The sequence below is a fragment of the Medicago truncatula genome, chromosome 6 (genome assembly GCF_003473485.1).
Source record: "Medicago truncatula cultivar Jemalong A17 chromosome 6, MtrunA17r5.0-ANR, whole genome shotgun sequence".
NCBI classification, from domain to species: Eukaryota; Viridiplantae; Streptophyta; class Magnoliopsida; order Fabales; family Fabaceae; genus Medicago; species Medicago truncatula.
The window spans coordinates 12,196,206-12,315,317 of NC_053047.1; the positions used below are offsets into that span (position 1 = coordinate 12,196,206).

Consider the following 119,112-nt stretch of genomic DNA (forward strand, 5'->3'; position numbering starts at 1 on the left):
AGTTTTAGTCATTTCTGTTAACGTTTTTTTTTAGAGATCTAACAGAAAAGACTAAAACTAGTAACAAAGAAAACATAGGGACCAAATTGATACAAATTATAGTTAGGGGGACCAAATTGAGACAATCAATTAAGTTAAGGGACCGGGTGATTGAATAAGCCTAAACTTTAAACTTCAACTTTATCGTAAATGTACTATGAAATGATAATATGATAATTCGTAACATCTTTTTGTCTTTAATTTTCTGTATTTTTACATTTATACTTTATGTTTTTTGTCGTTTTTAATTATGTACTATAAATAATATATGCGACTTTTTCTTAAAAAATATGGCCAAAACATAGTTTCAAATTAAATAATCCGAAAAACATAGCAATTTGTTTCGAATTTTATAATCTGAACAAAAGATATTTAAAAAAAAAATATATGATGCATGAAAAACGGATAGGGTAGAAAAAGTAACAATCTTATTTAAAGGCAGGACTGTAGGCAGGTTTGAGTGTCATGATTTGGTTATGGGCCTCCACCCTTTTTTCAATTTTTTTTATTTTCAAATTTTTGAATTCTGCTTTTCTCCCAGCAAATTTCGTTCCCACCCAGCCGAACTGACCAAAGTACTCATGCGTTAGTTAAGTTAACTCACGCAGGTATCGAACACCATCAATAATATGCATATCACGTTTAATGCCTCCTTAGAAGATGCTTTCATTTGCAAAAACAATAAAAATTGGCTCCTATTCCACCAAGACTTGATATTCTTGGCTCCAATCTCGTATGGAACCCAGTTAACAATTCTAATCCCTCTTTCTCTTGGTCTTGGATTTGAAAATTACTGCTGCCGAAAAAGATCAAGTTTCTCATTTGGTTAGCTTGTCACAACTCTGTACCCACCCTCTCCTTGCTCAATCAGAAACATTGCTAAAAATAGCGTTTGTGCTAGGAGTGGCCTAAATGATGAGACTTTCCTTCATTGTGTGCGAGATTGCAACTCCTCCATATCGATTTGGCAGCATTTCGGTAACAAAGAGAGGACCATCAAATAGACTATTATTTTATCCAAACACATTGCTATTTCAAAAATCACTACATTTAAATTTGAGTTTAGACCTAGGAGGTTCCAGTTGCTGGAAATTAACATGGGGGGAGGGGAGGGGTGGCATGGGTACAAGCAATTCATGAAAAAGAAGAAATTAACATGGGAATGATAATATCTAAGGACTTAATGAGACTAGCCAACCAATGAAAATCAAGCCAGATTTTAGTTACGCCATTGTAGTGTCATCGATGCCCTTTGCAAAGTTGCACGTGTTTGGCTAAACTCACTGATTTAACAAAAAGAAAAGCCAACATCAATGACAAAGGATAGTTTAAGAAATTGTAAAGGTTTGTAACAATCATTTTGGTTCTTCACAGGTCACACGAGTCGTTTCCCTCAACGCACGAATCGTGCTTGTTGATGTCCTTTGAAATTATGCTTAGTATGAATGTGTATGGACCGAGTGCCAGAGCGCACAGGTCATGTGTTACTTTCTAGTTATGCCTAACTAAAATCTTCATCCACGCACAGGATGTGCTTCACCATGCACGAATCGTGCGTTATACTTTCTACAAAAAATTTACTAATACGTATAGATCGGGTTCTAGTGCGCACGGGTTGTGTGCCAACCATTGGACTATTTCCTTGCTTTGGCACGTCTATTCTAGCACTTTAGATCGCTGCTTTTGATTCAACTAAATTCTTCCTTTTCTTCATTATTTGATTATGAAAATAAAAACTAACACTTTGTAGTAAAATTACTCCAAAATAAAACTAAAATTCCACCAATTTTATTTAATTCAAATGGTAAAAACATACTAAATTTAGACTTATCGTGGGGTACTAGTAGAACTTGGCTATGAAAAGCAAAAAAAGATTTTTTTTTTATTAGATAAAACATCAAAAAGATGGTCTACAGGAAAAACAAAATTATAAAACACAAGAGCCAAAAACAAAAAATTTGGTCTCTTAAAAAAAAGAAAAAAACGAAAAAGTAGTTTTATTAGTATCCATTTTTCTTGTTTGGCACAAAAGCTGGCACCTCATCATATATGTTGTGACATTGTGAATTAAAGATAAAGGTTTGAAGGATGTATTTCAATTAGGGACTCCTTAGGAGCTATCTCCAAATCGTTTTTTAGCCTACTTTCTCAAATATATCCCACACTAACCTATCTCACATTATAACCTTGAAAAGACCTCTATATATGTGTGGTCGTATGGACCTTGGAAATACCTCTTTCCGTTAGTTGATTCTCATAATACTACATATATGCCATTTGATATCTATACTATACATAAAGAAAATAATATGTTTTGCCTCATTTGGGTTGACTTTTTCTCTTTTCAAAATTACCCTTAAATTTCAATACAAATAACACATATAACAAATAGTGTGAGTAAAATAATAAAATAAAAGTGTAACAAACAAAGATATGAGTATATATATGTCTAGTTTTTTCTTTTATCCTTTAAAAAGTGTAACAAACTCGATGATTATATCTATATTTATTTTTTTGATTATCCCAATTATATCCTTAAACAACTTTTTCTATAAAAAAGATTGTTGCTGGTGACATAAAAAAAGTAAGAATTTATATTATATTTTTTTGTGATATTGATTTTTTGAAGAAACATTTTTTGTTATATTGTTGCCGTCATTGGAATAGATAATAATGGTTAATTTAGTTTGTTATAATTTGAAAGCAACAAACATTTATATTTTTAATTTTTTAATTAAAATCATAATTTTATAAAAAGACACCGTTAACAATTTTCAAACTAAAAAAAGCGAAAAAACGGGCACCTAAATGCATGTCTTTTCGCTAGTTTTACATATATGAACATCTCATGCATTGAGTTCGTTAAGTCACAAATATCATGTGCTTTTCTTAGATGATTATTTGAATTACTTGTGGACTTTTCCAATATTAAATAAGTCTCAAGTTTATTCACAATTTCATCAATTGAAAGCATATATAAATACTAAATTTCAACGAGAAGTTAAAAACTTTCAATGTGACCATGGCAAAGAATACGTCAATGGTCAATTTTAAAATTTATGTGCAACGAACTAAATTTCTTTTTGTTCCATTAACAGCATCATTCAAATTGTATTAGTCCATGCATCACTACCAACATCCTTTTGGCATTGTCCTTTGAAAATGACAACATATCTCCTAAACATTTTATCCAACGAGAATCTCAATTTTCAATCACCTCTTCAAACATGGATTTTGCTAACTTGCGACCCAAGGACACAAGTTAAGAAGCGTATAATGGAATTAAAAAAAAATTATATTCAAAAGATAATTTTTGAAACTTCAAAGACATTGAATGTACAATTTCCATAAAAGAACGTCTACGTTTAATTTCTCACCTTCGCGTCTTTGGTTGTTTATGTTATCCTCAACCATTATACATAAACTACAACCTCGCTCCACACCTTGTGTATTCTTAAGCTATCCATCCCATTTTTGTGGTTACAAATGCTCGACCATTATACATAAACTATTTTTGCGGTTACAAAGCCACTCCAAAACCATCACTTGTACAAACAAATAGTTTGTCATATTTACGGTATCCCTTTGTCATCTCAAATAACTAACAAATGCATATTTTATTTATATTTTAATTACACTACATTAATTTACGGTTGTACAACAAATTTGCATAATCCAAAGGATGATCACATGCATGCTCTAAGGAGCATCTTGCGCTACATCAAAGGTACTAGTCAGTTAGGTCTGCACCTTTATCCATCATAAAATGTATATTTGATCTCGTACACCGATACAGAAGGGGAGGCTTCCTAGATACTATGAGATCCACCTCAGGCTATTGCGTATTTCTTGGTAAAAATTTACTATCGTGGTCTTCCAAACGTCAACCTACAATATCCCTCTACAATGTTGAAGCCAAATATCATGGTGTTGCCAACGTGGTGTCTAAATCTTTTTGGTTACAAAATCTTCTCCTAGAGTTACATTTTATGGTTCCCAAAGCTACCGTGGTGTATTGTGATAACGTCATTGCTATATACCTCTCCAGTAATCCAGTTCAACTTCAAAGAACCAAATACATAGATATACATAAGTAAATCTCATTCATATATTAGTTCAAGAGTAACAAATTCGATCGATACATCAACTTAACTAAAACGATAGATAAAATACGAAGTTTAAACATTCAAAAACCAAAACACTAGTAGCTGAATATTCAAAATAATTGTATCATAATTAGAAATCTATAGAATATCTAAATATTCTTGCTTCAATGAACCTCAAGGCAGTAGCTAAACTCATGAATGTCTACCATCTATTGCTGGATCTAATTTGAAGCAAGGGTCGCAAGTGAAGTGTCGCAAATTGCTAAATTTCTTGTAGTGTATATGGATATAACCATATCATAATATTTTTTTATCATATAGCGTATTTCTATCTAACTCATTAATCTTTAAATCTTTCGTAGATGTTTGTGCTATATTTTTTTATATCATCCTCTGCCTTTAGTGATTTGACTCCTCTATCTGTTATAATCTCCTTACTAAATAATTTACATGTCCAAACCACTTAAGCTGAGTTACCGTTATATTTTCTAGAGTAGAAGCTACCCCAACTATCTCTACAATGTTGTCATTAATTCAATCATGTATACTCTTACCACACATACAACACAACATCCTCGCTAATATGATTATATATTACATTAAAAAAAATGTATAATGCGAGAAAAGTATTTTTACTAAAATACTTTTATCAATAATTGGTATATTCACTATTATTATAAATTTAAAGTAGAAAGATATTAAGCCTAATTATAGTTTTTGTTCCCCTATTTTTACCTAGTCTCGAAATTGGTACCCTTTTTTAAAATCCAGCAGTTCTGGTCTCATACCCATTTTTCATGACTAAAAAAATGGTGATTTTATAAGTTTTAAATTACATCACATACAATTTGATGATTTAGAATTGTCATATTGATAAATTATTTACATGTCATTAATTAAATAACAAACAAAAATAATTTTTAAAGTTGAATTTGAAGTCTGTAGGGCTTTCTTATATATTATGGGGTGTTGATTATTCCACGTCATTAAGTTGCTGTCACATCATTCCACATCAATTTTTAGTCTATATATATTTGTTAAAGGGGTTAAAACTGTAATTAAGCGAAGCTATTAAAAGTGATACAAAGGCCTAGATTCAGTAATGAAAATGAAATCGAGAACAATAAAGTATCCCTGTTAAAAGGTAGACTGCAGCTCACTCTTAACCCAAATTTGGGATGCATAATCTGAAAATAAGGGGATGATAATATACAAGAAGTAACATGAGAAATAGAAAGGAATAATGCTAATCAATTGGATGAACTATTTATGAATGATAAATGCTAAAAAACATCTGGTACTTCAACAAATGGCAGAAGTGCCAATTTATAGATATGCTTCATTGGATAAAAACTTTGAAATTATTTTTAGTATGTAATTGAAATTGTATTTTATAGTTCATTTCCATTATATATTGCAATTTAAAATGTTTGTCTGAGAACATATTTGAAATCTTGTATCTAAATAAGAGGAATGCTAGTCGATATGTGCACTGTTTGGGCAATGGAAACAATCCATCTGAAGTCGGTGTTCTGAGGCTTTACGAATGGTCAAGGGATTTTAATATGCATCAACAGAAGAACACACACGCTCAAGTTTGGATTCTTTTAATGGAACTGCGGCAGGAATATTGGATGGAGATAACTCTTTGAGAAATTGCGAGTGCGGTTGGCACGCCGTTGGTGATTGATAATGAGACGTCCAAAATAATTTTCGGCCATTATGCTAGAATATTAGTTGACATGAACTTTTCAAAGAAGTTGTTTTACGAGATTTTAGTTGAACAGGAGGGTTTTTCTTTTCCTGTAGAGGTTGTATATGAATGGATTCCTGAATTTTGCTCTCATTGTCAGAACCTTGGGCATAATTTCACTAGTTGTCGGTCGTTGTACCCAAGGAAGGAAAACAAGGTTCCTTACGAGAATGTTGACAAGGGAAAGTCGAAAGTTCAATCTAAGAAGCAAGATTGGGTGCCTTTAAAAGTGAACACTTCTGGCATTGGCTCTTCCAATTGTTTTGCAGCCCCATGTTGTTTCCCCCCGCTAAAGACATTGCAGCCAATTCTTTTAGTTTTGTGTTGCAAAATGTGATAGACGAAGTTCCTCAGGTGTCTTGCCCATAACAGACATGCCTGTGCTGGAATAGGTGACCAATGAAGCGCACGATGACATGCATTTATGTGAAGTGGAGAGAACCCTCCCATATTCTAGTGTTCCACTGTTTCCGATTTCTTCTGCTCTATCTTCGCATTCGGTTGAGCACGTTGACATGCAGGAAGTGTTGAATGGAGATCCCTCGGACTTGATTACAGCAAGAAGCACATCGCCTACTACTGAGCATACTTCACCTCTTGGAGACTCGAACGTAGCTACCTTGGACCTATCTCAAAATTTTATTGCACCATTTGGTGAAGATGCCTCGGCCATGGTGCAGCATGCTGTGACCGGTTCAGCCCCAGGTCCGGCCAAGGATGGAGTTGACAGCTAGCTCCGTGAATGCGCATGCGGCTGGCATGCAACATAGTAACCCACATATTCAACAAAATTTAGATTTCTGGAAGTAGATCAAAGAGTATGGTCAGCGATCAGCAGAGGCTCCATTTGTTACTGTCATGTCCAAAAAGCAAAAACAGATGTTGAAAAAGCACCAGTTTGATGGGAAGCCTCCTTACCGGACCCGCTCCACGGGTGAAGCTTCACCACCTTCCCAATGAACCTCCCTATTGTATATACCTTTTCTTTCTTTTTTAATAATATTTTGAGTTTGGCGGCATAAGATGGAGGTTCCCTAGGGTGCCAACCTAGTTGGGATGTAGGTGTTTTCAAGTCAATCTAAATGATTGGTTAAAATTCACATGGATCCCACCAAATTATGTGGGTCCCATATAAATTTGGTGGGTCCCATGTAAATTTTAAGCCAATCAAAGAGATTATGTTGAAAAATGCGTGTTAAAATGTATGTTGTTAGCATTTCTCATCTGGTAGACACCCATACAAGGTAGAGGATGTTTCCACCAGTCATGATAACAGTAATTAAAGGACGCCTGTTTTGCTTTCAACCACAAAAATGAATATAACTTGACTTTCTCAATAAGAGCCAACATACTAGTTGCTGTATTTTTTAAGATACGATTATTTCGTTCCTTCCAAATGACCCATACTTTAGCAAACCAAACAACCTTAAAAAATGAATGGGCACCACACGACATCCTCGCCATAAAAGAAAACTAAGTGAAATGATCACAGATCTGACCTGGAGGAACCACCGATAAACCTACCCATTTCCAGACATGAAGCCACAAGCCATATGACATTTCACAATCTAGAAAGAGGTGAGTAGCTGTTTCGGTAACTTCACAATCAGTTGCATATGCCAAGTCGTTAACATGGAGGATGTTCCGCTGCATCAGATTATCTTTCGTAGGAAGTCTATTACGTAAATGACACCACACAAGCAACGACACTTTAATAGGAACATGTCTATGCCAGTCATCATCAACAAGACTCCTATCCACCCGTTCACCAGAATGAGTGATAAAGCGGTAAGATTCTGTTGGAGTAAGCCCTAATAGCCAATCTATATTGATTGAGTTTGGCTTTGTATCAAGATATTGATATAAATATATATTGTGAATATATAAATAATAAGGCATTTCTTTATTGATTTTGATTTGTTTCAAAATAATAAAGTCCCTAAAATAGTTAGTCCGTTTAATGGAACATTAAGTATAACTTAATTGTGAGACCCCGTTAAATATAAGGAAACTATTCTTAAAGTATCCGTAGTCAAGCTTTATTGAGAAGTGAGATATCATTAAAGCATAGAGACTATTATGTGGGTAGACTGATGATCACATCTCACAGATCATGGATAAAGAGTTATCAAGTCTTCACATAGATATAAATATTAGGAGTAATATTTATATTGGATTGATCCGCCATGAGAATACTACATAGTAAAAGTTATGAAAAGTGTCATAAGATATTCTCATAATGATAGTGGTGTATTCCACCCTTCGACCTGAAACCACTATGTACCCTAGATGTTGGAGTCGAGTGCTTTGTCACCATTCAAACGTTGTCCGTAACAGGATGACTATAAAGTTGGTTGATGGGTACTCCATGAATCATGCTGAGGGACATGAGTGACCTAGATGGAATTTGCCCCTCCTACATAACAGGAGAAATGTCTACGGGCCCAATATTGAACTAGACAAGGATGACACGGTCTATGCCTTGTGTTCAATATAGACATGAGGGCAAAAGGGTAATTATACACATAATCATTATTACAGAAAGGTTTCGTCAGATCACATGACATTCTCGTCACTTGGGTAGCAGTGATGTGTTGCTAGATACCGCTCACTGTTTATAATATTAAATATGTGATTTAATATTATTGCCAACATTACGGGAACCTATAGGGTCACACACAAAGGACAAATAGATGAGAGACATAAATAAGTGAGACTTATTAGTAATTAAATAATTAAATATGACTTTATTATTTAATTTACGAAAAATAGAGAAACGCGGTCCACCGTAAGGTACGGTGTATTTAAGTGTTGTCTTGCTGACCACACAAGTGATTCTATAAATAGAACCCTTGTGTTGAAGCATTACTAATTTTTTGTGAATGCTGAACCTAATTCACAAAAGTTGTGAAACCCTAGATGCCGCTCTCTAAACCTTCTTCTTTCTGAATCTCCGTTGGAATTGGCTAGCACCGGTCATCAGAGAAGTACAGTTTGTGTGGACTGAGTAGAGGCATCGCTGCTTTGCTTTACTCGTGATCAGAAATATTTCTTCTACAAAGGTTCTGCTCTTCAAGAGGTAAACACATGAATCTTAAAGTGTTTAAGTTTCTGTTTGATTTGTGATTAATGATTTAATCAAGATTCGTTTCAATGGGATTTCTTCCGCAAAGAGGATTAAAATTTTGAAAAAACCCTCTTAAAATCCCTTCAGATTCCCCACCGAATATCCATGCATGGGATCTAAAAGCCATCTCCAAGTATCAGTAACGTCAACCTGCAAGACAACGTTATATAGAACAGCAGAGCACTCCCTCACACTCTCCTCCTCCCAGGCTAACAAGCAGCGTCTCCACACCCACGCCATTCCCCTCGCCTCCTAACCTAGTCTCTCCATCTCCTCCACCGTGCAATCCTTATTTAAGTGAAAATCAAAGAGTCTAGGGAATTGAAATCGCAAAGGCGTTTCCCCGACCCAATTATCGAGACGGACATTGTCATCGAACCAACTATCCACTCCCTCACCAACCCCCCCCCCACGGACACTACATATCATCCTCCACCACAGAGAATCATGCGTACCTCCTTCCTTCAACCGCCCCTAACGAGCCTTTAAAACACGGTACCACAACCGCTCCTTATCAGTCACCATCCTCCAACACCATTTATCCACGAGGACAGGCGAGCCACAATACGGTCAACAATCGTTCTCCAAAAACTCAGTTTCCTGAAATCCCCCCTAATAGGAAGTCCCAAGTAATAAAAAGGACTGAGATATGTTAACACCTGTGAGCATGCTCTTATGGAAGTTCACCTTCAATACCGAAATCTCCTTAAACAAAAGCAAAACCCCACGGATGGAGCGCACATTCAGCCAACACTTCTCGCCTATTATTAATGTATCGTCAACAAGCTGAGGTGAGTAAGCTGAACCTCACCCATGCGGCCCACACCATAAGCGTTGAACATATGCGCCTCCATCATATCCTTCATCAAAATGTTAAACCCTTTGACAGCCACCAAAAATAAAAACGGCGAGAGAGGGTCCCCTTGACGAAGGCCCCACTCAATAGGAAACTCCTCCGTCGGGCATCACAGAGTCAAGATAATTTAAGTCGACTGAGTCATAATCCTTTTCGATGTCGACCTTAAACATTAGAAGTTCCTTCTTCATGTGCCTAGCTTCATCAACTGCTTTATTAGCAATTAGAATTCTGTCTAAAATTTGTTTCCCTTGTACAAAAGCTGATTGGGAGTCAGAAACCACACTACCAATGACTACACGAAGCCCGTTAGCTAACACCTTCACTAGCACCTTATACATACACCCCAGTAGAGAAATAGGTCGAAAATCATTTAACCATTGAGGGCTAGCTAGTGACCTTCGGGATTAAAGCAATAAAAGTAGAATTAACCCCCCTTCGACAGCTTGCCATTACAATGAAATTCCACTATAAATCTCATAAAATCTTCCTTCATCAACTCCCAAAATTATTTAATAAATCCAAAATTGATACCGTCCGGTCCTGGACTCTTATAACTATCACTATCCCAGACCACCTGCTTCACTTCTTCCAACGAAAAGGTTTGGTTAAATTACCTGCTTCGCCAAAAGACAACTTTCAAAATGGGAGACTCTCCACACCTGACCGAACTGCTCCATGGGATTTAAAGTGACGGGAAAAATGGTTATAGATCGTTGTTCTAATATTTTGCACCCCTTCAATAGTAACACGATCAACATTCACCAAATTAACATAATTACGGCTCTGACGAGTAGATATAACACCATGATTTTTTTTTGAATTCGCATCCCCCTCTTGTAACCAATTTATTCGAGCCTTCTGCCAATTAATACTAGTTTGAACCTGACCCATTGAATGCAAATTAACTGATAAATCATGGAGTTCCTTCACTTCCTCCTTAATAAACGTAGACACCTCGCCTTTTGAGTCAAGGTATGCAATACGATTTTTAACCTCTATAATCTTACCCTCCATATTCTGAAAATGCCTCTAATGCCACTCTTTTAATCTTCAACTTTTGGAAAATCTAAATAAAGTCTAAGCAAAAGTTATAAACACTCATGTTTCAAAATTTATAAATATGTGACATTTTTTTATTGTTACCGATGATCATAGAAAAATGTAAACAAGTAACATTTTTTAATTGTTACTAATATACTAAAAACTACTAGATGAAACCCTTTAGTAACATATGTTTTACCTAATAATTGTTTAAATGTTACTCGATATAATTAGTAACATTTTCATTATAAAATAACATTTTCTAAATGTTACTAGATGCATATGTTGTAGTGATGCATGAGTGAAGTATGTTGAAAAGATGGTTACCCAAAAAAATAAAATCAAAAGGGATAGTTATCAAAAAAAATAATGTCGAAAATGATTGCTTGCCCTACAAATTTTGAGCATGGAAAATATGTTTTCTTATGGGATTTATAGTGTTGATACATATCTTATTCTGAATATTTATAGACCCTCAAATATCTATCACTTATTTATTTTTATTTTTGAAAAATTTGGTATCCTAAAATAATTGGTAGTGAATCTTTTTTGTGTTAAGTTTTCGGTATTTAGGAGAAATGAACGTTAGTAATTCAAAGTTTGACTTGAAGGTTGTTTAAAAAAAAAATTAAACTCAGTTTCTTTTAAATAATTTGTCTTAGATTGATCTCATTAACCACTTAAATTCATTCCTAGGTTAAATGGTATTAAATATAACATTTATGTTACATTAATTCCGTATCCTAAAAATTATGACTCTTATAAAGAATTAGCACCATCCATCCACTTTCACCACCGGACCAATGTTGATATAATTTCTTTGTAAGGATCTGTTCTAAGTGGATAAACATAGTGGTTGAAAATGTCAATGCTATTCAATTTTTTCATCTAAGGTTGATTACGAAAATATGAAGGTGTTACAATTTTTAACCATCAATTTAACACAATTAATTACTCCGTCCCTATATATAAGACCCCTTTGCTAAAATCACGGGAATTAAGAAAGTGAATATTTGTATTAAAGTTGTTTGTAATTACTACTCCCTCCGTCTCTAAATAAGAGTCGTTTAAGGTTTATGCACGGTTATTAAGAAAATGATTAATTGTGTTGATTTTGATGGTAAAATTAGTGTCATTTACTAAAACACCCTTATTAATTGTAGTTAGTGGAGTAGTAAAGTTGGATGAAATTCAATAAATAAGGGTATAATAATGGGAAAAAAATAATAAATGCTGCATTGATATTCTAAAGTGACAATTATTTTGAGAAAAATAAAAATGGGTAAAGAAACAATTATTGTGAGACGGAGGGAGTATTGTTTTTACAATTTTATCCTTATGAGAGAGAGAGTTGGTTTATGTTTTCCATATGCTATTTATTGTTTATTGAAGAAAAAGATGTATAATAAATAAAAGCATGTATGTAAAGAAATAATTAATGTAGTTGAAAATAGCAAAGGGGTCTTATAAAAAGGGACAAAAAAAATTCTCCAAAGGTTCTTATAATTAGGGACATAGGTAGTACAATTTTGAACGTTATTAATTAAAAAAAAGTAATTTAAATATAAATTGTGATTAATGAATATCATGTAGTATTTGGAAGAATAGTTAAAAAAGAAAGTTAAATTTTTTTTCTTTCAATAACAGAAGAAATTAGGCTTAGATGCACTTTTTACCTATCTTTTGCTAATTATGCGATTTTGCACCCTCTCTTTTTTTGACCGATTTTGCACCCCATCTTTGTGTTCAATTGCACTTTTGCCCCCTATCGTTTTGATAATTGTGCGATTTTGCACCCCCTATTCTTTTTTTTGAGTGATTTTGCACCCTATCTTTAGCCCCTTTACCTCTCTTTTATTGATGATTTTGAACAAAACACAATTGGCAAAAGATGGGGTGCAAAATCGCTCAAAAATAAAGAGGGGGTGCAAAATCGCACAATTAGCAAAAGATAGGAGAGAAAAGTGCAATTAAGCCAAGAAATTATTGGAATGACTTATAAACTATCTCGCTCTCTTTAAGACGTTTTCTGACACTGTAAAAAATTATGCATGTAGACTATCAAACATGATGTCCTTATGATAAAGCAATCTAGGTACAACTGTATCAGAGTCTTACTGCATTGTAGGATCCGTTCTAAAAATACACCATTAAATATGGTACTGAGATCACTCAAGTATGACACAACGATCACTCTCTAATTTCCAAAATGACAACTCTAGGGGATTATGGTTTGGATGACAACTCTATAACTTTCGAAGGGTTAACTCTTAGGGATTGTGCTCGATGGTCACTCTTAAAAGAACTAGAGGGACTAATTATCTCGAAATGGACTATGGTCGTAAGACCAATCATTAAACCCTAAGGGACAAAAATTGACAGGCTAAAATTAGTAGACACGCATAGGTGTGTGCCAAACACGTGAACAAACAAAAAAAAAAAAATTTATTAAATTTAAGATTTCGAGACATTATCTATGGGACTGCGACGATCATGTTGAGTGCGTCATCACCTGTTTACAAAACTCAATATCTTGAATGACACACCCTTGGAAGTCCTACCTCCACCATATAAATACTAGTGTTGTGTTTAAACTATCTAATGTGTGACATATGAATTTTGCAATTCACACACAACACACATAGTGTTCCAACATGTATGATAATGTAGATTTTATTCTCGATTGTAAAAAGGTTGGTGATTGTGTCAATTCTAGTCTAGAAGATAGTATCAAGTTTGGATGTATTATCACTGCTTGAAACAGCTGCTAGTTGATAGATTTCAGAACTCTCATGTTGAGTTCAGCCGGAGGCAAGCAAATAGGGTAGCTCACGAGTTAGCTTAGGTAGCCCTATCTAATCCTAGCCCTCATGTGATTGATGATGTACCTACATATATTTGGCATATTTTAGCTAATGAAATGCAATGATTTTCTTCCCTAAAAAAATGTATATTAAAACATTTGAATATCGTGTATATATAAATCACAAGCTGAATGGTTAACTAATGTGTGTGTTACTTCAGAAAAAAAAAAAAACTAATATGTGTATATGAATATTTAAACACTTAAAAATTGTTAGTTAATGCCTTTTAAAAATTGGTTTATACAAGTCTTAGCTCAATTGTCAAAAGTACAAGAATCGTCACATTGGACACTATAACTGAGATTAGAATTCCAACTCCTTTATTTATTAGTGTTTTCAATGATTATTGTTATTTCATATATTATAAAAAATATATTGTGCTTACTTGTGTTCAATATATTACAGCTTATTATATATTCATTAACTATTTAATTTGGTGTCAAATTTTTGTAACAAAATATAATTTCTTTTGAATATTTTAAGAGTGTGCATGAAAAAAATATCGTTGAAAAAGATGTTTAGATTCCCTACACCATTAAACCATGCACCAACTCTGCAAGACAATTTGTTTCATATCTGTCTTATTACAACTACCATAGCTGGACAACGTTAAATCTAAAGGATTGTCTACCACCAAACAAAATAAAAGAGGACAAAATGAATTAAATCTTGTTAAAAAAAACAAAATGAATTAAATGAGTGAATAGAATCCTTGACCCTCAAAGTCGTTAGCATAAGTACAAATAATATCTAATTTTGGGGATAGACAGAATACATCTTTCACACTGTAAGTGTCTGTTAAAATATTCATTTTGGGGATGTACTTTAATGTCTGAAATTATAACATGAATGTCACGACAACACTAACTTGCCAATAAAATTAGGTCTTTCACGACTAAAAACCTTCCAATAATGGCCGAATGCAACGGGGTTTTATTAGTAATTTACTAGTATTTTTTTGTTTAAGCCTAATTTTTTAAAACTTTCTAATTTGTTTCTAGTTTGTTATTTTTGGCCCATTAGAATTTTGTTATTTTCCTATTTAAGCTTAACAGTTATAGCCTAAGAGAATGTTTCCGGTTTGTTATTTTGGCCTATTAGGATTTTCTTATTTCCCTATTTAAGTTTAACAGTTATAACCTAAGAGAAAACTTTTATTCAATCAATAATATTTTAGAGAGTTTTTCTCAATTTTTGGTGGATTCCAAAACTCTATTTTCACAAGTTTATCGCTTGCAAATTTGTTCTTTTCAATCTAGGTTTAGTGCTTGCTAACCTACGCGACCATTACACAATTACACATTTGTGAATAAAATTACATAAAATTCACAGACTAGATATTCTCTATTTACTTGACATTGATGTTTGATTAACATGTAATGTGGTATGTCTCATCTAATTAACGTTTCATGATATTGGTGCGTTTGATTCGTAAAATAGTAAGTATTAGAACATGATATAGAATTGTATTCGAGAGCGATATATGGAGATATGATATTTTTTTATGTTAGAACATAAAAAGGATAGACAAATGCTAACTTATGCCCTCAAGGGAACATGTTAAGGAATATATTATAGAAATATATGTATAAAAAATCATGCATTGAACTTATTAAAAGTTGATATAATGTGTTTTCCAATATAAAGTTGTTCTTTTTGAGATGCTTAACATGTGCCTAAAAGTAAAGGATATTATAGTATTTTTGATGGATGTACTCTTGATAAAAAGCTGTCCCATGACCAATTTTTAAATCAAACAGGGTATGGTACACAAAAAGTTGGTCCATTTTGTATTTGTTGACAAGAAGTTCTAGGACCATTTTGTAATAAAGACCATTTAATTTCTAACAAAATCAATATCTATCATTTCACTATAGCATACTCAAACTAAGTTCATACACCATCACTTTTCCTATATAGACGGAGTTGTATTTAGCACACAACATAAAAAACAGACAAACATAGTTTCATGCATTTGTTGGTTTTCTCTATTTGATGTTTGCAACAATCCTTGTAGAAGTACACACTAAACTGTTCATATTCTAAGGTATAGGGCCTTTTCATCTTTGTTTTTTCTTATGGTTTATTTTTAATGTTTTCGAATATTTTTCTTATGGCTTCTTTTTCTTACTACTTCCATTTTTTTATTTTCTTTCATATCTATCAACAAAAAATATAAATAAAAACACTACTTCCACTTCATTAATTTTTTTTAATATAATTTTGAGTAACCCAATAAATGAGTGCAACTTCCAATTTTAAACATAAATTAATCTTTTTAATTATACACTCTAATTAATAATATTTCCGTCTTGACAAAAAAATAATATAATATGTACATCTAACTTTTTTTAGTCACTTCAATGTTAATGTTGGGATGTGACTCAAAATTGAGTTTTGAACTCATCAGAAAAATTGTCACTCGATTTGAAAAAATCGTGGCACGATTTTTCCTACTAGATGCAATTTTATTGTGTAGATTGGAATCTTGGCACGATCTAGGAAAACCGTGGCGAGATTTTCTCGGGATTTAGATATCATATAAGCATTTAATCCATTTGTTGCAAAATCTCATGAAACGAAATTAGGAAACTTTTAAGAAACTTAGAGGCTAAATGTTGATGGACGTTAGATGAAACAGAAAAGGGGGCTCTTGGGAATGAGTTGGTGTCATTTGCGGAGAGATTCATGACTTAGAAAAGTTGGGGAACACATAATAGGTTGAATCTTTGTGAGCAATTTGGATGAATCTTGGGAGACCAAAAGAGGATAACCATAGGAATTCAAAGGCTAAGGGTTGGTTCATTTTGGGGTTAGATTCTAGAGTTCGGAAACAATTTGTAAACACCTTATGTAATAAAATTATTGAGTCTCTTGGTCACATGAAAAATTGGGGAAAATGGTAGAAATTAGGATTTCTCTTGAAAGGCTTTTTCAAAGCAAATTTCTTGTAACTCTTTGTATCTCTTTATAAGAAACTCAATGATAGTGAAGGGGAGATATCTCTCTCCTTCAAATGTAGGTCATTGCTGGGTCGAACTGTGTGAACAATTCCTTGTTGTGTTGTTCTCTATTCTCTACCATCTTTTTCTTGTTTTTGATTCAAATGTGGTTTTGCTTTACACTTGGTTGCTAGATTAGATCTAGATCTGTTGTTGTTGCTTGCGAATGTTTTGATTATTGATATTCATTGATACTTTTCCCAACATATCCAAGTTTATTGGCAAGAATACAAATACTTGATAAGGTTAAATACATTTTTAACCCCTTAACTCTTTAAAAGTTGCAAAACTGCTTAGAAGACACCACATGTCCCAAAATAAGGGGCCAAAATCGCAACTTTTTGTAAAGATAAGGGGGAAAAAGAGCATATTTCCTTAAAGATAGAGGGGTACAAGAACATATTTCCCTATTGATATAGGGTCAAAAGAACATATTTCCTTAAAGATAGAGGGCAAAATTGTTAGTGTTTTTTTAGGGGGTCAAAATAACAACTTTTGAAAAGTTAACGGGTTAAAAATGCATTTACGCCTACTTGATAAAGTTAATTTGATAAATATTGTTATTCTACTTCTTTTATATATAGCTTATATTCACTTGTAAACAATAATCCAATGTGGTGACTATGATAGTTCATTAGCCTCTTCTATATATATTTACCATGTAACTAATGCTTTGAGAGGAAGAATTGATCCCTTATCATATAGTATATAGTATCAAGTTTTAGGAAAAAGTTTGCTCAAAATAGACATGATTATGTTTTTCCCTTTTTATTATAGGCATTGAACAACAGAAAGAACATAAAAAGAAGATGGATAAATTTTGGAGCATGATTTGTGGGGACTGTCCTACTGAGAATGGAGGAAAGCCTTTTTGTTATGATGTAAAACTTTTAAAAGATCCATCCTCATGCATCAACCATTTGTTGGTAATTTTCTTTGATGTGTTCTTGTTGATCATATTATCATTCAACATGATCCTGAAGTCTTCTTCGAGGCCATTTCGGAGTCTAGTACAATATTCAAACTTGCAGCTAGTTTCTACCATTATCAATGGCTCTCTTGGGTTTTTGCATTTATGTTTAGGAATTTGGGTATTAGAAGAGAATATAAGGAAAAACCACGACGCATTTCCTCTTAATTGGTGGTTGCTCGAACTCTTTCATGGATCAACATGGTTGTTTGTAAGTTTAACTATAAGTCTTCAGATAAAACAACTGCCAAGAGCATGGTTTTGGATGTTTTCTATTCTCATATTTTTTGTTTCTTCTATATTATGTCCTTTATCCATATTTTATGCAATTGGCAGCAGAAAATTGTCCTTCAAGGCAACTTTAGATTTTTTATCTGCTATAGGAGCAACTTTACTGTTGTTATGCACATACAAAGCATGTCAATGTGAAGATGTTGATAGAGAAACTGTTGAAAGCCTTTATGCCCCCATAAATATGCAATTAAATGATGTTACTGATAGCCATTTAACCCCATTTGCCAAAGTTGGGTTCATTAGTAAAACATCGTTTTCGTGGTTGAATCCATTGATGAAAAGGGGTCAAGAAAAAGAACTTCAAGATGAGGATATCCCGAAGCTAAGAGAGTCCGAGAGAGCAAAAAGTTGTTATTCTTCATTCGAAGAACAGTTATACAAGCATAGGCAAAATGAACCATCATCAGATTCATCGGTTTTATGGACAATAGTTCGGTGCCACCGAAGAGAGATTTTAATAACAGGATTCTTTGCTTTGCTCAAGGTACTTGCTATATCTTGTGGCCCTTTACTTCTTAATGCTTTTATATTGGTTTCTGAGGGAAATGAAAGTTTCAAATATGAAGGTTATATATTGGCCATATCACTTTTCTTCATAAAGATCATAGAATCCATATCACAGAGACAATGGTATTTTCGCGGAAGACTTGTTGGCATGAAAGTTAGATCACTACTTACCGCAGTCGTTTATAAAAAAACATTAAGACTATCCAATTCTGCTAGATTGATTCACTCGAGTGGCGAGATAATGAATTATATGACTGTGGACACTTATAGAATTGGAGAATTTCCATTCTGGTTTCACCAGACTTGGACCACAATCCTCCAAATGTGTATTGCATTAGTAATTCTTTTTGGTGCAATTGGACCAGCAACAATAGCTTCAATGGCAGTGATAGTTCTCACGATGCTTTGCAACACTCCACTAGCAAAGTTGCAACACAAGTTTCAGAGTGAACTTATGGTGGCACAAGACGAGAGATTGAAGGCTAGTTCTGAGGCTCTTGTGAGTATGAAAGTGCTAAAGCTATATGCATGGGAAACACATTTTAAAAGTTCTATAGAAAAATTAAGAAATGTGGAACTCAAATTGCTATATGCAGTGCTACTAAGAAAGGCATACATTGTCTTTCTATTTTGGACCTCGCCGGTGTTGGTATCTGCTGCTTCTTTTATAGCATGTTACTTCCTGAAAGTTCCTTTGCGTGCAAGCAATGTTTTCACTTTCGTAGCAACTTTACGCCTTGTTCAAGAGCCAATTCTAGCAATCCCAGATGTTGTTGCTGTGATTATTCAAGCCAAAGTCGCATTTTCTCGGATTCAAAATTTTCTTGAGGCTCCAGAACTGCAGAGTGAAAATTTGAAGAACATGTGCAATAATGATAACCTCAAAGGCTCAGTTTTAATAAAATCAGCCGACTTTTCATGGGAAGGTAAGGCATCAAATCCAACACTAAGAAACATAAATTTGGACGTTAGACGTGGGCAAAAGGTGGCTATCTGTGGAGAAGTTGGCTCAGGAAAATCAACCCTCTTAGCAACAATTCTCGGAGAAGTTCCAAATACAAAGGGAACTGTAAGCTTCCATTTCCTTTCATACTCAAATTGGTTATAGTTTCGATGACATTCATATTTTTTATCCTAAAATTCAACTTAATACAATAATACAAGATTCTCTTTCTTGATTTACAGATTGATGTTTATGGAAAGTTTGCATATGTTTCTCAAACAGCGTGGATACAAACAGGTACAATACGGGAAAATATTTTGTTTGGATCCGAGTTAGATGATCAAAGATATCAAGAAACACTTCAAAGGTCTGCACTGATAAAGGACCTTGAGTTGTTTCCCTATGGTGACCTCACCGAAATAGGCGAGAGAGGAGTTAACTTAAGTGGAGGTCAGAAGCAGCGAATTCAACTAGCTCGTGCTCTTTATCAGAATGCTGATATATATCTCTTGGATGATCCATTTAGTGCTGTTGATGCACATACTGCAAAAAGTTTGTTTAATGTAATGATTTTTTTCCTTCACATTCATCATATTGTCCAATGGAATTTTTTACTAAAAGATGGCTTTGAATCTTTACAGGAATACATCATGGACGGACTCAAAGGGAAGACTCTCGTACTCGTGACTCACCAAGTTGACTTTCTCCCAGAATTTGATTCTGTCTTGGTAATTTCATTCATCTTGACGTTACTAATTTTAATTTTGTAATATTTTCCTCGATTTCGACTTGTTTATCCTGCTACTACAAATTAAGAGTGGCTTCTGTTGGATGTTTTTGCATTGTTGCTCACATAATGTATCTAACAGTTTTAATTTCTACCAAAGAAAATAATCGTATCTATTCATTTACTTCCTTTTTTATGCATTGTTCAACTATTTTATTTTCTTTGCAGTTGATGTCAGATGGGGTAATCTTACAAGCCGGTCCTTATCATCAACTATTGACCACAAACAAGGAATTCGAAAACCTTGTCAATGCTCACAAGGAGACCGTTGATTCTAACCAGTTTCCGAACTTTTCTTTTTCTCAAGGATATTCAACTTCTAGAAAGATGGCTCAAGATATCATGGAAAATCCATTTAAAGAAACAAATGGAAATCAATTAATTAAGCAAGAAGAAAGAGAGAGAGGAGACAAAGGGTTGAAGCCTTACTTACAATATTTGAATAATATGAAAGGCTATATTTTCTTCTTTGTTTCTACATTTAGTCACCTTATTTTTGTGGTTTGTCAAATACTACAAAACTTGTGGATGGCTGCTAACGTTGACAATCCTCGTGTCAGCATGTTGCAGTTGATTTTAGTATATTCCCTGATTGGATTTTCTTCAGCATTTTTCATGTTGATACGAAGTCTATTTGTAGTTTCTTTAGGTCTTCAATCTTCAAAATATTTATTTTTACGATTGATGAAGTCCCTCTTTCGTGCACCAATGTCTTTTTATGACGCTACACCATTGGGAAGGATACTAAGTAGGGTAAGCCTATTAAACAAATATTTCTCTTGTTATGAAGTAAAATAGAAAAAAATTGATATTTTAATTACTATTATTTCCTTGTTTAGGTTTCATCTGATCTTAGCATTTTGGATCTGGACATGCCATTTAGCTTATGTTTTTCGGTGGGAAGCACTATAATTTTCTATTCTACTCTTACAATTTTAGCTGTTGTCACTTGGCAAGTAATAATTGTGGTTATACCGATGGTTTATGTTACACTTCGCTTGCAGGTAACGGACATGTCCTTTGATTTATATTGCAATAATGAAATGGTGTCTTGTATTTGAAATAACATTGAGAAAACAATCAAATTAGTAACTTTTATCGCCATTCTTCTTTAAGGTTATGCACATGTTTTAACAAGTTTGCAGCTTTTATGATATTAGTAACTTTTTTTAATATTTTTTTATACAATTTAAACCATTCTTGGTTCGAAATGATTAGTTTCTTATCTAGATTATCTCTAAGATTAGATTCCATAAAACATTATTGTGTTTTAAGCAGAGATACTACTTCACCGCTGCAAAAGAAGTGATGCGTATAAGTGGCACAACGAAATCCTATGTAGCTAATCATGTAGCTGAAACTGTTGCCGGAGCAGTGACAATAAGAGCTTTTGAGGAGGAAGATCGCTTTTTTGAGAAGAATCTTGATCTAATAGACATTAATGCTAGTGCATTTTTTCATAATTTTGCCTCAAATGAGTGGTTGATCCTACGGTTAGAAACAATAGGTGCAAGTCTTCTTGCCACTACAGCGCTTTGCATGGTTATGCTTCCATCGGGGACTTTCAGTTCCGGTGAGAATTTGCTTATTTGAATATCCGAAATGTCATTGTTTCTGTATTATAATTATATTCTAATTATTTTTTTCTATCCTCAAAAAATATCTTCAACTCTCGTTATGCAAATAACTAAATTTCAATTTCCTTCATTCCAGGATATATCGGCATGGCTTTGTCTTATGGTCTTACACTAAATGCTTCCTTGGTATATACAACTCAAATTCAATGCACTCTTGCAAATCATATAATATCAGTAGAGAGGCTAAATCAATATATGCATATACAAAGTGAGGCTAAAGAAATTGTAGAAGGAAATCATCCTCCTTTGAATTGGCCAGTTGCAGGCAAAGTCGAAATATGTGACCTGAAGGTAATTAGGACTTTATTTTAAAAATGTGAAACATAATGTTCAGAAAAAATGGGAGTTGAAATAGCGTACATAATTTGTTTGATCGTACCATGCTAGATACGATACAGGCCTGATGGACCACTTGTACTTCACGGGATCACATGCACATTTGAAGCAGGTCACAAGATTGGTATTGTTGGAAGAACAGGCAGTGGGAAATCCACTCTTATCAGTGCTTTATTTCGTCTTGTGGAACCAACCGAAGGAAAAGTCGTAGTTGATGGCATAGACATCTCATCTATTGGCCTTCATGATTTGAGGTCACGTTTTGGAATTATACCTCAAGATCCTACACTTTTTAACGGGACAGTAAGATTTAACTTGGACCCTTTATCTCAACACACCGATCAAGAGATATGGGAGGTAAGATATACTACATTATAGTTAACTTTTCTTAGGATAGAAAATGTGCAATAATTCTTTCACAATATTAAGGTTCTTGGAAAGTGTCAATTGCGAGAAGTTGTCCAAGAGAAAGGCGAGGGCTTAAACTCCACAGGTACACTTTCATGGTTAATATTTATCCCATCTATTGGCCTTCATGAAGGTTTTTTCATACTACAATATATTGTTTAATTAAGTGTATTGATTATTGAAGTTCCATCAATAGCTCTATTTTGAATTTGAGTTTTTATTTGAAAAATGTTAGGATATTTACGAAAAAGTATTTATCTTTTGAATGTATTTCCTTGGTCTTGGTGATTTTGTCTTCAGTTAATTTATAAATAGTGAAAAATTGTTGTGCAGTTGTTGATGATGGATCAAACTGGAGCATGGGACAAAGGCAGTTATTCTGTTTGGGGCGTGCACTTTTAAGGAGAAGTCGAATATTGATACTTGATGAAGCAACTGCATCGATTGATAACTCAACTGATCTGATTCTGCAGAAAACTATTAGAACTGAGTTTGCAGATTGTACGGTGATCACAGTAGCTCACAGGATACCAACTGTGATGGACTGCAATATGGTTCTTTCAATCAGTGATGGTAAGTTGCTTTTTGAGTTTTTGTCCCTCTATCTAAGGCTAATCCAAAACTACATGAACAATTTCTTATGTCTTCCAAAATAATTAAGTTTATCTGATATATACTTCAGACACACGCGAAAATCAATGTTTGTTATGACATGGTTTGATGAAAAAGAATATGTTTGATCAGATTTTTTTTTACTTCAAAGAAAAGAAAGACAATGACTATGTTTACAGGAAAATTGGCGGAGTATGACGAGCCAATGAACTTGATGAAGAGAGAAGAATCGATGTTTAGGAAGCTTGTAAAAGAATATTGGTCTCATTCTCAGTCTGGAAATTTGCATTGATGCTACCAATATTTTCTTATGCCATAACTATTTCTTGTTCTCTCTCTTTTCTTTTGTGTTAGCAATAAATCAAGAAAGTAAGCAGGATTTACAATGTGTTCTGTTAGAATAATTTGTGAGACATGGGAGATGGTAGTGAAGTGAAATTAGGCCCATCAATACAAACAGTAAAATTAGGGTTTGTGAATTTATGAATAAGGCAAATGATAAATAACATAAAATTTCATGTGACAAAGTGTATAGTTTTTCAATTGAATATACAATATTTGTGATGTCTTGGATTCAAACCCATGATCTTCCATTTATGCGTGTGTTTCGTGTAGTATTTATCACTCCTTCTACCGACCAAAAGAAGAAGGAAGCTAGAGAGATACATGCAAAAACCTGCACTAGCATGACATACCCTCACTCACCCACAATGTCGCGGGTCGAACTCCCTTTGTCATCATGAGAACCTCTTTGATGCGCGATTTGTAAATATATCTCTACACTTCGCTTTTAAACTTTGAGACATGTGTGTCCTGATTCTAGTGAACTCTGCTGCGCAACTAACTAACCTAAACATTTGTATTAAAAAAAGAGATCATGATATTACACATCGAATAAGAAAATAAACAAAATCAGTTTTCCCCTTTTCAATATGTAACACTTTATTAAGATGTTAATGCAGATGATGATGAGTTAAAGCCATCGGAATCAAGTATGTATAAATATGCAGCCTTTGATTTAGAGGAAAGGTAAACGATTTTGGAGAAACAGTTGGGAACGAAAGCACATAAATAATGATTGTGTGTTACAGAAATTGAAAGGTATATGTAACAACTCTACATAATTGATACTGTGGGAGGATTAGAAGCATTTTATTCTAGAAGATTTAATGTTAAACCAAAGGTTAACTTACATGTAATCCTGAAGATTGTAATTCATTGGTTAATGAGCTACAGAAAAGGACAAATTGTTCATGAGAAATTGAGTTCGATTACTGGATGCAACAATTTTTTATCAGACTTTACTTACCTCCGGACGAACTCCGGATTACCAGGACCCGCCTCCCTTGGGAATCGGAGGGTTAACAGAAAAAAATATAATTCATAGTGGAAGATTCTTGAAGATTTATAATAATGGAAGAGAGTGAAAATTTGAAGTGTTTGAGAAAGTATTGAAAAGGTCTGTTTTGGTTCAGCACAGGAGAGCGATTTGTGTTTTTTTTGGATTACTTATACGTTTCTTCCACTAGAAGTAATCCTATTCGAAGTGTGTTGGACACTAAATGTGGATACCTCTTCCAACCAGAATTTGAACTTTGGTTCGCAACGTTGTGCGAGTTTAGCCCATTATGCTAGAGACATTCTTCGTTGGTCGAAGAGAGATTTTAATGCAGGGTATATATTTTAAAATACAAATGAGAGGTTTCAATATTCTACATAAGAAAAGATTTATCATTCATAGATAGTAGAGCGTAGAAGATGAACCCAAAAGCGCTACACAGAGTTTAGCAGAATCAATGAACAAAGAGATTAATTAAAATACAGAGCTTTTATAGAAGAATCAATGATGTGAAGGTTAGAAAATCAGCATTGTGAAGGTTTATGAACCAGTTAGAAAATCAGCTGGACCAAAGAAAAGGGAAAACAGAATCAACAGAATCTTCACACCAAGTTGAGAAGATTCTCAACAATGATGACTTTTATACAGATCATTGGCGAAACAATTTTCCATATGGTCAACGAAAGTATTTATGAACAGATGGTTGTTATATTTTATTTTTTTAGTATGTAGGCTAAGCGAGAACACCACCTGAAACTCAAACACACAACTGTGAGGTCTTGGTTTTAATTAAGATGAAGACGTTCAGCCTAACAGTATAAGCATTGTCAGTTGTGCCCTTACAGTCACAAACGGAAAAATTTAGGTTTAGCTGGTCAAGCGGTGCTACCTCTGATGGTGATTTCAAAAACGGTTATATGATGGTAATGGGACTTGCATTGGTTCATCAAGAGCTTTTACTATATATTCTCTTTGTAACCCTCATAACCAAAAAAAAATCTTTCAATGAAGCTCATATATCATTCTAGAGATGGTACATTTGATCACCTTTTTTTATTTTTTTTTCAGTCCGCTCGTTTCTTTCTCATCTCTCAGGTATCACAACATAACACATTTTACATCCTACTAAGTTTCTGGACTTATTGCTTGTACAAGAGAGGAAAAAAGACAAAATATTGCTGGAATAAATGAAATCATTGCTCGCATTAATTCGATTCTGCAGACTGAGAATTTGACCAGTATTCCTTGACAAGCTTCCTGAACAATGATTCTTCTCTCTTCATCAAGTTCGTTGGCTCGTCATACTCCGCTAGTTTTCCTGAAAGTACAGTCAGAGACTTTCATTCCTTTGAAGAAATCAAGTAAGTGAAAACATATTCCTAACCTTTTCTTTTTCATGATTTCAAATGTGAAAGTCAAGTACCATACATTTTACATGTTATCATTTATGTGATATACAAGATATTTTATGCACTTTACACTCTTACATTTTCCACACATATCAACAGAAAAATATTTGTTTATGGATTAGTCTGAAAGTGTTTGTTATATGAGATAAATAGACAAAAAAACTGAAGAAAAGAACTCACCATCACTTATAGCAAGAACCATAGTGCAATCCATTACAGTTGGTATCCTGTGTGCTACTGTGATCACCGTACAATCTGCAAACTCAGCCCTAATGGTTTTCTGCAGAATAAGATCAGTAGAATTATCAATTGAAGCAGTTGCTTCGTCCAACACCAATATCCTACTTCGCCTCAAAAGTACACGCCCCAAACAAAATAACTGCCTTTGTCCCATGCTCCAATTTGATCCATCTTCAACAACTGGGAAACAAATTTCACGGCTCATTACTAACTCGGAGAAAATGATTTTCCATCATAGCTATAACATTGAAACTTGAAAGTGTACCTGATGAGTTTAAACCCTCTTCTTTTCCTTGGACAACTTCTCGCAACTGACACTTCCCAAGAACCTTCGTATTGAGCAATAATTAGTTTACATTTTCTAGTAAAAGGCAATATTAATGAATTTCATCATATTTTACCTCCCATATCTCTTGATCAGTGTGTTGAGATAAAGGGTCCAAATTATATCTTACTGTCCCATTAAAAAGGGTAGGCTCCTGAGGTATAATACCAAAACGTGACCTCAAATCATGAAGACCAATAGATGATATGTCTATTCCATCGACTATAATTTTTCCTCCTGCTGGTTCCACAAGACGAAATAAAGCACTGATAAGAGTGGATTTCCCGCTGCCTGTTCTTCCGACGATACCAATCTTGTGCCCTGCTTTGAATGTGCATGTGATCCCGTGAAGTACTAGTGGTCCGTCAGGTCTGTAACGAATCTGACATGGTATGAACAAACTCATTATGTGGTTCATTTAAGCTGCATTTTCTCTGAATATCATGTGTCACATTTTGAAAATAAGTAAAAACTACCTTCAAGTCATTTATTTCTACTTTGCCAGCAACTGGCCAATTCGAAGGAGAACGATTTTCTTCTACTATTTCTTCCGCTTCACTTTCTATATGCATATATTGATTTAGCCTCTCTACTGATATTATGTTATTTGCAAGAGTGCATTGATTTTGAATTGAAAATATTAAGGCACCGTTTAGTGAAAGGCCATAAGTTAGAGCCATGCCAATAATTCCTGGAATGAAGGGTGATGGAGTTTAGAAACTTGAATCAAAATAGACGATGTTATTGTTTTACGGTAAACAACAATAATAATTTGAGAGTAATTAGAGTACTCAAAGAGTTTCATTTCAGAGATGACAATTGCCATATTCTTACCTGAGGTGAAAGTTCCAGAGGGTAGCATAACTATGCAAAGTGCTGCAGCAGTGAGAACGACTGCACTGATTGTTTCTAACCGTTGGATCAACCACTCATTTGAAGCAAAACTATGGAAAAAAGCACTAGCATTTAAATCAATTAGACAAAGGTTCTTCTCAAAAGAATGAGCCTCCTCCTTAAAAGCCCTTATTGTCATAGCTCCAGCAACAGTTTCAGCTACATGATTAGCTATAGAGGATTTTGTTGTGCCATTTATCCTCATTACTTCTTTTGCTACCGCAAAGTAGTATCGCTGCTTAAACACAAAAAATACCTTACTATATTTCCTTTCCAACTATAAAATGTTTAGTAAAGAAGATACCTAAAAAAGCTGAAAAATAGTAAAGAATTTTAATCATACTTACAAAGGATTTTATGGGTTTCTAAATATTATTTCACAATTACAATGTTACTCAAAGAAGAATCTGTTCATTACCTGCAAGTAAATTGCAACATAAACCATTGGAATAGCAAGAACCAAGACTTGCCAAGTGACAACTGCCAAAACTGTTAGACTGGAATAAAATACTAGAGTTCCTGCCACAGCAAAAGTGAGGCTGAATGGGATGTCAGTATCCATAATGCTCAGATCAGATGAGACCTAAACAATGAAACCGGTTAAAAGACTATTTATTTCGATACATTTCGTAGGAAGGAAAGTAATTGTTTATTAAACTCACCCTACTAAGTATCCTTCCTGATGGTGTAGAATCATAAAAGGACATGGGTGCACGAAAGAGGGAGTTCATCAACAGTGAAAATAAATTCTTCGATGATTGAAGACCCAAAGCAACCAAAAGTAGACTTCTGATCAGTAAGAAAAATGTTGAAGAAACACCGATAAGGAAATAAACTAAAATCAATTGCAACGTGCTGACACGGGGATTGTCAACATTAGCCGCCAACCATGAGTTTTGAAATATTTGACAGACAACAAAAATAAGGTGACAAAGGGACGCCACAACAAAGTATATATAGCCTTTCATCTGATTCATATATTGTAAATACGGCCTCAATCCTAAGTCTCCTCTTTCTCTTTCTTCTTGCTTGATTAATTGTTTTCCATTTGGTGCTGCAAATCGCTTCTCCACTAAAGCTTGTGTAATCTTTATAGAAGTTGAATGTCTCTGTGAAAAATTAGCATTCAGAAGCTGGTCAGAACCAGCGGTGTTTTTGTGAGCACCGACAAGGCCTTGGAATTCTGTACTTGAGGTCAGTAGATCGTGATATGAACCAGCTTGTAGGATTACGCCATCTGACATCAACTATAAATAAATATTATTAATAATTGATCTAAATGTTATAGGAGTGTGTTTCAGTCTCAATTTAATAATTATAGATGTAAAAACTGGAGTACTCCTTACCAAAATGTAATCAAATGCTGGGAGGAAGTCGACTTGATGAGTCACAAGTAAGATAGTTTTCCCTTTGAGTCCTTCCATGATGTATTCCTGCCAATATCAAAGTGTCTTGCGTTCAATAAAAAATATTATACTAGAAATGTAAAAGTATTATGTCAAAAGATGTCATTACATTGAACAATTTTTTTGCAGTATGCGCATCAACAGCACTAAATGGATCATCCAATAGATATAAATCAGCATTTTGATAGAGAGCACGAGCAAGTTGAATTCGTTGTTTTTGACCTCCACTTAAATTAACTCCTCTCTCACCTATTTCAGTGAGGTCACCATAGGGAAACAACTCGAGGTCCTTTACCAATGAAGACCTTCGAAGTGTTTCTTGATATCTTTGATCATCCAATTCGGATCCAAATAAAATATTTTCCCGTATTGTACCTGTTTGTATCCATGATGTTTGAGAAACATATGCAAACTTCCCGTGAACTTCAATCTGTAATTCAGAATGGAGAATCAAAGTCCCATTAATATGATACTTGAAATAAAGGACTCGTAAAATTCACTACGGTAAAGCTGAATTTATATGATAGGACATCATGGTGTATTTGTGGGAAAAGACATCTATTGTGTTGAATTTGGGACATCAAAACAGGAATATTATTTAAATTATAACCAATAAGAGATTACACGATTTAGTAGTTTATTGTATGATCGGTATGGGAATAAAAACTTACATCTCCTTTTGTGTTAGAAATTTCTCCAAGAATTGTTGCTAAGATGGTTGATTTTCCTGAGCCAACTTCGCCACAAATAGCCACCCTTTGTCCATGTTTAACGTCCAAATTTATGCTTCTTAGTGTTGGCTTTATTGCATTACTTTCCCATGAAAAGTCAGCCGATTCGATAAAGACTGAGCCTTTAAGGTTATCATTTAAGCATCGGTTCTTAAAATTTTCACTTTGCAGTTCTTGTGCTTGGAGAAAATTAACAATCCTAGCAAATGCAACTTTTGCTTGAATAATCACCGCAATAACATCTGGAATACCTGTAATAGGATCTTGAACAAGGCGTAATGTTGCCACAAAAGTGAAAACATTACTTGCATGCAAAGGAACTTTCAAGAAGTAACAGACCAGAAAAGAAGCCGAAGACACCAACATCGGTGAGCTCCAAAAAAGAAAGACAAGGTATGTTCTTCTTAATTGCACTGCAGATAACAACTTGAGTTCCACATTTCTTAGGTAATATATGGAATTTTTAAAATGGGTTTCCCATGCATATAGCTTCAACACTTTCATATTCACAAGAGCCTCAGAACTCGCTTTTAATCTCTCATCTTGCGCCACCATTAGTTTGCTCTGAAACTTGTGTTGTAGCTTTGCTAGCGGAGTGTTGCAAAGCACGGTGAGAATTATCACTACCAGTGAAGCTACGGTTGCAAGTCCGATTGCACGAAAAAGAATCACTAATGCAATACACAGTTGAAGAATTGTTGTCCAAGTCTTGTGAAACCAAAATGGAAATTCTCCAATTCTATAAGCATCCACAGTCATATAATTCATTATCTCGCCACTAGAGTGAACTAATCTAGCAGAGTTGGATAGCCTTAATATTTTTTTATGAATGGCTGCAGTAAGTAGTGATCTGACCTTCATCCCTATAAGCCTACTACGGAAATACCATTGTCGTTGCGATAAGGATTCTAGGATCTTTATAAAGAAAAGTGATATTGCCAATACATAACCTTCATATTCAAAACTTTTATTGCCTTCAGCAACCAATATAAACTCATTCAGAAGTAAAGGACCAGAAGATAGAGTGAGTACCTTGAGCAAAGCAAAGAATCCGGTTATCAAAATCTCTCTTTGGTGGCACGCAATTATTGTCCATAAAACGGACGAATGTGATGATGGTTCATGTTGATTTTGTTTGTTTAACTGTTCTACAAATGAAAAATAACAAGTTTCTGCTCGCTCGGACTCTCTTAAACCTGGGATTTCCTCATCGAGAAGCGTCTTTTCTTGACCCCTTTTCATTAATGGATTCAACCACCAAAACCAAATCTTACTAATGAATCCAGATTTAGAAAATGGAGTTACATTGCTAACAGAATCAACTTCATTGAACTGACCATTTAAAGGAGCACAAAGGCTCTCACCAATTTCTTTGTCATTCTCATAAGAACCATAGTTCCCACAAATCATGCTCCAAAAATTGGCCATCTTCTTTTTAAGGTTATCTTTATCGTATAATCTGTGTAATAAAATGAAGAAAGAAAAAAAATGTAATCATGTATTTGCTTTTGAGAAAACTATCTTCTAAAACCAATGCATTATGAATCTCACATTTGATTATTTTATAAAAATGGATAGAATTATTATTCTGTTCATCAGTATCATAAATACTTTAAAAATGATAAACCACTAGGGTTGGCCTGATGGTTGACGTGGAATCTTGAAGTGTGCTCCTCTCAAGTATCAGCTTTTTATTCAAATATCATTTAGAAACTGAATGATACTTTAAGGGTGCGTTTGATTTGCTAAAAAAATAAAGACAAGACAAAACAATTCCAGTTGTTCAGTGTTTGATTTGTAAAACTGTTTCAGGTACAGGACAAACTGGAGGCAAAGGACAGGACAAAAACTGATATTTTTGTCTCTCACCAAACCATAACACAACTTTTTATCCCACGTACAAGCTTTGTAAAATACCTAAATGGCATCTCGTCCCCCAAAAATCGTATAAAACAAAAAAATTATTCAATGCTATAGAAATTTGTCATGTGCTATTTTACCTTTTGTTGTGTTGTTCTGTCTTGTATTGTTATGTCCAATACTTACTGTTTTGCAACAAGGGTCGAGGCACTCTTTAAGCATTCTAAAAGAAGAAATTATTATTCATTAAAAAAGTCAAAAATTTCAATTTCCAACGCATTAATTACATTAATTTTCAATAAAAGTTACGTCTTAAAGGTTTTAAAAGAGTACCCCGAAGACAATCGTTAACATTTCCCTAATATCATTTGGTTGATTTAGAAAGAGAGATGCTGATAGAAAATTACAAGACAGAATAATAAGGTAGACAGAATTAAATTATATTAAGGGTCTTTCTAAAACTTGAAGGATATGACAGTACAAGACTTATCTATCTTATTATTCTGTCCTTGAAGGATATGCCTCACGTTATAGAAAACTTGAAGGATATAATAAGACCCTTAATATAATTTAATTCTCATCGGGCATAGGAAACTATAACGTGACTGAATAGAAAAATAAGTACAAATCTGTGAGTGGAATTTCATTTTAATAAACTACAAGAATGCAAGGAACGTGTCAGATATTAAACCAATAAAATTAGCAAGTTTCACGTAAATCTTTTTCTAGAAAGAAACAAAAACTGCATGTGCTTGTTTCTTTGTATGTTGTTTGTTTTCTATGTACATAAACTCATTCCAACGAAGCGTTGCTCTTCGTCAAGAACTGAATCATCTTTTTCAATGAAATTGTTGTGTGGTTGCGGAAGACTTGCTGTTAAATCTCTATTGTGGATAGTTACTGTCGGTTAGGTCTCTGACATTAAATACTTACTGTTAGGGTGATAGTAGATTGCTGGAAAAAAAAAATTAGGATGAAAAAAAGAAATCAAAGTAGAAGCTGCATCTACATTTGGTCTCTAAAGATAAAGGTAGATTAAAATAGATTAAATGCTGTATCACTGAACGCAAAAGACCATTCACACCCAACATTCCCAAGAGAAGCCATAAATGTGGAAAATGGGTGGGACATTGCAAACCAATATAGGCTTTAAGAAATTAATGGCATAAGCGTAGTACTACCTCCATTCATTTTTAATTGTTACTTTTTGATATTTTACACAAACCAAGACAATCAATAAATATTACTACTTTTGATACAATTGTTTTTACTTTTACTATAATGACCTTATTAATTTAATATTTCATTTCATATGTTTCTCTCTGCAATAAATATCTAAGAGTAATATTGGTAAAATAACATTTAATGTTGCATTGAACTTTGAAGTGACAGTTAAATAGGAACAAAAAATTTCTTTAAAAGTTACAATAAAAAGGAACGGAGGGAGTACAAAATTAGGCAGTCAGAGAAAATTAGTGAGTTTGAACGGCATAAGAGCACAGTACGTAAGTAAGGTTTTGGAATTAGAATATTTTGACTCATAAGAGCACAGTCCAATTAACTATCAATAATAATTTGAAAATGTCTCACATCGGATAATATGAAGAAATGTCTTGTTAACTTGTGCCTTAAGGATACAAGTTAAAGATCTATTAAAGGAAAAATAATTCCACTTTTAGTTTCTAGGGCACAAGTTAACATTTCCTTATGAAGAAATATGCAAAGGATTGATCATATAAATAAAACTCTTGTGTGTTAGTATTTCTAACACCAATAGTTAGCGGGTTTTCCTATAGCTAGCATTACCTCTACTATTCGTATTTGTAATCTTGTATTTATTAATGACATTATTCAATTCCTTTCTTTCAGTTCTCTATATGGTATCAGACTGAAACGGTCTAGCCCCCTCACCTTGGCAATGTAACCAAACTTCTTCCCACGAATTACCTTAATTGGCAACTTCAGGTTGAAGCATACCAAATTACTTCCCACTAATTACCTTAATTGGCAACTCTAGGTTGAAGCTTTCCTTGATGGTTATGATCTCCTTAAATATCTAGATGGATCGTTACCGGCGTCGTCCAAAACGATCACCACCACTACCGAGACTCTAGTGACAACAAAAATCCTGCCTATCAAACATGGCGACGACAGGATCGCCTCATCTATGGAGCCCTCCTCACCACCCTCTCAAATGAGGTTGCCTCCCTGATGTCCCAAACAAAGACCTCATAGGGTCTTTGGACCCTCCTCAAGAACACCTATGCCAAGGCTTCTAGTAGCCATCTCAAGCAACTAAAGGAGCGCCTCCAGGCAACATTTAATTACGGTACTCAATCCATCACCTATATGCACTGCTTGTAGCAAACAGGCGATCTCCTTGCCTCGCTTGGATCACCTGTCTCCATTGAAGACATGATTGATTATATACTATGCGGCCTCGATGACGCTATCGTGCTGTCATTGACGGAGTGAATGCAAGGGATAATTCAATTACCTTTGATGACCATCTTGATAAGCTTCTCATCTAGGAACTATCGATCGCCACTGTTCAACAATAGACCCTGCAGAGGTATCCACACTCATCGCCACACTCGCTGCTCTCTTTTCTTTGAAAGACCTTTGATGTCTTAATTATTTCTCGGGGGTTGAAGTGATTCCCTCTACTTCGGGTATATTCCTTTCCCAAAGGAAATATATCACTGGTCTACTACATAAATCAGGCATAGCAGATACGAAATCAGCATCCACTCCATTGTCTGCCACGAATAAGTTACTTAAGGATTCCAGAGATCTCCTACCATCCCCAACCGAGTATCGAGCGTTCGTTGGAAGCCTCCAATACTTGAGCCTTACTCCCCTAGAAAAAGGCTTCTTCATCTCAACGACAGCCCCACTAAATATCCACGCCTACTCAGATGCAGACTGGGCATGCGGTAAGGATGATTATATCTCCACCACTAGTTATCTGTTATATCTTGGCAGCACACCCATCTCTTGGAGCTCTCGAAAACAACGTTTTGTTGCTCGATCTTCCACAGAAGCAGAGTATAAAGCCTTAGCTGACATGACGAGTGAGCTGATATGGGTCCTTTCCTTATTCACTGAACTTGGCCACACTCCAACAGCCATTCCAAACATCTATTGTGGCAACCTCGATGCTACCTACCTTAGTGTTAATCCTGTATTTTACTCTCGGATGAAATATATAGCCTTAGCCTATCATTTTGTCCGAAAAAATGTTCAACATGGCAAGTTTCGACTATCCTTTCTTTCTGCCGATGATCAACTTGCTGATATTCTAACCAAATCCCTGTTTTGTCCTAGGTTCTATTACTTATTGTCCAAGTTGCATCTCTCTTTCAAACCATACAACTTGCGGGAGGATATCAATAATAATGAGAAAATGTCCCACATCGGATAATATGAAGAAATATGCAAAGGCTTGGTCATGTAAATAAAACTCTTGTGTGTTAGTATTTCTAACACCAATAGTGGATTTTGCTATAGTTAGCATTACCTCTACTATTCAGTATTTGTAATATGTATTTATCAATTACATTATTCAATTCCTTTCTTTCTGTTCTCTATATTAACAACCGTAAAAATTACAAAAATAAAAAAGTGTATAAAAGTAAAGGGAGGTGGTTTAGGCGAACTAATTGGAGCTTTGTGAGAAAAATCATGGTTGCAAATTATTGTCTCTTAATATATTAAGGATATATCTCATCATTTATCTTTATATATTAGTAAAAAAAATATGATCAAAGTTTGTAATGTGATGAATGGTGCGCATAATCAAGTAGATTACTCATTTTTAAACCGTGGAAGTACCATTGGAGGCAATGGTTGAGTTTTTAAAGAGTATGTATTCCATTCATGGAGGCAAATACAATTGAATACCAGAGCTTTACTAATCTCCATATTTCATCTGAATGGGAACACATCACACACAACCTTATTTTCACAAAACACCTCAATAAAAAGGAGATTGAGTAGTTCAACTTATTTGAATTAAGGGTTAAGAACCTGAAGATCTTGAATTTAAACCTAGACAAAAAGTACTTTGAATGTATTGTTAGTTAAATTCTTGCATTGGTGTATAAATTAGTCATGGGGTTAGAAGAGGCCGATGAATTATAACATTAGTACATTATTAGTGTCATAATTATAATAATTTTATCAATTTAATCTTATCTAATAATGTGTTTAAAATTATCCCAAGAACAAATTAGTGAAAAATATTAACTTAAAATTGAAGCACAGAGTATTAATTAGAACGTAGAATTGAAAATAAGTGAGTAATGTTATATTTAAAATAGAAAGTGATACTCATTTTGGGATTATTTATTTTTACATATATGAAATTCATAATAAGATAGAAGAAGGAGTAGTTTCTAATAGTATAGCCCACACCATTAAGTTGATTTTAAGAAAAATAAAAAGATTTAAGACCATAACAAAAAAAAATTTAAAAAAATAAAATAGAAGAAATGGCTGTGTACCTTATAAGGTGGACAGTTTACTTTATGTATCACTGCAACGAGACAAGATTATTGCAGGAAACATCAAATGGAGTCAATCAACAAGTACAGGTAACTAGCTTTTTTATCAGATTTTCAATGGTACTCTAAAGAACATTTGATTATTATAAAACGAAATTGGCACATAGAAATGAAATTGAACAGTTGAAATAGAAAACTTGAGGGATACAAAGAACCTTAATATACTTTAACTCTAATGGGAGTGTATGAAAAGAAAAAGAAGAATAAGAAAGAATTAATCTAGTACGTCTTCTTCAGGGTCGTTCCTAGAGTTTTAGAAGTCTTAGACATAATATGAGTAAAAGACCCATTACATAATACATCGTAAAATTTGTTAGCTCATTGTTGTGATTTTATTAACTCTTCATTTCATTTTTTTCCCTTTTCCTCTACCAAATAAAAGTTTTTTAAGGAACATCTGAAAATAAATCTATTACTTTATAGACACTAAACAAAATAAAATATCGTAGAAGTATAGAACAATAGCACATGCGAAGTATACTGAAATATTAACACCTAAGAATAATAACACCAAAAAAGTAGAAGTATATCAACACGTAATTAACTAAATTTTAAAGTTTTAGATGCAAAATTCTCCAATGTTAAACTCCTAACAACAATAATACTTGATACAAAATTATTGTTAGACTTTTTTGAGGAATCTTAGACAGAGTAACTCCATAATATACTAGAAGTACATCATTACTCTTTTTATATGCTATAAGTATCTCTAACAAGTTCATTATGATGATACATGAATGTGTCTAGCATGATCTTGCATTATCAAATTCAACTATGCAATCCTTTCAATCAATTCAAGAAAGTTGACATTATTATATTGATGTGATTTATTTGTTTGAAACCTTTGAAAGATAAGATTAAGATTAATTTTTCTAGTAGGTTCATTTTCAACTAAAATATAATTTGTTTTGTTATGAAAATTATTCCAATTTATTGGATAATAAATATCACCAATATTTTTAATATTAGTGAAGCACATTATTAGGAAAAAAGGGCCCAAAAAAATATTACTAATTTCTTGGATAATAATTTTTTTGACACATCATTAAGAACAACCAATTTTTTATATAGGGAGGGTGTATATAGAAATCTTTGTGTTATATGAGGGTACATATAGCAAATTGCGCCAAAAGGGCCAAAAACATTAACAGACTTTAGCCCAACCCTTCGTTGTGTCAATGTATGTGGCCTTTATGTGAACTTTTCTGTATATACATCCCATAAACGAAATATTTCTAAATACCCCCCTCCATAAAAAAAATTTGGCACCCTTCCGCCAAGGGTCTTAGGCCGGCCCCGGTCTTCTTCAATTATTAGATTAATATTGTTATAACGGGACGCGATAATAATGATAATAATAGTAAAAGACAAATGAAAAACGACACAAGATTTAACGTGGTATGCATCAATGTGCTGACTAATCCACGAGCAAAGCCGCTGAAAAAAATTCCACTATAATCAATGATTACATATACTGAATAGTATAGGTAATACCTGCTATAGTAAAACCACTAACTATTGTTGCAAGAAATTACTAACACACAAAACTTTTATTTATATATATGGTTAAGTCTAGGCATATTTCTTCATATTATTCGATGAAAAACATTTTCCTAACACTAATTCAAATCATATTTCAAAAAATATAGCATTTGTTATGGTTAAAAATTTAATGAATGAAACTAGTTACAAACCCGTGCTTCGCACGGGTTGAATTACGTACTTTTTTAAAAAAATTACTCTAAAGGAGAGATGTTCAAATTACAGAACATATTATCATTCGTCGTAAATTTGAGAACTTCTAAAAGATTAGAAATTTTCTTAAAGCAAGATTATTTCTACGAACCACCTCAACAAACAACATTGTAGGAGGAACACCTAAATCAAATAGCAGCTTGTCGTCATACAATACATGTCAGCATACAACTGCCAAAGGATTAGAACTTTTCTTAAAGCAAGATTATTTCTACGAACCACCTCAACAAACAACATTGTAGGAAAGACACCCAAATCAAATAGCTACTTGTCGTCCTCTTGTAGGTGATTGTCCCTAACAAACTGGAACCAACCTCCTCCCAAGGATTTTTCAGCCTTGTTACGCTCAGCGGTAATGAGGCGGAAATCATATTCCTGACCGGTAAGCACATCAAGCAACCGCATTGTCTTCTTGTTTCTATGTCACTTGAGAATTGAGATAGTGGTTCAAAGATCGAATCCTTGAGGATTTAGATAGTCATGTCAAGGCCTTTTAGAGGGATGGTAACGGGTTTAGTGACATGAGTCTTATACTTCCACGGCTTGGATTCTCCATTCACAAAATCATAGTAACCTCCCAGTAGTGCTAAGTTCTTGTTCCTTATTTATCTATCAACATATGGATATGTCTTCAGGTTTCCTGTATATATAAAGTGGTGACGAAATAATATTTAAATTTTTGAAGTATGTATGGTTGCTGAATGAAAATTAAAGCATATATAATTGCAACTTAATTAGCTAACCATTTCACAGAATTTGCATTGTTCTTTGAAATCATTGCATTCATGTTCTTTTAGAACCTTGACTTTGGAAGATAACCCAATTTTCACCCAATCATCTATGAAGTCACTGCATAATTATTCAATTAAACCATAAAAACTGTAAATATTAACAATTTTATAATAACATAATAACTATTGTCATTTCATACATAATGTACTGCAACACACATATAGATGATGCCATGTAGCCAACAACCTATTTAAGGTTGATTATAAAAAAAGGGTTGGATTATTAAATCCAAACCACATTTCAAACACATTGTCATTGAAATATTATACAAAATATACACTGCCAATATAAACACTAAACATAAGAAGCTTAATTAAAATCCACCCAAAGTGAATATTTTCCCTGTTTCCAACTTACAACTTCCAAAATACTTGAACCCCTCCTCAAGCAAGATCATTGTTGTGTCGTCTCCATTGTTAAATAAGGCATCATACACATTATTAATTTATAGGCTATAACTGTGCAATTGGAATCCATTGTTAAAAAAGATACACCAATCTGTCAAAATAAATTGTTACAACAATTCAACACTTGAATGAAATCAAGTTCACTTCCTAGCTTTGAAATCAAGAGTGAAATCACAATGGCATACATCCCAAAAAAACCATTGTCCACAATAAAAAAATAAACAATTTTAAAGCATGGCAACAAACAACAGGAACATAGTTTTTGGTATGTCACATGTAATTTTGAATTTTGTATACTAGGTTAAAGTTGTGATTGAAATAGCCCTTAACTACATTGCATTAAAGTACAAAAGTGGGAGAGAGATTTGAGATGTTGAAGAGAGATTCTCTTAAGGAAGTTCACCTTGCTGTGTCAAGAGCAATCTTCATTCTCATATGCCAAGTCAATCCTGAGCCATGAGATTTTCCTTCAACGTAAAATTTTGCACAAGAAAAATGTAACTGAGTTTAGAATGTTATTTAACTGAGAGTTGTAAATGTCTTCTACTATGTAATAGAGCTTCCAAGGGAAATTAACTCATACACAATAAATCTCATGTCTCCATTAATGCTACAACCGAGTAAAGAAATTATATTTGGATGCTGAATTTTACTCAATAAATCCACCTCATTCTGCAAATTCATCCCACTATTAAAGGGAAAATTAGTATCAGTATCACAAAAGGAAACATAAAAACAAATGATTCATTATCAAATGCTACACTTTCAATTCATAGCAGACATGTATATCCAAATCATCTGCTACAGTAAAAATTTAAGAATCTGTCTAACTTAATCACACATTAATAGCATACGTGTATAACCAAATCATCTGCTCATGAGCTATGATCAACAAAAAGTACCTCAGGATAATAATTGCTATCAATCTTCTGAATTTCCATGAAGATTTACCTTGCAGGCTCTGAGAAATTAGACATTCCCTAGAAGAATAATACAATCACATAACAAAATCAGCATTATTAGACCATATAGTAAATTATGAAACACTATATGAAAAATTTGCTTACTACTCCATTGCCATCCAAGATACTTGTGGTGGATGCTATGTGTCTTTTGGCTGCTAATGAACATGCAGGGTATCTTACTCTTAGGGTTTTCTCTTGTTCTGACACATGATGCTTGATAAGCCTTTCTTGTGTGGTTATTTGCCACAGTTTGTTAACATCTATCATCCCAATTCTCTCGATATACACAGACCTGCCACATTTATCAACCCCATGGAATCCATGAGGATAGCATTTTTTCACTTCTGTGTATTCTGGAAATTTGAATTCCTGATTATGTACCAAAAAATGAATGACATTGAAAAAACAAATTAAAACTCACAAATGACTGATATCGAATAGTACCTGTCCTGTCGCTGTATACAGTCTGTTATACCAACCATCTGTTAACATCCCAATAGCTGAATATAGATGTTTGCGACCCTCACCAGGACTTTGCAGCGTATACTCAATAAAATAAAATCCTGAACCGTTTTTTGGAGGCAAATTAATAATTAGAACGTCAAAATTCAATCCATAATTTCAGTTTTGAGAAGTCTCTCTCTGTCTCATTAAGCATACATTAGAACTATATATAACCTATAACATATTTTCTTTCCCTTATAGTTGCAACCTTATAACATGTACTGCAAAATAATGCAGCAACTTTCAATGACATTTAAGAGTAAAAGCATGCACCTTTAGATGATTTACAATCTATGAGTTTAGCAGCCACACCAGGTGGTTTTTTCCAGCTTCTGTCCAACCCACTAACCTGTCATATTCATATTAAGCAAAATAGGGTGAATATTAAGCATTAGCTGAAACTGAAAGTAAGAAAATCAGCAAACAATAGTTATGAATCTGATCAAGAAATGACACCAGAGTGTCATCAAATTCTTCAACTTTTCCGAATAATTCCTTCTTAAGTTAACACAAAATCAAACAATGATAGTTAAAAAAATTATCAAATTAGACTTCCAAATTAGAACTGCACATTATAGATTCTTGGATCATAGAATTACCGGAATCTAATAACGGAGAAGGCATAGAGGAGGTCGTCGCATGACTATTTTTAGAGCTACTACCCGCTTCCTTCTTACCAACAGTTTTGGTGGTAGTTGCTTTCTTCTTAAAAGAGACAGATTGAGGAAATAATTAACTGCCCAGAAGAGCACCTGGAGAAGAAAATTTAAAAGAAGACAACATTGTTTCAGAAGAGAAATCAAAGTTATAAACTTTAATTTGAAAATTAGAACTACTCATTATCCATTCTTGGATTTTAGAGTTACCTGAATCTAATGACAAAGAAGGCTTAGAGGAGCTAGTTCCATGGCTAATTTTAGAGTCACTACCGGCTTAAATTACATAAATCTATCTATAACATTAAATCACCAACTTCTACTCTTATTGATATCAACAACACCTCAGTTTGTGTAACAAAACTAAATTTTCATTTCGAGATCACGCCATTTAGCTTTGAAGTTTCAATTTCTAGTATCAATAACACCTAGGATAAGCAGGCTTCCAAATATTACACATGTAAGGAGAGGCTAGTTCACTACCTCAGAATAACATTCAAATAAAGATTTTGTTTTCGGTAAAATTTATTGACTGCAATCTTAAGTAACCTTTGCCACATGTAGTTTAAAATCAAAATAGAATATATCAAGAATTAGTGACTCTGCTGACTTTTTGCTATTCTCCTATGTTAGAAAGTGAAGTTTCACGTACCTAAAATGTTACCCACCTCTAAAAATTGTTTATTGAGTCGATCCCTCCTTAACTCTTCTCGGTCAGCCTTCTGTGTCTTTCTAGCAGGTGTAATTTCCATTGGTTCAACTTCAGACCTTTCCCAGTCAATACATAAGTTCCAAAAACGCAAAATAATTAAATCAATGAAAGATCATTTATTTCAGCCTTCAATAATAACAAAACCAAAATGACCAAAAAAAGAAAGAATAAAACTAATTTACTTCAACTCTTCAAGTATTATGAAGCCAATAATACCTAACTTCTCAGGAATCAAGTCTAATGGAACTTCTCAAGTTAAAATCTGATAGAATCATCGCTATTTAAATAATATAAAAATGTCTATTGTAGCCTAAGATCATTAAAATTTTGTTGCAATCATATGATAAGATAAACTCATAAAATTCATTGATTTGAATTGAATCAACTTATACAAAGCTTCTAAATTTCTCACAATGCACAATCAATGAACCACACAACACCTTGGGATTAACCAATTAAAATCAAAGTAATTTTGGGGCTTCAACTATCAAGATGAGAAAAAAGCTCAATTTTTTTAAAGGAATGAACAAAACCCATGTTAATTGAACGATAAAGACGGAAAATTCGAAGCAGAAAAACGCATTAAGACAACAAATTGAAGCCAAAATTGAAACTGCAATCACAAAATTAGGGCACAAAACTAATTCCAAATCAAATTATATTCAAATCAAACATAATCCTGATGAAATTCAACAACAATTTCACACCACAAGTGAAATATATGAATTCAAATTCAACAATTCAACATGAAACACCATAAGCCAAATCAAACAATAAACATCATAATTCATAAACATAAAATATGACCAAAAACTTGCAATAATTGAACTGCTGCGCCAGTAAAATATACCTTCAACCAAGATGGTGCTTTGAAGATCACAATATCAGACACATCAGGCTTTCTAAAGAAGAATGAAAACTGTTACACAAGATTGAAAAGGGTCTTCAGCTACAGTCACAAATTGTCCTGCTTCCTCCCTTTTCTGCCTTCACCAAAATACACATGAAAGCATGAAAAAAACCACAAACAGAAACCCAGAAAACGAAAATCAACCAAGAACAATAAAATTCTGAAAAATCTTTTTCTGAAAAAACTCTTTTCTGAAATCAATAAAATAAAATAAAATAAACCTTTTCTGAATACATGCAAGACCAAAAAATTTCTGGAAAGGGAAAAAATTCGACATCCAATTGAACATGCATTACACCGATTGAACAAACTACACCACTACAATAATACCGCGACGGAGGAGGAGCCAGCGCCGGCGGCGGAGGAACGACGACAACTGGGTAAGGGAGAAGTAGAGAGACGAGAGCTTCTCTCTCTTCCCTTTTTTTTTTTAAGCAAAAGTATAAAAAAATAGGAGAAAACTTAGGTACAATTCCTTAGATGCTTTTCGTATGGTTCTTAACTAAAAATATCATGATTTCCTCAAATCCATAATTTTCTCAAAGTTTGTTATATCAAAAAAATATGTATTTTTAGTTAAGAACCATACGAAAAGCATCTAAGGAATTGTACCTAAGTTTTCTCCAAAAAAATAATACTCCATTTGTCAAAAAAATAAAAATACTCCAATTGACGAAAATACCCCCATATTCCAATTACCAATGAGAATTGCTGTTCCCACATTATATAAAGTTGTGCCACACGAGTAAATGACGTTTTTACCCCTGCGGCAGTTAACTACCGAAGTTTAAAACCGGCTGCAGTTAACTCCCGAAAAAAGAAAAAAAAAAACCTCGGCACTTTACTGCCGAGGAACTCATCAATTATTTTTTTTATGTTTGGAAGAAGGAAAAGTGGGAAGCAATGAAGTCCTAAATATATATCAGGTAAAGTATGCAGATATCTCCCTTGTGACAAGCCAAAAGCCTCTTATGTTTATAATGGCATCAATAAATAACATATAGATTAGCTTACCCGTAATTAGAATTATTTCCTGTTGTACTCATGCCAAATTCGTGCATATTTGTCTTCCCTATGAATATGACACCACAACTAGGAGCCTTCTTTTTTATGCAGATACAGCTTCCCACTTTTCCTTCTTCTCAAACATAAAAAAAAATTGATGAGTTCCTCGGCAGTAAAGTGCCGAGGTTTTTTTTTTTTTCGTCGGCAGTTAACTGCCGAAGGAACTTCGGGAGTTAATTGCAGCCGATTCCAAACTTCGGTAGTTAACTGCCGCAGGGGTAAAAACGTCATTTACTCGTGTGGCACAGCCTTATGTAATGTGGGAACAGCAATTCTCATTACCAATTGACAAAGAGAATTGTTGTTCCCACATACAGTATGGCTGTGCCACACGAGTAAAATACCAAAATGCCCTTCGGCAGTTAACTGTCGAAGTTTTGAGTGAACCGGCGGTAGCAAACTACCGAGGATTTCTTCGGCAGTTAACTGCCGAGGAAAACTGAACATAACCAGAACGCAGAAACCCAGTTTTCCAGTATTGCTTGCTTCTTCAAAACTTCTTCCAAACCATCCAACTTCTCCAAATTCGATTTTTCAGCAAAATCAAGTGCATCATCTCCATTTAATCACAAGTAAGTATCTTGACTCATTTTTAATCATAATGTTAGTTTGGGTAGGTTTTTTTTTTAAAAAAAATGGTAGTTTTCATGTGGTTAGGGTTAATGTATGAATTGAATTTTTTATGAGTGCATGTAGTTTATAATTGAATGTAGTTGGTTTAATTGATGATTGAATGATGTTAGGGTATAATGTGGTTTTGATTGGTGGCAAAATAACACATTTTGAGTATGTTTGATACTTTGCACACAAAGTGTTTGATAAAATGTGTCAATGACAATTTTATTGATTATTTAGTTAGTTTAGGTATTGGATACGATCTTGATTGTAATTCGAAAACGTGTATGTTGAATTAAGTTGAATGCATATTGAAAAAGTGTATATTGAATTAGGTTGAATGTGTATATTGAATTATGTTTAGTGTAGGTTGAATGTGTATGATAATGCATTTGATTTTTTGCGTTTGAATGTTAATGATAATGTGTATGATAATGTTTAGGTTCAATCAATGTCTTTATTTTGGTAAAGTGGTTTAATGTGAAAGCGGTTATGTTTAGGTTATGTTTAGGTTGAATGTGAAAGTGTAGGTTTTGTTTAGGTTTACTGTTTGTTGATAAAGTGGTTGAATGATATTAATTTTTATTTTTTATTTTTTGTAGATATGGCCGATCAGGACCCCATTGATCCATCGAGGATGATTGGTGGTAGGCGTGCCATGACTCAGAGCCACCGCAGGGAGAGACAGATTGCCCACATCCCAAAGAGGGGTAGAGGTCGGAGGGGAGATGGCTCAGGAAGCTCTCAGGCTACACAGCCTGAGGAGTCACAGGTTGTTGACCCGTCACAGCCTGTTGACCAGACTGGGGTGGAGTACCTGAACTATCAGGATCAGGTACATCATGATGTGACGGACGGTGGATATGACCAGGATCATATACCACATGAGCAGGATGCAGGAGACGAGGATGACATTGCAGCAGCTGCTGCACCGGAGGTGTTACCTACGGACCCTCCCTTTCCTGGTGGACCGGTTGACTTGTCCTTGCTCCACTCTTATGCCGGTCATGTGGCGTTGCCACTCTGGTATAATTCAAATAATGTAAGTGTATTTTTTTTAATTGTTTTTTCTTTAAGTTAAAATATTTTCTTTAATTTAAATGTGTGTTTGTTTAATTATTATATCCACTTTTATATGTGTTTTTTTTAATTGATTTTTCTTTATGTTAAAATATTTTATTTAAATGTGTGTTTGTTTTTATTATTATATCCACCTCTATATGTGTTTTTTTTAATTCTTTTTCTTTATGTTTAATTATTTTCTTTAAATGTGTGTTTGTTTTAATTATTATATACATTGTTATATGTTTATTTTTTTAATTCTATTTTTTATGTTTAATTGTTTTGTTTATATGTGTTTTTGTTTAAACCAAATTTATTTTTCTATTATTTCAGGTTCGTAAGACCCGCGTGCTTAAACCGATTAATCATGGGGCGAAGATTCTCACTCTCGGACGTCCTAACGGGAATGAGAATTGGTTTTGGGATGCGCTTCAGGAGAGCGGGCTACATGACTTGGTCTACTTGGGGTACTCCACCGTGCCTCATGCCCTGCTGCTTACTTTATGCGAGAGGTGGCATCCGGAGACCAGCACCTTCCACATGCCGATGGGGGAGATGACTGTGACATTGGATGATGTCGCATGTCTCATGCATCTTCCTATTGAGGGGCGGATGTTGGCCCATGGGAAGAAGATGCCCAAGCATGAGGGAGCGGCACTGCTGATGACGTATCTTGGTGTGGCCCAGCATGAGGCTGAGAAGATCTGCAACCAGGAGTACGGTGGGTACATTAGCTACCCCAGGCTGAGGGACTTCTATACCTCGTACCTTGGTAGGGCCAACGTATTGGCGGGTACGGAGGATCCTGAGGAGGTTGAGGAGCTGGAGAGGGTCAGGACATACTGCGTCCGGTGTTACCTTCTGTACTTGGTCGGATGCTTGTTGTTTGGCGATAGAAGCAACAAGCGCATCGAGCTGATATATTTGACGACCATGGCGGACGGCTACGCAGGGATGCGTAATTATTCCTGGGGAGCTATGACCCTCGCCTACCTATACGGCGAGTTGGCGGATGCATGTAGGCCTGGACACAGAGCGCTTGGGGGGAGCGTGACACTGCTCACTGTAAGAAAACTGAAATTTTATATTTATGTTAACTTTATTTTTTTGTGAACTTTTAATTTTTTGTTATATTTTTCCGTGCGTAATAATTTATAAATGTTATTTGTTTGGTTTGTGCAGGCATGGTTTTTGGCGCATTTTCCAGGGTTTTTCAGTGTTGATCTCAACACTGACTACCTGGAAAACTATCCGGTTGCAGCGAGGTGGAAGCTCCAGAAGGGTCATGGGGAGGGGATCACGTATCGGTCACTGCTCGATCGTATACAGTTAGATGATGTATGCTGGAGGCCGTACGAGGAGCACAGAGAGATCCAGGACTTCGAGGAGGTTTTCTGGTATTCTGGATGGATTATGTGCGGCGTCCGTAGGGTGTACCGTCACTTGCCCGAGAGGGTTTTGAGGCAGTACGGATACGTGCAGACCATCCCCAGACATCCGACTGATGTTAGGGACCTCCCCCCGCCTTCCATTGTGCAGATGTTCATCGACTTCCGCACTCACACGCTTAAGGCGGACGCTCGGGGTGAGCAGGCAGGAGAGGATCTTCTGCACTACAAAATCTGGCAGAATCTCCTCTCATCCATTATTGATCTTATCTTCCAAAATTTCTTCAAATGTCTCTCAAATTCTCTCTAACAAACACAACCAAATCCAACAAACTTTATTCAACAAAATCACAAGTAAGTAATTATAATGCTATTAACTTACATTTTAGTTGTTATAAATGTTATTATTTTTTAGTTTTTGAGTACATTTATTATTTTTTAGTAGATTTACATGTTATAATTAAATTTTAGGGTATATGTTAGTTGATTAATGTTGTTAAAATATTTGCATGATGTTTATGTTATATGATATAAATTTTTTTATTTTAGTAAGAGTATATGATTTATAATTTTAGGGTTATTTTTATGAATTTTAGAGTGTATGTATAATGTGTTTTTGATTGATTGTTTTTAGTTTCTTATTGTGTAGATTTAAAACAATGGCGGGGTGGATCGACGTTCATGCGCAGTTCAACGGCGGAGAACCTCAGAGGTTGAAGGTTCGGTGCCTTGGTGTAACGTTAAGAGGTCTCAAGGATACACTGACTAAATTCAACCAAGGAGTCAACCCGAGAGACACAAGGATGGTGGAACACATTTGGTATAAACGTCCAACACTCGACAAGGGGAGAGTATCATTCAGTTGGGTGGAATTAACGAACGACGAAAACGTGACGACCATGTTTTGGGAGCACAGCATGTTCCAGTGGATCGATATGCGGGTGAAGTTGCTTAGATCAACTGAAGATATCATCAAAAGTTTGATTCCGCCACAAGATCGTCATTAGTTAGGGTAAGGTGCATTCCAACTACAACATTTGTATTCCTTTGAATGAGGTAATTCAAACTTGTCAAACAACAGGACTCAAGCATTTAGCAAGCACCTCATGTTTCTCCTTTGAAAATATTAAATTTTTGTTATGCTGGTTTAGATGAAGATATTAAGTGTCAAGGATTGAACCTCAATTCGGTGGCACTTGAATACCATCATCTAAAGCAAGCCTCACAAAAATTTATTATTTTCAAAGGGAAAACATGAGGTGTTTGGCGAAATGCTTGAGTCCTGTTGTTTTGCAGGTTTGAATTTATCCCATTCAAAGGTAACACAATTGTTGTGGTTGGAATGCACATTCCAACTGCAACAATTGTCTTACCCTGGATGGGGCAATTCAAACTTGTTAATCGGCAGGACTCCAGTATTCAATGAGCATCTTGGACAATGGTATTCAAGTGTCAAGGAATGCACCTCATTCTTTTGACACTTGAATACCATCGTTCAAGATGCTTATCGAATACTGGAGTCCTGCTGCTTAGCAAGTTTGAATTTGCCCCATTCAGTGGTAAGATGATTGTTGCAGCTGGAAGGTAAATTTCGGAATGTAATGTAAAATGCAATGTAATGTGATAACATATATTTTGTTTTGAATGGAACAATAATTATCTTATTTTGTTTTCAAATTTATTTATTCCAAATGCAATTTTATTCTAAATACCATAATGTCAAACAAAATGTGCGCGACACAAAAATAAAACATAAAAAAATCCAAAACAATTAGGCATTAAAAGCCATTACATTCATTCTTCCTCGTCACACAAATCAATCGGCTTGTCCGCTACAGTCCCTGCGGTACCTTGTTTTGGTTGAGGACCGAAATAGCATGTCCTCCCGCTCCTCCTCAACCTCGAGTGATTGTACACCGGCACCTTCGAACCCTTCTTTTTTTTCGGAACCATCGCAAACAATTCCATGCCATGTCATAGGTGACTTTTCTTTTTTCGTCTCATCATCGTGAACGTTACCCTGATTCTGATTCTGAGACATATCTATATTTAAAAAAATATGGCGATCAATTCAACCTACACTAACCTAAACTATCCTAACAATTCTAACCATTCTAACCTAAACTATCCTAACATATCATAAAATCAACAAATCAATATAATCGAACCTATATAATCGAAATTTAACAAAAAATAACATACAATTCGACCACAAAGCAACTATTGCATAGGATTCAAAAAACTTACTTGTTTTTGTGATTAAAATTGGCTTCTAATGGCTTCAAATGACTCAAAATCGCACCTTCAAAAATTAAAAACGCAACAATGGAGTTTTGGAAACTCCTATGAAGTTCTGATCTTATAACATTCTCCTCGGCAGTTAACTACCGAGGTTTTCCTCGGCAATTAACTGCCGCCGATGTCCTAAAAACTTCGGCAGTTAATTGCCGCCGGTTCCTAAAAACCTTGGTAGCAAACTGCCGAGGGGCATTTTGGTATTTTACTCGTGTGGCACAGCCAAACTATATGTGGGAACAGCAATTCTCATTGACAAAAATATCCCCATAAGGGCAAAAATGTCAAAAAAATGGACATTGATTGTCCTATATAGTTTAGTAGAATGGGTGGTCACATGTTGTGGTAATTAATACTCTCCCCTATCACATGTAATGCAAATAAATGTATTCCATGATACTGATCGGCTCTTTGAATGACTGGTCCATCTCAATTTTCTTGTATCAGAATTATTTTCGCATAGTGAGGTACTTATGGAGTACAATTTTAAAAGATATACAACAATATTATATTATATAGATATAGATCTGGACCGTCATAATATTCCTAAAGGGCTCAAAGCCCTCCAGCAGGACCAAATCCACATTATTCATCACTTCGCCTTGTTCCAAGCCTCGTGCTTGGGGGGCTGTGGACCGTCATAATATTCCTAAGGGCTTAAAAGCCCTCCAGAAGGGCTTAGGCGCCCTATAGAAGGGACTTTGGAGGTCTAGGCGCGTTCTCCTCAGGACGCCGCCCATCTCGGCTTTTAGAAACCTCTAGAAGTCGCCCCAAACCGCCTAAATAAGCTAAAAAGACTAAAAACCCTGCTTTCTTATAGCTTAAGTCACGTAGGAAAAAAGCTCATTAGCAGGCTATAAATAACCCTCTTGAGATCATTCTCAAGAGATCCGATATTCAGTCTAAAAACCCTAGTTTAGAACCCTAATCTACGATTCTTAGCCCTAGAATCCTTACCGTACTTTTTCTGCAAGTACAGTTGGCGCCGTCTGTGGGAAGAGGTAAAACTAGCCTTGACCACGAATCTTTGTATCGAGACTCCGATTCAAAGAGCAAGCCAAGTCGTAGTCCTCTCTACGATTTGGTATCCTAATCCCTACTCAAACATAAATCGCACCTCACGTGCGATTTAGAGAAAGACCATCATGACAACGCCTGAAGAAGCACAAACGATGAAGAGTCAAATAGCCCAATTGCTGGAACAGAATGAGGCACTTCTCGCCTCAGTAGAAACTATCCAGCAAGTGCAGTAGCAAGAAAGAACGGACTCTCATCACGGCGATTTGAATGAACCAGAGCCTCAACCGTTCTCGACCGAAATTTGGAACGCTCCGGTTCCTGATAACTTCAAGCTGCCCCATTTACCAACTTTCGATGGGAGGGGCGGTCCGTCTGAGCATGTGACCGTCTTCAACACTCGGATGTCCGTTTATGGAGTTGCTGACTCCCTTAAGTGCAAGCTTCTGGCGGGAACTTTTGCTGATGCAGCTTTGCGCTGGTACATGAGCCTTCCGCGTTTCTCCATTATAAGTTACCTGGACATGACAAAGAAGTTCACTCAACAGTTCTCCGAGACCCGCCACCGGAAGGTATTATCAACTAGCTTGTTCAACGTCCGTCAGGGTCCAAGCGAATCATTGAGGGAATACCTCGCCCGCTTCAATGATTCGACAATCAAAGTCTCCAACCCCAACCAAGAAGTTTTTGTAGGCGCCTTTCAGAATGGTTTACGTGCGGGACAATTTAATGAGTCACTCGCCCAAAAACCCGCTGACTCGATGGAAGAGATAATAGCTCGTGCTGAGTGTTATGTGAAGGGGGAAGAAAGCAACGCTGAAAAGAGGGCTAGAGATGTGAAAGAAAGAGGAAATTCTGGTGGGGAGCGTAGAAACCACCACGTTCCTCCTAGCAGAGACAGAGGAACGTTCAAGAAACTGTATGAAAGAAACCAACAGCGCTACGTTCCCGAATACTTTACCCCTTTGAACGCTCGCCCAGAGAAAATTCTCAAGGAAGTTTACGAGTCCAAAATAATCCCGCCACCTCCTCTCAGTCGCGCCCGAATAATGGATCATGATAAAGACGCCTGGTGCAAATACCACTTGATACAAGGTCATAACACAGATGATTGTATTCATCTGAAAAGAGAAATCGAGAAACTCTTGCTTAACAGGAAGCTGCGTGGTTATGCTAAGGAGAAACACCGCAACGAGAGACAGGAAGATAAGCCTAACCCTGAACCAAAGCACACTTTACACACAATTTCTGGAGGTTTCGCTGGAGGAGGGGAGTCAAATAATTCAAGGAAGAAGTACGCCCGCCAGGTGATGCTTCTAGGAGACAGTCCTTCATCGCCTAGAGAATTCCAAGACATCACCTTCTCATCCGAAGATTTCGGACGAGTGCTTCCCCACGATGATGACCCGCTGGTGATTTCTGTTCAGTTGCTCAACTGGGAGATTAAAAGGGTGCTTGTGGACACCGGAAGCTCGGCTGATGTATTATATTTCGATGCTTTTTCCATGATGGGCTTAAGCGAAGAGCAGCTCCAGCCGTTCAACGGGACCCTCTCAGGGTTTACAGGCGAAAGAGTACACGTACGTGGTTATGTCACTTTAAAAACCGTTTTCGGCACTAGAGACCAACAAAAATCGATTAAAGTGAGATACTTGGTAATACACTCGCCCAGTTCTTATAATGTGATCATTGGTCGTCCTTCTATCAACCTTCTAGACGCCTTCGTATCCACAAAACATCTGTTAATGAAGTATCCACTCGACAACGGGCGCGTTGGAACGGTGCATGGTGACCAGAAGGTCGCACGTGAATGTTATCACGCCAACCTCAAACTCAAGAAGCACGAGAAGTTTGAAGTCCAGGTTATCGACCTCGATCCTCGTGAAGATTTTCCCCAAGAAAGGATAGAGCCTATCGAAGCAGTGAAAGACATCGTTATTGGGCTTTTGCCACATCAAATCACAAAGATTGGAACGTCCCTTACTGAGTCAGAGGAAGAGATTCTGGTTCAGCTTTTGAAAGAGAATGTTGATTTGTTCGCCTGGGCGCCTTCTGACATGCCCGGAATTGATATAAAGGTAGCTTGCCATCATCTGGCGGTCAGAACATCTGTCAAACCAGTAGTTCAAAGGAAACGCAAGATGGGAGAAGAAAAAAGAAAAGCAGTAGACGAAGAGGTTAAAAAGTTACAGGAGGCTCACTTCATTTGTGAAATAAAATATCCCACTTGGCTCGCCAACACCGTCCTCATAAAGAAAGCATCAGGAAAGTGGAGAATGTGTGTTGATTATACGGACCTTAATATGGCTTGTCCAAAGGATCCGTATCCTCTTCCAAGCATTGATCATCTAATAGATAACGCGTTAGGCTATAAAACCCTGAGTTTCATGGACGCATACTCTGGTTACAATCAGATTAAAATGGACCCGTTAGATGCCCCCAAAACCGCCTTCATGACTAATCAGAGAAACTATCACTACCGAGTTATGTCTTTTGGTTTACGTAATGCCGGGGCCACATTTCAGCGATCTATGGATACAATATTTAGCAAACAGATCGGAAGAAACCTTGAAGTATATATCGACGACTTAGTGGTAAAAACTTCTGAAGAGCGGACCCACTCAGACGATTTGCATGAAATCTTCCAGCAGATTAGGAAGTTCAATATGCGCCTCAATCCCGCAAAGTGCACGTTCGGGGTTCAGGCAGGGAAATTTCTGGGTTTTCTCTTGACAAAAAAGGGGATCGAAGCTAATCCGGACAAGTGTCAGGCGATCATTAACATGAGAAACCCATGCACTATTAGAGAAGTCCAGCAGTTAACAGGCAGGTTGGCGGCGTTATCAAGATTTCTATCTTGCTCCGGAGATAAAGCATTCGCCTTTTTTGCTACGATAAAAAAGAAGGAAGAGTTTGAATGGACCCAGGAGTGTGATGAAGCTTTCCACAAAATCAAGCGTTTCCTGACTACGCCGCCAGTTTTACATTGCCCATCAAAGGGGGCGTTTTTGTTCTTATACCTCTCAGTCTCTGATAATGCTTTAAGTTCAGTACTGGTGGAAGAATCTGACGAACGTGAAAGGCCGATATACTTTGTGAGCAGAGTCCTTAAGGGAGCTGAACTACGTTACCAGAAAATTGAAAAGTTAGCTTTGGCTGTTATAATAACCGCCAGGAAGTTACGCCATTATTTTCAAAGCCATAAAGTCGTCATCAGAACAAATTACCCCGTGAAACAAATTCTTGGTAAACTGGATTTGGCAGGAAGAATGCTATCTTGGTCCGTCGAGTTGTTAGAATACGACATTCAGTTCGCCCCTCGAAATAACATCAAGTCTCAGGTTCTGGCAGATTTCGTGGTAGAATTTACCTCGCCAGTCAAAGAATCCCCCCCTCATGTGTGGTTATTATCAGTAGATGGCTCGTCCAATATAAAAGGAAGCGGGGCTGGCGTTGTCTTGGAAGGTCCAGGCGACTTACTCATTAAACAGTCTTTAAAATTCGATTTCAAAGCTAGCAACAATCAAGCAGAATATGAAGCTCTGATCGCTGGAATGTTGTTAGCCCAAGAGATGGGAGCAAGGAATCTCAGAGCTCGAAGTGATTCTCAACTCATGACCAATCAAATTTCTGGGGAGTACCAGACCAAAGATCAGCAGCTTTCCAAGTACTTAGCTAGGGTGCAGAAGTTAGCTCACGATTTTCAGTTCTTTGAAGCCATATATGTCCCAAGGGAATCAAATTCACGAGCTGACTTGTTGGCTAAACTAGCTAGCACCAAAAAGCCTGGAAATAATCGAACGGTGATCCAAGAGGTGATATCTGCTCCTAGCACCGAAGAGAAAGCAATTTTCAAGATAAGTCAAGAATCTGAAGGATGGATGACTCCACTGTTAAAGTTCTTGACGGGTTCTTTCGTCGCCAAAAACGAAGAGGAAGCTCAATTAGTCAGAAGGCGGGCGACTAAATTTGTGATTATCGCCGGCAAGCTCTATAAGCGAGGTAGAGCTTCACCATTGCTTAGATGTTTGGGCGAGGACGAAACGGAGTTGGTCCTCTTAGAGGTACATGAAGGAGTTTGTGGGAGTCATATTGGCGGGCGATCTCTGGCTGCAAAGCTATTACGGGCTGGGTATTACTGGCCTAAAATGGCTCATGATTGTTGTGAATTTGTGAAGAAGTGTGATAAGTGCCAACGTTTTTCCGATAGAAAGAATGCTCCTGAGAACGAGCTCACGTCCGTGTTTTCTCCGTGGCCTTTCCACAAGTGGGGGGTTGATATCGTGGGACCTTTTCCTCAGGCCCCTGGGCAGTTGAAATTCCTCATCGTGGGCGTCGACTACTTTACAAAATGGGTCGAAGCAGAGGCAGTCTCCAAGATCACAGCGGAACGAGTGGTGAAGTTTTACTGGAAGAAGATTATCTGCCGTTTTGGTCTCCCAAAGTATATTGTGACAGATAACGGGACACAGTTTGCTAGTTCTAAAGTCATAAATTTTTGCAAGCAGCTGGGAATAGAAACGAAATTTGTCTTCGTCATCCACCCTTAAGCCAACGGTCAAGCAGAATCCGCCAATAAAATGATAATTAACGGCGTGAAGAAAAAGCTGGAGGAAGCTAAAGGACTTTGGGCAGAACAATTGCACGAGGTGTTATGGTCATATCATACGACTCCGCATTCCACCACTGGGGAAACACCGTTTACTATGGTGTACGGTGCTGATGCTATGCTCCCAGTGGAAATTGATACCCCAACGTGGCGAAGAGAACACTTCTCTGAAGACTCTAATGAAGTAGGAATCCAGTGTACTATGGACATGATCGATGAAGTGAGAGAAGCGGCACACATCAGAGAGTTCGCAGCCAAACAAAGAGCGGCACGGAGATATAACTCAAAAGTTATACCAAGGAGCATGAAGGAAGGCGACTTGGTTCTAAAGCAAGTTGTCACCCCAACGAGGATTGGGAAGTTACTGCTCGGCTGGGAGGGTCCATATAGAATAAAAGAAAAGCTGCAACATGGAGCATACAAACTGGAAGAATTAGATGGAAACCTAGTTCCTAGAACTTGGAACGCCGTTAATCTGCGACATTACTATAGTTAGAATTTTACTATGATTGATGATTTTCTTCTTGTTTGCGACATTATTATAATTAGTAAAAGGTTTTAGGGGCACACTCTTTTTCCCCTGCAAGGGCAGGGTTTTTAACGAGGCACCCTAAAATTCTTCAAACTACTAAGTACTCTGTTCTTTCATTTTCTAGATCTCTGTGACAGGAGGAGAACAAATTGATGGTTCATCTATCAAGGACTCCTGATATCTAAGTCAGTAAGTCCGACCTGAAAAAGGCGGCATGACTCTCAAATCAGTAAGTCCGACCTGAAAAAGGCGGCATGACACTTAAATCAGTAAGTCCGACCTGTTAAAGGCGGCATGACACTTAAATCAGCGGCATGACTCTTAAATCAGTAAGTCCGACCTGAAAAAGGCGGCATGACTCTTAAATCAGTAAGTCCGACCTGAAAAAGGCGGCATGACACTTAAATCAGTAAGTCCTTCCTGAAAAAGGCGGCATGACTCTCAAATCTATAAGTCCGACCTGAAAAAGGCGGCATGACACTTAAATCAGTAAGTCCGACCTGAAAAAGGCGGCCCCGGTACATTTAAACCAACAGCGCGCCTACAAAAGTTTTTAAGTCTGCTTTATCAAAAGCTTTAATGCGGCAGCTCCGTAAAAGGGAGAGAAGAAGATAATTCATAAAAAGAAATCAAAAATGAACAAATTGATAGGCAAAGTCTTGTTATCATAGCAAACGAACGTTTATCAACACTCAAAGAAAAAAGGAAACGTCCAAAACAAACTATTACGATAGAGAAACACATGAATGCAGAAATAAAATTGAAGTGTTAGAATATTTTCACAAAATCATATCATAAGTTAAAATCGCATTAAGTGTTGGCCAAAAAAGGCAGGCATTACAAAATAAAGCGCCACGAATAAAAAATTAAGAGCCTAAAGTTAAAGATGGCGACTACAACAGAAATGTTCCCACTCCGCCCAACACATTCAAGGTTCTTCTACTAGCTCACCATCTTGCACAATCTTCAGAGAATTCAGACCCGATAAATCCAAGTCTGGATGAAAGTGCAGCACCTGGGTTTTTGCTCTCTCAAACCCGTCCTCGAAGAAACTCACAAGGGCCATTTTTCCGTCTTCCACGTCCTGTTTGGCTTTGTCCAGTTCGCCTTGTAAGTTGGCATTCTGGGTCTCAAGATTTTCCTTCTCTTCAGCCCAGGCAGACTTCTCTTTCACCGCATCAGCAATCGTCTTCTCCAGAGCAGACTTATCCTTCAAAAGTCCCTCAACCCTTTCCTCAAAAGCAGCCGCCTTATGTTTGAACTTCTCCACATCTTTTACGGAGTCCTGGTATTCTTTCTCCAGAACCTCGTGTTTTCTCTCCATGGACTGAATGTACAACAAAGTCCGAAGGGCGCTAGTTCCAGCATCCTGTACTAGTTCATCAAACTTCCCGTGGAAAGCTGCGTCTTTGTCCACGGCCGAGAATGGGACATTTTCTTCCATGTAACAGCGATAATCAAAGTCGCGGTGCCAAAAGGAAGACTCAAACGCCGCATCAGCCTCCGCCGACAGAGGTCTTCCGCCTCCTTTCCTCACTGTTTTCTGTTTTTTCTTCTGAGGGGAGATGGTGAGGTCGTTCACTTCGCCCACCGTAACCTCGCCTTCATTAACTTTCTCAGCAGTAGGATCAATCCCGCCGGCGACAGCGTCAGAACTGGAGGCGTTATCTCTTTTCTTCGCACCTTTACGAAGAACCACCCCAGCAGGGTCACTGGTAATATGTTCGCCTGAAGCATTTTTTGCTTTAAGTGCTTCAAGATACTTCCTCCTCTCCTTTCCTGATAAAGGCAACATTGGCACTGTACAAAAAGAAAAACAGAAAACAAGGACACAAACACATCAGTCAGACAAATCAACCACACAAAATAACGAAATTAAGACTGCAAAAAATAAAAAGGGGGTGGGGGTCAAACAACAAGCTCGGATCTTCAAACACTCACGGAGGTATAATTCCAGATCCTCCGTATCACCTTCCTTGTTCAAAAGCTTTCGAATGTCTGTACGACCCATCCGGTCTAAAAAACCGAGCTCATCTTGTTCATAAGGGGTCATCTTCTGGTAGTGATGTCCGGAAACGGCCAAAGGATTAGCAGTCCACCCTAGAGGGAACCTAACCTCGCCCGCAATACTCGCAACACTGACTGAAGAGTCTTTTGCCGCTTGAACTCTCAAAAAGCTCTTTTTCCAATCCTTCTTAAAATTGGAGGCAAAAGGCGGAAAAAGCTGCTTCCCAGGATGAGCGCTAATGGGAACCCAGGACCCTTTATCAACCCCTTTCGTGCCATAAAAATGGAAAAAGACGCCGGCCGTTGGAACCATATCTAGGGAGTCGCACAAAATCTCAAAACCTCGAATGAATGCCCAACTATTGGGATGAATCTGAGTGGGGGCAACATTGAGCAGATTTAGAACGTCCATCTCGAACAAGGTAAAAGGAATTCTCACCCCAAATTCTTCCAATACAGCGCCGTACATATGAAAAATTTCTTTCGCCCCCTTTGGGCGCATTGAACATACATTCTCGTCTGGGGGACAGGGCGCCAAGACGATGTCTTCTTCCCTTGTCGTCGACGAAACTGAGAGTTTGCTCCTAAGGAAATTAACCTTCGCCTGATCATTGTACGTAGAATCATATCGTTGCACGTCATCTGAAAAACTTCTGATATCGCTCTCCGGACATGCAAGTTGTGGTAATTAATACTCTCCCCTATCACATGTAATGCAAATAAATGTATTCCATGATACTGATCGGCTCTTTGAATGACTGGTCCATCTCAATTTTCTTGTATCAGAATTATTTTCGCATAGTGAGGTACTTATGGAGTACAATTTTAAAAGATATACAACAATATTATATTATATAGATATAGATCACATCAACTTTAAAAGATGTTTCACAATATTAACTTGACATGCTTCACATCAACTTTAACGGATGGAGAAAGGAGCAAAATTGGGTGTGTTTGTTGTGAAAAGACAATTGTCTTGCTGGTGTGAGGTTGATGCATGGTGGATGGGGCTCTGAATGCTTTAGAGCATCCACAATAGAGACCCTCAATCTTGAGGTTTTAAACGGGTTTCACATTGACACGTCACCTTTTTATAATTTTTTAATGACAGTACTTAATAGGTACTCAACCACTCCAATAGAGACCCTCTAACAAAAGGTCTAAATGAGACCCACCAATAACTCTTTATCATTTACATTTTAACAAAAGTAACTAAACAATGATTATTTTATTAAAAAGTTGTGTGGGATCCACTTAAAAATGGGGGTCTTAAGAGACCCCCAAATATTTTTCCCACAATGGGGGTACCTAATAGGTACCGGGTCTTACATGGTTAAGACCTCACCATTGTGGATGGTCTTAAGAAGAAAGATGCTTGAGAGCTCAAACTAAAAAAAATGGTGTTGAGAAGGTCTACCAAACACGGTCAAGTTTCCGAGAGATATGTGATGATCAATTAAGACTGACAATGAATCGAACTAACTCAAATAGTTTGAGATTTGATTCGGTAATTAATTTGTTGAACTTAGTTTATGAACCAAATGGGCAATCTTAAATAGGGCGAGTAAGAACCTCGTTGGGTGGAAAAAGTAATAATCGTATTGTTTTTATCACTTAACTAGTCTTTTTAATAGTTTCTCTTTAAGTTGTTTGGTTTGTTGAAACAAAATTAGTTTGTACAATTGCTCTAAAGTTTTGATGATAACAAAAGTATTATAGAACAATTGTAAATGCTAATATATGTTTAAGTGTGCATGATCATAGATTAAAATTTAACAATATTTGAACATGTATAAGAGCATTGGAAGTAAGAGTACTCAAAGGCTATTATAGAAGATTTGAAGAAAGCATAACAAGTTTGTCCTCTTCTGTAGCAGACTCTATCAACGTATGATAGTACAGTTTCTCTTCTTCCGAGCACATGTATAAACAAACAAAGAACTTCAAGTACAAAGAGAATGAACGAATAATTCCAGTTTCAGCAAAGGATTTTCAAATATCTAATCAACAACATTATCTATATTAGGCAATAATCCAACGTGCTTGATTTGAAGCTTCACAACGACTCTAAATGCGGCGATACTCTTCTCGAACGTTTCTCATATCCTTCACTATATAAGGAGTTGAAGGCTTGAAGAACAATAACAAGACTGCTATTTTAATTGTGTCCTTACTCTGTCAAATCAAAAAGCGAATAGAACATTTAAGGATTTCTCATCAAAATTTGTATCTTAAAAATTCTAAGTCTTAGAGTTTGTTCTGAATTGTATTGTTTACACCTTTGATTGTATATCAAGTATAAGATCACTTTTGTTTATTTGTAAACAATTAGAAGTCTCTTGCTTTGGTGCTTGAGTATCGGAAGTCGCTTTCAGTTGTGATTGAACATTTGGAAAGTTTCTTGGAAGTGTCATCGAGCAAACAAAAGGTGAGAAAAACACAAGAAGTAGGGGTTGAATTGTGTTGGCTTTTCTAGACTTTTCTAAGTGTTAAGTACTAGTCATAGTCTGACTAAGAGTCTGATTGCATCGGATATATCGAACACAAAGATATATATATATATATATATATATATATATATATATATATATATATATATAGAGAGAGAGAGAGAGAGAGAGAGAGAGAGAGAGAGGGGAGGGAGAGAAGACACAAAACAATTTATACCCGTTCCTCCTACAAATCAGGAGTAGTCCAGTCCCCTTATACTCGGCAATAGTGTACTATACCTTTCATTTTGATTTCTTCTGATATTTTCTATTTCTTAACTTCTGTGAAGTTCAACATGTCTTAAAATGCACAAATTGAAGCTCATGTCTGGTATTTTGCTTTCAAGAAAACAATTAAAGTTTTCTTAACTCTGACTCACACAATGGATGACTTGAAGATACAAATTAACAAATATTGTGTATCTTGGTGAAGATCATACTACATATCATATATTTGTACAATTACCATGTGGTGATCTTGGGGCAGATAAAGATGAAGACATGTAGAAAGCAATTTATTATCCCCGAGTTATTCGTAATGATAGCGACGTAGAATTTATCTTTAGAACAATGGTTGAAAATAATGTCTTATATCTCAGTATTCATTCCAACCCCAGGTGCTAGAATGTCCGTAGAGATTTGATGTCATTTAGTGTAATGTGTAATGCTGTGTAATATGTTGCATAATGCTTCAATTTTGTTGAATCTCAAAGATTCATGTAACGTTAACGTAATGTCGTAGTCGTTTAATGTTAATGAATCATAATAAAATTATGTAATGTTGTTTATGAATTGGCGTTAGTTGTTGTATTGGTTTTAGTTCATCTAGATTTGTTAGTTTTTAATTATAGGTCAAAACAGGCTAAAAATGACTTGGTTTTGTAATGCAGACTGCACTGTTTGTTGTTATTTATAACAACGGTAGTTAACTACCGTTAAGACAACGGTAATTAATTATCACCAGTATAAAAGGTGAATGATAGTTTGCTAGTGTCGGGTAAATGCATCATTTCATTGTATTTTAAAGAATAATTGAATGTGAGAAAAGCAATTTTCTTAGATTATTATCTATTTAAATTGAACTCTTTGATCATTTGAGGGATGAATTGAAAATATATCAGTCTATTTTTCTACATTATGTATTTTGGTCCTTCAGCCAACCGTCATAGATAACTGAAAGTGGTATAGCTTAGCTGATCTCCGATTCGTAACAGTAGATGATCTTAAGCTAATAGGCATGTGGCTAGAGATTTAATTCAGAGCTTAACATAACAATCTGGACTTATTGCTAACGCAAAAGAGGAAAAGAGAGAGAGAGAATAGAGACGGTATAGAAAAAATTATTGTAGACATCAATGTGACTCTGGAGACTGAAAATGAGACCAGTATTCCTTGACAAGTTTCCTGAACAACGATTCTTCTCTCTTCATCAAGTTTGTTGGCTCGTCATACTCCGCCAGTTTTCCTGAAAGTACAGTCAGAGACTATCATTTCTTTGAAGAAATCAAGCAAGTGATTAAACATATTCTAACTTTTCTTTTATATGATTTCAAGTTTGAAAATCAAGTACCACTCATTTTACATGTTATCATTTATGTGCCATACAAGATATTGTTTTCACTTTACACTCTTATACCTTGTCCTCAAATATCAACAGAAAATTATTTATCATCAATGAAAAAAATGTTTATGAGGTTATGGATTAGTCTGAAAAGTGCTTGTTAAATAAAATAAAAGGACTATAAAATAGAAAAGGGAAAAAGAAAAAAGAAAAAAAAAACTTACCATCACTGATTGAAAGAACCATAGTGCAATCCATCACAGTCGGTATCCTGTGAGCTACTGTGATCACCGTAGAATCTGCAAACTCAGTTCTAATGGTTTTCTGCAGAATCAGATCAGTTGAGTTATCAATCGATGCAGTTGCTTCATCGAGTACCAATATTCGACTTCTCCTTAAAAGCGCACGCCCCAAACAGAATAACTGCCTTTGTCCCATGCTCCAGTTTGATCCATCTTCAACAACTGCACACCAATTTTTCACCAATCACTAACTACTCTCTCTAGTCCTATTTTTATGAAACAAAAGACCAAAGAAATACAGTTAAAAGCTTTAATGCTAAATAAGTTTTCTAAAAATATCCTAACATTCACGGCGAAGATGATTTTTACGCAAATGTTCATATGGAATTTCAAAAAATAATACACTTAAAAAGTATACTTTTGTATGAAAGAAGTTCTTGTAGCATAGGTATAACAATTAAACATGAAAGTGTACCTGAGGAGTTTAAGCCCTCGTCTCTCTCTTGGACAACTTCTCGCAATTGACACTTTCCAAGAACCTTCATATTGTATAAGAATTATTCCACATTTTCTATTGAAAGAAAAGTTAAATAGGTCATAGTATATCTTACGTACCTCCCATATCTCTTGATCACTGTGTTGAGATAAAGGGTCCAAGTTATATCTGACTGTCCCGTTAAAAAGCGTAGGATCTTGAGGTATAATCCCAAAATGCGACCTCAAATCATGAAGGCCAATAGATGAGATGTCTATGCCATCAACCATAATGTTTCCTCCTGTTGGTTCCACAAGACGAAATAAAGCACTAATAAGAGTGGATTTCCCGCTGCCTGTTCTTCCGACAATACCAATCTTGTGACCTGCTTCAAATGTGCATGTGATACCATGAAGTACAAGTGGTCCGTCAGGCCTGTATCGTATCTAACATAGCATGAACAAAAAAATTATGTCGTTAATTTGAGCTGCATTTTTTCGTAACATTATGCTTTGCATTTTGAAAATAAGTAACAATTACCTTCAAGTCATTTATTTCTACTTTGCCTGCAATTGGCCAGTTCAAAGGAGGGCGATTTCCTTCTACGATTTCTTTGGCCTCACTTTGTATATGCATATATTGATCTAGCCTCTCAACTGATATTATCTGATTTGCAAGAGTGCACTGACATTGAATTGAATTTACTAAGTAAGAATTTAGTGCAAGGCCATAAGATAGAGCCATGCCAATAAATCCTGGAATGAAGGAAATTGAAATTTAGTTATTTGCATAACGAGAGTTGATGATAGTTTTTGAAGATAGAAGAAAATAATTAGAATATAATTATAATACCGAAACAATGACATTTCGGATGTTAAAATAAGCAAATTCTCACCAGAGGTGAAAGTCCCTGATGGAAGTATAACCATGCAAAGTGCTGCAGAGGCAAGAACACCTGCACCAATTGTTTCTAACCGTTGGATCAACCACTCGTTTGAGGCAAAATTATGAAAAAATGCACTAGCATTAATGTCAATTAGATCAAGATTCTTCTGAAAGAAACGATCTTCCTCCTCAAAAGCCCTTATTGTCACTGCTCCGGCAACAGTTTCAGCTACATGATTAGCTAGAAAGGATTTCGTTGTGCCACTTATCCGCATCACTTCTTTTGCTGCGGTGAAGTAGTATCTCTGCTTAAAACACAAAATAATGTTTTATGGTATTTGCTTTCTGTTGAAGTTATTAGTTTGGATCAACCAAAGAATAGAATATGAGGAGATAAGATTGATGATAGATTCGATACAGAAAACTAAGCACTAACCACTATTTATAGAATGCAAAACTACTACAAGTAGGATAATAAGTTAGTAATATGAAGATTAATTACTAGAGATGATCTAGATAAGAAACTAATCATTTCCATAAATTTACCATGTCCATTAACTTAAAGAAGAATGAGAATTATATACCTGCAAGCGAACTGTAACGTAAACCATTGGTATCGCAACAATCAATACTTGCCAAGTTGCAACTCCTAAAACTGCAAGACTAGAATAAAAATTCATAGTGGTTCCAACCGCAAAAGTGAGGCTAAATGGGATGTCAAGATCCATAATGCTCAGATCAGATGAAACCTAAACAAGGAAGGAGCATATATATTATTACTTTCTCATTTGAAATTAATAGCGAAGGTGATGATTGTTTAATATGCTTACCCTACTTAGTATCCTTCCCAATGGTGTAGCGTCATAAAAAGACATCGGTGCACGAAAGAGGGAGTTCATCAACTGTAGAAATAAGAATTTTGAGGATTGAAGACCCAAAGCAACTACAAATAGACTTCTAGTCAACATGAAAAATGCCGAAGAAGCTCCAAGTAGGAAGTAAACTAAAATCAACTGCAACGTGCTGACACGAGGATTGTCTACATTAGCAGCCATCCATGAGTTTTGCAATATCTGACAAACCAGAAAAATAAGGTGACCAAGGGAAGCCACGAAGAAGAATATATAGCCTTTCATCTGATTCAGATATTGTAAGTACGGCTTCAACCCTTTGTCTCCTTTCTCTCTTTCTTCTTGCTTGATTAATTGATTTCCATTTGCTTCTTTACCCTTATTTTCTACTAAAGCTTGTGTAATCTTTATAGAAGCTTGAGAAAAAGTAGCATTTGCAAGCTGGTTTGAACCATCGGTAACCTTGTGAGCATTGACAAGGTCTTGGAATTCTTGGCTTGTCGTCAAAAGCTGCTGATATGGACCTTCTTGTAGGATTACCCCTTCTGACATTAACTATACATAAAGTAAATATTTTAACAACCTTAGGCAAATCAAGATAATAGCTGCAGTGGTCATATATCAACTTCTATGGTCTCCACAAGCACTTTTGAAGGTTGGTACAAATTTGAAGGTTGGTACAAATTTATAATTATTAGTTACTTGTATCAAACATGACATAATCATTGCTTTCAAATGAATAAAATTACCAAAACAAAATCAAATGCTGGCAGAAAGTCGACTTGATGAGTCACGAGTAAGACGGTTTTCCCTTTGAGTCCTTCCATGATGTATTCCTGTTAAGTTTCAAAGAAATCATTTAGTAAAGAATAGCACTAGATACATACAAGTAGAATGTGAAATCATTACATTGAACAAACTTTTTGCCGTATGTGCATCAACAGCACTAAACGGATCATCCAAGAGATATATATCAGCGTTCTCATAAAGAGCACGAGCTAGTTGAATTCGCTGCTTCTGACCTCCGCTTAAATTAACTCCTCTCTCGCCTATTTCTGTGAGATCGCCATAGGGAAGTAACTCAAGGTCCTTTACCAATGATGACCTTTGAAGTGTTTCTTGATATCTTTGATCATCCAACTCCGATCCAAACAAAATATTTTCCCGTATTGTACCTGTTTGTATCCATGCTGTTTGAGAAACATATGCGAACTTCCCGTAAATATCAATCTGTAATTCAGATAAGAGAATCAATATTACAGGTAAGATTTCTGACGCATGAGAGAACGTGAGAAAAAAAAAAATTGAGAATCCATTCCCATATTACAACTGAAATGAAAGACTCGTAAACTAAATTTATATGATATGATATTATTGTGTATCCATTTAGACAATACAAAGTAGTTAGTGTATTAAACTGGTTTTTCCTATAGAAAAGAAATAAAAGCTTACAGTTCCCTTTGTATTAGGAACCTCTCCAAGAATTGTTGCTAATACCGTTGATTTTCCTGAGCCAACTTCTCCACAAATAGCCACCTTTTGCCCACGTCTAACATCCAAGTTTATGTTTCTTAGTGTTGGCTTTGATGCATTACCTTCCCATGAAAAGTCGGCTGATTTTATTAAAACTGAGCCCCTGAGGTTGTCATTACAGATGATGTTATTGAAACTTTCACTCTTTAGTTCTGGTGCCTCAAGGAAATTACATATCCGAGCAAATGCAACTTTTGCTTGAATGATCACCGTAATAACATCCGGTATACCTGTAATTGGCACTTGAACAAGGCCTAATGTTGCCACAAAAGTGAAAACATTACTTGCATGCAAAGGAATTTTAAGGAAGTAACATGCTAGAAAAGAAGCAGCAGACACCAACACCGGTGAGCTCCAAAAGAGGAAGAGAAGGTATGCCCTACTTAATTGAACCGATGATATCAATTTGAGTTCTGCATTTCTCAACTTTTCTATAGCATTTTTAAAATGGTTTTCCCATGCATATAACTTGAGCACTTTCATATTCACAAGAGCCTCGGAACTAGCCTTCAATCTCTCGTCTTGTGCCACCATAAGTTCGCTCTGAAACTTGTTTTGTAACTTTGCTATTGGAGTGTTGCAAAGCACAGTCAGAACTATCACCACCATTGAAGCTATTGTTGCTAGTCCAATTGCTCGGTAAAGAATTACTAATGCAATACACAATTGAAGGATTGTCGTCCATGTCTGGTGAAACCAGAATGGAAATTCTCCAATTCTATAAGCATCCACAGTTATGTAATTCATTATCTCACCACTAGAGTGAATCAATCTAGCAGAATTGGATAGCCTTAGTATCTTTTTATAAATGTTTGCGGTAAGTAGTGATCTCACTTTCATCCCAACAAGTCTACATTGGAAATACCATTGTCTTTGTGATAAGGACTCTATGATCTTTATGAAGAAAAGTAATATAACCAATGCATAGCCTTCATATTTGAAACTTTCATTACCTTCAGAAACTAATATAAACGCATTCAGAAGTAGAGGGCCACAAGATATTGCAAGTACCTTGAGCAAAGCGAAGAATCCCGTTATCAGAATATCTCTCCTATGGCACAAAATTATTGTCCATAATACCGATGAGTGTCTTGATGCTTCATAGGCAAAATAACAATTTTCTGCTCGTTCAGACTCTTTTAACTTTGGGATATCGTCATCTTGAAGTGTTTTTTGTTGACCCCTTTTCATCAACGGATTCAACCACCAAAAAGATATCTTACTAAAGAATCCAGCTTTGGCAAATGGGGTGACATGACATTGAGAAATATCATTGAACTGGCTATTTAAGGGAGTATAAAGCCTTTCAGTAGTTTCTCTGTCAGCATCGCCGTCTTCACGTTTACATGCTTTGTAAGTGCATAACAGAAGCAAAGTTGCTCCTGGAAAAGATATAACATCTAAAGCGGCTTTGAGAGACAATTCTCTGCTTCCAATTGCATACAACATTGATAAAACACATAATATACAAGCAACAATGAACATTACAATAGAAAACAGTAACAACCATGCTCGTGGAAGTTGTTTTATCCGAAGACTTATAGTTAAACTTACAAACAACCATGTTGAACCGTGAAAGAGTTCGAGTAACCACCAATTAATAGGAAAGGCATTGTGGTTTTTCCTTATCTTTTGTTCTAAGTCCCTAATTCCTAAGCATAAATGCAAGAAACCAAGAGAGCCGTTGGTTATGGAAGAAACTAGCTGCAAGTTTGAATATCTTACTAGACTCCAAAAGGGTCTCGAGGAAGAATTTTGGAACATGATGATTGTTAACATTATCACCATTAAGAAATCAAAGAAAATGAGCAAAAAATGATTAATGCACGAGGAGGGATCGGTCAATAACTTGAAATCATAACCGAAAAGATTTCCTCCATTCTCGGAACAAATAATGCTCCAATAATCCTCCATCTTCTTTTTTAGCTTCTTTTGCTGCTCAAACTCTGTCACATAAGGGGAAACAAAGCTATGTCTCTACTGAAAAAAAATATTCCTTAAATTGTGGAGGTTAATCAATTATCATATATATACATAGAAAGAAAGAAAAAAAGTATACCTTACAATGTGAACTATTTGCTGTATAACATTTAGTCTGTAGAAACTATAGGTTGCATATGTGTTTCTGTGTACCTACTACACTGAAAAGTAGATGATTGCTGCAAACATCACATTTGAAAACAAAGAAAAGTTTTGCAAAAAGCACTTTGCTTCATTATTAAAGTAAATATTAGATAACCTTTCAATCTGTCCAACAAGATCAATTTTCAGCTTTTTCACTCAAGGTTTGTTAACATATCCTTAATATATATGGAAAGATGAAACTAGAGTGTGATTGAAGGATGAATAAGGAGAAGAACAAAGAATAAATCATAGTGATGTTTACCTCAAAACAGTTGAAAAAACTAGAACAGTATAATAATAAAATAAACAAAACAAGTTTCACAAATCATGGATATGGAACGTGAAATGAATATATGAATGATAATAGGTAGGATGTTTGTATTTTTCTTCTCTTCTTGGTAAAAGCAAAACAGTGTTTTTAGCTTCTTAAAAAAGTAATACTATGTTGGATGTTTGTATTTATCTTCTTGCCTTCTTGTTGTTGAAAGTGGTGAAAATTAGAGCTTGGAAGCTAGTGAAAAGTTGGAAAAAGATTTGTGTGAAGAAAATATAAACAAACAAAAGAGCATCATTCATCTAAGATGCTTTGTAGAATTTCAGTTGCCCTAACTCAACTCTTACAAAACCGTCTTGTAATAAGGTGATGATTGTTCTCGCTTATAAATTTATGTTCATGCCAAATATCATTTAGTATGAGACTTTTATCATTGCTAATTCTAAGAATTTATTCAATGAGGCTTGATGCATATTTTTATTTGTTAACATGTTTTGAATCAGTAGATGCAAACTATCCATCAAATTTGTCGATGACGAATTTCTGCCAAATCAGACATTCTTTCATGAAGTCTCTCCTTTCAATTGTGTTTTTGTTTTCATAATTTAAATCTTATTAGATTCTACTTAAGAGATCCGACTCAAGTTTCATCCAAACCAACATGATGTTGATCAAAAGAAGTGTGCCTTTCTTATAAAATACACAAAATATAAGTTATATTTTTCTGATAATTTTTTTTAAAGAGAAAATATGTTTTATATTGTTCAAACATCCTTAATGTATTTTATATTTATATATCTCCGTTTCTTGTAGATATTTAATTTTTAATAGAATTACTTTCACTATCGTATAGAAAGAAAAAGGTAAAGTCATGTGAAATTTTAAATGAGGATATATCCTCGTACGTGTAAAGGGTGATGAACGATGTCATCATGGTTCACATAAGATTCTACGACAAAGTCTTTATACTTTTTCAACTTTTTTTAAGGGGACACATGTAGGATACCTATTATTGAAATGGTGTACTATACACTATCATTTTTTAATCGTCTTATTAAAGTTTATTTAATAAAACAATTCAAAGAATCAAATCCATTGGTGTATTTAGGACGTATACGACAATTAGAAATGGTTTATAGTCTCACAAGATGTGGTTCCCGTGAGCTTAAATCAATTGGTAAGGATAATGCATAATATATATAAGGTTTAGGATTCGAACCCTGTACATTACCAAGAAAAAGAGTCTCACAACATGCAAACCAAATTTAAAATAGAAAGCGTGACCACGAATTTAGTTGAACAAAAAGAAATTGTTGCATATAAGTGTCACCTTACATTCTAACGATTCTTCATGATTGATGACTACTTTTGTGTGAATCAGGTATCTAGCCGGCAGTAGTTGTAGAGACTAATCACTCGAACCGGATATGACGACATTGAGTCACATATCACTCCTTTAAGAAGTTTAACACTGCTTCAGATTTGAACTCAACTTTTTGATCGATGGTTACTTGTTAAAAAATATTTATATTCATTTTACTAGGTTAAAATATTTAAAATTTAATATTAAATTTGATATTGATTAATGAACGGATGAAGGCAACGGTGGCGTGTGTTGCTTCAGCACGGTGGTGGTGCAAATGTCACGGTGCAACGAAAGGTGCATGCAGGCACGTTCACACTCCAACACTCAAGTCTGTGTAGGAAATGAGGTTGAATGTGTAAAAATGTATGGGAAATGAATTGTACCTTGAGGGTGACGTGGAGTCACCCTTATATAGGAGAAGAAGGCGCTGACGACTTTCATGTAATTCAGTGCCTCATCAGGAGCCGTTGGTAGCCATGTGTACAGTGCAGGAAGCATAGGGGCGTGCTTCAGAACGATGATATGCACCGGAACTAGCGTGCTCACTCATGCTTTAATGTCTTGTTTCGACGGTTTTGGGTCCATGTATTTGTTTGGAATTGGCGCTATGACTGATCTAGAACAAATATTTTTATTCATAAAATAAATGATATTCTTAACTTTTTTTTAATGAATACAACACACTTTTTTTAACAAAAAAAATAAACATTTTAATTAGATTAACTGTGGGGACCATAGCCTAATTATACATGATGAAACATTTTAATATACTATAGTATAGTTTTAGTGTATAACTTTTTTTTTTCTTTTCAAAATGTGGGGGTTGGGCGGTGGGGGACCATGGCCTCTAAAGATCCACCAGTATCTCCGCCAGCGTCTAAGAACACATATATTGGTGGTAAAACAGTCTTTCAAGAAATAACTCCAAAATTCTTTGGGACATATTGTGAGTATATTAAGGGTCAAAATATAATGTTGGGGGGATCTAAGAGATATCGAGGGGTCTAAAAAGAAATGTTTAGGATTGGGATCTAAAATTTCATTAAGCCCACGTAACTACTCTTTCGGTCGGTTACTCTTTTCCTTATATATAGAATTCTGCTATTCTCCCGCAAGTATCGTTCGCGCCCATCTGAAATACCCAAGCTACCCATGCGTTAGTTAACTAACGGAAGTGTAAAAAATTGCGCCGTTAAGTTACGTTGCGTGGCTTAAGTCACGCATAGTGACTTAACTCACTTTTTTTTTTAATTTATTTACTATATTCAAATTATTTTATTTACTTTATTCATATTTATTTTATTTACTTTGTTCTAATTTATTTTTTCACTTTATTATAATTTATTTATTTTCTAATTTATTTGTTCACTTTATTCTAATTTGTTTATTTATTTTATTTTATTTTATTTTTTATAAGGCAAGAGCACAATGACATAAAATGGCAGGTGCTCATATATATTATTAAAAAAAAGGAAAAAGAAATAACAAAAAAATTGGGGGACATAAACCTAACCTAGTAAATCCACGCAAAGTGTAAGTCTACCCAATCAGGTGGTACAAAAAATGAAAACAACACTAGGGGAAGTCTAAAGTGCGGCGTATGGATCAACCGTCAACACAGATCAAATCCAAGAACCAACAACTCTTTGCAATAGCAACAAGCCTAACGTCTCTTTCGAGCTAAATTGCCTAACATCAAATAGACTGATGAGGGTTTCTCCCGGCGTATGAATCGTTGTTAACAATGCCCTTTCGGGCCAAAACCATCCATTTCAACGCAGCGTCACGACCCTAAACCGAGTCAACACACACCGGAACATGGACCTTCATACCAACAACAAATAAAACAAATCGTATTCTGTCGGCGGAGCCTGAAACAACCGCAACAGATATAACAACACCTACCTATCGGCACAGAGGCGATAAATTTGAAAACAAATCGCCACACTAACCATCCAGAAACTGAATACATCACCACATCACAACCCTTGTACCACCGATAGAAAGGCAAACCTAACAAAACAAGAACATACGCACATTGTTGCCACAAAAACCAGCAACACCGTCGTTATAACAAAAAGTACCATCTTGATCGAACCATCGGCCTCAAACCAACTACGACTAACGGTGTAACGCCCTCTCTAATTATTTGATTATTTTAAATGAGTTTAGAATATACTTATATGATTTGTGTGATTTATATGATTTATTTTGATGAGTGATATTTTGTTATGATATATGTTATATATTTATTAATATAATATATATGCTATTTGATTTAGAAATATAATATATGTTATTTGATTTAGAAATGTATATATGTTATTTGGTTCAGAAATATATATGATTCGTTATAGAAATATATACATGATTTGTTATAGAAATAAATGTTATTTATCATAGAAATATGTATGATTTGTTGTAGAAATATATATAATCTGTTATAGAAATATGTATGATTTGTTGTAGAAATATATGTCATTTGTTATAAAAATATATACATGATTTGTTGTAGAAATATATGTCATTTGCTATGGATATATAAATGATTTGTTATGGAAATATATATATGTTGTAGAGATATATTTGTTATTTATTATTGTTATAGAAATATTTTATATATATGTATATATTAGAATAGAATATTAATATTCGGATTTAATAGAAAAATAAGTATGTTAAAGATTTATATAAATAGGAGAGACCTAGTTTAGAAAAACATAACGTACGTACGACTGCTTTTGGAGAAAAGGGAGAAAAGCCAAGAGAAGAGGGAGAGACCTAGAGGAGGGCTGCGATTTTGTGTATTAAGGTAAGGGTGAGACTAACTTTGCAATTCTATTAAGTATGTGAATCAATAGTTAAGTTTAACATGAATTAGGATGAGTTTAAGAAGAATCGGAAATTAGGTCAAATTGATAGAATTGATAATTAAACGGTGGAAACTTGTTAAAAAGATGTAGAAACTGTCCTTAGACCTTAGATAATGATTAAGATGAATTAAGGAATCGAAATTAGGCTTAATGATGTTTATATTGTGTTGTTTTAAAGTTATTAATGATGATGATTACATGATGATATCTATGAGTTGTTAAGTGTACTTGATGATGTTTATGTTAAATTGATAAGTTGTCTTTTATTAATGAATTGATAATGAGATGTTTGATGAATAATTATTATTATGAATTAATGATGTTGTTATGTTGTATATGAATTAGGATTAAGATGTTGTTATGCTATATATGAATTATGACTATGATGTGATGATCTATGTTTGTTACGATTTGGTTAATATGTGTTAAATGATAATTAGAAGTTGGTTGAGTTATTAAGAATTATTACATGAAGAATTATTATTACTAATAGATGAAGTTATTTGTGTTGTTAAATATAATTATTGAATTATATGCTTGATATTATTGTTTTGTGAAATCTCACCCCTTCTGCTTGAAAATGTTGCTCTTCGTATGAGTAACTTGCAGGTATTAATGATTAGTAGGAGTGGTGGCTGAAGTGTCTTTAGGTGCTCTGATACGTAACGGGATGGGAATTTGTTATTGCTTTCTATTCCTTACGTATTGTTTCTGAAGAGTTATGACTATCTTTTTAGAATGAATTTTTTATGACATAATTGTAAAGAGGCCTTCGTGCCAAAGACTGTTTTGATTATTGAATAATTTCCGCTGCGAAGTATTAAAGACTTTTTAGTTATTGAATTTTAAAGGATAAATAGTTATTTATACAGTTTATGATTTTAAGAAAAGAATGTGACATTCCGTTTAGGTGGATTACTCTGATTAAATAAATGAAATTTTCACGTTGGGAAAACGGGGTGTTACAAACGGAGTCGGCAAAAGCGGATCCAAGGATGGATTAAAAGAAACCAACCCATTCCAAAACCACCGGATGCAAGCTGTCGGAGTTTGAGAACCAGGGTGGTGCGGAGGGCCATCACCACTCCTCGTACAACCGATGTTGAAAGCTACATCAAAAGAGATAAGTGAGAGCTCAATTTGTTTATGTGGGGGGGAGAGATGGCACGGAGGTGTTGAGATTAGGTGAGAGAAGAGAGAAAAGGGAGAGGCGACTAGGTCTCCAAAATTATTTAGTGGTCCCTAATAATTTATTTGTTAAATTATTTGTTCAGTTTATTCTAATTTATTTACTTAGATAAAATTAATTTATTTACGTATTTACTTTATTCTAATTTATTTATGAACTTAAAATAAATATTGATTCGACTTTATTCATTAAATAAATACAAATATAAATAAAAGGAAATGAACTAAATTAATATTTATTCATTAAATACAAAATTAGAAAATAAAAGAAAATATAAATAAAAAGGAATGAGCAAAACTGAGGCATATAACAATATCTCATTTTATTAATAGAATTTATACAATACAATAATTTATTCGAATTCACTAAATCTACTTGGGATAAAATAATGAGCAGCCTTCTTGGGAAAAATACATCATCAACCCTTGGGCTAAATTTAAATCTGTTCTTTTTATATCACAAGAAGATTCATTTTACCCACGGTACTTTTGCTTCCCAAAGAGACTATTGAAGAAAAAAAAAAAGAGAAAATAGAGGGAGAGAGTGAGGAGGGAGGGAATGTGATATGGTGTGAGAAAATAAGGAAGTATGAAGGGGTATTTATAGGTGAGAATGGTAGTATAAGTTATAAATACCATTAATGTGGTAAAAAAAACTTGTATAATGGGTAAAAAAAATGTGTAGATTGAATGTTGAAAAACTGACCAAAGATAAAAAAAAAAAAACGTTTGTTATTCAGCTCCAACCATTGGCCAACGTGCGTGAGTTAACTTGCGCACATCACGCAGGGGTATAACAGGAAATTGGCGTACATCACTGGCCAACGTAGCTTTACTTGCTCAATGAATGTTATTTTACAACATATAATTAGTGTATTTTAATTTTTTAGGCCATTTTGCACGACGTGATTGTCATTGACGACGATGATAATGACTCTGATGATTTAGTGATAATCGGTGAAAAAGTCGGTAAAAGTAACAAGAGGAAGGCAGTTGAAGTCACTCATCAAGTTGAGGTTTGTATAGCATGACATTTGCCATTTCTTGCTCTAGATTGAGAATATTATATTTTCTAACTTGTAAATGTTTTTTAGCTTTGTTTGGAATACTTTTAAGGATGTGTCGAATTATATATGTGTGAATAAGACTACATTTAAAAGTAGTCCTTCAAATGACAGACATTCATATGCTAAAAATAATCTGCGACAAAATCCTCTCAGCCTTCTCAAGTTGAATCAGTTGCATCACAACACATCGGTCGTGGTTTGAATCTTTCAGCAGGAGTAGAAACATCTAAATCTGAGAGTTTTACGAGGAAATTCCAAAGTTTTAAGCAATTCGACATTATTAGTGACTACGATTATGACCATCACTATGCTAGTGAAATGTCCTCGATGACGCCGGTAACTTTATATTTTTCATATTTTCAAAAACACTTTTTTTTTTGAAGAAATCAAAATGGAATATATAAATTAACAATTTTGATTATGCTTTTATCTTATATATAACAGTTTAAGATGAACCTATTTTCTTTCTTGATCAGCGTACAAACAATTGGGCTAAAGTAATCCAGAAAGAGTGGAAGATTTTGGAGGAGAGTTTGCCGGGTTAGTTTTTTTAGCATTTCTGTTATAAAATTGCTTGTAATATTCACATTTATTTTTAAATTTTCCTTATTCAAGGTGATATACTTGTCTTTGTTGTAAATAACGGCCGCTACTGACGCTATCGCGGCGCGGAGTGGCCAAAATGGATATGAAACTCTAACATTGCTTTTGAAATTGTAGGTTTGATTACTATCATATTTTTCAATATGAAAAGCTTATTAAGTCTTTTCCTAAGTGGTGTGCATATATTTATTTTGAAATAGGAATTTAGAACTTATAATTTTATATATGTCATTTGAAGGACTACTTTTAAATGTAGTCTTATTCAAACATATATAATTCGACACATCCTTATTTAAATGTAGTACACCATTTCAATAATAGGTACCCTATATTTGTCACATGGAAGGTACTCGAGTGGGTTCTTTTGTAAAAGGTGGTGGTGTTCAAGTTGTTCATAAGAGTGAACAATTTTTAATATATGAGCATTTTAAGGATGATTTAAGTCGACATATGAAAGAGCTTGTTACATTGTTTTCAAGAATTGGAGTTAAGGACTGTGAAAAATTCCTTAGCTATAGAAGACCAAAACCGTATGTGGATAAACAAGATGAAGACTTTTTGGTGTTATATAGTAAACAGGAAATGGTGGAATTGCTCACGGGTGGCCGGAAGAGGCAGCGGCACAATTTTTTTAGATGTAATAAAATTAAAGCAATGCTAAGGAGAAACTCTCATCTATTGGTCCACGTCACCGTTATTTTAAAATCTGATACTAGTAATTACCGGTTCTGCGTTCTTTAATGAAAAAAAGAAAAGAAAAAAAACGTACGATCTGCAAATAGGTCCATGGATTTCTTCCCCTGTCAATGCAAAGTGTTCCTCAACAACACAAAAGCTTCACAATATTCTAATGCTCTTTTCCTTCTTAGGGAGGATCGATATGTTTTGTGAATTTACTTTTTTTTTTTTTTTAAGGTATGAAATCAAATGGAGTATAAGAAAGTGTAAAATGGTTGTTAAAATTACCACCACCAAAAATTTATAGATTTCAATGTATAAAACCAGTATGCATTAAAAAATGCCATATCATGTTTTAATGGTTCTTTAGAATGGACAAGTTTCATGTCACAATGAAGGTCCAAAGAGTGTGCAATGGGAACCTTAGAGAAAAAGAAGCAACAGTTGAATGAAAAAAGAATAGAAAATGTTATTGTCCTCCCATCTCCTTAACATTGCTTTGATAAATACATTTTTAGTGAACATTGATCATGAATAAATTACACCTAAAAATACAAGAAGAATGAAATTAGAATAAATAAAAGGGAAATGTTAACGAGTGCCTCCACTTTAATTAGTAAATTTTGTATGAAAAGTTGTGTATTGAAAATTGTAATAGTTGACTTCTTAAAAGAATAATTGTTAAATTTAGGATGTTTAAAGAGTGACTCAAAGACACTCGTTAACAAGATCTTAAATAAAATTGCAAGATCTGCCTTCTGTCTTTAAGACGTTTTGATGTTTTTTTTCTGAATTTTGCATAAGTGATTAACCTTAAATAAAACAGTTCTTAGATTTCCATGGAATTTTTTTGAAAGCCTTTTTAGAATTAAAAAAAATTATATTTCCCTTTTGTTTTTGTACTCGAATGCAATGTGGGTGGAGTATGTTTTAAACTCAATGCCTCTAATCCTGTGATTGAGAGAAAAAATAAATAAAATTTGCAAATGAAATTAACTTTTAGATAACCATACTTTATTGTCTTTAGTAATTTTTATTTTAGTTTGTTTCATATTTTTAAATAGAGTTTAAAATCATATGTTAACGAAATTGTGAATAAAAAATAACGAAAAATATGTATTTAGATTTCGATTATATTAAAATAGACCTGAAACACTATTTTATTCCAAGTGTGTTAAATTATTATTTTTTTCCTAGATTATTAGTAATAAAAAAATTATTGAGGATGTAAAGGATAGATTTTAACATAAGAGAAAAAAAGAATGTAGATCAAACTTCTCTTAGGAGATGGAAGTTATTAGCAAGCTGGACTAGACTAGGCCTAGAAGAGAGACCACACAGCCCTTTTGGGCTAAAGACTTTATATTCAAGAAATAATGGCCTTTATGGCAGTATCAGTTTTATATTATTGTAATAATTGGCCCAGAGCCCACTAGCACCTATCTATGGGAACACCAACCCTAGCTTTTAAGTGTATGAGCTGCCTCTTTCAAAGGCAATGAATGAAGTCTTTATTTTTTATCAGTTTACATTTCCAGCATTTTCTTTCAGCATAACTTTAGTTTGATTTGATAACCTTAGAGTGTAGTGCTAAGAGTCTCATATCAGTTAGGAGTTGGTCTAACAATTTGTTTATAAGTGGGGGCAATCCTCACCTCATAAGCCGGTTTTGTGGGGTTGTGTTAGGCCCAACCACGATTTCTAAGATGTAGTATCATGAGTGAAATGTTTTCTAATATGTTTTGAATAAGAGGGAAGAGGTGTATATCTTAACTTAAGAGAAGAGATGAGTGTAATTCAAACATTTTTAAGGGAAGAGAAGTGTAATTTACTCAAAAAGTAATTATCGGTCTCATATGCAAATCGTAAAAATGAAAAGTCTTATCACATTTAGGCCAGCTCTAAGTGAATTCAATTTTGCACAAGTAATTGCGGGGCAATAAATGGCATAGATTTACAAAAAGTTACATTCATGTAGACATTCTAGAAAAGCTATAAACGTTTACCTTGACTTTGGTGTCATCAAATTTGCTATCATTACCATGCATTTATTGATGATTCAACGAAAACCTTGGATGTTCAGAGCTTAACAGCATTCATGCATTCAATAAAAGATTTGAAAGCAAGCACACACCATTCATATAAAATAAACTTGCTCACACTCTAAATCTTAGTATTTCAATTAAAGTATCATGATCCTAACATAAATAAACATAAATCATTGCATGAATGTGTTCAAGAAATTAAATTAATTAGCAGGAAACTGTAATTCAAAAAAATAAAGATTAAAAGATTTATAAAATTTCCACCTCCCAAAATGATTATGAGTATTATTAGCACCGTCTCTCCAGACTGATGTTGAATGTTTAATGTTTCTCCAGATGATCACCCCTTGGACATGAAAGTCAACCTTCAAGTTTAGTTGTTTTCTTGATGAATGCTTTCACTGTTTTTCTTCTTTTTTATTGAGTTCTCCCTTTTCCATCAGTTTATTATATTTGGCTTAATTGGACATTTGATCCTCTAAATAATTATGTGTTTACATTTTGATCCCATAAATTGTAAAACTCACATTTTGGTCCTCTTGGTTTTGCTCCGTCAGTCAAAAAGGTCATAACTGTTAACTTTAACCCCCAAATGTCTATGGTGGACCGACTTTAAAAATGGTCCACCATAGATCCTATTAATTATTCTAATTTAAACCGTTTGATTTTTTTTTTAAAAGGAGGGTCATTGGATTACACAGGTGTATTTTCTCTTACGGTGAGTCAACAACACTTAATTATTTCTCCCTTTCTTCATCTTCTTCCTCACTTTTCTTCATCATATTCATATCATTTTCACCAACATTCATGAACAAAAATCCAAATGAAAAAAAAAAACATAATTTTTTCCTCTCTTTACAAAATCTACTCCACTCTTCTTTCATTTCCTTTTCTTCCTTCCTCTCTCTACAAAACAAAGCCATACTCTCCCTCTCCTCATTTCCAACCGAATTTTCCGGCCACCCACCGTGGTGTTTCCGGCCATCTTTTGTCAAACAAAATACATAATCTACATACTCTCTTCTTTCTCTATCTCATTCTGAAATTTAATTTTGGATCGGAGACATATTTTAGTCTCCAAACCGCCACTTTCATTATTAGATCTAAACCACCACAAATTGTTTCATGACAAACCACCACCATAAACATACTCTCCTTCATATTCTCTACAAAACCCACAAAGAAAAACCACAAACGGGTGAATTTTCTCGGCGACCACCGCACCGGAAAACGACCCCACCACCGCGCCTGATAATGGACAATAACAGTTTGGCATTTGTTTTGTTTTTTGTGTTCACTGTTTTGGACTTTGAAGCCTCATGGTTTCCTTTTTTCTTTATTGTGTTGTGTTTTGTTTTGCTGGATTGATTTTGTGAAATAAATTTGGATTTGATTTGAAGAAAGCTCAGATTGATGGAGAAATGGGAACTGATTGTTGTTGTGGTGTATTTCGAGAATCTGAAGAAAAAAAAATAGATCTGTGTGTTTCTAAGTTTTATTAATTTTTTGGGTTTAAATTCGTCTTTTTGAAAGAAAAAAAATTAAAAACTTTTTTTCGAAAAAAATCTGACATTTTTTTTTAAACTTTGAATTTTTGCTTTTTTTGTATTTTGAAAATTAAATTCCTGAATTTTTTTAAATCATTTTATTTTTGAAAAAAATATGAATTATATTTATTAGAATATATATTTCGAAAAAGTTCAGATTTTTCTTTCCAAATTAAAAGTAATTTTCCAGATTTTTTTTAAAAAAAAATTGCTGAATTTTTTTCAAAATTTTAAGATTTTTTTTTATTTTCGAAAATTAATTTTCCAATTTTTTAGAAATTTTTTTATTTCTAAATTAATATAAAGGAATTTATATTATTTTTGAAAATTAAATTTCAGATAGTTAGGTGTTGGTGGTACACGGTTAGATATGATGAACTTCCTTTATCCAACGGTCTTCTTTTTTAGGGATTTAAAATCAATAAAATATGATCAAATTGATGACGAAAACAAAGATAAGGACCAAATTGAAACGTTTAATAGTTAAGTGACCACACCGAAAAATTAAAATAAGTTAAGGGATCGAGGGATGTATTAAGCCTATTTTTATTCAGTACTTTTTGAAATTTAGATTTGAAGGCCGGTCTTCTTCTTCTTTCTTACATTGCTCAGTTTGTGTTTAAAATTTGAAACACCACATTTTTTTAATCTCTAAAAACCCTAATCCAAAAATCATATATTGCTTCTTAAACTGATGGCATACCATAAGATAAGATGGACTTCATGATCCAACATTCACTTTTTTTTTATAAAAATAGATCGAACGGTTAAAATTAAAAGAATTAATAAGGTGTATAGTGGACCAACATTGTTTGTGTTCCACTTTAGACATTTAAAGTTAAAATTAACAGCGAAGGACTTTTTGACCAACGGAGGAAAACAAGATGGACCAAAATGATGATTTTTAGACTTACTAGACCAAAATTAAAACTGAAAATTAGTTGATGGACCATTGTATTAATAAGGTGTATAGTGGACCAACATTGTTTTACTTTCACTCTTCTTCAATTTTATTATTATGAGATAATTGCAATACATGACTTTTATTTCTTGTCACTTGATTATCATATAGTAAAGAACTTCTAAAAGAAAAGTTCTTTATAAGTGATTTTCTTGCTATGTGTTGATTGCTTAGAAAGATGTTTTGCTTCTTTATAATTTAGGGTTTTAAATAAAAGAAAAGTTGACCGGTGATTGCCGGAACATAGGTCTCGGTTTTGAATCTCTTTGACTGCCAAAATTTTCCATTGGTAGTGGATGGTGGGATTGGTCTCTCGGAGGTCTTTGGATCGATACCGAGTTTTTTAAAAAAATAAAAAATACTTTATTTAGGTTTGCGGGATGATCGAATATAAGGATTTTGGGGTAACATAGGTCTTATTGGATGATATAATTAATTTGTAACTTATATTTTCCTCCAAAAAAAAAATTGTAACTTATTGTATAAGCGCTTATTCTTTCAGAAAAAATAAATAAATAAGTAAGTTCTTATTATTTATAAACTATTTCCACGGATTATAAATAAGGAATTGATAGTTAATATTCTAGTTGTAGAGATTAATTTTAGAGTTTTAATAGTTTTGGAAAAAAATAAAATATCATTTGTTAGAGAAGCTGTGCAAAACAATTTTACATTTGAATGTTTTTAGATTATCTTTTTTCCGATCTAATTTTATTTTATTTGAAAATTGGCAGCAAATAGATTAGAACTTCTAAAATGAATATGTCATTTTAAAAATTAATCTTTTTTCACCAATAAAGGTGCAACACAGACTCAAAATAAGGTTAAATTGTTTTGTATTGGCTAAAACTGTTTTTGATAAGTTATTTTGGAGAGTTTATGAAAATAAGTTGAAATTTTTTTATGAACATATCATAAACTGTTTGAATAAGTTCTCCCAAACTCTCTCACAAGAGCTTAATATTAGTGGTTTGTGTAACATGGTATTTGTCATTTCTTGTACTAGATTGAGAATATCATCTCTTATAACTTGTAAATATTTCTTTAACACTTTGCTTTGAATCTTTCTCATGATGTGTAGGATTATATATGTTTGAAAGTAGTTCTTCATATGACACACATGTTTGGTAGAATTGTTGATTTAATAGTTTGTTGTAAAAGAACGTTGTCAATGGACCCAAATGTTTCCATGCACTTAAAGCTTGAGTATCAAATTTTTAAACTCTTCATTTCTACCATCATCTTTGTCACTATCTTAAACACTTGTATGGAAACCCTACAATGTTTGCTGTAATGAGATTCCTGCGAAGGTTGACACCATAACTACAAAAATTGAACAGATGAAACAAAAAATGACCAATGCTGAAATGTTTAACGTGGATTACCATGTTTTGATTGGGTTTCCACATGGGTGTGTTCGATCAGAATTGGAGAGGACGTACTATTTGCTTGATTTGAGGCATAAATTATAGACATCGACAAGTTTCAGCAAACGGTTTAAACTTGATGATGATGATCGGGATCTCTAGTCAATTAAGGATATAGTGAAGATGTATGTTAATTTGTCGTGTAAAGTGCTTAAAAAATGAGTATTCGAGTGTTATGAGTACAAGTATTGAAGAAGAAGTAGAGAAATGGAAGAAATTGTTTTGTATTTACAACAAACTTTTCGAGATGTAATTGTACATAATGTATTCATAACACATGAATACCCTTTCTCAAGCAAAAGTTTGTTGTAACTACAAAACCGTTTCATTCATTTCTCGGCGTCTTCTTCCATAATGTATTCATAACACATGAATACCCTTTCTCAAGCAATTTCTACAAAAAATCACCTAATACCCTTAATTTATCCTTACCTAGCTAAACATCTTGTTCATCATTAGTAATTTCAAATCGATTGAAACTTATGGATGTCTCTTGGTTTTGCCTCAAATCAAGCAAACGTGTAAGACCTCTCTCTCCAATTCTGATCGATCACATTCATATGGAAACCCCATCAAAGCATAGTAAATCCACATTAAACATTTCAGCATTGTTCTTCTTTTTTTTGTTTCAGCTATTTAATTTTCGCGGTTAGGGTGCCAACCTTCTTAGGAATCACGAACATTGTCAGGTTTCCATATAGGGCTAGAGAGTTTGCGATCAAGAAAAATCATGTTCTATTTTATCTTCAAGTATTCAAGATCGTGACAACAATCATAGTAGCAATTGATAGTTTCAAAAATAGATGCTCTAGCTTCAAGAGGACGGAAACATTTACATTGATCTGTAACAATCAGCTATTGAATCGGCAACTCTACCAAGAATATGTGTCGTATCAAGGATTATATGCGACAGAATCCTCTCATCCTTCTTGGTCGTTAGAGGTCACAAAATCCAAGAATCAAGTGTCATATCAAGGATTATATGCGACAGAATCCTCTCATCCTTCTTGGTCGTTAGAGGTCACAAATTCCAAGATTCGAGAAGTGGTAGTTCTGATTTTCAAATTGTAATCAATCATGTTGATCGCTCTTCTAGAACAGAGTTGTCTTCTTCTCAATTATTTTTACATGTTGAATCAGTTGCATCACAATGCACTGATTGTGTTTTGAATCTTTCATTAGGAGTAGAAGCATCCAAGTCTAATTGTTTGTCGAAATATTTCCACAATAAAATAAAGTCTACTAGTTTGGTTGACAATCCAAATTCCATTATGAAGCTTCTACATGCAGGCAAGAAACTGGCTGCCACCAAATTTAAAAATGATGATAAAGAAGGTAGCAGTTGCAGCTCATGCCATTCAAATTTCAAATATGAAATTACGAGGAAATTCCAAAGTCTTAAGCAATTCGACACACTATTAGTGACACTTCTAACCATCACCATAATCGTGAAAATTCCTCGATGAAGCCGTTAACTTTATATTTTTTATACTTTCAAAGACACACTTTTTTTATGCTCTTGTCTTATTTATATCAGATTAAGATGAACCTATTTCTTGATCAGCGTACGAAGAAGTGGGCTAAAATGATCGTTTGCCGGGTCAGTTTGCTTAGAATTTCTGTTATAAAATAGCTTGTAATATTCACATCTATTATTATCCATCTGTCTGTCTATCTATCTATCTATTCTATTATTATTAAATAGACATTTCATCTTTCTATTAACTTCATTAGTACCGTTTCTCATTCACATTATATTAGCTTGACAGTTTCAATTCCAATTCTTCACTGTTTCTTCATTATGTCAGTTTCAATTCCAATTGTTTACAATTTATTAATCTCATTATTATATCAGTTTCATCCTAAATATTGAATTCATATCCAAATGCTGCACATTACATTTATCCTCCTTCAACAATCCAATCTTCACCAATTGTTTCCCAGTGAAACTAATTTTCGTTAGCGGTGAGTCAACCTAGAATATCTTCTTTTCTTTTTCTCTGTTTAGAAGCAATAGAAATATAGGTATTACGTTGTTGTCACTTTTTTTTATGGCAGCAAACCGCTCTCGATCAAGAGAATAGAGTCAAATAATTCAACATGGTTATATATGTCTTAGTATACTTCACACTCATTGGGGTAATGCAATGGAAAAATGGATTCCATAACTCTATAGGTTCTAGTTTCCATACAAGGTCTACGCTTAACGAGCAGGTATCAATACATTAAGATACCCTCTAAAGGTTTGTTTAAATTTTTAGAGGACTTTGTTGAGAAACCCTAGAGAAGTACTCTCTCTCTCTCTCTCTCTCTCTCTCTCTCTCTCTCTCTCTCCATAGTTCACAAAAACAAAATGTCGGCCCCTTGCCTCCCACCATTGCAGCTGCGCGTGATCTTCACATTACATCAATGTCTCTTGTTGACACTTCCAAACCCATAGGTATGCATCTCTCTTTCTTCATTGGTAGTTCGCAATTTTCTGTGTTTCCAACTTTAGATTGTTTATCCTTCGATAATGTATTTCATTTACATGCAATTTTTGTCAAAGTCTATATTTTTGTATATATGTGAGATTTTTTTAAAATCATAAGAATAACGAGATTCATGATCCAAACATACTTTTGATTGTGAGTTTTTTTGCACCTGTTATGGAATTACAATCAATATCTTAGAATAAATCATTCAATTGATAAATTGATCAATATCATGAATGGAATTCTCTCTCGCATTGATAAAGGTATGCATAAATCAAACTTCCAACATACAGGTTCTGCATTCTTTGTTTTTGATTTTTTTCATTCGATGCTTCGAATTAGAAATATCTTTGTTTATTGATAGATTTTTGTACAAGTGTACTAAATACTATCGAAGTAATAAAAATATCGTTCCCACAAGGACTGTGTTAATCTCAATTTAGAAATAAAGTAAATATTTAGGATGTATAAATTATTTTGTTTAGATTTTGTTTGATTGCATAAAATTAAATAACATAAAATAAAGATTGATTTAAAAAAAATATAGATTTGGTTAGAAAATATGAAGAGAGATGAGATCAGGTCTTTCGAATCATCTATGTTCCCTTAATTGGTATACTGCACCTATTCTTATGAATGATTTTCTAGTTCCACGATAGTTAACAAAATAGTCCTAATCAATCCCTTGAATTAGGACCCTCTTCTCAAACTACAGCCCCTAATTCCTTAGGTGGTCTAATAATCTTTGAAGGTTTTAAGAACGTTAACCTAATATCACTAACAAACGATTATCCATTCCTAGACTAACCCTGTTTATTAGAACAATTCAATTCTGTCTAAGTAGAAAGCTATGGTCAGTAGTCATTCATTCTCACTAAATCATGTTTATATTTGATCAGGATATAAAAAGCATTAAGAACAATTGAATTGAATAAAAACTAGATTGTCATTCACAATAAATAGAGTTTCACAGCAACATGGTTCAATTAGGGTTACAAAGAATCATCTCAGACCTAATCTCTAAGAGATTTAGCTACTCATAATTGAGTTTACAAATAGCATAATCAATAGTGGAATCAAAACATAAACGAACCGATAGAAGGTTGAAGAAATCGCCCTCCTAGCCGTGTTTAGGTCTCAAAATCGCACTTTGCTCTCTCCAAATCGTCACCTGGTCTTTGGAATAGACTTCAGCTTAAATAGGCACAGAATTCCGCCTAAAATCGTGGCACGATTTAAGTAAATCGTGGCACGATTTTCCTTGGTTCGTAAATCTCTGAATTAGGGTTTCCTCCGATCGTGCCACGATTATGCCATCGTGACACGATTTCTTCAATGTCGAAGCTTGATTTTGGTCTTCTAAAATCGTGTCACGTTTTTACCAAATCGTGACACGATTCTCTTCTTTGTATTTTCTTCAGTTTTCTACTCTTTTGCTGCATAAGTTGCCTTGTGAACTCCACTTTGTGATCAAAATACATATAAAAAGACTCTAGAAATAGCAAACTCCACTTTGCTGCATAAGTTTTCTCATTGATTTATCTGAGATATCATTAAGAAAAGTAATTATAGTTCGGAAACATGGACTAATACTCTGCAAAATAACATAAGTGAGGTCATTAAGACACGATTGTAATAAACAATATATATATATATTAAACGTAAAGAAAAATAATTCTAAATCTAAGCATCAAATGAAAAAAAAATTGAAAATAAAGAATGCAGAATTTTATGTTGGAAGTTTGATATATGCATACCTTTATCAAAGCAACAGGGAATTCAATTCAAGATGTGGATCGGTTCATCGACTGAATGGATTATTCTAAAATATAGATTATTGTCATAATAGGTGCCTCAAAATCACAATAATGTTTGGATCATGAATCTCATTATTCTTTTAATTTTTAAAAAAAATCCCGAATATATATAAAAAATATAGACTTTGATGGAAATTGCATGTAAATGAAGCACATTATCGGAGGATAAACAATCTGAGGTTGGAAAAATAAAAAATTGGGAATTACAATTGAAGAAAGATAGATGCATACCTATGAGTTTGAAAGCAACACAAAAGACGGTGACCAAATGTGAATACCACGCACAGCCGCAAGGGGTAGAGGCAGGGGGAAATTTTGTTTGTGTGAACGGTGATGAAAGGGAGTACCGCTCTAGGGTTTCTAGTTCGAGACCATTTCATTAGCCAAGCTCATGACGTTAGCCAAGCTCATGATTGTGGATCATTTCGTTAATTGAGCTCATGATATCCTGGATTTTTGTTTGTGTGAACGATGATGAGAGGGAGTACCGCTCTAGGGTTTCTAGTTCAAGACCATTTCGTTAGCCAAGCTCATGATTGTGGATCATTTCGTTAATTGAGCTCATGATATCTTGGAATTTTGTTTGTGTGAACGATGATGAGAGGGAGTACCGCTCTAGGGTTTCTAGTTCGAGACCATTTTGTTAGCCAAGCTCATGATTGTGGATCATTTCGTCAACTGAGCTCATGGTATCCTGGAAGCATGCAAGGCATACATGGAAGGCGCTCGAGTGGGTACTTCAGTAAAAAGTAATGTTTAGGTTGTGGATAAGGGTGACAAAAGTTGCTCAAATGAGTTTAATAAGAATTGGTTAAGTGCATCCATGAAAAGCCTTGTTAACGAGTTTGCAAGAATTAGAGTTAAGCATCGTGAGTGATTTTTTCCCAATTTCCCAATTTTGAAACTTTGTTGGGTCATCGTGAGTTAAGCATCGTGAGTAAATTATTTTATTTACTATTTTATTTTTATATAATTATTTTAAGTTTTAATTAAAAAAATAAATCCCAATAAAATATGAAATATTCACTGCAATAGGAACAACATTGTCAATTTTTTTTTTTTGGACAGAAGCAAAGCTAACTATTATCATTAATCAACGAATGTTCAATACAAGAAGAATAAGAATAAAAAATATGGTGACTAGCCCAAGAGCAGGCTGCCCTAGCTAAAGTATGAGCAACCATGTTCGCTTGCCTCCTAACAAACTTCACCTCGAAGTTGGAATGTAAAGATAACTGATAAATATTACTAGAAACAGTAGCATAGAACTCCGAACCACCATGGCCCGGAGACAATAGAGCTTGCACTATATTGAAAGAGTCGGACTCGAAGACAACCTGTTCCTATATGTTCTCATCAGCAAAGTGAAGAGTCTCGAGAGGCTGCTGCCTCCCCTCCAAAACTGTCATATTTGCCCGCTGCCATTTTGTTTGAGCCCGGATAAATTCCCCAACACTTAAAAGATGTAATATTGTTACAGTCATGGAATGCGTCATCTACATTGCACTTCCACCACGTCTCGCTCAGTTTCTCCCAAGCTGAGTTGTTACCTTGCACTATATTCTTCCTGCAATGCACAACTGGTGAGGGTTGTTTATGAACCTCTTGTCATTAATTGCTCCCATGCATCTATTGTTGTCCTCCCAATGCTCATTGAAGTATGTTGAACGTCATTCCCAATGACATCATTACGTGCAGCACAAATTTTCGAAAGAAGTAAAGCCACTCGACCAACAATGTCTCGGCTTTCTGAACGACATATAAACAAAACTTATTAAACTGCTCACAATTCCAACTCGTGGTTGCAACACATTCGAAAGCCTTGCCTAATACCAACTCTCACGCGCCACCGCACAATCCACAAAATCATGCCAATCATCTTGAACAATCGTATCACACCGGGGTAAGGTCATCTCAATTTGTACATGTCGTGCTTGTAATCGGAGACACATAAGAACACACTCTTTGTAAATCCTCCATAACAAATTACAAGCTTTATGAGTGGAATTCACCTTCCAGATTTTATGTCACTCTCCTTCAACTTGGAATCGACTAGTATGTAGCAACTTCATCATAGCCAATTTATAGTCAGTCTTAATATTATACCTACCGTTACGTTCCATCATCCACGCTATTATATCATTCTGACCTTCCGCAAACCGTGATGTGTCGGGAATAGCTTGAACCATATTATTTGAAAGAAAATATTTAATCTTAGCAATACCCCAAACCCGTTCCTCAACAACTATCAAATCAGACACAATTAAATTATGCACAACTTGCCTTTATGGGGATTGAATCCAGCAACCTAGAACACCTCGAACCCATTAATCATTCATCACGCCGACATGCTGCCCATTTCTAATTATCCACCTACATCCATGTAAAACTAACTGACGCGAATTCCAAATACTCCACCAGGAAAAGCTCGGGTTATAACCGAGTTTTGCACCCAAAATTAAGAACGGGGAAAATACCTCGCCTTAAAAACTCTAGCAACTAGAGATTCATTTTAGACAGAAAATTTCATCCTTTGCCTAGCTACCATAGCAATATTAAAAGCTTTGAAATTCCTAAACCCCATTCCACCAAATTCTTTGGGGCATGCCACATGTTCCCACCAAAACACATTGATCATCTTCTCAATATCATCTATAACTGAATTCGGCAGCAGATAAATACTCATTATGATGTAGGAATATATTGTAACATAGATTTGATCATAATTTCCTTAGCTGCCTTCGACAATGCTCGTCCCCTCCATGCATTTATTTGTTTCGAGATACGATCCTTGATAAAAGAAAAAATAGACCTCTTATCTCTAGGAATCATCAAAGGTAATCTCAAATACTTTCCAGTACCCATTCCATGCCTGACACCAATAATTTGTGACATATCCTCTTGCGCCACCCCACTCATATTGCGACTGAGAAACACCTCAAACTTTGATAAGTTAATTTCTTGTCCAGATGTTGCCTCATAAATTTTAAGAATAGTGAGTAAACGATGTGCTTCCACCACACTGGCCCTGCAAAACAAGAAACAATCGTTTGCAAACAATTGATGGGACCACACTTGGCCATGAATATCACCTCTATTAATTGCCTTATGTATTAGAGTAGAGAGTCTCTCAGCCACCAATATGAATAAATATGGTGATAACGGGTCACCCTGGTGCAATTCAAGGTCGGGTATAATAGTCCCCACCCTATCAAAGTTCATAAGCACCGAATAAGTAACATAACTAACACACATCATCATTCAGTGGATCCATTTCTCACTGAATCCCATTCACTTAAGCCCACCACGAAGAAACCCCGAATCCACTCTATCATAAGTCTTGCTAATATCAATAGTGGATTATCTCAGTAGCTATTAATGCATTGTCCAATATGGAGAGGCCTTCAAAAAACGTTGACTGCTCCTCTGACACACATTTATCCAAACACTATTTCAGTCGATCAGCGAGCAACTTTGACACCATTTTGTACAACACATTACAAAGAGAGATATAGGCCTAAGATCCTTCATATTATCCAGTTTCCGCACTTCGGGATCAAACATATATTTGTTTTTGTAAGGTTTGAACGGAAGTAATCGCAATCCAACCAAGAAAACACTGCTTGAAAATATCATCGCCACACACATGCCAGAATCTCTGATAAAATGTTGGATTAAAACCATATAGACCTGTATACTTGTCAGGTTGCATCTGGATATTGTCAATATTATATATGAAGGATCGAGATTTTGGGCTGAATTTTTTATAATTCCAGTTATACCTTTAAATAAATTTTCCTATATTAATGTTATATTGTTGGTGGTATTTAAAAGGATAAGAATTTATTTATATTATATTTCTTAAATTATTGTTATTTAAAAAGATAAACATGATTTTTTGTGTTTCTTACAATTTGAAAGTCACAAATACTTCTAATTTTAATCAAAAATACAATTTCATATAAAATATACGGTTTATAACTTACATGCATTAACACAATGAAAAGAGCATAAAACCTAACATGTGACTGCCGGTATTTTCACTAGTATAAAGAGAGTGAAAAAATGTACAAGAAACAAGGATCATCATAAGTGACCCATAACCTCTAAGAAAACGGAAAAAAAACTCCCGCAACACCACACAATCAAAAACTAAAACACTAACAACAACATTGTCAAAAACAGAAGAAACCTCTCCCTCTTAATGCCCAAAACAAAAGAACAATAGATCAAGTCTACACCACCAGAGATGTGGCTGAACCCAAGAAAACAGACCTAAAACCCCACTCAAAGGTACCCAAACAGACCCTTACACAAAAAACTACCGACTTCAGCAAAGAACGGGTTCCACCATCCACTCATAGTGTAAACAAGACGAACCCGAGTGTCACCCAAAAAACCAATATTATGAAGAGAACTGGATCTTATGGACCAATTCCTCAGAAAACACAAGAGCATTCTTCAATGTGATTCTGCAGACTTAAAATAAGACCAATATTCTTTTACAAGGTTTCCAAACAACGATCTTTCTCTCTTCATCAACTTCATTGGCTCATCATACTCACCCAATTTTCCTGTAAACACAATCATACATTTATTTTTTTATCATAGGAAACACAAATAATCATGTTATTTTTTCCTATTTTTTATCTTAAGAGTTTAAATCTGGCATATAATGCTCACATTTTGTGGCACAAAACTATTCTTTATGTAACAAAACTATTACTTAATTATCCACATACTAGAAAAAGATTATGGATTAGTATGGAAAAACCGTCTATTCAATTAAATTAATAAAGTCATTCAATTAATAAATAATCAAATGAATACCTAAAAAATATATTCTCAATCAAATTAATTCTTAATAATGGAAATTATGCTCAAAACTCCTGAATGTATAGTTTGTAATTCACATTAATCTTCAAATTAAGCACCTCTGAGATTAATTTGACGATCGAAAAATGATAATTTGCTTTCATTCAAGAACCTTGAATATTTTTTGAAAGAAAAACCATAGGCATATATTTCTAGTTACTGAAGAATGCAAATTAAAATGCTAGCATCGTTTAAGGATTAATCATTACTCGACATTCAACATAACGTACCATCGCTAATGACAAGAACCATATTGCAATCCATCACAGTTGGTATCCTGTGTGCTACCGTGATCACAGTACAATCTGCAAACTCCTTTCTAATGGTTTTTTGTAGAATCATATCCGTTGAATTATCAATTGATGCAGTTGCTTCATCCAACACTAATATCCTACTTCGCCTCAAAATAGCACGCCCCAAACAGAATAATTGCTTTTGTCCAATGCTCCAATTTGATCCATCTTCAACAACTGTATAACATTTTAACACATACTCAAAAGATGTTCTTACTAAAAATTAAATGGTAGCATTGAAATGTTGAACAAGAAAATGGATTCGGATTGCATGCGGACAAAATTTCATGCAGTCAGACTATGACCATCTCGTGAAGCTCAAATGATCCAAATTTACATCAGATTTTATCATATATTTTTAAATCTAAAAAACGATCTTTAAATCTAGACTGTCTGATTTTCATCTGACGGTCACAAATCGTATGATTGCGGGACTACCTATAATTCAGATCCTCTCATAATACGTGCTTAAGAAAATTAAGATGCAACATTGAAATGTTGAAGTAGAAACAATATACCCGATGAATCCAAGCCTTCTTTATCTTTGACAATCTCTCTCAAATGACACTTTTGAAGAACCTTCACATGCAAGTTACAATGTCAAACTCTTGCTATTGAACTGAAACTTCATAGACTAATCCAAATAAAAATTAAATATAACTAGAAGTTATAATTACCTCCCATATTTCTTGATCGGAATGTTGAGATAAAGGATCCAAGTTATATCTAACTGTCCCAATAAAAAGGGTAGGATCCTGAGGTATAATACTTAAACTTGACCTCAAGTCATGAAGGCCAATAGACGATATGTTTATTCCATCAATTATAATTCTGCCTCCCTCTGGCTCCACAAGTCGAAACAAAGCACCTATCAGAGTTGATTTCCCGCTGCCCGTTCTTCCAACAATACCAATCTTGTGTCCTCCTTCGAATGTGCAATTTATACCATGAAGTACAAGTGGTCCAGTAGGCCTGTATCGTATCTGACATCGTATAAAAACAAACAAATTATTTGGTTCATTGCATATCACTTTTATTTTCTATACATAATGAAGCAAATTTTAAAATACTAACAAATACCTGCAAGTCGTGTATTTCTACTTTGCCTGCAGCTGGCCAATTAACCGGAGGACGATTTCCTTCAATCACTTGTTGGGCCTCACTTGGTATATGAGTGTATTGATTTATCCTCTCAATAGATACTATATAATTTGCTACAATGCATTGGCTTTGAATTGAGTATACTAAGGAACCATTTAGTGAAAGGCCATAGGAAAGTACCATACCGATGAATCCTGAAAAGGTGAAGGTTGGAAATAAGAAACTTGCATAAGAGAGATAATCCCATTGTTTGAAGATAAAATCATACTGTTTTTTGTACCAAAAAAAAGTCATATTATTTTCATGATCATATATCAAACTATGTTGTTTTAATCTTAAGGTATAAATATGTATTTAGTCAGTGTTTGCTTTTTTTCCATTTGCGAGTTTCTTTTGTTTGAATGTTAATGTCTCACCAGATGTTAAAGTCCCAAAAGGAAGCATAGCAATGCAAAGTGCCGCAGAAGCAAGAACAACTGCATACGCTGTTTCTACCCGTTGGATCAACCACTCATTTGATGCAAAACTGTGGAAGAAAGCACTCGCATTGACATCAATTAAATTAAGATTCTTGTTGAAAAAACGATCTTCTTCCTCGAAAGCCCTTATTGTAATAGCTCCAGCAACACTTTCAGCTACATGATTAGCTATAGATGATTTTGTTGTGCCATTCATCCGCATAAGTTCTTTTGCACACGCATAGTAGTGTCTCTATTAAACAAAACAAACATTAATTATTCTAATACAAAGTGGTTAAAAAATTTGATCCTTGGCACTTTTAGAAACTGTTTTTATAAACCAAAAATTTGATCTTTTGGAACATTGATTCATGACAGAAACCAAAAATATTTTAAATTCTAGGTCCATTACCTGTAATTGTATAATAACATAAGCCATTGGTATAGAGACAAACAAGACTTGCCATTTGACTGATGTTAAAATTATAAGATCCATGTAGCAATTTATAGTTGATCCAACGGCATAAGCGAGATGAAATGAAACATCAAGATCCACAATGCTCATATCAGATGAAACCTAAATAAGGAAATTGATCATTCATATATTCAAACTTATTTTATAAAAAGAATGATAACTTTAACTTAAGGGTAAAAAATGTTTAATATGCTTACCCTACTAAGTATCCTTCCCAATGGTGTAGAGTCATAAAACGACATTGGTGCTCGAAAAAGGGAGTTCATTAATTGTGAAAATAAATATTTTGATGATTGATATCCCAATAGAACAGCAAGAAGACTTCTGATTATCATGAAAACAGTAGAACTAATTCCGATCAACAAGTAAATTGCAACTAATTGCAATGTTCTGACTTTAGGATTGTCGACATTAACTGCCATCCATGAGTTTTGCAATATTTGGCAAATTACATACATTAGGTGACAAAGAGAACCAATCAAGAAGTATAGGATGCCTCTTTTATGATTGAGATATTGTAAGTAAGGCTGCAACCCTGTGTCTCCTCTTTCCCTCTCTTCTTCCTTGATTAATTGATCGTTGTTTAAATCTTTCAAAGGTTCCTCCATAAGAGATTTTTTAATATCTCTATCAGAATTTGAATGTCTTGTGGTTGAAGTAACATTTACTAGCCGATCAGAACCAGCAGTCTCTTTGTGAGCATTGACAAGGTCCACAAATTCTTGGCTAGAGGTCAGTAGATCATGATAGGGAGCAGCTTGCAGGATTTTCCCATTTGACATCAACTGTAAAGAAGTGTCCATTAATAAATTTTAGATAAGTTAATTTGGTACTTATGAAAGAAAAATATTAGTTCTTGTTGAGCAATACTATCATGTATTGTGCACAAGAATAAGTAAAAAACAAAAAGGTAAAATTCAAATTTTATGGCCAACGGAATAGTACAATTTGGCAGAAATCATTTATGATCAATCGAAACCCTCCAAGAGAATGCTTATGCATGTAGAAGAATCATAGAAAAAACAACAAATACTAATGCCTTGAGATCAAAGAAATTACCAGAACATAATCAAATGCTGGGAGAAAATCAACTTGATGCGTCACAAGAAGAACTGTCTTTCCAGCAAGTCCTTGCAATATATATTCCTGCGAAGTTTCAAAACCATATTCCGTTAATGAAGGATGCTTATGATACAATTGCAGTTTATGAAGAAAGGAAGAATTCATTACATTGAACAAATTAGTTGCAGTGTGCGCGTCAACAGCACTGAATGGATCATCCAAGAGATATATGTCAGCATTCTGATAAAGAGCACGAGCAAGTTGAATTCGTTGCTTTTGACCCCCACTCAAGTTAACTCCTCTCTCTCCAATTTCAGTGAGATCACCATGTGGAAACAATTCAAGGTCTTTCATCAGCGAAGATTTACAAAGTGCTTCTTGATACCTTTGAACATCCATTGTTGATCCAAACAAAATATTTTCTTGTATTGTTCCTGTTTGTATCCATGCTGTTTGAGAAACATAAGCAAACTTCCCATAAACATTGATCTGTAAATTACGAAGGAAAATGTTAGATCTATTAATAATACCGATAAAAAAAAAAAACACATAGAAAATACACATTAGTATAGTAAATTGATTTTAGGAATGTTTTCTGTATGTTTTATATAAGAGGTAAAATCTTACATTTCCTTTAGTATGAGGGACTTCTCCGAGAATCGCTGCTAAGAGAGTTGATTTACCTGAGCCAACTTCTCCACAAATGGCTATCTTTTGACCGACACTAACCTTTAAGTTTATCTTTCTTATTGTTGGTTTCAATATATCATATTCCCATGAAAAGTCAGAAGACTTGATTAAAATTGAGCCATTCAACTTTTCATCAAAGCAAGTCTTTCTGAAATTTGAACTCTGCAACTCAGGTGCCTCGAGGAATTCCACAATCCGAGAAAATGCAATATTTGCTTGAATGATCACTCCAATAACATCAGGGATGGTTGAAATTGGATCTTGCATAAGTCGTATTGTTGCCACAAAGGTGAATATATTATTCGCATGTAAAGGAACATTCAAGAAGTAACATGCACTAAATGTCGCAGCAGAGATCAAAAACGGTGAAAACCAGAAGAGAATGACATTGTATGCTTTTTGCAGTAGCACTGAAGATAAGAATTTGAGTTCGGAAAATCTGAGGCTTTCTATAGCATTTTTAAAATGGGTTTCCCATGCATATAACTTCAACACTTTCACATTCACTAGAGCCTCGGAACTAGCCTTTAACCTTTCATCTTGTGCCACGAGAAGTTTGCTTAGATACTTATGTTGTAACTTTGCTAGTGGAGTATTTAATAGCGCCGTCAAAACTATCACCACCAACGATGCAATTGTCGCAAGCCCAACCGCACGAAAAATAATGACCAATGAAATACATAGTTGGAGAAATGTTGTCCATGAATGGTGAAACCAAAACGGTAATTCTCCAATTCTATAAGCATCCACATTCACATAATTCATTATCTCGCCACCAGAGTGAATCAATTTAGCAGCATTGGATAACCTCAGTTGTTTCTTATAAACGGCTGCGACAAGTAATGACTTAACTTTCATACCAACAAGTCTAGCGCGAAAATACCACTGCCTTTGGGATAAGGATTCTATAATTTTTGTAAACAAAAGTGAGATGGCTAATACATAACTTTCATATTTGGAACTTTCATTATCCTCGGCCGCCAAAATAAAGGCATTCAAAATTATAGGACAACAAGAAAGTGCGAGTACCTTGAGTAATGCAAAGAATCCTGATATCAAAATTTCTCTACGATGGCACAAAATTATTGTCCGTAAAACCAACGACCATGATGATGATTCGTCCTTCTGCTTTAGTCTGTTCAGTTGATCTATAAACATTGAATAACATGCTTCTGCTCGGTCAGACTCCCGCAACGTTGGAACGTCCTCGTCATGAAGTATTTTTTCTTGTCCCCTTTTAATCAATGGATTCAACCACCAAAATGACATCAAACTAAAGAATCCTGCTTTGGAAAACTGAGTTACACTTACATGACTAACATGATCAACTTCATTCAACTCGCTATTTAATGGGGTACGTAGACTTCCGTCGATTTCCATGTCGGTGTCTTCATACGTACACACTTTGTATGTGCAAAAGAGTAGCAAAAATGCTCCCAAAAATGATAAAACATCTAAAACTAACCTAAGGGACAATTCGCCACTGTGAAATGCATAAGATAAGGAAAAAGCACAAAAAATACTAGAAACAAAAAATATAAGAAAAGAAAATAGTCTCAACCATGTTCTTGGAAGTTTTTTCAGCAGAAAACTTGTAGTTAAACCAATTAACATCCATGAGATTCCTTGAAGAAGTTCTAGCAGCCACCAACTAAGAGGAAAAATAGAGAAACTTTTCTTTAGGTTCTCCTCTAAAATCCAAATTCCTAGGCACAAATGCAACAAACCAATGCAACCATTGGTTATGGAAGAAACCAATTGCAACTTTGAATGTCCTTCCATTCTGATCGGACTCCGAATCAAAGACTTGTTTTGGATCATAACAGCAGACAACATGATCAACAACAACAGCTCAAAGCAAATGATGAACAAATGGTTGGTGCATGAGGAAGGATCCTTTAGAAACTTGATGTCAAAACATGAAGACCTTCCTTCAGTCTCTGAACAAGAAGAATCCACACAAATCATGCTCCAAAAGTCCTCCATAGTATTTGTAGCTTTTCTTTACTGGTCAAATACTATAAGAAAAATAAATCAGTTTTTATGTGAAAATTTGTCTTATAACTTGAAACATACGAAACCTGCTCAAATACTAATTTCAAAAATCATGAAAAGATGAATAAAATTTAATATATAAAAAAGATATATCTTAAACATAAAACAAGAAAAAGAAAAAAAAAAGTCTAATAATCACAGCTCAAAATATCCATGTGAACAGATTCATAATATGAATCACAATCAAGACTCTTGAAATCACATTAATGTCAAGTACATATAATTAGTGGGAAAAATTTCAAGATGCATGCCAATCCAATAACTTCAGCAATAGTTGAATAAAATGTAATGTGATGTAAATGATAAAAATAGTAACAATGCAGTCAAAACAAAACATAGAAAATATAAGCAAGGTGAGACTTACTTGATTTAATTGAAGGGATATTTTTGTATCTAGAGGAAACTTTCTGCTTCTGAGAAGAAACAATTTAGTTAGTATATGCTGTGTTTGCTTCTTTATATAAGCTGTCAAAGCATTGTGTGTATAACAAATACTCCTTTCATTGTTCTATTTCCATAATATTTGACCATTTAAGTTTTCTAGGTGATATTATAATTGTATATATTTTTTAATTGTACCTAATTATTAATAATACATGCATATCATTTTCAATTTTATATTTCGCTTTGTATTTATTTATTTTTTCCTATTCACTTAGGGGAATCTGTGGAGACCAAGAATCGAACCCAAACATCAATATAAAATGTCCTCAATACCAAAACATTAGGCTCTAACAACCAACACATTTATTTTAATGGTAAATATATCAATACTCTATAAATCTAACTATTGATATCAAGTCTGATGTCAACGGATCGTGCCTCATATATATATATATATATAGGATTTGTTAGAACACACCCACTAATTTTTATGAGGAAGTGTTTTAGCAAGCTACACCTTAAGGTGCATTTCACTATTTTTTAGTTATAACCTGCTAAAACACACCTTTAAAAAATTAAATGGGTGTATCCTAGCAAATGCCTATAGGAGTTGCTAACATACACCCACTTATTTTTTAGAAGGTGTGTTTTAGCAAAATACATCTTAAGGTGTATTTAACAACTTTTTAGTTATATCTTTTCTGAAACACACCTTAATAAAAATAAGTGGGTGTATCCTAGCAAATACCTATAGGAGTTGCTAACATACACCCACTTATTTTTTAGAAGGTGTGTTTTAGCAACATTCACCTTAAAATGTATTTAACAACTTTTTAGTTATATCTTTGCTAAAATACACCTTAATAAAAATTAATGGGTGTATCCTAGCAAACCATATATATATATATATATATATAGCCTTATGTAATCTTCCAAAATCCCCTACCTTTGTGTGAGTTTTAAACTACTATGATTTAGTTAGTTCAATTCATTAATGACACCTGTGAAAATTGAAATTAAAATATGTAAGAGATGATGCTGTCATGTCTCAAGCGTGGATGACATATCTGAAGAAACTGAAAAATATTAAGAGGTGGTATGCTGTCATGGCTTAAGTATGGTATTTATATATTATACTATTCCTTCATTTCGTGTCACGTTTCTAAAAACAAATTCTTAAAGTGAGCATCTTTTTCAATGAGCAATGATATTTGAAGAACCATGTGCTAACAACTTCTATGACAACCTCCTTTTTCTCTCTTCTCATTGGTCAAAAACAATAGAGAGAGAAAAAGGAAGAGAGAGTAAAAATATAATGTGAGTATGAGAGAAAAAATTGTCTAAAAATTATCAAAAAATAGTTGTACAAATATTATTTCTCTTTTTCAATTTATAAATTTCATTGATTGATGGATAAATTACCCACCATTCTTCAAGGGTAATCTAGAAAAAACCTTAAAGTAATAAGAAAAGATAATTTGTACGATTTCTGTTTGGTTTCCTTGCATTTCTATTAAATTTTTTAACTAATGCATTGAGATACTCAAAGACAATTTTGTCAAAATAATAATAATAGTTAAAGACAATCAATTGCATATCAATTGCATGGTGTCCTTCAACCGTCTAGCTTTCAAATAGTAGATGATAGCCAAGTGTGTCTTATCGACACTCTCTTTCTAATACTCTTTTATTGAGTGAAATTCATTTGAATATTATACATTGAAAATGAATTCTGTATAAAATGGTGAGAATCACACGAGTTTCACCCATAAGAGAGCGAGTGTAGAGAACATTAAAAAAAGTGTTTGTAGCTTTTTTTTAACAACTTTAACTAATTGTGTTTTTTTTAGAGAAAATTTAACTAATGGTTTTAAATACCATTATAAAGCTGCATGATTTTAATTATTATTTTTTTGCAAATAAGCTGCATGGTTTTTAATAGAAAAGAAATTTCTTTTTTTGAACAAGTGAAAACCATACGATGAGAAGAATAATGTGATGGTGAATATACTTTCAAAAGCAGTTGGGTATGTTGTAGTAGAATGTTGTTGCTTGTGGTGGGTTTGGAGAGTACTCATGCATGTTGTGTTGAAGATATAAGACATGAAAGGCATGTTCATAGAGGTAAATTCGTAAAACGTTTTAAAGAGAGCGATAAAGTGAGAGAGTCATTTCAATTTGTCATTTGTCATTTGTTTTTGTCATTTGTCATTTGATTTCCTTGTATTTTATTATATTTTTTAACTATTACATCGGTGGGTTCAGAGATACTAATACACATCGTGTTGGAGAGCTATTGAGGTAGATTCGCAAAATATCTTAAAGAAAGTGATATGGTTTGCAACTCATCTCAATTTTTCATCTGACAAAATTAATTTTTGTAAATTCAATGCAATCTTTTAATATAGATGGCAATACAATATTTGTCGAAATATTAACCATTTTATTTTATGTCCTGCCAGATGAGAACCACATGCCCCATTACTATGCACAGGCAAATACCTTTCCAGAAAAAGTTTACCAAAGACAGTTATAAATTTCTAGAAACAATTTTCACAAGTACTTTTAGTAAAAAAAATTGAAAAGTTATGGAAGTTTCTTCCAAAAAGATTTTGAAAAATCGCACAAACAGGGTCCCCGGGCATGCCAATTTATTTACCGGTGTTTTTGGTAAACAACATAGCTAGTTTTGATTATTACAAACATGTACATGTTGTTCGATCTCTTTTCATAAAATACTTTAGTGTTCATCATATTTATAGGTTGTTTTATGAATACAACGGTTTTTTGTATGAAAGTAAAAGTCTTTCGACGGAAAGAAGTAAAGAAAAATGCAAGTAAAAAGGCTTAAAAGTTTAAACGTAGAAACTTAAAACAATGTAAATTGCATTGCATTTAAATGTAAATTAGGTGGTTCAACAAATCAGTTTATATAGATTCTGTATGACTCTTTTCTCTGGACGCTGGTACTTCGAGTGCTAAAATTTCCATAAATGATTTGCTACATGTTTTTCCTCTAAAAAACTACTATATATACATAATGAAAATAACTACAGAAACTAAACTACTAAGCACCACACTTCCTCGACTAGGAACTGCATCTCCCACGTCTAAATAAGAAACTTCTTCTTTTGAATTTGAATTCTTTTCCCTTCGACAGCAACTGTTTGGCTTCGCCAAATCTTCAATCTGAATCACCACCTGTCAAACTTCAAAACTCTTAAAACTCTTTAAAATGCTAAGTCTCAGTCTATGTCAAAATCTTTATGCTAGAGATAATATCTTTAATTCTTGAAAGAACAAAAGTCTAACTCTTACCGACAACATTAATTTAGCCTGTTGAAATTATAGGCTAACACACCCTTCACTTTTAATTTTTACCATTATATTATTCATTGTTAATAGAAGCAGAAAGATTAACACTTTAATGCCTATATTTATGCTAGGAATAATAATAATAATAATAATAATAATAACAATAACAATAACGGTCATGCTAACAAGTGTCAAAAAGGAGGAAATTTGCTAAGGAAATAACAATATAAATTTTTCATTTGAAAACACAATTTTTGATCTTTTTATAGAATAAATATTTTTTAACTTTAAAAGGTTTTTTTTTTTTTTTTGGGTGTTGAACTTATAAAAAAGGTTGATTACACATTTTCCAATTCCAACATTACAGAATACATTCTTTGTTTTTTAAAAGGTGCGGATAATATTTCTATATTTGTATTATTCAAAAAATAATTTCTAAAAAATTGCTATATTTGTATTAGTCCTAAATTTATTTATTTTTTTTGAAGGAAAATGTATTAGTCCTAAATGAATATACTCTGTTTTATATTTATGACAATCATGAATGTATTAACATATATTTGGTAAGGTTGACTTGGAAAAATAATCAAATCCGACACTGTTTTCAAAACACAAAATAATTTACTTTTTTCTGGTACAAAAGATAATTTGCTTTATTCCTTTTATCATAAAAATGATAATTCGCTTTATTTGTCAGAAAAAAGTATAATTTCCTTTAGTGGGTTAAACGTGGTATTGATAAATTATTTTGCATGGGAACACATTTTATAATTATGTGTGAACTTTCTTCATGTTCCCATCACATTCACGTCCTCTCTTCTTCAGGTTCCCACTGCAATGATGGAAATATTTAATTTTAGGGAAGCTTTATATTACAACTCATAAGTGGGCTTAGGTCCAACTAAAAGTGATAAAGTGATGTCGAACATATACACCCTTTGGTTACTATTATAAGCAAAATATCAATATTTTAGATTCATTCATTAAATGATGTATGTGGTATATAATAAGGCTTAATTGCACTTTTGGACCCCTATCTTTCCAAAAGTTGCGGTTATGGTCCCCTAACTAATTTAAATACAAAACAGCCCCCTATGTTTTGATTCTTTGACAGTTTTGGAACCCCAATCCATTAGTGAGGTGCCACATGTATTATTTAGAGGGCCACGTGGCACCTCACTAATGGACTGGGGGTCCAAAACTGCCAAAAAATCAAAACATAGGGGGTTGTTTTGTATTTAAATTAGTTAGGGGGCCATAACCGCAACTTTTGAAAAGATAGGGGTCCAAAAGTGCAATTAAGCCATATAATAAAGATCATATACATCATTAATTGAATGAATCTAAAATGTAAATTTTTTTTTATAACAGTGACCAGAGGGTGTATAAATTAAAATGAGTAAAACATGTCTGTTTTGCCATCCCTGAATCAATTATTAAGGAATAAAAAGAGAATTTTTTGTATTAAAAATAATTATGTATTAAAAATAATATTTTTCTACACTTTTTTTATTTTGAGGGAAATATTCTTCTAGACATTTAACATATTAAGTATACATGAATTCTAAAACATAATTACTTTTGTAAATAAACAACAAACCACAGAGAGATACATATGTTTTTATTAGAGATTTTTAATCTCAATTCTCAACCATCTATTTTGTATTGATGGTTGATAAGTATTCTTCTCATTACATAAAAAATTATATATAGTATGGTTAATGGACCATGGAGCTAGAGAGAAAAGAAAAGGAAAACAGCTTTAAACAAGAAAAAGGATGGAAAGGGAAAGAAGATGAACATGAGTGAACAAGAATGAGGGATGGAAACGAACGGTGACACTTGCAATGTCAGAGACTTCTACAAGTTTATCTTCATGTCAATAATTTTCATTGATATAAGCAGATAAGACTTTTAGGTGAATAGGGTAGCTTTGACTATCCCAATTCATTGATGATAAAAGCATATCATTTTATGAAAGAGCAGTGCTATTGATCGCAATTGGAAACATAGCAAATTTATCAAGAACAGATTGTAACCGTTAGATATGGCCTATACACAAATTTATCATGAATAAGTGCATTTGCATATTTAGCTATCAAATAATATATCATCAGCTATTCTAAATAAATCTTTTGCTAAAAATTTACATAATTAATTTTAAACTTTTTTTCATTTGACAATTTTTATTTTTTATTTTGGTACAATTTTGACACTTTTATTCTTTACAACAATTATAGAGCAAACATTTAAAACAGTAAAAATTCTAAATTAAGACTCAAATGAAATGGACGAAGTGTTTTTCTCAAATAGTTTATTTGTTTATATTAGAAAAAGACTTTTTTTTCGACCATTTAATTTGTAGAATAATGGTTTGGTTGTAAAGATGTTTTATATGTGGAATTTCGGGTTTGAACTCAGGTCACCATATTTCCCTTTTATGTGTGTAATTTTGTTCGAGTATATGTTAAGTTGTTAACCATTAGACCAATAAAAAGCTTCATTAACCATTAAGTTTAGGGTTATCATTGGATAACAAATTTTTAAGTTTGGATATATATATATATATATATATATATATATATATATAGGAAAATATATGTGTTTGAGTTTTGTAATAAAGAATCATTTTTTTTTTTCTAATTTATGGTAATATATTGGAAACTTCATATTGAAAGTGTAAAAATTATAGGATGATTTGAGACTACATGCCTAACTTCTCATTACAGCCTAAAAGTTCTCTAAAAGTGTATGTGTTATTGCATTGTAATTGACATCTAAAATTTCTTCAAGCCTATGGTAGAATGATCCATATTCTAGGATTTGAGTGTTAAATTCACAACATTTGAAAATTACTTTCGATAAAAATTTGTGACGTTGTGTGAAGAGGGAAAATAACTTGATTAATGATTTTTGAATGAGTTGTTTGAATTTTCAATCTTCTGTCAAATGAAAGTGACTTTGAATATGAATTTTTTGTAGGTTTGTATATGTTTGTTTTCTTGATGCTTGGAAGTGGATTGATTGAAGAGTATGATATGATGTTTGAAATTCAAATTTCACTCTGATCTGTTCGGGAACAGAGTTTATGGATACCGCGGCTGCGGTGCTTGTGTTGCGGTGAACCAGTACGATGGAGGAGGAAATCTGATGCGATTGAGGATTGCTTCCACGACAGAGGAATACCATCCAAGTTAGTGTTTGATTGAGATTGAAGAGAGCATAAAAGTGTGATTTTGAGATTGTATATGGGCGTGGTAGAGATGCCACACTTATATAGACAGTTTGAACATAATCATTCCCGCGTGATCCGGTGAAGGTTGGGGAAGACGGATGTATGTAGAGTTTATGGCCAAGATCGTTATGAGGTTGTGTTCCTATGCAGTTAAATGCACGGATTACCTTGTCAAAGTACCCTTTAGGTGGTCTATCAGTTTTGTTGGTTCTTCGTTATTGGGAAATTGTTGGGCCGAGGTCCAGAACAGTTACCCCCCAAGCCCTTATCGTCTTTATGACGTAAGAAGCTTGTTAATTACGGGTTTGACAATGAGTGGGCGGCCTCGATTCAAGAGATGCTTTTTCCACCAGTCTTGCGTTGCGAGGAGAGCTGCATTGGAGCATTTGAGTAGTAGTTGAAAAGTTTTGAGTAGGAACTGGTGCAACATTTATTACTAACAAACTGAAACGATCCCTTTGTAAGAGGTTTAGACGTGTGTCCCATGGTCTTGTTGATTAAGGTGACACGCTTGATAATGTTTGAGTGCGGTTACATTCTTCTAGGTGTGATCAAAAGTGTTGAGCTCTGCTTTTTCGCCTTCCAGCGAGTTTGATCGTTGATGCCTTCAGTGTTTTCACATCCTTAGCTTCTTGAATTAATGGCCGCTACTATGAAATCAAATTTAGAAGTAAGGGATCTCATTATCTTACCCACAACTTGTTAATATGACACAATTTCCCCACAAGCCTTCATCTGATTCACTACATATAGCAATTTGTAGATGTAATCAATGATCCTTTGATCATGCTCCATCAACATCAACTCATATTTCCTTCTTAATGACTGAAGCTTCACTTGCTTCACATTCTCACTACCTTCATAGTATTTTAATATGATATCCCATGCCTCCTTGGATCTTGTTATCTTTGAAATCTTCTCAAAGTGATTTGAATCTACATTTTGCTGAATGTAGAACAAAGCCTTGCAATCTTTCATCTTATGTTCTTTGAAAGTTGCTCTCCGAACTTATGTAGCATTTGCAGCAATATCTTCATACCCATTCTCCACCAATTCAAGAACATCTTGTGCTCCAAACAACGACTTCATCAATGCACTCCACCTTTCCCAGTTCTTTCCATCAAGTACCAGTATATTTGATCCAAAACCACCATTGTTGGCCATGATTGCTTCGCAAGAAACTTCAAAATTTTCACACTTCACTCGTGTTTCCCAGAAAATTCACCCTTCACAATTTCACCCGAGTTTCCCTGAATGTAAAACCAGGCTTCGATGCCAATTATTAGCGTGACTGTGTTTCTTCAAATGCAAGCAATCTCAAAGTTAGGGTTTGATGGAGGAAGAAGAAGATGAAGGTGGTTAGAGTTTGTTGGAGGTTGTTAAAAGAGAGAGAGAAAAAGAAGAATGAAAGTTATTATTTCATTGATTGTGAAAAAGTGAGTTACAAGAATATTTATATACATGACTTAGAGTGCAAGTCACTTGTAACAAACTAACAAACTTATCCAAAATTAAAGATAAACACAATTAACTTCTTCTAAGCATGATTATGGATTAATGAAAAACTAATAATTTTGAAGATCAAAATTTATGCCAAATGAATGACATATAGTTGTTTCAAATAAAAGTTCTATGACAATATTTTCAATTATCATGTAAAAAATGCAAGAACAATGAAGAATGCTAGAAAGACACGAATATAAAGTGTTCTTATGAAAGTAAAATTTGCATGTAATTAAGAATAATGCTAAATAGGTTAAATGCTGAAAGGTAAATAAAATGAAAGTAAAAAACATTTTTTTGGTAAGAAAGTAGTAAAAGATTTCGAAGAGTAAATTGTGTGAAATGTAAATCACAAAAAAAAAATAATAATAATAAACCAATTGTGCAATTTTTAAACGTCTACGTCTTTCGACTTTGCTGCTCCATGTTAAAAATACTATGTCAAATCTTCAACTCTTAGTTCTTAAAAAAAATCTTCTAAGTCTCTCTTTTTTGCTTCAAGTAATCTAGTTGTTAGAAATTTACCCTTTAAAATAAATAAACAGTGTATCAGAGATTCGAAATTCGATCACTACATATATTATACCGTGCTCCTACCAACTAACCTAACTTCATGGAGACAAAAAAGATAGAAGCGGTGTAACACAAGAACTTCATGAGGTAATCCATCCTAGAACTCTTGTTTTACCTTAAACTTCACAAAGTTAAATTTGTCAAGAGTTTGGTTGAGATGTAAATAAAATATAGTCAACACATGATTCGGATTAAGTTGGATTGTCCTTATCCTTTTATCTTTTTAGTGAAAATGATTTAAATTTTACATTTTGTTATATTTTTTTCCTTGTCGTTGGACAATGTACGATTCTGGTTTTTTTTTATCTTTTTTCAGTAAATTTTTGTTTTTCAAAAATACAATATACATCCCTTTTTATTTTTTTAATCTCTAATTTTTGTATAGTATTTTGTAAATTTATCATTCAAATTATATTCACTGTCCCAATTCCATTTGTTTGTCTTTCCTTTTGTTCCTGGTTTTTACTAAAAAAACACCGTCAATTTTGATAAACCATATTGCATCCACACATGTGATCATTTATGATACTTTTATTTTTTTTTTATTTTGTTTTTTTTTGGTACAATTATACTTTTATTTTTAATAAGATCTGTTTATGATACTGGCACATGTAGAAAGTCAAAGAGATTAATAAAAAAGTTGTAGAAAATCAAAGAGTTGATTAAAATATGTTGTTCCAAAAAAAAATTGGCTTTTTTTAAGCTCAAAACATAGTAGAATACATCAAAGCATTCTCGCTAGTGCATACCATAGTAGAATACATCAGTTACAATATCAATAGTTGAAGCTCAAAACATAAAATAGCAAAAAGGAAAAGAAAAACATCACAAAAATTAGTCAATACCCAAACACACAAAAGGGTTAAGCCACCAATGTAAGTTTGCCTTTAGCCACTAAAAAAAAGTAGTTTGATATTATCTAATAAATGGAGTGCTAGACTTTCTTTATTATTAAAAATTATGTTGTTTCTTTCCTTCCAAATTACCGAGGTGAAGGAGAACCATATTTGAAGCATAATAGCACTAAGATTTAGCAACACCTGCTAAATTGAACGAAATGATCTAAAATACCTGTTGGATAAACCGAAGGAATCCCAAGCCACTTACGCACAAGATGCCAAAGAGAACCATAAAGATGATAACCCAAAAACATATGATGAGCTGATTCTGGGTTACCACATCCGCTAACACAAAGCAGAGAGTATTAGGGATAATGCATGGTCTAAATAAATTGTCCTTTGCGGGCAATCTATTACTAAGTAGTCGTCAAATAAATAAAGACACCTTCGGCCCTTTAAGTTAGACATATAATATAAGTCAAATAAGTCAAATAATATAAGTCAAATACCTCCCGCGGTCCTTTAAGTTATATGTTTATAACAGATTAGTCCTTTAAGTTGTTTTTGTTACCAAATGGTCCTTTAAGTTATTTTTTGTTACACATTGGTCCTTTATGTCATATAATATTTATACTGTCATCCATCTTTTCAGCCAACTTCGTTAAAAAGTGTTTATAGACCATTTAACATTAAGATGGTAGGTCCAAAAGTGTTTATGACATCAAACACGATTACTTATACAAATTTTTTTTTCTTGTTTTTTAATTTCAAGTTTAATTTTACATATAAACATTTGATCAACAATATTACAAATCAAGTAATTGGTCAATTTTGTTTTGAATCAAGACGAATAACACACCTACGAGCCTTAGTTTTGATAGCAATAAATTTGGACAAACCAACTTAACATTAAACATCCACATAACACATTTTGATTGAGTTTGATGAAATTAGGATAATGGTGCAAATATTTTATGACATAAATGACCAATTTATTACAAAAAAATAAATAAAGACTAACTTATTATAATCATATAATTTAAAGGACCACAAATGGTATTTGACTTATAATATAACAAAACATTCATAGGCTCATAGTGAGGGGGACCACATTGCTCACCTTATTGAAATTAGCATATAAAATCATAGTTTGTTATTAGTAGAAAAAAAAAATTGAAAAACATGGGAGGACCACGACCTCCCTTGACCCCTGTGGTACCTCCGCCATTGTCCACCACCACCTTCCAGCACCACTTACCCAACTGAGCAATATACTACCCCCCAATTTGTCTAACCCCTTAACCTTCTTGATCCTTATTTACAGTCCCAATTGACTCAAGTAAGTTTATTATGATCCTCACTTAAAAAAATATATATTTAAAGAGCTTGGCACATGTCATTAAAAATTTAACCAAAATATGTATCATTAGCACTACTGGTCTCTGCTGTCAAATTATAACAAAACACGTTTTCACTTTATTCCTCTATTTTTATTTTTTATTGCAAAACTTTATTTCTCTACATATAAAGTCGTTTCCACATCCATCAAGGCATAAAAACTTCATTGTGAAACCAATTAAGGTAGTGTATGTTACTTACACTACCTTTACTTTTTTATCCATTTAAATTTGCTATTTTTTTTTGTGTTACTTGCATTGCTACTATTTTTTTTTCATGATTATTTTTGTGGTATGAAATGCTTCAGATTTTTTTTTTCTTCCTTCAACTGAGTTCAATGCATGCACTTGACATTCTTTAATTTGTTTTTCTTCAATTGTATTAACTTAAAGGGTCATGTTAACTTGTGTCCTAAGGGCACAAGTTAAGGAGTTTAAAATGAAAATTAAAAATAAATTTTACTGGTATATTAAAAGTATAACTTTTGCAACATTTAAGACATTGAATGCACAAATTCCAATAAAAACTTTTTATATTTGGTTTCTTAACTTATGTCCCAAGGGCACAAGTTAACATTTCCCTAACTTAAATGTTATGTCATCACGTCTAAAAGGTTTCAGTTTGGGTACCACTTGTGTACCATTAAGGTACCAATGGTATATACCATCGGCCAATTAGAGTGTCCCACCTACCAGAATGGTTGAAATTCACTACTAGAACCTCTCGAGTTTCCTGCGGAAATACCTACGGCTCATGGTGAAAATTCCGCTGGAAATCACCAGGGATTTAGGTTCCCAGATATAAACTTCGTTGCTAATTGTTTCTGTAGGATTTTAGAAGCCGCATAAAACTTTCCTGTGGAATTTTCCTCAGGAAAAATATCCGCAGGAAACCATTGGTCAGAGTTGGAGGAGTTACCCTTCCGGTGATCTCCTGTGAACATTCCACAAGTAATTCCGCAGTAAATGTCGCACATAATTCCCCAGAAATATCCCCAAAAAAAGATAATATGAATTTCCAAGTAAGAACCGCAGGAAAATTGTTTCCTGAGGATTTACCTAAGGAAATATTATCTGCAGGAAATTTCGTTCAGTAAAAGAAATGGTAGCAAAATCCTCAGGAATTCCTGCGGAATAACTTCCGCTGGAAATCCGCAAGAAAATCGATAAATTCTATTAGTGAAATTCCTGAGCAGTAAATAAATATTAATCAAGTGATTAGCAATGTACTACTAGTCCATTAGTACATATGTGGCTGTCATTGACAGAGAATAAATCACATTAGGACCGTTTGAAATTTAAATATCAAAGTAGTTGTGGTTAGATGTAGCTAAATGGATTGAAAGTTTGCTACTCTTTATAGAGGGTTTATATATAAATAGTCATAAGTAGCATTAGGTATATTAAAGAAAGTTGCTTGAAGTTGCAATCAATCACTAAATCAATTATGTCTAGATTTTCTTATGTTTTCAAACTTTTCAAGATTTCAGCTCTGGTCCCCTTTGGTCCTTATTTTTGAAACATACTACTCTAGAATTAAAAGATTTTTTTGGTCCCCTTTTGAAGGAAAAGTTGCCTTCGTTTATGTTGGCATATCTACCCTCATTACTCTTCCCTTAGAATTTATGGCTGCCTTTAATGAATAGATAGCTATTGTTGGCAATTCTCTTTGCTTTTTATTGATGGTTGAATTTATGTATTAGTATGTTTCAATTTTTTGAGCAAAGTTTTCACTCTAAAGATATGATTATGTTGCAGATTTTTTTTTACCACAAAAGAGAAGGTAAAGATAAAATGCAAGATATTTGGAACGTGATTTGTGGCGATGATGATTCAGCTTGTTCTTTACTTCAAGGAAAACCTTTCTGTTTCGATTTCGAGGTTCTGATGAATCCTTCTTCATGCATCAACCATTTGTTGATCATTTTTCTTAATCTGTTGTTGCTAATAATGTTGACATTTGTTATGATTCAAAAGTCTTTGGCGAGGTCAATTCAGGATCAGACTAGAGTGGAAAGGTATTCAAAGTTGCAGCTAGTTTCTGCAATAACCAATGGCTCTCTTGGTTTGTTGCATTTTTTCTTAGGCATTTGGATTTTAGAGGAGAAGTTAAGGAAAAACCTCACTGTTTTTCCTCATACTTGGTGGCCACTACAACTTCTTCACGGATTTACATGGATCTTAGTTGCTTTAACTATAAGTCTTCTGCCGAAACAACTTCCAAGAACATGCTTGAGACTGTTTACTATGCTTATATTTTTTGTTTCTGGTATTTTATGTGCTTTGTCCTTATCTTTTGCACTTAGCAGCAAGGAACTGTCCCTTAAGATAGCTTTAGATGTTCTATCTTTTTTGGGAGTACTTTTACTGCTCTTCTGCACATACAAAGTATGTAAAGATGAAGATACTGACAAGGAAGTAGATGGAAGTCTATATGCCCCTTTGAATAGCCGGGTCCTTGATGTTGATCCTGTTCGACATATAAGTCTAACCCCATTTGCCAAAGCTGGACTCCTTAGTCGGATGTCATTTTGGTGGTTGAATCCACTGATGAAAAAGGGTCAAAAGAAAACACTCGAGGGCAAAGACATCCCAAAGTTGCAAGAGTCGGATAGAGCAGAAGTATGTTATTCGTTATTTATAGAACAATTGAATAGAAAAAAGCAGAAGGATCCATCATCTCGATCATCGGTGTTATGGACAATTGTTTTTTGCCACCGGAGAGAGATTTTGATATCTGGATTCTTTGCATTTCTCAAGGTACTCACTCTTTCTTCTTGTCCTATAATATTGAATGCCTTTATACTGGTGGCTGAGGGTAATCAAAGTTTCAAATTTGAAGGTTACTTTTTGGCAATCTCACTTTTGTTTATCAAGATTTTAGAGTCCCTATCTCAAAGGCAATGGTATTTTCGCTCAAGGGTTATTGGTATGAAAGTTAGGTCATTACTTATTGCATCAATTTATAAGAAACAATTGAAATTATCCAATGCTGCTAGATTGATTCACTCTAGCGGTGAGATAATGAACTATGTGAACGTGGATGCCTATAGAATCGGAGAATTTCCGTTTTGGTTTCACCAGACATGGACAACAGTCCTCCAACTATCAATTGCATTAGTAATTCTTTTTCGCGCTATTGGATTGGCAACAATTGCATCGTTGGTGGTGATATTTTTGACCGTGCTTTTGAATGCTCCACTAGCAAAGTTACAACATAAGTATCTAAGTAAACTTCTGGTGGCCCAAGATGAAAGGTTGAAAGCTAGTTCTGAGGCTCTGGTGAACATGAAAGTGCTAAAGTTATATGCATGGGAAATGCATTTTAAAAATTCCATTGAAATCCTAAGAATTGTTGAAGAAAAATTGTTATCTTCAGTGCTATTACAAAAGGCATACAGCCTTATGCTCTTTTGGTTTTCACCTACTTTGGTCTCTGCTGCTACCTTTTTGGCTTGTTACCTCTTGAAAGTTCCTCTCCATGCAAATAATGTTTTCACATTTATCACAACCGTGCGCCTTGTGCAAGATCCTATTTCAACCATTGGAGATGTTATTGGAGTGATCATTCAAGCAAAGGTTGCTTTTTCTCGGGTTGTGAAATTTCTCGAGGCACCTGAGCTTCAAACTACTAGTGTCAGAAAGAGCTACAATGATGAGAAGTTAAAGGGTTCAATTTTAATTAAGTCTGCAGATTTTTCATGGGAGTATAATATATTGATGGCAACAATACGAAACATTAATTTAACGGTTAGAGCAGGGCAAAAAATAGCTATTTGTGGAGAAGTTGGCTCAGGAAAATCAACTTTATTAGCAGCAATTCTCGGAGAAGTACCAAATACTAAGGGGAAAGTAAGCTTTTAATCCTTCGATAACATTCCTATACTTTGTTATACTTTAATTTACTATAACTAAATTAAATTGGAGTGTATTTTCATGTCTTTTATTCATTGGTGTTGAATTCTCTTTTGTAATTTACAGATTGAAGTTTATGGAAAGTTTGCTTATGTTTCTCAAACAGCTTGGATTCAAACTGGAACAATACAGGAAAATGTTTTGTTTGGATCACCTTTGGATACTCAAAGGTATGAAGAATCACTTCATAGGTCTTCACTGATGAAGGACCTTGAGTTGTTTCCGTATGGTGATCTAACCGAGATAGGAGAGAGAGGTGTTAATCTAAGTGGGGGTCAAAAGCAGAGAATTCAACTTGCTCGAGCTCTTTATCAAAATGCTGATGTATATCTCTTGGATGATCCTTTCAGTGCTGTTGATGCGCACACTGCAAAAAATTTGTTCAATGTAATCGATTCTACCTTTCTTTACAAACTGTGATTACATCATAAGATTCATTCTTTATTGAAAAATGACATTGAAACTTGACAGGAATACATATTGGAAGGACTCTCTGAAAAGACAGTCGTTTTTGTGACTCATCAAGTTGACTTTCTCCCGTCATTTGATTCTATTTTGGTAATTTCTTGCATCTTAAGGATGTTTGTCCTTGTTTTTTTTTACAGAATACTTCTTCATGCAACAATAATAATTGTAAATATATGGAATGTTTGTTTTTATATGGTTTGCATATCACTTCTTGTTACTCAATGTTGATCTTTTCTGCCTCAACTACCGTACGAAACCTAGAGGATGTGAATAGGGTTCTTTAGAAATTATTGTAAATTGTTTCCTTTTCTGCCTCAATTACGGTACGAAACCTATAGCAATTAATTTTAGGGCTCTTAAAACCATTCAGATCCATATATTGATTTCCGCACTTGCTTCCTGCTTTTTTTTTAGTATATTTCTTCTCTTCTACTACTTTTTCAAGCCTCCTTGTACTATTTCAAGGCTTTTCGAAGAAAAATATTTGATATTTGACATTTTAATTCTTATTTATTGTTCAAACATTTTTATGTCATTAATGTCATCTTTGACTTGTGTACTCAAAATTCTTAATGAACAATTCATATTTTCTTACCACAGTTGATGTCAGGTGGGAAAATCCAACAAGCTTCTACATATCATGATCTACTAATCTTTAGCCAAGAATTTAAGGACCTTGTTAATGCACACAAAAATATTGGCAACCCTAATCATCTTTTAGACGTTACTTCAACCCCAATACATTCAAAGTCTAGTCGAGAGATTAAACAATATTCCATAGAGAAGTCGTCTAATGCTAAATATGGTGATCAATTCATTGAGCAAGAAGAGAGAGAAAAAGGAGACGCAGGGTGGAAGCCTTACTTACAGTATCTGAATCAGAAAAGCGGCTACATATACTTCTTCGTCGGTTCTCTTTCTTATGTGATATTTGTGATCTGCCAGATATCGCAAAACTCATGGATGGCTGCTAATGTTGACGATCCTCAAGTCAGCACATTGCAATTGATTACAGTTTACTTGTTGATTGGAGTTAGTTCTACGGTTTTCATTATAATCAGAGCTCTACCTGCAGCTGCTTTGGGAATTCAATCATCAAAGGTTTTATTTAGACAGTTAATGAATTCTCTTTTTCATGCACCAATGTCTTTCTATGACACCACACCCTTGGGAAGGATACTTAGTAGGGTAAGCTTATTAAATTATTTTTACCATACATATGTAATTGATGAAATAATATATTTTGACTAATGTTTAATTAACTTCTTCTTTTTTCTTTAGGTATCATTAGATCTGAGCATTGTGGATCTTGATATCTCTTTTAACCTCTCATATTATATAGCATCCAATATAACTTACTATTCAGGTCTAATAGTCTTAACATCGGTCGCTTGGCAAGTCTTGTTTGTGTGTATACCAATGGCTTATGTTATTATTCGTTTACAGGTAAATGACATATCCAATTTGAATCATATTGCATTGATAAAATGGTGTCTTTATTTTTATCAACTTTTGTTTTATTGTCATTTTATAATGTGTTTTTATTAAATTTTGGCATTCCTTTATTTTGTAATAGAGACACTACTATGCATGTGCAAAAGAACTTATGCGGATGAATGGCACGACTAAATCCGCTGTAGCTAATCATGTAGCTGAAACTACTGCTGGAGCAATGACAATAAGGGCTTTTGAGGAAGAAGACCGTTTTTTCAACAAGAATCTTGATTTAATTGATGTCAATGCTAGTGCTTTCTTCCACAGTTTTTCCTCAAATGAGTGGTTGATCCAACGAGTAGAAACAGCGTATGCAATTGTTCTTGCCTCTGCAGCATTTTCTATTGCTATGCTTCCATTAGACACTTTATCATCTGGTGAGACTTTTCTTATATTCATGAAAATCATATGCTTTTATCAGCAATGCATTATCTATCTTATTATGCAAGTTTCTTATTTTCTTACCATTGCTCCAGGTTTTATTGGTATGGCCCTTTCTTATGGCTTTTCATTAAACAGTGCCTTAGTATATACCATTCAATACCAATGCATTCTCGAAAATTATATAGTATCAGTAGAAAGGATAAATCAATACTCTCATATACCAAGTGAGGCCCAAGAAGTGAGTGAAGGAAATCATCCTCCAATCAATTGGCCAGATGTTGGAAAAGTTGAAATAAAAGACTTGAAGGTAATTCAAAATTATTTTTAAAATGTGAATCATATTGTTCAGAAAAATTGTGAGATGAAATAAAATACATAATTTATTTGCTTATATAATTCCAGATACAATATAGGCCTAATGCACCTCTTGTACTACATGGTATCAATTGCATCTTTGAAGGAGGGCACAAGATTGGTATTGTCGGTAGAACTGGCAGCGGAAAATCTACACTGATAGGTGCTTTGTTTCGTCTTGTGGAGCCCGTGGGAGGCAAAATTATAGTCGATGGAATAGACATATCATCTATTGGCCTTCATGACTTGAGGACAAGTTTTGGCATAATACCTCAGGATCCTACGCTTTTCTTTGGGACAGTTAGATATAACATGGATCCTTTATCTCAACATTCTGATCAAGAAATATGGGAGGTACTTATATTTAATTTCTAAATGTTTTAAAAGTTTGTTTATCCTAGCAAATATGGATTAATAGTTACTTCCATGTGAAGGTTCTTCGAAAGTGTCAGTTACGAGAATCTGTCAAAGATAAAGGTGGCTTAGATTCCTCAGGTACTCTTTCTAGTTCGAACTTTGAATACTGCAACTAAATTTGATGCAATAACATTTTTTGAGGTGAATTAAAATGTTATGCAGTTGTCGAAGATGGATCAAACTGGAGCATTGGACAAAGGCAACTATTCTGTTTAGGGCGCGCTCTTTTGAGGAGAAATAGGATATTGGTGTTGGATGAAGCAACTGCATCAATCGATAATGCGACTGATTTAATTCTTCAAAATACCATTAGAAAAGAGTTTGCAGATTGTACAGTGATCACAGTAGCACACAGGATACCAACTGTGATGGATTGCAATATGGTTCTTTCCATAAGTGACGGTACGTTCATATCGAATGCCGAGTAAATAATTAGATTAATCCTTAAGTGATACTTTCATATGATTCTTTACTTGTTTCCCTTCAATGAAATGAAATTTGTGATTATTTTACAGGAAAGTTGGCTGAGTATGATGAGCCAATGAAGTTAATGAAGAAAGAAAAATCATTATTTGGACAACTTGTAAAGGAATATTGGTCTCATTTTCAGTAGTGAAGACTGATTTTAGTACCAACATATTTATTATCTTTTTTTTATATGCATGAGATTAGCAAAATCCAAAATGCCAATTAAAGTGTATAATCTATTTCTATCTATTTATCATGATCTGTACATTTTGAATAATGTCACATTTCAGCAATTACATTCCTTTCATGTTATATGCTTTTATGATCTGATAATAATGTCATAAAGGACTAACAATCTGACTAGTTCACCAATTTTTCAATTTGCAAGACTGAGTTCGAAAGTACACATCCAAAAAAAAATTATTTTGTCCTGTGGAAGTATATGTACGTCAAAACAAAAATAGTATTTTTCCTTCTCGAACTACACTTCTAAAATCATGCATGATTTTTAGAAATGTGGGGTGAGTTGCACTCTTCTAAAAAAAAATTAAGAGGATATGACCTAGTATGTGACTACTTGGTCTTCAACGTCGCCGTAACGGAAGGACAGTCAAGATTTAGGCCACATTTGATTGTGATTGTCTCTAATATCAAGGATCACAATTTGTACAAACAAATAATAGCTCAAAATATATTACAATGTTTTTTATCTTGTAGATTGATATTGTCATTTTACAATCTTTTTTATTTCTTTTTTCTTTGTTCTTTTTTGTTACAAAAATTTCTTTTACTTCTAGTATGAGTTAGATGTTTCTAGGACACTAAAGGACCAAAAGTTTGTACAGACTAATCACCTAACTGTTTCACCAACTTTTTTATTAGAAGTCAAGGAAGGCTTAGAAAGGGTGTTGCTTATTACGCATGCAAGAAATCGAAATTGATATGAATGGATCCAAAATGTTTCTCTTCTGGGCCATGATTTTCATGTGTCGTGTTGAGAGGTTTGTGCATGTCACTGGGAACGAATGGCTTGTCTCGGTTGGTTGGTTTCTTGATCCTTGAACCAAAATTTCGCTTCCATTTTTGTTAATCTCTTGTTTTAGGTTATGTTTGTTAGTTCTGTTTCTTGGAGTCATAGGGACCACATTGGGACTTATCTGATTGTAGTTGCATGGATGATCAAAGTGGTTCTAAGTTTGTGTCGTTGTTATATGACTTTTTGCGAAATACAGGTTGTTTCATTGTAATCTTGGTTATTGCCGGAAATGTAATCACTACTAGAAATTCTAGCTTTACCTACGGATTTTCCTAATGAAAATAACCCGTAGAAATTCCTGAGGATTTTACTGCGGTTCTTATTGCTTGGGACAAGTTTCCTGCGGATCCCAAATCCTAAGGAAACAATTACCCACGAAGGTATTACCTAGGAACCTAAAACCTTGGCAAAATCCGCAGGAAACAGGTTTGCTGCGGGATTTTCACCAAAATGCTCAGGTAATTCCGCTGGAAATCGAAAGCTTCTAGTAGTGCATCATCATCGCTGACATGCTATAAGTTGCTCGTGTAATTTGAATGATTTATTCTGATAGGTGCATGAGCCTTGTTTGGCTACTCACTTCTGTAGTTTCTTTTGGTGCAGTAAAATATATGGGATGCATGAAATTAGACTGAACAAGGTTGGTCGTCGTAGCTGTATGTGTGGTAAATGGTATGGTATACCTTTGTTCAAAGATGCATGTTAAAAACTCTTTACTTTCTCATTCACATTTGTATGAGATATTTTAAATTCCTTCTTTTACCTTTAACAAAATTTTACTTTCCTGGATGTTCACTCTATGTACATGTCTGGTTTTGATTGGTCATAAATAGGTTCAGAGAACCTGAATTGATCAGAACTTATGCAGTCTATTGCCTCACTTGTTTGAGGAAAAATGCAAGAAACAAAATTTGAAATACAAGGCAATTTCATGCCCTTTCACCAATAGATAGTTGACTCACTAATTTCAACTTTCTTAGTATGTCATCATTAGGCATGGCAATGGGGAAGGGTGGGGACGGGTTTTACATTCCCCGTTTCCATACACGATTCTTATATACTTACCTGTTACCCTACTCATATCCAACGGGGGTGAGAAATTGAACCTCATCGCCATCCCCGACGGGTTCGGGTATTTCCGCCCCATCCCCATCCCGCATTGAATGATTTTTTTTAATAAAAAATAGAAGTTCTTTTGCAACCCTTAGAGAAATGTTGTAATGCATTATCCAGCAATATGCTTATTTTAACAAATGTTAGATCCAATAATTTAGTTGCTCCTATAAATATCAATGGTAGTTTTTATAACACGACAATTATATAACAAAATAACATGGCATATCAACATAAAGTAATTTTCTACATTTGGGATGGGTTTGGGTATGAGTTCGGGGTGGACACCTATATACCCGTTACCCGTCCCATACCCTTGTTTAGAAATCGGGAAAAACCTAAATCCATATCCAAACCCAGTAAAAATGGGGAAAACCCGTCAAATTGGATTGTGTTCGGGCGAGTAACCATAGGTATATATGGGTTTTGTTACCATGCCTAGTCATCATTAAAGTTTTAGGGATCAAACATTTATGATAAGAACATTGATCGTAGTGTCAGTTCTGAAGAACTGCGGTATCAAACATTTCTTATTGGAGTCTTCTACCCTAGACGAGGTTGTTAAGTATATGAACAACTTTAATGATAAGTTGAGTTGTTTTGAATATGTAAGCCACTAAGGTGGTGTTAGTGTAAACATTCTTTTGAAATTTCAGTGTTTTTAAAGGTTATGATTATGATAAGGTTGTATAATACAAGTAGTTAATTTGTTATGTGTATGCTCCCACACACTCTAATTTGTTTTAGTAGATGAAATCTTACTGTAACTTAAATTAAATGGTTTTAAATACATAATTTATATTATATTTTCATGGCTTAACACATGTTTTGGTTTTAGTCCCTATTAAAAAAATTAGATTTTGTCCTTATTATTTCAGATTCTTCCATTATTGATCCCTCGCACAAACTTGTCAGCAGAATCTGCCAACTTGTCATGTTGACTGTGTAATTATTTTATTTTTTATTTTTTTAATATTTTTTAATTACGGAACTTCTACGGTACACTCACAGAGTGAGGTGTACCGGTACTCCTGCTTCATAATTTTATAAATTAACGATCATTTTTTATGTAATAAATAGCTACTGTTCAATATTTATATTTTATAGAACATTATTTCATAAGAAAAAACATCATTTCATTGTTTATAAGAATTATAGTAATTTTTTTTACATATTATCATAAAAAATAATGAATGTTCTCTATTATGAGTGATAAAAATTCAAAAAATAATAATTTTATTTTGTTGACATTTTTTATGAATAAGATTTAGTTATTATAATTATAAATGATCAAAAATAATATTTTTCTTCAAAAAACAACTTATTTAACTATTAATTTAAAGAGTGTGTGTACCATAGAATTTGCCTTTTAATTCACAT

The 119,112-nt window shown here is 34.3% G+C and overlaps 8 protein-coding genes and 1 long non-coding RNA gene across 17 annotated transcripts; 4 read left to right on the forward strand and 5 right to left on the reverse strand.

The window, feature by feature from the left end:
- The first annotated feature begins 15,673 nt into the window (after positions 1 to 15,673).
- Positions 15,674 to 23,864, forward strand: LOC25496027 (ABC transporter C family member 10). Its single transcript, XM_013596294.3, has 12 exons — positions 15,674 to 15,836; positions 17,569 to 19,631; positions 19,748 to 20,068; positions 20,147 to 20,233; positions 20,461 to 21,045; positions 21,132 to 21,296; positions 21,571 to 21,865; positions 22,006 to 22,220; positions 22,317 to 22,622; positions 22,695 to 22,758; positions 23,007 to 23,246; positions 23,465 to 23,864. Exons 2-12 carry the CDS (start codon positions 17,601 to 17,603, stop codon positions 23,575 to 23,577), a joined length of 4,422 nt encoding a protein of 1,473 aa, XP_013451748.2. The 5' UTR covers positions 15,674 to 15,836; positions 17,569 to 17,600; the 3' UTR covers positions 23,578 to 23,864.
- Positions 23,865 to 25,624: 1,760 nt separating this feature from the next.
- On the reverse strand, positions 25,625 to 31,276 carry LOC25496028 (ABC transporter C family member 10). The gene is made up of 11 exons (XM_013596295.3): positions 29,570 to 31,276; positions 29,008 to 29,328; positions 28,839 to 28,925; positions 28,155 to 28,739; positions 27,911 to 28,075; positions 27,433 to 27,727; positions 27,075 to 27,289; positions 26,675 to 26,980; positions 26,539 to 26,602; positions 26,214 to 26,453; positions 25,625 to 25,942 (listed from the first exon to the last, which is right to left on the reverse strand). The coding sequence occupies exons 1-11, from the start codon at positions 31,055 to 31,057 to the stop codon at positions 25,830 to 25,832; spliced, it is 3,879 nt and encodes a 1,292-aa protein (XP_013451749.1). The 5' UTR covers positions 31,058 to 31,276; the 3' UTR covers positions 25,625 to 25,829.
- Positions 31,277 to 37,870: 6,594 nt separating this feature from the next.
- On the reverse strand, positions 37,871 to 40,980 carry LOC25496029 (phosphatidylinositol/phosphatidylcholine transfer protein SFH11). Its single transcript, XM_039826675.1, has 9 exons — positions 40,934 to 40,980; positions 40,751 to 40,826; positions 40,418 to 40,536; positions 40,076 to 40,342; positions 39,960 to 39,988; positions 39,592 to 39,696; positions 39,412 to 39,475; positions 38,553 to 38,658; positions 37,871 to 38,449 (listed from the first exon to the last, which is right to left on the reverse strand). The coding sequence occupies exons 3-7, from the start codon at positions 40,463 to 40,465 to the stop codon at positions 39,421 to 39,423; spliced, it is 504 nt and encodes a 167-aa protein (XP_039682609.1). The 5' UTR covers positions 40,466 to 40,536; positions 40,751 to 40,826; positions 40,934 to 40,980; the 3' UTR covers positions 37,871 to 38,449; positions 38,553 to 38,658; positions 39,412 to 39,420.
- A 4,447-nt stretch (positions 40,981 to 45,427) lies between these two features.
- On the forward strand, positions 45,428 to 48,473 carry LOC120575978 (protein MAINTENANCE OF MERISTEMS-like). Its single transcript, XM_039826917.1, has 4 exons — positions 45,428 to 45,477; positions 45,831 to 46,562; positions 46,680 to 47,175; positions 48,463 to 48,473. The coding sequence occupies exons 2-4, from the start codon at positions 46,038 to 46,040 to the stop codon at positions 48,471 to 48,473; spliced, it is 1,032 nt and encodes a 343-aa protein (XP_039682851.1). The 5' UTR covers positions 45,428 to 45,477; positions 45,831 to 46,037.
- Positions 48,474 to 48,829: 356 nt separating this feature from the next.
- Positions 48,830 to 49,190, reverse strand: LOC120576107 (uncharacterized). Its single transcript, XR_005642226.1, has 2 exons — positions 49,133 to 49,190; positions 48,830 to 48,928 (listed from the first exon to the last, which is right to left on the reverse strand). It is a non-coding gene; the product is annotated as an uncharacterized lncRNA (long non-coding RNA).
- Positions 49,191 to 50,601: 1,411 nt separating this feature from the next.
- Positions 50,602 to 54,747, forward strand: LOC112422751 (uncharacterized). Its single transcript, XM_024786394.2, has one exon. It carries the CDS (start codon positions 50,602 to 50,604, stop codon positions 54,745 to 54,747), a length of 4,146 nt encoding a protein of 1,381 aa, XP_024642162.2.
- Positions 54,748 to 60,906: 6,159 nt separating this feature from the next.
- LOC25496031 (ABC transporter C family member 10) lies at positions 60,907 to 67,920 on the reverse strand. 6 transcript variants are annotated; one of them, XM_024785952.2, is made up of 12 exons: positions 67,444 to 67,912; positions 65,304 to 67,330; positions 64,761 to 65,081; positions 64,601 to 64,687; positions 63,831 to 64,406; positions 63,585 to 63,749; positions 63,011 to 63,305; positions 62,656 to 62,870; positions 62,256 to 62,561; positions 62,116 to 62,179; positions 61,623 to 61,862; positions 60,907 to 61,302 (listed from the first exon to the last, which is right to left on the reverse strand). In XM_024785952.2, exons 2-12 carry the CDS (start codon positions 67,296 to 67,298, stop codon positions 61,190 to 61,192), a joined length of 4,377 nt encoding a protein of 1,458 aa, XP_024641720.1. In that variant the 5' UTR covers positions 67,299 to 67,330; positions 67,444 to 67,912; the 3' UTR covers positions 60,907 to 61,189. The 6 variants fall into 6 exon arrangements, with proteins under 6 accessions (XP_024641720.1, XP_024641723.1, XP_013451753.1 ...); XM_024785955.1 differs by lacking the exon at positions 67,444 to 67,912 and having other exon boundaries at positions 65,304 to 66,313; positions 66,396 to 66,534; XM_013596299.3 differs by lacking the exon at positions 67,444 to 67,912 and having other exon boundaries at positions 65,304 to 66,234; positions 66,338 to 66,464.
- A 21,845-nt stretch (positions 67,921 to 89,765) lies between these two features.
- LOC25496034 (ABC transporter C family member 10) lies at positions 89,766 to 97,315 on the reverse strand. 2 transcript variants are annotated; one of them, XM_013596303.3, is made up of 12 exons: positions 97,202 to 97,315; positions 94,720 to 96,800; positions 94,261 to 94,581; positions 94,090 to 94,176; positions 93,228 to 93,815; positions 92,968 to 93,132; positions 92,514 to 92,808; positions 92,077 to 92,291; positions 91,674 to 91,979; positions 91,515 to 91,575; positions 90,934 to 91,173; positions 89,766 to 90,402 (listed from the first exon to the last, which is right to left on the reverse strand). In XM_013596303.3, the coding sequence occupies exons 2-12, from the start codon at positions 96,766 to 96,768 to the stop codon at positions 90,290 to 90,292; spliced, it is 4,440 nt and encodes a 1,479-aa protein (XP_013451757.1). In that variant the 5' UTR covers positions 96,769 to 96,800; positions 97,202 to 97,315; the 3' UTR covers positions 89,766 to 90,289. The 2 variants fall into 2 exon arrangements, with proteins under 2 accessions (XP_013451757.1, XP_024641719.1); XM_024785951.2 differs by lacking the exon at positions 97,202 to 97,315 and having other exon boundaries at positions 94,720 to 95,687; positions 95,812 to 95,928.
- A 12,404-nt stretch (positions 97,316 to 109,719) lies between these two features.
- LOC25496035 (ABC transporter C family member 10) lies at positions 109,720 to 115,895 on the forward strand. 3 transcript variants are annotated; one of them, XM_039826630.1, is made up of 12 exons: positions 109,728 to 111,935; positions 112,065 to 112,385; positions 112,470 to 112,556; positions 113,067 to 113,654; positions 113,748 to 113,912; positions 114,043 to 114,337; positions 114,437 to 114,445; positions 114,530 to 114,651; positions 114,747 to 115,052; positions 115,133 to 115,193; positions 115,278 to 115,517; positions 115,631 to 115,895. In XM_039826630.1, exons 1-12 carry the CDS (start codon positions 109,788 to 109,790, stop codon positions 115,726 to 115,728), a joined length of 4,440 nt encoding a protein of 1,479 aa, XP_039682564.1. In that variant the 5' UTR covers positions 109,728 to 109,787; the 3' UTR covers positions 115,729 to 115,895. The 3 variants fall into 3 exon arrangements, with proteins under 3 accessions (XP_039682565.1, XP_039682564.1, XP_013451758.3); XM_013596304.3 differs by having other exon boundaries at positions 109,730 to 111,935; positions 114,437 to 114,651; XM_039826631.1 differs by lacking the exons at positions 115,133 to 115,193; positions 115,278 to 115,517; positions 115,631 to 115,895 and having other exon boundaries at positions 109,720 to 111,935; positions 114,437 to 114,651; positions 114,805 to 115,008.
- The last annotated feature ends 3,217 nt before the right edge of the window (positions 115,896 to 119,112 follow it).

Bases quoted from the DNA above. Each gene is read 5' to 3' on its own strand.
- LOC25496027 (XM_013596294.3), top strand. From the start codon at position 17,601: ATGGATAAATTTTGGAGCATGATTTGTGGGGACTGTCCTACTGAGAAT. The intron at 19,632-19,747 runs GTAAGCTTCCAT...CTTGATTTACAG, and splicing joins TTCCAAATACAAAGGGAACT to ATTGATGTTTATGGAAAGTT. The intron at 22,759-23,006 runs GTACACTTTCAT...ATTGTTGTGCAG, and splicing joins CGAGGGCTTAAACTCCACAG to TTGTTGATGATGGATCAAAC.
- LOC25496028 (XM_013596295.3), bottom strand. From the start codon at position 31,057: ATGGCCAATTTTTGGAGCATGATTTGTGGGAACTATGGTTCTTATGAG. The intron at 29,329-29,569 runs GTAAGTTTTTAT...TCTGAATTACAG, and splicing joins TTTCTAACACAAAAGGAGAT to ATTGAAGTTCACGGGAAGTT. The intron at 27,728-27,910 runs GTAATGAACAGA...GTGTTTAAGCAG, and splicing joins ATGTTGCAATTTACTTGCAG to CGATACTACTTTGCGGTAGC.
- LOC25496029 (XM_039826675.1), bottom strand. From the start codon at position 40,465: ATGTTAACAGATGGTTGGTATAACAGACTGTATACAGCGACAGGACAG. The intron at 40,343-40,417 runs GTACTATTCGAT...GTACATAATCAG, and splicing joins TGTATACAGCGACAGGACAG to GAATTCAAATTTCCAGAATA. The intron at 39,697-39,959 runs GTAAATCTTCAT...TCCCTTTAATAG, and splicing joins AATTTCTCAGAGCCTGCAAG to TGGGATGAATTTGCAGAATG.
- LOC120575978 (XM_039826917.1), top strand. From the start codon at position 46,038: ATGCCGATGGGGGAGATGACTGTGACATTGGATGATGTCGCATGTCTC. The intron at 46,563-46,679 runs GTAAGAAAACTG...TGGTTTGTGCAG, and splicing joins GGAGCGTGACACTGCTCACT to GCATGGTTTTTGGCGCATTT.
- LOC112422751 (XM_024786394.2), top strand. From the start codon at position 50,602: ATGTCCGTTTATGGAGTTGCTGACTCCCTTAAGTGCAAGCTTCTGGCG.
- LOC25496031 (XM_024785952.2), bottom strand. From the start codon at position 67,298: ATGGAGGATTATTGGAGCATTATTTGTTCCGAGAATGGAGGAAATCTT. The intron at 62,871-63,010 runs GTGAGAATTTGC...CCTTCATTCCAG, and splicing joins ATCAGGGACTTTCACCTCTG to GATTTATTGGCATGGCTCTA. The intron at 62,562-62,655 runs GTAATTGTTACT...ATGCTATGTTAG, and splicing joins TAGAAATAAATGACTTGAAG to ATACGATACAGGCCTGACGG.
- LOC25496034 (XM_013596303.3), bottom strand. From the start codon at position 96,768: ATGGAGGACTTTTGGAGCATGATTTGTGTGGATTCTTCTTGTTCAGAG. The intron at 93,133-93,227 runs GTAAGCATATTA...TTCCTTATTTAG, and splicing joins TGGGAAGGATACTTAGTAGG to GTTTCATCTGATATGAGCAT. The intron at 90,403-90,933 runs GTACGTTATGTT...TTGTGTTTACAG, and splicing joins GGTTCTTGTCATTAGCGATG to GAAAATTGGGTGAGTATGAT.
- LOC25496035 (XM_013596304.3), top strand. From the start codon at position 109,788: ATGTTTCAATTTTTTGAGCAAAGTTTTCACTCTAAAGATATGATTATG. The intron at 112,386-112,469 runs GTAATCGATTCT...GAAACTTGACAG, and splicing joins CTGCAAAAAATTTGTTCAAT to GAATACATATTGGAAGGACT. The intron at 115,194-115,277 runs GTACTCTTTCTA...AATGTTATGCAG, and splicing joins AGGTGGCTTAGATTCCTCAG to TTGTCGAAGATGGATCAAAC.